Source organism: Pithys albifrons, chromosome 1, assembly GCF_047495875.1.
Source record: "Pithys albifrons albifrons isolate INPA30051 chromosome 1, PitAlb_v1, whole genome shotgun sequence".
Taxonomy (NCBI): domain Eukaryota; kingdom Metazoa; phylum Chordata; class Aves; order Passeriformes; family Thamnophilidae; genus Pithys; species Pithys albifrons.
The window spans coordinates 382904-527082 of NC_092458.1; the positions used below are offsets into that span (position 1 = coordinate 382904).

Below are 144179 nucleotides of genomic sequence, written 5' to 3' on the forward strand. Positions count from 1 at the left end.
GAAACAAAACTAAAGATCAATTCTTTGTAATAAACTGGATCTAAAATAACAAGAAATTACAATTTTCCAATACTGCAAATTGGTTGGTAACATTATTGGTAAAGAGTGGGCACTCGCTCATGGAATCATAGAATGGCTTGGGTTGGAAGGGACCCTAAAGATCATCCAGTTCCATCCCCCTTCAGTAAAGGATTTAATCTAAGCCTGCTCTCCAATTTGGACCCATTCCCCCTTGTTCTGCCACTCCAGGCCCTTGTAAATAGTCCTGTCCCATCTTTCCTGCAGGCTCCCTTCAGGTACTGCAAGGCCACAATGAGGTTAGCAAGAAGCCTTCTTTCCCAGGCTGAACAATCCCAATCCTCTGTCTTTTATCACAGGAGAGGTGTTCCATCCCTCAGATCATCTCAGTGGCCTCCTCTGGACTCGCTCCAACAGGTCGATGTCCTTCCTGTGCTGGGGACCCCACAGCTGGAGGCAGCACTGCAGGTGGGTCTCACCAGAGTGGAGCAGAAGGGCAGAATCCCCTTCCTCAACCTGCTGCCCACTCTGCTTTTGACTCAGCCCAGAACATGGTTGACAGGATGACAAGTACTATATGAGTCTTTGCTTGCGAGACTGGATAGGAAAAAAATCCTCCAAATGTTAATGCTGCATAAAAAAAGTGCTGGGAACCTTCCCTTTCCTCTTCACCTCGGCGCTGCCGGCTCCAGGTACTCGCCGGCCCGAGGAGATCCATCCCGGGGGCTCCATCCCGGGGGCTGCAACCCGGGGAATCCATCCCGGGGTGCTCCACCCAGGGGGGGTCCATCTCGGGGGGGCTCCATCTCGAGGGATCCATCCCAGAGAGTCCACCGCGGGGGGATCCATCCCGGGGTATTCATCCCGGGGGGATCCATCTCGGGAGGTTCATCCCGGGGGATTCATCCCAGGGGGTCCATCCCAGGGTGATCCATCCCAGGGGGTCCATGCCGGGGCTCCATCCCGAGGGCTCCATCCCGGCAGGTCCATCCCGGGAGATCCACCCCAACAGATCCATCCCGGGTACCGGTCCGGCCTCCGCAGCGCCGCCCGCCCCGTCCCGCCCGCGGAGGCGGAGCCGAAGCCGCGCAGGACTCGGAGCCGCCGCTGCTGCCGGAACAGCCGCCGCCCGCCCGGGGCCATGGAGGAGTTTCACCCCCACAACGACGAGGTAGGGCGGCCCCTGGGGCCGTGCCGGGACCCTCCGCCAGCCGGGGCCGGGTGGCACTGCCCGGGGATGCGGCTGCCACCGGCGTGCCCGGCTCCGGGGATGGACGTTCCCTCCGGGAACCGGCCGAGCGCTGCCGCCGGTGCTGTCGGACCGCGGCCATTTTTCCCGGGAAACTCCCCGGCAGGTTCCCTGGGAAAAATAAAAGAAACCAAACCCAAACGTTTCGCAGAGGAAAACTCAACAAGTGCCAGACCAGCGCCGCGGGCTGGTCCCGCCAGCCCGGGCGGAGAAGCCGATCCCTCCCGCGCCTTTCACTGAAAACTCGCCGGTTTTCATTAAAAACCCCCAAACCCACCGTAAACATGAATGCCCTTGAGGTTTCTGCCCCTGCCCGAGTGTTTGAAATTCACGGGTGTAAGAGGCGGGTGGCACCAGGGCGCGTGCCCGTGTTCCCTTTGGGATCCAAGCTCAGTGCCCATGAGTAGGAATGAAATAGGAGGAATTAAAACTTACCAGCTTTTCCTGCGCTTGAGAAAGATATTGGGGTAAGCTGATGACTGTGCAAGCTGGTCTTTTTGATACTAAAATTACAAAACATTTCTGAAGCAACATGTAACCTGTGTGTTAGTAAGTCTGTGACTCCAGTAAAAATACAGATTAAAAGCCAAAATAAAAGATCTGTCGTTTAATTTTTCTTTGAGGATATCCCCATGACAAGCATAGACAGTGGTGGGGTTCAGTCATTGCAGAAACTGTAAACTGAACCAAGCTGCCTGAGGCCTGAGCTTTCTGCATCACCAGCAAAGCAATAACAAGTGCATGGAGCTGGGGTAAAAAGTAAGGTTTGTAGAATTGTGCTAACAGACCACACAATGCAAATAACCAGACACGAGGCCTAATCATTACATGTTCCTTAGAGTGAAACTGTGTAATTCATTTACTCTTCTGTCAGAATAATAATAATTACTCTTTATTGCAGATGATCTTCAATGCTGACGAGGCCCACAGCATCGTTAAGGAGGTGGGTTTTAACTAACAGCTGTATTTCAAAGAAATTCTTTACCTTGTCTTACCCTGCAGTATAGAGAAAGTTATTTCACTGACCATCCCACATAAATTCAATCTTATATTAAAGTATTATTTTTATCAAATAAAAACAGAGTTTCATTTGGAGCTGCTTTCAGCTCCATCTGATTGATGTCTTCAGCTACCTAAGGAGGAGAAGGTAGATGAGAGGAGAGCCAGATTTGCATTACAGTGGGAAGAGGAGGGATGGCAGTCACAAGCTGCAAGGCCAATTCACTCCCATATTTTTCCCCTTTATCTAACTAGAGAGAAGCTAGTAACTACAGAGGTTGCAGGGAGAGCTTGTGGAGTATCCATCCTTAGAGGTTTTTAAAACTTGACAAGGCCTTGAACACTGTGATCAGACTTGGAATTTAACCTTGGCTTGTGAGGGAGGTTGCACTGCATGAGCTCGTTGATGTAGCAATGGGTTTGAAAAGGATTTTTTACACAAAAAGAGCATCCTCATGGTCTAAATTAAATACTTACAAAGTGATTAATGAAGAGCCTGTAGCTTACAGGTTTTGCAGGGAAGCAGTGTTTTGAGAAAGGAATTCCTGGAGCGGCTCTGCAGGTCCTTTTCCACCTGCTCCATAAAGAAGGGATGGACTGTGCTTCTGAAGCTGCTGCAGAACACAACAGCAAGCTCCTGATGTCAGATAAATGACAATTCAACCCTTTATGTAACTGTCCCTGCCTTGCAAAGCCAGATACGGTATGAGACAGTCTCCAGACACTGGGAGTAAAGCCAAATGTTTCTGCCTCTGATCGGAAGCTTAACCAAAGAGAAGGAGATCTAGCACTGGATACATTTCAGGAAGGACCAAAATCCCTGAGGGATCTTGTCACTCTTCTGTATTCTATTTTTTGTGATTGTTTGTTTCCATTGAATCCTTTGGCCAGCTTTATATACTGTGATCAGAACTAATTGGGCTTTTCATAATCCGGGACATAAGGCTCTTACACAGCCTGGTAGTGGGTGGTTAGTGCATGGGATTCATCTTACTGAATCAGAGCAGAAGATAGTTTTATTTTACTTACCTTTTTCAGATGTGGGTTTCTTACCCAAATTTCTCAATTTTGAAAGTATCAATCAGCACATAATTCTGAATTTGCTATGAGCAGAGAATGCAATTTAAGAGTTACAGTTAGGGAGAAGACTTTCTGTTCAGTCATTTTAAGCAAGGGTTTTCCAATCTGTAGCTATGGGAGAACATGTAATTTTCAAGCAGTTCAGATATTTCTTTTGCTGCAAGGTATGATCCCTGAGTATCTTCCATATCTTCCTCACCTTTTAAGCTGGGGGGTGCATTTCACTATTGTCACTCTAGATCCGCAGATTTTGGATTTTCTCACAGACTCTGAAAGGTTGGCCAGCCCAAGCTGATACTATTAATTTTAGTCCCATTTCCATTACAGTAGCTTCTGGAAGCCAATTTGGAGTAGACAGACTTTAGTAACTTTGGGATGTGTTAGTAGCTTCATTGGTAAATAGGTCCATTCACTTGGTACTTAAAGCACATGGCTAAGGACTTTGCTGCAAGAAATTTTCAATTGGGGTCTCTTTTTTTATTCATGAAATACTGTGGTAAATATGTACTAAAAATAAGTTTCCAATAAGGGTAACTTTACTTCCCATTCAGCAACTGATACGTGATGATGTCAAGTAATTTAAAGTAATCTAATTACCAGGAAAAAGATCCCTAGACTTTGTGAAACATTTGAAACCTTTGCATTTGGAAATTTGTTTACTGTAACTATTTTTTTTCTCTATTTTAGTGCATAGAAAGTGTTATAGGCAAGGCAGATTATAATCACAACAAAGTGAACCAGTGGACTGCTGCTATAGTGGAACAGTCACTGACACATCTGGTAAAACTTGGGAAAACATACAAATACATTGGTAAGTACAAGCAGTTGTACTGGCACCACATGCAGTCACAATAAATATAAATGCAGTGCTGTATTCAGTAGAAAGTTTTAAACTGTAAACAAAGCAGAGCAGATACCTGAACTCTTCTGTTATATAAATTTTTTTAGTAATACCTGTGATAAGGCTGTGGCAGTTTTACCTGGGCTGGGCATGCTAGTAACTTTTAACACAGATTACATATTACATGGTCTTTTCTGATTGTTAAGCAACCCCAAAGCAATTATATTGATTTTTTTGTATCAGTGCAGGAAATAATGGCTATCTTAAATAAAATTTTCAGCTGCATTAAGCTTCTTGTAAATACAAACATTTGGAACACTTTAGTCCTGTATTCTAAGTTGTGTGTCCCATTATATTTATATATCTATATAGATATCTGTGAAAGGGAAATTGAAATAAGTAGAAGTTTAACCCACTTTGGTCCTTTTGTGGAGTGTAGCAAGTGTTAGCACACTGTTCTCTTTTCAAAAGTCTTGAATTCAGATTGTCACTGGCTTTGTGACCATTGCAGGTCAGTCTAGAAACGCTGCATGTTACTGGGATGTGGTTTCAGAGAGCATCAGCCAGTATTTTTGGGAAACAGCTCTCATCAAGTGTGACTTCTGCTGTACCTGTGAGGACAGCACCTGCAATCCTGTTCTGAGGTGCCCATGACACCAGCCATATCTAAGAAGTTTAAAAGATAAAATCCATAATCCTATTAGCAAGCATTTTGTTAAAGCTATTGTGTTAATATGAGTAAAAATAATCATGAAACTAATAACAAGTTCTTAAGGAAAATACTGGTGGCAAGGAGGTTGTCAGAAATGGCTTTGACTTAGCTGAATGCCATGTGCCACCCATTTGAAAATTTAATACAGGCTTGAGTTCAGAAGTACTGAAGGAGTGACCTCTTTTGCTTTAGTAATTAATGCCTTGATTTTATGGCTGCACCTTGCAGTTACCTGTGCAGTGATGCAGAGGAGTGGAGCTGGTCTTCACACAGCAAGCTCGTGCTTCTGGGATACCACAACTGATGGTAAGTTTCCCCATCCAAGCAGAAAATTCATGGGAAAAGAAATGTCACTTCTTGCTCAGTTGTAACATCTGTGTTGAACATTTTGGGAGTGGCTGTAGTGGCAGTAGCTTTTAGAATTAGGTGCTTGTTTAGAATCCCAGTAGAAATGTTATCAGTCAGTGCCTGCATTAAGAGCAATTGCTTTGAAAATGATAAGAAACAAGACTGGAAGTGCCTTTCATTCTGAAACAAGAGTCAAAGCATTAAATCCTTGTCAGTAACCACAGATCAGTTCAAGAGACAGTAAAACATTCACAGTAAATACGAGTGGTTAGTCCTAAACATACCTGCCTGCCTGCTGTGAGAAGGAGATCAGAGCCTGGTGAAAAATAAACAGTTTGATTAACAATATGTGTTTTGTCTGCTTAACTGTCAGCCAGGCTTTGGATGCATTATATTGTTTCAAAATTAGTTCTAACTACATTTTTTCCCAGGTTCAGAATATCATGGGAAATAAATACTAAAATCATGTCTTGTCTGCCACAGACTCAGAAAGGTCTTTTTAGAAGACAGTGTCAGGGTTTGACTTTAAAGCAGAGAGGGCATCAAAAGGTAACCAAGGTTAAAAACAATTGTAAAATGAAGTTAAGTAAATGAGAACAGTTTAATCTTCATGTTTCCTTGGCCTGTAAAGCATTGATACAATAGGAGAGGAAAATTACTGAAGTACATACACTGGAATGTCTTTGGTCCAGTCTTTTTTTTTTTCTGAATTCTTGTTTATCTTGCCAATTTCTGTTTGAGATTTTTAAGGATTTTTGCAATTCCAGCTTTTAAGAAGAGACACTGAAAGGGTGTTTTCCTGGAAACTGTTTAAGTATACAAGACTCATGTTAGGTAACAATGTATGAGTTACTGAAAATGTTTTGAGGATTGTAGTCTATTTATAGGCAAGATAACATAGTACCATTTACCTTAAATGACAACTGAAATATTTATATTAATTTGATATAATTTACACTGTGATAAAGTGAATGCAGTAAAGACACTGGAATTCTGGTTTCATGTTGTAATAATCTTTCCTAGGAACCTGCACGGTGAGATGGGAAAACCGAACAATGAACTGCATTGTCAATGTGTTTGCTGTTGCTATTATCCTGTAGCTGCCTGGAAGATAAAGTTAAGCAACACCAAAGCCTTTAAAAAATCATCCGAGCATATGGCTAATATTTCAAACTATTATTTGTTTCTGTATGAGGAGCATACAGAAGTTCTCTGCAGAGAGCATACAGTCTAAGCCAGTTCTCATAGATTAGTTATCTGAAAGCTAGCAAAAAATCTAATATTTATATATGTATCTATCTAAAGAGAAAGTTTGCATAATTTAAATATTTAGAAGTATGTTAAGAAGATGCCACAAAGATCAATACAATTTATGTCAAAGCTAATATCAAAGGTACTTTGTTCAAGAGGAGCAAAACACATCAAATCAAAGGAAATGTCAAAGGGCAAGCAAGACCTTTCAGGATCATGGTGCATTTGGCAAAAAATTACAAATCAGAGTGGATATATTATAAACAATACTGGTTTTTCATGTTTGATAAACAAAGCTAACTTGCACTTTGAATGCTGGTGCTTGTGAAATTGCATGAGCATCATGTTTTGGTCGAGCATGAACGTTTACATTGACATTAAATCCAGTTAAACTTCCTCCCCCCTTGGAGGCAGAGAAGGACTTTGCTGGGTGAAATTTACCTAGTCCTAGCAGAATTCTAATTTGTCTTCAAATGAAGAATATAATATTTGTTAGCAATTCAGGGAAACATGCTGGAGACCTGCCATCAGCCTTCAATTCATTGTTTATAAATCCAAAAACATTCTAAAGGTACTTAAATTTGATTTTATTCCATGACTGTGGAATCTGTGACAAGGACTTTATTGATTCCTCCCGCAGGAACTGGGAGCTGGGGCAGTAAGACTGCACCCACATCAGTCCAAGCAGGATTAAAGTGCTTGGTGAGAAGACACACATATTTCTAGAGGCTCTTGCTAGCATTGAAAGCATTTATCAAAGTAACATATCTGTTGTTTATAAGAATGTTTCCTATGTTCTCTAAGTCTAGAATTGGATCTTAGTCCTATGAAATAATACAGTTAAGTTTTGAGCACTAAGAGTTCCCCTCCTTTAAAGAATTATGCAAGTTCTTAACTTTGCTCATCTGATGAGTCTTAACTTGAAGTATTCCACATGGAAGAAAAACATTTGCACATTTGCAAGTACTTGCAGGATTGGGGCCTACGTTTTTGTTCATTAATGCACAAATTATATGATAAAGAGATGTATTGATACCAAAAATGCCTAAATGAGTGCTGCCACTAAGTGGCAGCTACCTTAAGTTGTTTTCTCAGATGCTGCTTATTGATGGAATTTCTTCTTTATAACTGTATGTCTTTGGAAGAGACTGGTATCTACCTAACAGCTCCTGTAAGGCTGTTTTGGATTTCAAGAAATGAACATTAAAGCACTACTACACAGTTTGGCTTGGTTTGGAATTTTTTTCAGGTAACTGACTATTAGGACATGTCACAAATGTCCTGTATAAAGAGCAAGCTAAAAATACATTATTGCTTAAGTCATGTATACCTGTAACTAGTGTGACACTAGAGAAGGAATGGTGTATGTGTAATTCACAGTGCTCTTGAAAATATTTTGCTTTGCAGACAAATAGAGTTCTGCTTTTACCTAAGTGAAAGTAAAATTAGTACTGTAATACTGCATTTGCCAAACAGGCAAGTGTAGCTGAGGATGGATGTGTATGTCGTACTGACCTTCAAATGCAGAATAATTAAACATTGCTTAGGTTAGGACAGAAATTTCTGAGCTGTGTGCCAGCATCCAAGAGTCAAGTTGTGGAACTGACAAAAATGCAGTATGATGCTGTATGTTCCCATGTATGAGTTCATGAGGAAAGACACCTGGTTTTTTTTCCCTTGCAGATTTTGTTAAAAGAGTGAAAGGGAAAGTAAGAGACTGGATTTGTTACTTTTCATTGCCTGCCAGGTGTCTGTGAGTAAGTTGTTACTGTTTCTGATAACTCTTTTCCCATCACACTCAACTTCCCCAATGAAACAAGTACAAATCCCAGTTTAGACTTGTGCAATCTAAAGCTCTTCACAGAAGCCATTGAAATTTCACCTTGTAGCCATCCAACGAGGAGTTGGACGTGAATGTCAGCACACTGGTATTTTAAATACACCACAAAAGAGACAACATTAACCTTTGGTAGCCTACATGCATCAGTACAGTAGCTGCCATTTAGAAAATGGTGGGGTTTTTTTCTAATGCAGAGAGTAGATCCTAAAATGAACAATTTTCACCTGACTATTGGGACATGCCTTGCTGCCTCCTGTACAGTCTGACCACATAATTTTGTTCCCATTTAATTTGGAGAGAGTTTTTTTAGCAGAGTCACAGTGTGACACAAGTACACAGCCAGACTGCACCCCCATCAGAGTATTCTGAGCCAGGAACTCCTGTCCATGTGCCTGCACGACACTCCTAAGCTCAAAGCCAGCACTGGTTTGTTTCTCAAGGAGTACCTGAGCTCAGATGTGATATTCTGTGAATGCAGCAATAAACCCAATTGCTAAGTGGCTCCAAAGCTGTGCAGTCACATGTACGTTGTGTTGCATGTGAGCCTCTCTAACCTCTTGGGTCTGTGCCAGGTAAGGGGGCTGTGGACACTGGTTTATAGATGGAATGGTTTCTCTCTTGCCCTCCCTCAGTGGAAGGCTGCAGCCAAACACCACATGCCCACTGAGGGAGATTGTTCTACTCTGATGAATCTAAATCACCATTGAGTAACTGGAGGTTTCAGCTCATATGTTCCATTAAGCAGCTGCTTTCAAAACACAGGACACAGGTGACAGCAGCTTTATTTGTTACATAAAAGTTTTCTAAAAAGAAACAGGGTCATGCTACAGTTACAGCTGCACACACCCCTTAACACCCATCCCACTGTCTGACCTAAAACGACTTGAAAAGCAGAATCAGGGTTACAGACACACCTCACTGGTCATTACTGTTGGTGTCAGGCACTTACAGTCACTCTCATGCAAAGCAGCTTCTGGGATCACAGAGCACAAGTGCACAAAGCAGAAGAGACGAAAGAGCAAGTTTTGTAATTGCACTACCCTTTTAAATAGATATTGTAACCAAATTTTAATGACAGAATTTCTAATCTATGCTTATGTAGCTTCATAGTGTAGAGATCACAGGGTTCCAAATCAAAGTCACTAAAATCCCCCATCTACAGGGGAAGGTGGCAAGATGGACAAACTGGCTCAGCTGCAAAACACTCAAACTTCTTTCTAGTCAGCAGGTTCTCCTCAAAGGCCTATATTGAATATAATTAAAATAATTTCTTAAAAGCACCTCCTAAATCAGAAACATCGTATCTGCAAAACCCTCCATCATATCTGTAAACACCTTAGAAAAAATTAAACATTCTCTGCTCCCTGTTTTTACTGCAATTTTTGAGGCAGCCATTATCTAGCACTTGTTCATGACCACCTGGGTAAAATTGGACGTTGGAAGAAGGGGGATGAATGAAATGAAGTCCTTATTTGACCGCACGACAGTGTTCATACAAACAAATACCCTGTCTAGAGATAATACAATTTAGCATTTAGATATTAGCCAGCAGAAGTGAGAGGGCTGTGTAATAGCAAGGCTGTGACTGCCTTTATTGGTACTCACAGCACCCTGCTTGAGGCAGTCATGACTTTATGCAACCTCAGTCAATAATGGGGGTCTTGTTGGCTGTGTGGGCTTCCACAGGGGATGTTGAAAGTGGTCTGACCAAATCACACAAGAATCTACTGCAGGGTTCCAGGTGATTTCATTTGTTGGTTTGAAATGTCTTCAAGTTTGAAATGTGCTCAAGACTATGTGAGGACCTCACAGATCAGTGGTGCAACAGCTATATATTATTCATAGAATCATAGAATCATAGAATCATAGAATCGATTGGGTTGGAAAAGACCTCCAAGATCATCGAGTCCAACCCTTGGTCCAACTCTAGTTCATTTACCAGATCATGGCACCCAGCGCCACGTCCAATCTGCATTTAAAGATCTCTAGGGATGGTGAATCCACCACCTCTCTGGGCAGCCCATTCCAATGCCTGATTACTCTCTCTGCAAAAAATTTTTTTCTGATATCCAACTTAAATTTCCCCTGGCAGAGCTTAAGCCCGTGCCCCCTTGTTCTATTGCTCATACCTGAGTTGAACAGGAAATTAATCCTAAACAAACTGTAGCCACAGCTGTAGCTGGGTGATCTGCTAATGTTGTGAACAAATTATAGTTGCCTATTTCATGCCATTTATTACCCCTGAACGATACCTGAAATGATTTTTTTGTAGGGAGCAACTTTGCAAAAGCTGGCTTTGGAAGAATCAATTGAGTAGCTTAAATTTAAGGTTTATATCTGGATCAGCTGAGGCTTAGAGATCCTCCAAGCTCATCTCTTCGTAGCGTTGCTTTGACATCATTAAGCAACCTGTGCAGTTGCCTCAGGTGTATGATTCTGCAAAGTGTCATCTTTATTTGAGTGACATCTGGAAAATACATGTTTTCCAGTTTGGGCTCCGTGACTTGCTCCACATGAAGCAAACACAGAGCTCTCTGAACACACAGTTCTGCTGCTGGATGCAGTGGGCAGCTAAAGCAGGTGCCTGTGCGAGGGAGAGCAGCCGGACCAGTCACTGGCGTGGAGTCAGCCAAGGAGGAAATGTCCCTGCTGTGGCCTTAAAAGTAGATATAGCAGGTAACAGTGACTTTGTTACAAAACAGCCAGAGCAGTTATGGTTATGCCATTCCTGGTGAAACCCATGTTTTATGTGAAATTGTCAGGAAACAGGAGGCTGCAAACTGCCAATCTTTGCTTGCTGGCAGATAACCCACACATGCTCTTCTTACTTCCCTTCTGGGAATTCCAGGCTCAGGGCAGTGGCTGCAGCTGTGTGGGTGTGACAGTCACCTGCCCATCTTCTGCCTTTGCCTTTTCTGGTATTAACTGCTGGGCCCTGTAAAAATAATCTTTCTGTATCCATGCTTAACTTCGTATATGACATACCTTTAATTTCAGTGTTGCTACTATTAAAAATACTTTCTCTTGAGAAGAGACACAGGACTGGCATTCATGTGTTAGACCACAACAGTCGTGATACCCAGTGTTACTGCACAGATGTTGCCAAATTAAAAATACAGTTGGTGTTATATATTGTCAACCTCCTTCAATCTCATAAAAATTTGCATAATGTTTTCTCTTTTATAAGTCAAACTTGAAACTGAGAAAAGCAATGAAGAGAGTCAGTGTGAAGGGGCATGGAAAACATCAACAGCTGAAACAGAAAATAAAGAAAGAATAGAGCTCCAGATTTATTTTTATATTTTCCACATAGGTAGATTATTTAAATTAATGGCAAACTTCAAGTCATAGAACCAATCCTGAAATGCAGATGAATTTACAGAACCTGGCCTCCATCTCTGTCTTTTTCAGTAACCTGTAATTTTCTCAGCTCCTGTCTCATTTCTTTTGGAAAGAAGATTAAACAAATAAACCTAGCTTGGAAACCTAGCTTAAGAATTGCTCCAACAGTAGCCACTGGAATGTGTAATTCTCCATAACAGTAGTAGCAGCAGCAGTAATTTTGTTATACTAATAGGGTTATTACTGTACCACCAAGAAGCACTAAGTTGGGAACAATGCCCAGCTATGCTGGATGTTATTCATACATAAAATAAAAGCCCAACTACAGTGTGAAAGCTGTTCAGTTTGACTGTAGAGAGAAAACTGAAATGGCTGGACACAGGCAGTTCTAGGAACACAAAGTACTCTCAGCCACCCCTAAAACAGCAGTCCTAGAAAGTAATTTGAGCCCAATTGCTGTCTCAAGATGAGGACAGAGTTGAAGGGAAGGTCACTGCTCAGCACGTTGGTGCTGTTATATTAGCATGAAGTTGTTTCTATTAGTTCTTTAAAAGATGAGCATCTTTTTGTGTTGGGTGGAGAACAAGACAAACAAGGTGAGATGTTCTCTCTGCAGCTTGAGTGGTGATCACAGGACAGGCAAAGTCCTGGGCCACCTTTCCCATTGACACTTTCCTCAGCAGGAGTAAATACCTACCTGGCACGTAAGGCAGCAGTTTGCTTGCTTGCTTGCTTGCCTCACCAGTGTTTTCTCTGCTGTTACCCCTGCCTTATGCAATTACAAAATGCAATCCTCTCCCCATTAACTGGCAATGAACAGCGTTTTCCTCCACTGGTAGGGGGAGGTGGGAAACAAATTAAATGGCTGTGGACATTAGCTAAATAAGGAGGGAACATCTGTTACTTCTGAAGGGGAAGTGTCCATCTTAATGGGTTACAGCTTAGTCTTTGCAAATTACTTCAAAGTAACATAATGACTTTCATCATTCTCTTGGTTTTGGGGCTGGTTTCTGTTGCTTACATAAATGCAACTGTGCCTGTTAAATTTTCCAAGTAGCAAGTTGCCTGTATCTATCACAAGAGTATATCTGAGAAATGCAGATTTTTTTATGCAGCATTAACATTTGGGGGATTTTTTTTCCTATCCAGTCTCACAAGCAAAGACTCATATAGTACCTGTCATCCTGTCAGCCATATCCTGGGCTGCGTCAAAGCAGCGTGGGCAGCAGGTTGAGGGAGGGGATTCTGCTCCCCTGCTCCACTCTGGTGAGACCCACCTGCAGTGCTGCCTCCAGCTGTGGGGTCCCCAGCACAGGAAGGACATCAACCTGCTGGAGCAAGTCCAGAGGAGGCCACCAAGATGATCAGGGTGATGGAGCACCTCTCCTGTGAGGAAAAGCTGAGAGAACTGGGATTGTTCAGCCTAGGAAAGAGAAGGCTTTGTGGTCACATAACTGTGGCCTTCCAGTAACTGAAGGGTGAATACAAGCAAGATGGGGAGGAACTATTTACAAGAGCATGTAGTGATAAGACAAAGTGGAATGGCTTCAAACTGAAAGAGAGTAGGTTGGATTAGTTCTTAGGAAGAGCTTCTTTATTATGATCGTGGTTAGGCACTGGGACAGGTGGCCCAAAGAAGCTGTGTCTGCCACATCCCTGGCAGTGTTCAAGGCCAGGCTGGACTGGACTCCTAGCAACCTGGTCCAGTGAGAGGTGCCCCTGCTCATGGCAGGGCAGTTGGAACTATACGATCTTTAAGGTCTCTTCCAACCCAGGCCATTCTATGATTCTGTGATCATCTCCTTCCCTGATTACTGCTCTTCCCTTTCTGCCAGCTTCAAGATCTCCTCCCCAGATGTTGCCATGGAAATCTGATCTCTAATCTGTCACTGATACCCATGCTCACAGTTAACCTCACCACCACCTTGGAAGGATTTAGAGCATACAAGTATTTACAGAGTGCATCAGTGCACAAAGGGCTTAAATAGGACATTGTCTTCTTGCAGGCTATCAACAAGGAACAGTGGGAAACACTGTAAGTACACTGATGTATTTCAATACAATAATGCAATGCATTCTCAGGCCAGCACTCATATCACTACAGTTAACTTGGAGGAGATCTTGGGGTGTTCAGAGTACTTGCCTGGGGAAAAGTAGATGGAAGGCCCCAGACAGTGATGTGAGGGTACATGGCATATGAAACTGCAGTCCCCAAGTAGTTCATTCATTATGATGGCTTTTTCAGTGGTACCAGCTGAACATCCCTGGAGGTTTTTAAACTGAGATTGGACATGGCACTGAGTGCCATGATCTGGTAAAGGGACTGGAGTTGGACCAAGGGTTGGACTGGATGATCTTGGAGGTCTTTTCCAACCCAATCGATTCTATGACTCTATGATCTGAGAGATTAGTGCAAATATAGGGATTGGGACACTCATTAAATTATCAGCAATGGTGATTAACTGAGGCAAGATCCCTGGCTATGTTTGCAACATGGGCTTTGCTGCTTGCCTTAAAGGGTCTGAAATGGCAGGGAAAGGGCTCACTTCAGATGCAGCAACTTCTGTGACAGAGACTATAATCTTTAGAAGTTTCTCTAAAGTGAATACGAAGTAATATTGGGTAGGTGAGCTTCAGTTAGTCCTCTGTAAGCAGTCTTTCATTGCAACCCGTGTTGCTGTCCCCTACACACTATTTTATCATTATTTATTTTGGCTTGTAGTGTTAGGTCTTTGCTATCAAGTGCTTAGTTTATGTAATTGAGATGGAGAACAGTGATGGACAATGATCTGCATATTCACTTAACCATTTGCAGCCCTATTACAGTGCCAGTACTGCAGGAATTGTTAGCAGATGAGAGGAACTTGCATAATTTTGAAGAAGACAGCCGCTTTCTTTTTCTGTCTCCTCAGGGGGATTTGCTACAGGAAGTGTTTCTCACAGTTGGTTTTTCAGTCTCTGCTGATTTCCTTGCTGCTATCTGAGCAAGGGCAAGATCTCAGAGGACTTGAGTGAATTCATCACCCGAAAACACGCTTGAGCTAGCACTCGTTGTCACAGATGTAAGGGAAGTATAAGCAGAAAGCAGGGAGGGTGATAAAACCACAGCAGTAACTGTCTTCATTAGCTGCTCATGGGACCTAGCCCAGCCTTGGATCATCTTGCAGGGATATTAACTTATTCCCTGGCTTCGTGGTATTACAGAGTAGAAATCTATTTGGTCAGTGTTGGTGCAGAGTCTGTGATGTGAAACTGGACACTTGCTCTGCCAAAATGCCCTACTATTAACACCAGTATTAACAGCTATATTTTGGCCTGTTAACTGCAAAGTGATGACAACAATTACCATCACCAAGTTCTTCTCTATGCCATATTCTTCACCCAAAGAAGCTCCACTTGAATTTTCTCAGTGCTCTCCACGATTCAAAAAGAAACCTTACAGAGCTTCAGAGCCCAAGACTTTAGCACAGTCCAGTCTAACTCACAGGAGTGTATAAAGAGAAAACCAGCATAAGAAACATCTACACTTCACTTCAAAGGGAGTACCAAAGATAACTCTGCATGCCTTTTGCCCTGGAGTCCATAAAATGTATGCTGAATGGTATGTATATGTTTTCTTAATACCAGTTGACCTAAAAGTTCAAAACAAATGATCCAAACAGTTGTTTGCAGGGCCCCTTGATTTGTAAATTGTTTCCAGAATTATAAAACATCAGTTCCAAGGGATAGAGATGGTCTGACTCCTGCTTGGCTGGCCATTATCTCCCTCCCTGTACAATAATGCTCAGCAAGGTGGACGGGTATTTGAAGGCAGTGAGTTTTTTGGCTATTTCCTTCATTTTTGAGCAGTGCAAATGAAATACTGGGTCAAATGGAGGGATTTTCTTACAGGAGAAATGTATATAATTTGCCCAGCATGTGCTGGAAACCTAGAATAGAGCAGCTCATAAATTTCTTTCATTGTAGAATTTAAAATTAAAATCATTAAGTAGAAGAAGAAAATATGGGAGAGAACCAGAACAGTCTGTTTTGGCAATGCAGAAGTGGCTGCAGCCCATGTCTATTTGTAGTCACAGGGGAGGTTGCAGCAGAATCCTGTTACGCAAGGTGTGCACTGCAGTGGTTGGAGCTCGAAGCGAAGCCCTTGTGCTTCTTCCTGAACTTGCATTGGGCACAAGCACTGACAACATTGGCAAAAAATCTTGGGAGCTGGAGATTTTCAGGAAATTTGCAGAGCTTTGGAGCAGGAAGGAGTGGGTAAGTGAAGGGAGGACAGCAGGAACTGGTAGAAAAAACAGCTGGAGAGAAATTGGTGGTAGCTGTCCGAGCAAGAATGCACCAGTTTGCCAGGTAGAAAAGGACCAGTGGAAAGGAGGGGACTGAGGCCAGCAGAGGTACAGAATGGGACTGGAAAGCATTTGTAATCTTTCATCAAGTCTTTCAACACTTTTCCACTCTACTGTGATTAATTTAACTGCTAGTCTGGACTGGTTTGTGTGTGGTGAATGTAAATGAGATCAGAGGGTTTTTAAGGTCTGTATCAAATGCAAAACCAAATGTCTGGTTCATGACAAATAACTGTTTTGGCTTGTCTGGAACTGACACTGTTTTACCCAGTCAGTCATCAGGATCTTGATCCTGCCAACGCTTACATCCGTAGCATCTTCACATTTGCACCTGATACTCTTTGAGCTTATAGAACTATGTGTTTGGGTGTCAGAGCTCACATTTGGCTCTCAATGCTACAAAAAAGTCATTGTAAAATGAAAAAGATAAGCAGTCAACATTAACTTGCTCAGAACACTCCAAAATAGAGCAGTATCCTCAGAAAAAGTGCCATAATAATGAGACATTATTTCTATTTGTTCAAAAATACTTTGTGTTTCACAGGCAGCTTTTTGTTGGGCCTTTTTTTTTTCTGTTTCTAATTTGGTTTAACTCGCCATTTGAGAACTGAAAAGCACAAAATCCCCACTCAGCAGAGAAAGTTTTACAAGACTTCAAAGAGGAAGACCTATTTTGCAACCAGGGTAGTTTCCCCACTGTGATGGTGAACAGGCAGAGTAGCATTTTCAGTGCAGGATAAAACTCAGAAAGCTTGGATTTCATTTTCCCATGTGCACACCTCACAAGTAGGTACCAGAGAAGGAAGGAGGACTACATGAGATGCAGTACATATCAAGGTCTTGCTTGAGTACATTACCTGAGTATGGCCCAGTGCCATGTCCTCTCCAAAGCCCCCTTCCAGTTTCCAAAATCAAGATGAAGCCAATGGAAACCAGAGCTGCCCAGCACCCCAGAGGGTCATGGCCTTTAACTGTAGGGCTAATTGCAGTGGATTAGAGAACAAGGAAATTGATGAATGAATTAAGTGCTTATTTCAGATGGCTACATGTGGGAAGACAGACAATACATAAGAAGAGACAGAAAACATGGTAGACTGAGGCCACGAGTCCAACTTTTCAGTCCTTTTGAACTGAACTTATAATTGCCCCCATTACTTTAAAGAAGTTTTTTTAATAGTCCAACAACTGACTGCTCTTGCCTTCAGCAGAGCATTTTTCATTTGAATAGGGAATTTTTTGGAACTGAAGGACAGATCAGATGTCAACCTACTTTGTAAACTCAGGTACAGGCTAAGTTAAATAGTGTGTGTCCTACAGACAGCACTCCTGCCCACACTGATGGTGTCTTACCTCTTTCAGAGTCGTCCCTGCTGCTGAGGCAGAACTGGGACTGAGGTTACTGTGAAGGGACAGCCTAATGGGGGGAGCTGCTTGTAGTGTTCAGATTCCACTGGAAGTGGGGGTGATACTGGAGGGCTCCCAGAGACCCTGTCAAGTGTGGGCAGTGGCAGAGCTCTGCCAGAGTAAGTGCAATAGCTCATTTACTTTGGCACCCAACAAATTAGGAGCTTCGTAAAGACAGAAGAAAGAGTTTTGTAGTCGCAATTGACCCTCATCAATGAACCATGGAGCTCCCTCAAGTCCTGCCTCCAACCATTCAGTGCCAACCCCCTCAGACTATTTCACCTCAAGGTCCACAGAAACAACCTGGAGACATCCCTGCCTTCCAGAAAACCTTGATGGTGCTACTGCAGCAGAGTCATGGTGCCAGAGGGCCTTGCCAAAACTTCTGAGGACCAAGTGCAGTTTCTCAAACAAAGATGAGAGACCACATGTTGTTTCCAGGGCAGACCCTTTGGAGTCAGCAACCTAACAGCAAAAGAATCAGTTCATTGTGGAATTGATCCCTTTCCCTGCCACCAAGAGAGTTAATCCACAAACACACGGAAAGAGGAAATTTTCAGTGAGAGGCCCAACTGAAAGCAATGGTCAGTTTGCAAGCAGTGGCATTTGACCACAAAGGAGGACTGTCCTTTAAGCTCACCTATAGCCTGTCACCCTGAGGACTCAAGCCAGTTTCTTGTATTTGTATTTCAGTGCCATCTGTTTCACTCATGTATGCTACATTTAAAAAAAAAACCTTCATATTGAGATCATGGCTGATAATATGTGGCTTGTTACTTTAGCATGAATATAACTAACTTTTGAAAAAAACTGAGAAGCTCTCCCTTGCTTGTTCTTTTATTTGTTTTAGGGAGACTGTGATTTATTAATAAAGACAGAATTACTTTTTCTGACTCCACGGTGACAAACAAGCCTTGGCACAAGTGTGCAGCAGGTCAGGGAATGTCATTGCAAATGACTGAGTAAGGAAGGATCCATTTTAAGGACAAACATGGACATGTTTAGAAAATTAATGGCTGAATCAAAATATACCCCTCTAAGACTCTTCATATGATAAATATGCTGTCTTCATTAGACCCCTTGTGATTTCTCTTTGCCCACTTTCTAAGAGTATAAAAGCCTGGTCATAGTTTCATTAAAATCAAATGTTTTGGTGCTCTCTGCTTAGGATGAGACCCTTATTACACTTCAGTAGCAATATTTTTTATTCCACAGAAGAAATTTCATTGGTTCTGTTTATGTTCTATTATTCTTTAATAGGTGTGCTTATGACAGAATTATGTGGATTTGAATATGACCCTTCTGAGGGAAAGAAGTGTAAAATTCCCCACTAAGGCTGATCTTTGTATTTGTCAAAACCTGGTATTAATAAATAGGAACTGGTAGGCAGTCTTTCAGAAATAGCTCTGAGACCTTGGATAACATTTACAAATGCTGTAAATGGAGAATGCATCCTGTCTGGCAAGTTGAAGTGTAAAATATGACACATACTACCAGATGGCTGCTCAAAATTATCTGAAATTGCACAAGGGGACCACCACTTTGTTCTGTGGCTCTAACAACCTGTCAGCAAGGTCTTGTGCTGTGCAGGAGCTATTGCAGGGCTTGGCTGTGGAGTTTAGAAGTCACTAAGCAGGAAACTGGGATGAAGAGAAGACTGATAGGATACTAAAACATGGCTTTTCCAAGACTTTTTGCTCTTGTTTTTTCAATTTTTTTATGGTCCTCGTTTTAATGCCGTTTTTTGTCCTTTGTTGATGGTATTAAAAGTTTTATTTGATTATTTCCTTTTCTTCCTTTCTATTTTTTTTTGTTTTTAAGAACCTGCTACCTGTAGTGTACAGACATATGTACTGTGCTGTGTCTGGGGGTCTTGTGCACATCAGAAACATTATTCACAGGTCATTTCACAGCTGTGAATAAAGTGATTGTTGCTTTCTCAAGCCTGTTTCACCATCAAAGAGGAACAGCTGAGCAATAGGGCCAAAAGCACTGTGTGCTTTTAAGAGTGGTTCAGAAAATAACCATTAAATCATTTAACAAGTTTTCTCAGCCTTGAAAATCAGAAATAAGAGCCTTGAAAACACAAAACCTCTTCTTGTTTGGTTAGCTGAACCTGAAGATGTGAAACTGAGAGTGTTCAAAGCAGCCAAGTGATGGCTCATATGCCAGGTGTGGGTCTTGGGTTGAATCAATCCTTGTCATCCCAGCTGGGGTTGTTCTCAGAAGTCCAGGTGGTTTCTTTCTAGTTCTCCTGTTCCCTAAAGAAAAGCAGCTGCTCTTCAGCCACCTGCATTTTCTCTTGGACAGGATATTTAAGGACAGGACATTATATTGGAAGCCTGGAAGATGCACAAAGGAGTTTTCCTCTTGTAAGGAAATAACTTGCCCAGTCACCATTCCCCAGTTTCCCTGTTTCAAGGACTGGCTGCAGCCAGGATAAGCTGTCTCCTAACAGCCAGCATTGTGCTAGAATGCTTTATTATTTAATAGCATTAAGCTTTATCAGTATGAATTGGCTCCCAAATGCATATGGCAGCCTAGACTTTTTGGCACATGAATAATAGGAGGATAAAGGCAGTTGATTGAGGGGAACTCCTCTCATGCAGACAAAGAAATAGGTTTCTACTAAATAGCCAGCACGTGGAGAGCAGTGCAAACTTCCCTAAGGTAAAATCTGACTTTTACTCTACCACAGCATCAAAATAATTCCCAAGAAGCAAAGGGATTTGTGTTACTGTAGCTGAAATTAGAAGCTGGGCTGTCCCTCCCAGATTCCAAACAGAAAAACAGATCCAGTGTTCAGACTTTGTATTGAACGACTCCCACATGCTTAGGAGTTAGAAATTTTCTTTGTTAAAAATGAAGTGTACTCCTCGTGGGTCAGCTTCTGAGTTGCTGATGCTTTGCTTGTTGAGTGTATCAGCTAGGCCCTCGGGTCCACAGAGAAAAACACCTATTCTGGAACTGTTAAGAAAAATGAAAATATGGTGAGAAATTAGGTATGGAGCAGCTGGATGGTCTTCATGTAAATCATTTTTATGTTTTATAGATGCAAGGTTGGGGTTTTTTTTCTCAATTACAAGAAGTGAGGTAGAATTGGATGTATCTTTCTTAAAATTTAAAACCCCTTAAAACTTACTGCTGCTTCTAAAATAATGGTGGGTTAAATCTCAGCTCTGCAGAAGTCCATGAAAACAGGTTTATCAGCCTCACTGGAGCAAGGAAACAGAGCTTCAAAGGTCTTACAGCACAAATTCCTGAGAGGAGCTGTCTGGGGTTTTCCTACTAATTTTAGCTGCTTATTTAAAGGTCACCCATATTCAGGTTTGGTTTTTAGAGGTAGCAAGTGTTTTTGGAGGTATTTAGATATCACCTATCATTCCTATCTACTTGGCTGCATTGATGGGGTATGGTTTTTTCCTAAATCTTCTGCTAGTAATTATACACTCCAAGAAGTACCTGACAAAAAAGGATGTGTTGGGATTTTTTAATTGTTTGGTCAAGATCACAGATCATGGCTGAAAAGAGAATGAAAATACCTGGAGAAACTTTCAGAAAAAGAAAAGCTCCTCAGATATTATCAGCCAAAGAACAAGATTGTGCTGTATGGCATTTAGACAGAGGAAGTCCACAGACACTATAAACTTGCACAGGTTTACCCAGGATGCTGCTCTGCAATAGTTTTGAACTCATTTTCCCAGTTAGGTCTTCCATACAAGGTTTTCTGTTTAAGGCCTGTAATCACATCTTTTTCTTCTTCATGATGCACCACAAAGTGAGTGGCCTGTGGGAGGTGAAACACAAAGGACAGTGTAAAGACAGAGGTAGATAGTGCAACATCATGTCCTGTTAAAAAATAATAATGTCTATACTGACTGGATTATTTTCCACCAAGAACATGGAATTTATGGTGTTTGGGAAGGAAACCTAACATGGATAAAGTCCTGACTATCAGTCTCTACCTCTTACTTTTCCCCAGACTGGGGGATCTCAAGAGTTAAAGCTACGAAGCACTGATCACAGCAATCAGTTACACTTCTTTGCAATGAACTTGTTTGGTCTCAGAATTCTAAAACAGGGCTGCAAATTAAACAAAACTTTCCTTTTCAGGTACAGTAATACAACTCCCTTGACTGTAATGAAGCACTGCCAGTTTGTTCTCTGGAAGGTTTGATCCATATGAAGAGGCCTTGCCTGTGTAACTTCCACCTAGACCAGCTAAGTGAATAAAAGCCAGGAAGAGAAGATGTGGTTAAGGGCATAAGTTCAGGCCTTTCAGAGTTTTGCAGAGCTTTTATATGAGGAAAAAAAAAAGTGTCAGGTAACTTTCTCCTCAAGCAGAAATTGTGTGACACTTCCTCTTTCCTTTCTGTTTTTAACATTCCACGTATGATGACATCTTACCTTGTTCCTCCCCCTCTCCTTCTGTCTAGCTGAGCTACAGCATTGTAGGCACGTGGTGAATTTTGCAGCAGTAAGATTTAACTAAATTAAAACATTACTCTAAGTAAGAGTGAGCCCCTTTCCTGGCTCATCACACATTCTCAAGTGGCTGCTCCTTTGTACCCTCACAGCAATCTACAAGCATGGGACCAGGCAGAGAACTCATGAGAGTCCTGGAACAAACATGCTGCCATCGTTCCAACTTTGTGCATTAACTTCCCTGGTTCCAAATGCTGTTGATTACATGCTTTAGGCAGCATTAGCTGTTTCAGAGATGGTCAGCTGCTTCCCACAGTGCACAGCCAGAGTAAAGGAGAAAGGATCTCAGAGTGCACATTAGTTGCTGATCCCATGTAACTTCTGATGGATAACACCTGTCTGCACTCAAAACCTCTGAGAGACAGATGGATGCCCAGGATAAAACAGTGTTTAAACATTTATCAAAAAAGACTTGCTGACATCAACCCCAGAGCACGTGGAAGTGATATTTTCCACTGTGTGGTTACCTGAGTCTCATCCCAGCCTGTGAGGTAGATGTTATAGCTGAGAAAATCTGCATTATTCCTCTCCTGCATTTGAGCCTCCAGAGACTGCAAGAGGTCAGCAAACCATTCAAAGGCATGAGTGTCCCTGCAAAGCCAGTAAAAATAAATCTGGAAGAGACAAGAGTGAGCTGTCAGGGGATATAGGCACTTGTGGTTTTTGGGTTTGTGTCTGATGACAGAGTGAGGATTGTAGAGTTCTTGTAGAAATTGTCCTGACCACATCAGTAGATGAGTAGGATGGTGTTGAAGCTCTTCAGGAGTTTTGATGCTGGGAGGGTTGTAAGCCTGAATGACTGACTGCAAGAACAAGGAAATAGCTTTCTATTTCTCTTCCACATTTTTACTTCACAATGTTTCCCCACTTACCTCCTTGTAAAACAGTTTGTTAGGACATAAGTGATTTAAAGGTGAACTCTTTCTGTCTACTGGCAGGCAAGATAAATTAAAGCAGATAACAAATCCAGTTCTGTTCTCTGAATAGGACCATAAGTGCAAGGTGTGATTTCCTGAGCACAGGGAGTTTCCGGGGGCAGGAGGGGACAGGAGGATGGTAGCTTTGCTTTTCCATGGACAAAAAGGTGTTCTCTTTGTGCTTAGGGAAGGAGTGCAATATTTGCCCAGGCTGTAGAGCAGTGCCTCAGAATTTCTGTTCCTCAGGCAGACTGAACACCATCTCCACTGCAAGTGGAAATCCCCAGGGCCACAGTCAGGGTTGTGCGTGTGCTTTCGCTCTTAGGCTTTTTTTCCTTTCATTATGTTTTTGCCTTGGATCCTCCTGCTTCCCTCCTGCTAACCTCATGAGATAACTGGACTCTTCCTTCTTTTAGGACTTATTCATGTCTGGATCTAGATCACCTTTGCTGTGCCTGTTTCCATTTGGGCTCTTGGCCCTTGAACACTTACATGGGTTCTGGGAATGAGAACACTTACCTTCTTGAGTTTTAGGTTGGTCGCATCATGGCAATATTTGTACCACACAGACTTGAGCACAGATGCAAAGGGGGTGACCCCTATTCCAGCTCCAACAAGCATAACAGTTTCATAGCTGAATACATCCTCACTTGCTGTTCCAAAGGGGCCATCCACAGCTATCCTGAAGTGGAAAGCATGCTTAATAAATCAATAATGAACATTTATTAACACCATTTAAAAAAACAGTATAAAGTATTTGTCTACTGCAATGCATATATGGACTGAATACCAGTCAGCAAAAGCAGAGGTGGAGTTGAAAAAAGGAACTGTAAAGAGCCATCTAAGGCCTGTGATGAAAGTAGTTAAGGTTTTTTTGGTGTCACCAAACGGGTCGAGCCAAATTTAAACTGTCATAGGTGTTCATTAACTTTACCACAGAGACTCTTTGTACATACTTGGGCAACTTCCATGCCTCCTGGAATTCTTGTTTATCACATCCACAGGCATTGAACAAGCCCTCTGTCCAGTCCCCTACAATACGGACGTGAATGCTGAAGTAATCCTCTTCTGGAGCAGAGGTTAATGTAAATGGATGCCATTCCAATTTAGACACTGCTGGACATTTGACAAAAATATACTGTCCAACCTCCATCTTAAAGCCTTTTTTCATCATCTGGAGCTCAATTGTCTTGAAAGGATGAATGACCACCTGCAGTGAGAAGGACAAGGGAGAAAAACAGGAAAATGTCAGTCTTCACTGGGTGTGTCTGCATCTTCCATCACTATCATCATCCTCTGCTATGAGAGCAGGGGAAACACAGGTGAAACTTTCTTGCCAGCAGGACTGAGAATGAGGAATAGCATGTGACAGCCAGGTCAAAGCCTTTAGAAGATGCTGAATTTTTGGATGAAGTAGTTTTTCACACCGTGTTTACAGTCACTCCAAAAGGGACATGTCAGACTGGCACATCTTGTAACACATCACCAGATCTATGTGTGCACTTTGTTAATTCCAGGTGTACTGTACACAGTGGCACAGAACACAGTGTTAATGGACCTGACTGTAAATGTAGGGGCAAAAACATAGGGCTGTCATACAGATAGGGAATTGGATACGTAGTACCCCTGGAAACTGAAGTTTTCTTGTTATAGTTGAGTGGGAGCTTGGCTTTTTAGCCAAGAATAAATAAAAGCAACATTCTAGAAGCAAGGTTAGTCATTCTGTCACTATAATTTTTTTAATCCTAAAGCTGTCTCCAAAGCTTATTTTCATTTTTCAAAAGAGATTTGCAAGAGGGAGAATCAAGTCTCTATTTGTTTAATGGAGGTATTAATAATAATGTTTGGGATTGTGAAAGAAATTTTCTGCTGACAGAGCACTAAATGGAATATGGTGTAGAAATGGGTCATAGATATTGTAGCAAAATTATTTTGGTAATAATTCTATTTTGGCACACTAGTATATAGGAGCCTTCCAACATGACAGCATTGTTTCAGAGCTGAGCAGAGACATACACCATGTGATTTCAACAGGGTGTGTCCTCAGGATGCAGCACTGTGTAATGTGAGGAAATTACACTGGGAACGGCCAGGGTAATTTGCATATGTTTGAGCTTAGTGCCATGCTAATTTGGCTGTCAGACCTTCAGATCGAGTGTTGGTTAACACATCATGGAGAACGGAAGTTCAGCATTAGATTTGGGTGCATAAAATGGGCACCCTCTAACTCTCACTTTCTGGAGTAATTTGTTCTGTATCTTAAATTACTTCTAAGTTTGTTGAATTTCTGCATTGTAGAGTTTTTCACCCAATAAAAAAGGTATTATTTTCTCTTTCCTAAGATTCAGCCCTGCGCCCTGGCTAACTCCCTCCTTTTCCTCCCCTTTAGTGCCAGGCTACATTCGGGTGTTACAGGTTTGCATCATGACAGCAGTCAGAACATGCCTTTCACTGATGACTTTGTTGTGAAGGAGCCTCTGGCTTTGCTGCACCATTTGGAAAAAAATGGGAGTGTTTTATCTGGTGTTAAGTGTAACATCAGCACATACCTTTGTGATAACAACCTTCTGCTGTGACCTCCAAAACCGCACCAAGCGCTCACACAGGTACAGAAACATGGGACCTACCACCCACTTCCATGTCTGTAAGCAGAAGAGAGTAAGGCAGATGATGAAAATCATAGAATCATAGAAAGGTTTGGGTTGAAAGGGATCCTAAAGATCACCTAGTTCCAAACCCCCTCTCGTGGACGGGGGCACCTTCCACTAGACTAGATGGCAACTTGGATTAAATCAAATTCTGGAAATGCAATAAGCAGAGATGAAGTTCAAGTAATTTAGGTTCCTTATCAACCAGATAAGATATATGATACCTTCAAAATTCTGGTCAGAGAGGGAATTTCTCTTTATCAAAGAGTTATAGCTGGCTTTTTAGTTTCTATTAGATTTACAGCAAGGTGTTTTCCTATAAGCAATTTTGTCTCTCTCTAGAAAATAAGGTGACCAAGTGAATGTGGAATAAAACTCTAAATGTTTTATTGCTCAGGTCTATATTACTCCAAGAAAATATGTGGGTTTTGTTAACATATCAGTCTGAAATGTGAAAGAAAAGACACCCTGGTCAGCCAATAAAAGCTGAAATTTCAGAGTCACATTTCCAGAGGCATCAAGTTTTTGTTAATGATCATTAGTCCATTAATAATCTGAAACTATTTATTTTGTGATTCTAGAAAACTCCAGAAGCCAATGTTTAATTTTGAATAAACAGTTCTGAGTTACCATTTGCTCTTTTGCTTTGCCTGTTAATTGTGCTCATTTCACAGCACACTGAAAGTGGGCTGTCTGTCTGTCTGTCTGTAGTCCACTTCTGTTTATAATCCATTGTGTTGAAACCTATTGCTTCATGTAAAGAAAGCTGCCACTGAGGAGCACTGAGGGCTACAGAGCTGTTTTTCTGTGCAATTGGATGTATTGTTTAAGAAAAAGAGTAAACTGTAAGTATTTTTAATTGGATTTACTCTCAAGTGAAATTCCCTTACCATAGGAGGATTCCCTGAAAACTTGGGGATTGGGCAAGCCTCATTCTTCCCCCACTGAGTGAAGTTCTTATAGCAAATCTCTGGATTATGTTCAGCCAGACTCTCAGCTGTCTGCCCCCGTACAATACGCCTGGAAAAAGGAAAGATCATTAAGGCAATGAATTTAAGATTAAGGTGTCTGTCCCTTATTGTTATTCTATTTATGTACTACTCTATTTATACAGAGTTGTGGACTTCTGCACTGCTGCAGGTTTGATACAGCTTTTCTGCTGAAATCAACCCACAAAATCGCTATTAAAGAAATAAAAATGGGGAGTAAAATTTATGGGAGAAAATATTGATTTCGTGATTAGGTGAGGAACTGAGAGTTCTGTTCATTGCCATTTCGTGCATGTGGCCACAGTAGGAAAGCTTCATTCTTTTCTGAGTTATCCTACTTTTTTCTTCAAATAAAAATAAACACCAAGTCCCCCAACAAATAAATAAATAAACAACAACAACAAAACCAAACCATAACGTGGAGTGGACAAGTAATCCATTTCCTACTGACCAGTACATAGATTATTTCTATTATCTTAGAAATTCCTTTCCAACATACATTCTTCTTACTTTGATCCTTCCTCTCCCTCTAACCATGTGGGGCAGCTGTTCAGGTGCTGTGAATGAACACAGATGTTTCTGACACAAAGCTATACCAGCTGGCATCAGCCAATTATCTGGTCCCTGTGTTCTTGCTTGGTTGGAGTTTGTTGTTGTTGTTTCTTTTATTATAGAGAATTCTGACTGACCCAGTGCAACTGTATTTCCAGTGGCAGAACTAGTGCTGACAGACAGTTTCAGTTTCAACGGGAGAAAGTGTGTTCTAGTCTTGTTAACTGTTTCCTCCCTCTGTCTGGAGTTCTGCCAACCTCAGGGGTATGTGAGAGTCCCCAAAATGATGGTAATTAGTAGATGACGATTATAGTAGATAAATTCAGATCAGACCTGCTGATTTTCCCTGGAAACAGTCTGATTATGATCAGGCTGTTCAGTTTTATACCTATGCAATTCTGTTGATATCTCATTCCTATAACTTCTTTCTCTTTTTCTAGCTCAGTTTCTGCAACTAGACTATATTTCTTACACTAAAAACAAAAACAAAAATAAAACCCATGGTATTTAAGTCGCATGCAAGCCTTGCTTTGGGTGACAGATTTATCACAAGATTATTAGGAAGCATGTCTACAGTCCTGGAAGTTAAAATATTAAATATTACTAATGAACCTCTTCCTCGTTAATAGTTTGATTAATATCCTGCCTGAAAAAATAAAGGGAAGCAGTGACACTGTCGCAGGAGCATCACGAGTTGCAATTTGCAGGAACATCAGCAGATGCAATTTACTTCCCCACTAATGACTACGGGTTCAGCTAAGCTGCCCTCTGGGATGAGTTACGGGAACAGGAGGAGCCCATTTCCTCCTCTGCTCACACCATTGCTTAAGGCAAAGGGGGTCTGAGGGTTTCACTTTGCCCTGTCCTCTGTTCAAGGTTTGACAGTGCCAGTACCCTGTACAAGTGAAATAAAAACCTGTTTTTCCTTACTAGTAAGTGTAGATCCTCTTCTGGTACTGTAATTAAACCTTCAGTAGTATAGCCTTATAATTACTTCCTTTTTTGGCTGCAAGTCTTTCTTTAGCTTCCAAAGCAGAGTAAACTGCAACTCTGTACTCTCTCCTCTTCACATTTACAGTGATGGGAAATTTGGGATATTTGTCTTTGACACATAGCTTATGCACAAAACAACTCCAGTGCTACAAAAGTGCTCTAACAGCTTGTGTCAGACAAGACTCTACCCCTTTGTTTCTATGAATAATATTTGGCTCAGTTTTATATATATATATATGTACATATGTGAATATATACGTACATATGTGTATATATATATATGTAAATGTGTGTGTGTATATATAGATGCACATGTGACAGTCTTCTGTCTCCTGAGATAAACTGACATCTATGCCTCTTTATGACAGCATTGTGTAGTAACTGTGGCAAGTCTGGACATCGTGCCAGTAACTATACAATATTCCCTGCAGAAAACATGAACTAGTTCTTTTCCTTCAGCAGGTTTTGCTCAAGCCTTCTTGTTTTGAAAGCTGGAATGGATGAATAGTCGGGGGTGACCCTATCTGCCTTCTATTTCTGTTCTTCCTGTTTAGTTCTCATTTCTGTCTTTTTTTATGGCACTACTGGACTGAAAGGAAGTGGTTTCGAATAGTCAATTTTTGCTGGGCATTTTCAAATTCTAGTGCACCTAGAATTTCCTTTAAAATTGACAATGTGGTGTAATTATGAACTACAAAATGTGGTTTGTATACTTGAGTCTTCTTTTTTTTTTCTATTCATCAGTTCTTCAGTTTTATAAAATGGAACTAAAGTTCATTTTTCCAAGGGACAAAGTTGTGTCATTCCAGAACTGTTGCTTTGGGCTTTTCAGCTATTTCAAAAGAAGATATGGAATGAGGCAACAGTGGAAAAGGATGTCTGGCATTTGGATTTCAGAAAAGCTTACAGTTGTTTACATTTGAGCTGCAGCGACTAAAAATCTATTCTTAAATCCTGCTGACATTAGAAGTTCATCCCAACTGAAACATGAGTCTATACCTGTGATTACTATAGTTTTCATTTCAACAAAATCCTGGACTCTATATAATATTTATACTGAGATGCCCTTACATGCAGGCATGTAATGCAATTCCGTTTAGGAGAGAAAGGTAAATTAACAATTACAAACAGGAACCTTGGAAAAGAGCTTTACAATGAAGACATCAGAGGAAGCTGAGTGTCAGTGAGCTTAAGTTTGCCAAACATAAAACCTCATGTGTGTGGTCAGCTTGTACAAATCAGTGAGAGCCTCTGGGCTCTCAGAGCCTACACTGACCCACCACAACCACCAAAACTGCTACTCGGTGACTGCAGTCCTATACTCATGTATGTAGAGAGCTTTAAGTTAAAATACAGTAGTATAATGTATTTTTGATAAGTCCAAATACTCACCCAGCACCATGGATGACAAGGCCAATAAAGAAGATGACAAAGAGATGATGGGTGTACCAAAATACTTCAAAATATGACCTTCGGATGGTTTTGGTGGATGATGTGATGATTAGAATGAGGGCCAGAGTGATGATAACACCCGTGAGACCAGCCAAGTATGTGAAAGCCACGTACAGGCCCCCCACAGGATTCTGTGAAATAAATGCACATGGTCTAAGGAAGGGGTTGCATCAAAGCAGAGCCAGTTGGATCATCAGTCGACACACCTGTACCTTGTTACTAGATTTTAGGTTCATCCTCTGTGAATTTGTATGCCAACAATGCCAAAATCCCCCTCCAGTCAGAAGACTGCTTTGCAGGATATCTGTTTTCATCTATTAGTCAAAACCACTTTGAAATCCTGAGGTGAAAATTTGAAGTACTACCAAAATTCAGCACAAATATTCCTGACAAATATAGGGAAATTAATTGTACAATGTTTTGCTGCAAGACAGCCCAGACCTGGATTTTGCACACCAGAAACAGGCACTCTGGTCTTACATGATCATCTAAACAAATGTAATAAGGACTTCACAGCCTGATGTCACTTACCCCGATAGTTTTTCTAAAGAAGTTGACGTAGCTTTCATCTGGTTTATCACCAAGAGTAGAAAGCACAGCTGCCAGAGTTCCTTTCTCTTCAACACGGGCTTGCACACTCCACTCTACGTTGAATAAGTGTGCAATGGTGTGAATTGCTGGGAGTGACAGGAAAGGAATAATCAGCATTAAGCACAAGTACTGAGTGGTTTTGGGGGGTTGCATTTGAAACTTTGTCACATTTGTGGACTGCAGTTTAAGGCCTTTACCATTCTCACCCTCTTCATCACAATTTCAGATCACTGATGCATTTTACTGTTAAAGCTTTACCAGCTGAAATTTACATTTTTTGGGCGGAGGAATGAAAGGGAAGTTTCCAGCACACCTTTGTTCAACAAAGGCTTGCAACAATTCAAGTAGTAGTACCCTAATACATGGGAAACTGAAGCATGGGGTGGCTTCACTTATTTGCCAGGATCATCCTCATCCAGGATTTCTGTAGAAGAGCCAAGAAGTGAAACTGGATTTCTTTGGAGTCACAATTGTTAGTGCTGCTTTGTTCTTCTGTATTGATAAAAATCATTAATAATCTTGCTGGGCTGAATGTATCCAAAATCCTAAAACAGCTGAGATGTTTCACGCTAATTCTACCACAGGTTACTGCAGCAGTAATGTTGTACAACACTTTCCAAGCCTTGTGCCCTCTTGTAAAAGCAGATTAACCTTCAAAACAGGTACAGATCAAAAGTCCCCAAATAATCCACCTCTGCTGCAGCCTGATAACTGCATCACCCTGCTCCTTTTCTGTGAAGTGGTAGTCAGATTTCAGTCACAGCTCAGAAAGGGAACCTGCTCAGCCCAAGTAATATGCTGATACAAGGACTATTCTAGGATATGTGATTTGTAAGGTACTTCCACTGAGAAGTAAAAAAACCTGATGAATTAAAAAAAAGAAATAGAAAACCCTCCGTTTAGGAAATGAGATATAAAATATAAAACAGTTTCATGGCCAGCCCATGTTTTCAATCATTTCTACCATTTGTTTCAGACATGCCAGCTAAGAAATAAGTCTAAACAAGAATTCAAGCCAGAATATCCAATTCTCAGGATGTTGCTAAACACCCCTTATTACACTATCATAAATGGTGCTGATAGTTCAAAATAACAGTAATCTCTCATTATTATCTTTTGCTCCCTGACAGCTGACAAATATTTGGAAACTGACTGAAGGTTTGGCAAGTACTGAGTCTTTTAGGTTAATAAAATCAGGTCTCTTCCCATATCCTCAAGTACTTGAATCCCACTTGGACTGTGTGGAAAATGCACAATAAAGCAACAAACAACGAAAGGTTTGAGTACCAACCAGTGTGAAGGGCGATCATCCATGCCACCATTTTGTGAAAGGTGAGGTTCCTGTCCAGCTGTCGTCTGATACGGGTAGAGCAGCACTTCAGGTTTGAAGAAAAAAAAAATTTGAAGACTATTTATGTTGTTTATGCACACTTTTTAAATGCAGGGACAAAACCAGTGGCTCTGAGCTCAAGCATTGGTAGCATTGCTAGAAAAATTCTAGAATTCCTAAATATAGGCAAAAATATATCACCCCCCATACTTCAGAAAATGGGAATAACAGGTTATGATTTACATGTCCCACTGAAACAAAGTATTTGATAATGAGATAAAACTTAACATCCATTATGACAATGGTATGTATCTTATCTGTGTTAAGTTCCACCTTAAAAACAGAAGGAGGGACCACGATCTGCCATGGCAGAGTGACTGCTTTGGTAGCTTCTCAAGTTGCCACTCAGCATCAGGATGTTATTGAAGTTCATGCTGTAGAAATTGACTGTAAAGTTTAGGTATAACTGTCTGAGGCAGCCCCCACCCCAAATGTGCTAGTCACTTATGGTGGTAATACAAAGGGATTCCTTCCCCAAAATACAGGTATTCACTTACAACTTCTTGTTGGAGTTACCCAAAAAGAAACAGACAGGAAAAAATCTCTTCTGATACAAACCAAAGAAATTATATTTTCATTGAGAGGGGTGATGGGTTCCTAACAAATCCCATGTGAATTGTGCTGCAGTCATTGAGTCTTGCTATTTACATTCCTGTAAAGCTGGCATGTGCTGTCTCCACACAGCAGAAGTCATGAGTATCATGTGTTGCATCTTTGTATTGTTTGCTGTCTGGCCAAGGGAAGTAAACACTATGTAAACTAACACAAACATTTCCTCAGAAGAGGAAAACACTCTGGGGCAGTTGCAATGACTTCAGCAGACTATAGCAACAGCCAGGAGACATTTGGCCTTCTCTGTATCCCGAGACACAACTAAAAAGATTGTAAAATAAAACATAGCATAGTGAGGAAGTGCCAACTCGCCCTGGCTGCCTTGCAAAAGTCACTTGATCTTTCTGTTTAAGAAGTGAAGGCCAAGCAGTGGCAAAGGGCTGCTGCTGGTTTCACTAGTGGGCTCATTAACAGCAGTGATGAATACAGCAGTGAGGGGCATGCAAAGACAACACAGCTGTTCCTCCAATTAAAAACAAATAACTTTGTAGCATATGATTTCTGAGTGGCAGGATGGAAAGGGCAAGACTTTTCAGCACATTCCTATTGAACAGTGGGTTTCATCAATTCTTCCCTTTTCTTCACACCAATGACATCGCTGTTGGGAAGGTCACTACCTTTCCAGAAAGTTATTTGACATTTAAAAACCCTGATTTTTCTTAGAGATCCTCACGGGTGTTACGTGCAGAGTACAGCTAAGTAGAGACAACAGAACAAGCATAAGCAGCTGTACCCCTGTGCTGAGGCCACCACAGTGCTGCCACTGCACATTGAGCCCTGTGTGTTTTGCTTAAGATCTAAAATTACATCTTCCTGCAGTGTAGCTTTATTGAAGAAAAGCAACTGAAGCTAAACAAACACCATCTAAGAGTCCTGTTTTATGCCCCTCCCTGCCCTCCTTCCTCCTCTTCAGAGTCCTTTTCTTCCTCATTCCTATCAGCAAGAGTGTGCTGCCAGCAGGAGCGGAGCTGTATCTCCCTGACTGGGTCTCACTTGCACACTGGTGTAGCCTGACTGAATCTACCACAGTGCCCAAGGCAGAAGGGCTCACTCTGTACCTTGAGTACCAAGATAAAAGTGACATCTTCATCAAGATCCTGGTTAGAAAAGTTAAGCTATAGATGCTAGGAGATAAGCAAGTCAGGAAAAGTAGCATGAAGTCCCAGCTGAAGTACAATTCTCAAATGCTGGCATCAGATTTTAGCCTTCAAGTAATATCACCGTATGTGTCTTCAGCTCTGTCACTGCTTTGACCTCAGAAGATCTCTGCCCAACCTGCCTTCAGCTCAACCCCTGTGGAATCTCAAGAAGGCCTTGTATGATCAAGAGCTCATAATTATTTTCCAGTTGCATTCATCCAATAGCAACATTAATTCTTACTAAATTTATGTTCACTATTGACTTCTGCAGCCTGAGGAGTCAGCTCTGAATTTTGGCAGATACTACCTGATCTATGTTAGGACAGGGGAAGAACAGTTTTGACCCTACAGTTTCACTTACTATTCTTTTTCCTTTTATATACACGGAGGTATGGCTGTCTGCTTTTGTAGTAGCCCAGAATCTGAAGGAGTATAGGAAAAGACTGAAATCCTGATGTGTGTAGTTCCACCTTTGTATTCCTAAGTGTTATGCCTTAGAAAGTCAAAGACACTGGCCTTATGCATAAACAAAATTTATGACCTTAATGTGGCAGGCACATCTCATTTATTCAGCCACACTCATTGTCAGGATGTATGTGCTAGACAGAGGTACAACCTGGCTTGTCTGATTATTTTCTTACTACTTCATATCCCACTCTCTTCCCTTATGAAGGACTCTTGAAACACTTCCTCTTCTGCTCTTTTCAGCCCCCACAGTCTGTCACATTGGCATGAAAGAATCTATACTAGATTTGGAGATGAAAAACAGCTTTTGTGAACTGCTTTTTTGATCCTGTGTACATTAAAGTGGCCAGAAAGAAAGGAGGAACATCATACCTTTGAAAGGATAGTTCATGACCTTAAGGAAAATATTGCTTTTTCACTGGACCATGGCCTGCATTGTCTCCATTATTTCTTCTGTAATAGCCAGAAATCTTGATTCTGGCAGTGTGGCACAGTCAGTACGATCACAGGAACCCTCCCCAGCTGCCACTTAGAATCACCTGCCCTTAGTCATGGTTCCTCAGTGCTGAGTGTAACATCTGCATTTGGGAGCTAGAAACGGCCAAAAAGGCTGTGAACTATTTCATCCTGAGATGGAAATGCAATTCAGACAAGAAAGAATGTAATTTATGAATCAGCGGAAAAAAATTCCCATTCTGAAAGTTTGTGAAAGACTACAATTACCTGAAGCACTGAGCATGCAAAGACAGCAGACATGGGCTAGTGTGTCCCTCTCTGAGAGTTGCATCAGTGACAGAGTGTGTGTAAGCACCAACAGCTGCTGCCAGCCAAAAGAGGGACTTTGCATCCAGGGCAGCACCATGCCCAGGAGGCAGCACAAAAGGGAGGACTAATTAAAGGCTAAACCTTCAACAGAGGTCTGGATACACCACAGACAGCAGACAGCCTTGCTCACAGCAAAACTCCAGGCTTGCCTGCTTCTTAAAAGAGGACATTCCCAAAGTTCAGTATATTTGGGGAACTTGGACATAGTTTCTTGGTATATTTGCAAGGCTGTTTAGGTTATTATCCTTCCTAAATTTTGAAATACTTTCTTCATCTTACCGCACTTGATCCTCTGAGGAAGGAGAGCAAGTTTCGACACACTGGCAGCAGAATCAACATGCAATTGAAATTCAGGCAAGCTGCAGGGGCCCTTGCAAGGGCCAAGGCACGCTGTAATTGGAGAGATGCTCTTATTAAATGTGCTACCTAAGACATTATCCAGGACGCAGATAGTCACAGATTTCATTATGTATTATATCACAACTTGTGATGACATCCAGAGTTCAGGTTAATGTGAATGTTCACATTTCAGAATAATTGTGTTCTGGTCAAGTCAGAGACACATATACAGGCAGAACACATTCCTCCAGATAGACACCTTCAGTTTTGAAATACTGTGGTTGTCTAAAAAGCTCCCTGTCGTGTCTGGCAGTCAAATACGGATGCAAATCTAAGCCATCAGTAGAGTTTTGTGTCTCAAGGCTGTAAAGAAATTCTCACAGTGTGGTTTTAGTTGTCTGGAGGTTACAGTAGATGCACAGCTTATGAGGGAAGTGGCTTAAGTTCTCTGTTGCCAGTAAAGGGAGTCGAAGGAAATTTGTTGCCTCATCTTTTAGAAATCTATTTCCTTAATGTTCATCTTCACACCCTGAATTATTCCAGGTTTTTGAACAAGGACTATTTGAAATGAGGGAACAATGACCATATTACTCCAAACACAATGAAAGGAAGGAAAAGACAATGTTTGCTGTCCTTGCATGTATTGGGACCCTTTCAAGTTTCAAAGCAAAGCTACTGACTCGGGGTTACACTGAGCTGTGCTTATCCAAGCATGGGTCTCTGTGACTTCAAAGACAACTGTACCATGATTGCAAAGGACAGGATTTGGACCATAGATCTGAAGCCATAAGCAGAATGGGATTTCATGTTTTGTTGAATTAAAAAATGGCTTTGCAAACCTTTGACAAAATGCTGTGCTCTGGGATTTGAAGCTTAGGCTGATTTTTAGGTCTGTGATGAGGGTTTTAAAATGTGTGAAGAAATTAATTTGCCCTGTCAATCGGTCATGCCTCGTGGCAGGTTTGGAAGCAAGTTTTTATTAGGACACATAATGCTGCATTAACCAGCTGGATTATATTTCATAGACCAGGATCCGGAGTCACTTCACTACTTGACTAAAATTCAGATACTTAATAAATATGTAAGTTTTTCAGAGCTAATATATTTGCAAACTATTCATGCTCTGAAAAATACTTGCAAGGGGAAATGATGATACAGTAGTTCAAAGGTAATATTTTATTCATCTTTTGCTTAATAAAGCAGCCACGGTTAATGTTTACTTTAATTAGCAGGAGCAAAATAGTTACCTGAAAACATGTTTAGAATGGGGTCTCTCTATTTTGTGTACCAGTTTTCACTTCAGAAGCCCTGGACATCTGTCTGCATTCAGTTACCTGTTTGCATGTGACTTTTAACTCCTACATGAACCTACTGCGCCAGTCACTGGACACGGTTTCAATCAAGTAAAACTTGGCAAAAATGTTGTGCTCTGTCTATGCCAAGATAAGAATGTCTTGTACTTACGCCAAGGAGTACTCTGGTGTAGAAGAATTTTGGTGGGACATCATACACAAGATAGTACCACCAGAAGAGGAAGACATTTAACCCCAGCCACACAAGCTGAAAGAGAATTAAACGGGATGGTCACAGTTAATTGTGAGAGCTCATCTATCCGCATTTATAGAGTTCAGATAATGGACAATTAGTTCCCTGTGCTCATGTTTGCACAGAGAGTTGTAGTGCAGGGTATAAATGTTTCAGCAGGGGTGAGAGAATTTTTTCTGGTGTAAGTGGGCACAGAGGGTACAGGAGTGGCAATAAATCAAAATACAGCAATGTGTAGCTGAAACTTCTGCACACTCAAGGAGTTTGGACATGATTGTTATAAGTACCATCATATTACAGGGGTTTAACTCTAGTTGAGTCTCCAAACAGGATTAAAGGTCAGGGACTCTTCCAAATGGCAGGTCCTCAGGCACATTAACCTATGTGAGAAGAAGACTTGGGAGCTGTGACAAAGGACAAAGAAGCTAAACACAGATAGCATAAATTATACATAGGGCTGAATTTAAGACAAGGCTTTGAGGGTCTGAAATCAGACATCAGGAAATACTCAACATGGGCCCTTTGGCAGGATGTACACTACCCAAACTGGGCTTCTTCATAGGTGTACTGAAGAATTTTCTCCCAGTTGCACATCCCATAGTGCAGGTTTCTTTAGGAAAAGACAAATTATTGACTCTTAGGTCCATCTAGGCAAAGAGATCATTGTGAATCTGGGCTTTTGCCCTGCTGGAGCTGGTTAGGTGATTTCATATGCCTTATTGAAACAAATCTGTATCAGTGCATGCTCAGTCTAATTAGGTTTACAAAGTGATGCATGAAAACAGAGACAAATTCTGAGAACTGGGAGAAAACCCAGCCTCTGGTTAGAAGTTAACTTCCAGAAACTGTGACATTATAGTCTCTCACCCCTTCTGACCCAAATGTTTTGCTAGTTCTTTTGACTCAACTGACACTATAAAAAAACTTGAGATTAGTTCAGATCTAGAAACTGTAAATAAATACTGGGAAATGAAGGGATTTCCACCAGGGTAATGCAGTATATGGGAAATCCCCAAGTCCTCATTAAAATACCAAGCTCATCTCAGGATTAAATACTCCGGATACAATCTCGCACACTCTGACTTTAAAGAAACATCCCAAGCCAAGATGCTTGACCTGGTTTTTATGGTATTTTAGAGTTCTTCTTGGGGTTAACCCATGTGGAACATGGACCCCTTGAAAACACTGTGACACCCTCTGGCAGCTTGGGATGTGTTGCAAAATTAGCCACCCGTGGTCTTTGGCCAGGGCCAGTGGAGGCAGCACAGAATGGGCTGCCATATTCCTGTTCTGTTTAGGTACGTGAATAGAAATTGTGTTTGTCTTGTTTTGGTCAAACACTGGACAACCCTGAACCTGGTCAGTGTGCAGCAAAGCTGCAGAGTCCAAAGCAGAACCCTTTGGTAAGGCTTCCAGTAATGTGTCCTTTTAGCTGTTTTTGTCAGTGTCTCCACTAGTTTCCTTCCCTATTAGCTACCCTGTTACAGCTTTGAGGTTCTAAACCCAAATTCCTTATTTGAATAAAGCCTTCTTCCTTAATTCTTTTAATATTTCAGTTTTGGTGGAGAAAAAAAAAAAGAAAAAGCCAAAATTTACCTCTTGGCAGTTTGAACTTCCTCGAGTCACTGAAGGTGACAGTAAACACAGTTACTCCCTTTCAAAGCACTAAAGTGCCACAGCTATGGTGCTGTGTTCCTAAACTAGAGCTACACATCTACAAAGCAATATGCAAGTATTGATTGTTCATAGCAGCAGAAATACTCCTTTGAACAAAGATGTTCACATTTTGGTCACCACAAATACATAAGTTCTATGTCTTCTTTTTCATCCTCACAATATGTACATCTGCTAACCAGACTTGGCAACAATACCTTAACTGCTCTTATGTTTTTCTGTTGTATATGTTATTATATATATATATATATATATTTATAGAGATATACCTGTAGCTCTTGTATCACACTGTGAAGTGAAAAAAACCACTAAAATATTAACCCACTTTTCTCCAAGGAGGACTGCCCTGCTTACTCAACACTCTTAAATGCAACAGGAATTTTCAATACTTTTAAATCTTTCTCAGAATTAATTTAACCTACTTTCAGAGCCCCTCAATGCAAGCTATAAACCACAAATTCGATTCAAATGCTAGTTGTCTTGGTGAAGGATTCATGAATCTCTGCTGTAAATTCTCGAATCTGACTCTAATACATATTTTATACCACCAAGACACTCTGCTTTCAGGTACACACACTCTCATTTACAAAACTGCCAGACAGGGTGGGTTTAATAATTGCTTTTTCTGTTGAAGTGCACATAGTTAAGTGAGTTATAATGTCACTTGTTTTCCTTAACTAAAATATTTCTAACAAAGCAAATTAATATATATCCATTTCTCAGTTAACAATGAAGCCTATAGCAACTGAGATACCAGACAGAGCTCCTTGAAAAATTATTCCTGGAAGCATTTTCCTCACACTTGCTCCCCTAGTTTCAGCCTAATCAGGTGCATCATTTACTGGCACAGTGAGAACTGATGAGCACAACTTTCTGTTGAACTTTTCACTAGGCACAAATCACAATAAAAATTGTACTTACAACAACGAAGATGGACAGTCCTTCATTCTCCACCCAGTTACCCATGATTGCCTGAGGTCTGTGTGCACAACAGCCCCACTCTCTCTGGGACAGCCTCTATGTCTTCTCTCATAAGGAAGTGAGAGTAAAAGCTTGCAGCAACCTGTTTCCTTTCCCATTCATTTAGGAAATAAGTTAACCATTGAATCATGCCCACAGTTCTTTTTCAATTATATTTCTACCATACTTACATATAACTTTTCATAACTCAGATGCATATAAACTGTTGAAATAGCCTACTTTGGATACAGAGCATAAAGTAAATAATACAACAGGTCAGGTTTTCTACTAAAAAATATACTGCCACTGAAGCTTCTGTGCACAGCCACAGTCCCACAGGCCTGACCCTGCACCTGCTGGAGTGAACAGCAAGCTGCTCATTGCGTTTGTATGACTAAGGATTTCTCTCCAGAGTAAATGCTGCTCTGATATGCAACTGAGAGTGAGATGGTGAACCACTAATGAGGGCAAGAGCTGGAGAGGTGGGATAAAACCTGTGTGATTTGCAGCTGTCAGGAAAGTGACTTGGCACAGTCTGCCTTACTCCAGACTCAGAAACTGTATTAGGGTCTGATTGTGGCAGTGATGGGATATTTGGTCATGATGTAAAAATGAGTGTGAGGGGACCTGGGCTAGAACACCCATGTTCTGGTGAATGTCTCTCTTCCCTCCTCTACTGCCAACATGCCACTCCCTTCATTAGATTGCTCCTGGAATATGGCCTCCATCAGGTGACATAATCAGGACTTAAACAAAGATCCATTCCAGAAAAAACTTCCACATTTCTGCATTTTCCTAAAAGAGACACGAGCAGTTTCTGCATTATTGTTCCTTCTTGAGATGTATAGAAGAAACACCTCAAATGTTGCCCAGGAACACTTCCTCATGTAGGCAGGACTGGCAATGTTATAATCATCTTCCTCTTGAAGCCTCTCAAGTTTCAGTAACTGAAAGCCAAAATACAATTTCCAAAACCTGTTAAAAGGGGTTGCAGCAACCTTATTTGACAGGCTCTGTGATGGGCCAGGCTCTTATGTGGTATCAGTCACTTTGATGGCCAATCCAAATGGATCACAGAATCACAGAATGAGAGAATGGCTTGGGTTGGAAGGACTAAAAAGATCATCTAGTTCCAACTCCCCTGTCATGGGCAGGGAGGCCACCCACTAGATAGGTTGCTCAGGGCCCAATCCAGCCTGGCCTTGAACGTTCCCACCGTGCCACCAGATATGGTCCTCCACATTTCTGTTTATGGAGGTAGTCTCTGCAAGCTAAACAGTTGGAGTGATGGGGGAAGGAAAGGAGGGGCCCGTTCTGTTTTGTGGATGTCCGTGCTGATTATGAGGACTAGCTTGTTCTCCCTGCCCAGGAATGGCAGTGTTCTCTCTGCCTTTTTCTTCCCCTTAGCTCAGACTAAATTACTTGCACCCTCTCTTGGTTGAGCAAGTGCAGGCATCTAGGATGCTCTGAGCTTTGGCAGCTCTGCCTTGCCTGGAAACACATTAGCCCCTGAAACACATTTATTGGCTCAGGAGGTTTTTGGCAGGCCACAAACCCAGCAGGGGCTGATCTTGGATCAGTCACAACAGTCAAAAAGTCTGACATCCTTCAAACAGCCTGAATAGAGGCCATGAACCAGAGTATATTTCAGCTGCCCTCAGCCTAGCAATTGTTAAATGCAGGTAGTTGACATCACTGCCTGAACACAAAAGAAAGGGCAGAGATGCTGGACCCTTCTATAGCTGGTGAACTCTAGTGCTTGCTGGTGCTGGTGAGTTTTTCTGTTAATTTCGAAAGTAACATGACAACATGCAGCAAACTTTGCTCATTGCAAGGGGGAGTAGAAACAGAACCCAAACCACCCACACATCACCCCTGATTTTCTAGTGCTTCCACCTTCTGAATGAGTAAAGCATCTTTGCTATTACAAAAACTTGCATGCTTTGTGCTTTGTCCTAGCTTGGAAAATGTATCCTGTACAAGAAAAGGCACCATTGGCAGCTCTGTATTAATTACACAGGAGTGTAAAACTGGAATACGGAAAAAATGAAATTCTATCTCATTCTGTTCCTAAAATTTCTTTCAAGTTACTTGATTACACACAGCATTTTTCATCCTTTATTCCGTAAAGTTCAGTGAACAAGGATCCTTTTGCAGCATGACTGTATTGCAAAAGTACTCAGGTCTCAGGGTTCTTCATTTCCTTGCAGTAATTTCACCACATTGCTTTGGAATTAATTTAGTTCCTCTCCCGCTCTGTGCAGCAATGGGCTGTGTATTGCTGCACAAATTTAATGCCAACGCAGTAGGCCTATGGGTTTCACACCTGCCTCCTAAAGGGGACAATGAAAAATTCTGCAAGTATAAGCCAAGGAGAGACCTTGATTAACTTCTTTTGTTTTGGATGCTGAAGTCTTTATTTTGAATGCTGTGCAATCCCTGTTTACTAACCATCCCTTGATTCTACACCAAAGAGAAAGAAGCAAACAAGAGCCTTGTCAAGCTGTCTTCCTTGAAGGGATTCTTCACACATAGCCTGAGGCTGTCACTGTATATGCGCTTGCCTTCACTCAGGGGAATGACATAGTCTGAAACTTCTGCCTTCCTGTTTTGTTTACAAAATAAATGATTCCATGCTGAGAGGAGGGCAGAAAAATGGATAGATAAGAGCCAGGAAAAAACCATGTCAGTGAGAATCCAATAAGGACTGGCAGATCCTTCTAGGTCTTTGCTTTACACTCTAGCCCTCAATATAACCCTGCTCCAGTACTTCCTCACTGCTTTTTTGCAATGATCATGAGAGACCCACATGCTATATTAAAAAAATCCAAGTATTATCCAGATGCTATTTGCCACACCAGTCTTGGCTTGAAGTCAAACAGCTCTGTCACAAAATGGGCCAGAACAGCTGCACACTGCTGTGTTATTGGAAGGAAGAGAGGAAGAGCCACCACCAGCAACATACCCTAAGTACAGAGACAAATTTCATTACCTTTAGCAGGCGTGGGACGGAGGGAGAGGGAGCCGAGGTCTCAGCCTTTCAGCAGGGTCCCAGGCTTCACGATCTGCGAGTCCGGCTCTGGCTCTGCAGCACAACTATCGTCTATTTGCTCTTCCTCTGTAAAGAGATTTTCCGGAGCTTCAGATCCACTTCGTTTACAGCGGTGCCGGTGATAGCCCAGGGTAATACACCTCTGCCTGCAGAGAGGGGCTTCACCAACGATTTCCCACCCAAGAAAACTTCTCGGAAGATGGGACGGAGAGAAGTTTCTCCTAAACCGGTGGCTCGTCATCCCAGCGCCCGGCGGCCCCGCGGCTCGGCGGTGCCACCAGCTGGGCAGCGCCGGACCCCGCACGGCCCGCGGGTTACAGCCCAGCGCAAGGGGCTGGAGTTGTGCCCATTCTGCCCCGGACCTTCCCACCGTATGCACCTGCCCTCGTGTCTCCTTTCCTGTTGCATCCCTGTTCAAAATCGCTTTCTTACTTTTCCCTCTCGCTTGCAGTGCTGGGCCGTCAATTCCCATTTCTAATTAGCAGCCCATGATCGCAGTCTGGGAAAGGATCTCTATAGATCATCAGCCCACTTCCATTCCAAATAGGATCCACTGGAGCTGTATCACTCCAGACACACACGTTTGCATTCCCACTTCCACACCTGAAAATGAGGGAGGTACTAAGGCTGTGCTTTGGTAGCTCATGACTGCGAGTGTGCTCTGAGGAGTCATTTAAAAACACATGAAAGGAAAGGTCTGCTCAGCTGGTGTTAATGGCCTAAGGCACTGGGGAGTGGGATCTGTGTGGGTGCAGTGGTCTCTGGGCTGATTCTGGCAGTGAAACTCCTGTGCTTTTATTTGGGCTTTATCCATTGGCTGACTGGGTGTCTTAGTGCCCATATTACAGCAGTGAAAAAAGTGGCATCAATATAACTACACAGCCATAGAAATATTCCAGCATTCCCCCTCATGCCCAGGAACAGCCACCCAGGTGGGAACACCATAGTGGCTACACCGGGTCACATTACAGGTCTCTGCATTGCTGCACTTTGTCTTATAAAATGCAAAGGAGTGCTGTGATAGCTTTTTTTGCTGTTTTTTCTCTCTCCCAGTCCTCAGTGGGGGAGTAACAGGGTGACCCTGCTCAGTTAGCAGATGCCTGTCCACAACCAGGCACCCAACAGACACAGAATCACAGAATATGCTGAGCTGAAAGGGACCCACAAAGATCATCGAGTCCCACCCTTAGCCCTGCACAGGACCATCCCCAGAGTCACTCCATGTGCCTGAGAGTGTAATCCAAACACTTTTGGAGCTCTGTCAGGCTTGGTGCTGTGATCATTGCCCTGGGGAGCCTGTCCCTGGGCTAACCATGCTCTGGGTGAAGAACCTTTTCCTAATATCCAACCTAACCCTCCCCTGACACAACTTCAGGCCATTCTCTCAGGTCCTGTACAGTGTCTGGCTTGGCCCTGGTTTTATCAAGTACTGTTAGGTTTTAGAATTATCAATAGAGAAAACACTGAGGAATGATGTCACGTTTAATGGACATGCCTAAGCAAGATAACATCATGCAATAAACTCTGACACTGAGAAACAGGCTTTTGCTTAAAAATTATCCTTCAGCTATATTACTAAAACGGGGGTCACCCCTGTGCCAAGATTCAGCAGGAAGCCTTTGTGCTGCTAAATCATATTTAAAATGACTCTTATTATAGACTTTCACTGCTCCAGTCACACAATCACTAGATTTATATGTTTGCATTCACTCGTTTGTCGTGATAAAACTTTATTTTTTTTACTTCTGGATTTGCCCTAATAACTTGAACACTTGCCTGGGAGTACCTCCAAAAACCCTGCCTGGCTAAGTTACACTCCAGAAAAGCTCGGAGGCATCCATCTATCTCTTAGGGAAACTTAATGGAGATGCAAATGTCACACAATCTGGGCTTTGAACTGAGATGACTTTCTTCCAAGACGAATTACCACTGGGTTAATAGCTACTGCAGCTTCCTGTTGCAAGACTGATTACAGAAGTTTATACATACATACATATCCTTCCCACCTATATTTTTCAGCACTTCCAGAGAAACCACTATGAAATGAGTGGATTAGATCAGGGATCACAATTTCCACAATATTATTTATTCATTATCTTTCTTGCTTTTGTGACCTTTTAATGTAAGGTTTGATGGTTTAATCATACTCTGCTATTTTCACTGTTCAGGCTTTCCTGGAAGCAGCAATGGGCTGGAAATACCTCACTTCTCAGCTGGAATTAGAGATCCTTTTCTCACATAGTTTTCTGACAGAGCTCAGGAGCTATGTCTACCTCAATCAAAATCAGAGCTATTCACTGCTATTTACAGTGACCTATAACATTTTCTTTTGCATTCAGGGACACATTCCCACCTCACTGAGACTTTTGCTGCCTGGCAGGGAGAGTCTGCCAGATCACACTCCAATCCTTTGTCAATATTTTGTTCTACATAAATATGCTCCCACATGTGCTAAAATTGCATTTAGTCTTCTATTACATTAGAACTTTTTTGAATGAATTATACACTTAAGACCATAGACAGTTTATGTTTTCAAATTTTAGATCTCCCACTAGTAAACCTTCCTTTCCCCTTGCCATTTTTTGCTCTTTTCGTGCTTTAAGAGACAGCTGCTTCTTTGCTGTTGTTCCCTGGCAGAAGCAGTGATGTATGGTTTATTAAGGTAACAGCTCAACCACGTAAGCCCTTGATAGCTGTAGGACACTCTAGGACAAGAGATTGATAGGTGTTTGCTAATGGATTCCTGCTTGGTGCCCTTGCGGGCTCCCATTACATTTTGTACCAATGGTAGATTTTGGTGAAGACTCAGGTGTCACTGGCATTTGAGTAGTCTGATGAGTTAAAGACACAGCACTCTTTAGCCTTCCCCAGATTTGTCTTCCCATCAATCTTCATGGCAGAACACCAACATCCTTACTGAGGCCCATATTTCATGGCAAGGCAGAAGTAATTTTTCATGTATTACATTCGTTACCTGTTCCCACCTGATAACGTGTCTCCCCTGCAATGTTTTCCCTTTCCTCATACTCTGAAGCAGCTTGGTTCATTTCTGATCCACACAGCCAAACACTATGAATAAGGCTAAGCATGTGCAAGCACGTCCCAGGTTCCTCCAATCACTTATATTTTATCTTTCGGTAAAGAATAGGCAGATTTTTTTCAGGACATCACATCTTGACAGCTGATGAAGAAAACAGCATCCAAGGAGAAATCATCCAGCTACCATGTAGTTAAAAAACCCCAACTTGATATATTCCATTTTGTATTTCTTCACATGCATAAGGTGAATCAAATAAGCAAACTACTGCACATATTACATCAGTGCTAACATTTCTGTTCTGATCATTAGCATGGAAATTGCCTACCTGTGCTGAGATGCAGAAGCAGAACTAATGTGTGTACTGCCACAAAATACATATAATTAAGACTGCTGGCATTGAAACAGTTAAAGAACAAAGAAAGATTTTTTTTCTTTTACATAAGGGTATGCCTAGATCAGAGAGACCTTCTCACTTTCTGAGGCTGGGGTACACTGCCTGGCTCTACCTGGATTCCCTTATAGTGTTTGCACCATGCACCTTCAAGAGCATCAGTGTATAAATTTGGCTTGCCCTCAATGCAACTTGTTTCTGAGTTGCTCCAAACACTTCCAGAGGTTCGTAGTGAAATTTTTTTAATAAAATATTCCTTTTTCTTCTGCTTGTTCTTTTTACTTCTTGTTGCTTAAAAATAAGAAAGGGGGGAGGAAGCTCACAATAAACACAATGAAAAAAGTTTAAGAAAAACCTAAATACTCCACAAGGGCTCCCTTGCTTTACTTGGAGTGCAAAGTTGGTGCTACTCCTTTCCAAAAACTTCCTAATTCTTTTTAGATGACACCTGAATGCTTTTGAGTTACTGTACTGCCCCCTAGTACTGAAATTTTCAACGTGGCAGTGAAGAATTGATGCATTCCACGAGTTCAGCCCTTTTTATGTCTTTCAACTCAATACAACACAGATTTACAAGAGCAAATCTATGCATAAAGACAACAAAATGCAATGCTGGCACTTTGCCTGTAAGGTGCTGTGCTATTGTTTTTGATATTTACCTCTCATTCTAGAAACCAGATATGAATTAATCTTCCCCTTGATGACTTCTAGCATTGTTCTCCATCTGTATCTGTTTCTGATCATTTTCTGGAAGTATCTGTGGCTGATTAAAGCTCTGGACTGACAGGACACATTAATCAGATGAAACAACTAGCTGATAAAAGACATTTCAGAAGTTAAAATATGTGACATCTATTCCCTGTAAATTTGTTTGCTCTGTCAAAATAGGAACTTAAATTATGAACATGAAGGCACAAAATGTGTTTAAGGCAGGCTGTCTCTAGTTCATTCAATCATGTCTCACTTTCAGGGCCAAAAAGTTACAGCTGTGATGTTATTCCAGGAGGATTTCAGTAAGCAACATCTAACAAACCAGCATCCATCCTCTGCTTAGATGTGTTTACACATTAATGCTACTCTGTGATTAGAAGCCTTTACACATGGATGGAATCACATCTGAATTTCACACCTGAAAGGCAAAATTTTCATACCTGAATGTAGACACTCATATTTTCTGTAAAGCTTTATTTCAGTGGCAAGAGATTTTTCCTTATGACTGCAAGAAACCAGAAAGAAAGAAAAAGGATAAAAGTGTCTCTTTTTTTTCCCAGGATATGAAGTTGTTGTTCATTCAAGGGAGAGATTCAGTAAGCCTCCATATTTTCATTTTGAAGCACTTACCTTTCATTTTCACTTTAGTTTGGGGGTGAACCCAAGACCTAACTGTTTTATTATAATTGATTTTCTTGGTCAGTAAGAAATTACATAATCCTTACTACTTCTTACTTTTCAAGTCTTCTGTCTCTGGTGAATCAAACTTACCCTCTGTGCCAAATTGCTGTATATTCACATTTCTGTGATGATTTCTGAGTGACTAGAGGCAACCACTGCAACTCCATTTTAAAATAAAAGATTATAAATATCTGCTGTGATGTCTGACTTGCAAGTATCTGAGTTCAAAATCCCATTTTCTTCATACATAAGCTCTTTAAATAGGTAGAAAGTAATTAGAAAATGTTTTATTGTTTTAGGCTAGATATGATCAGTTGTTATGGGAAAAAAATAAAGGAATTACTGGGCAGTTAAGAAAACCCCATGATTTACATTTTTACTTTTTAAAATTAGATTACAGTTTACTAACACAAATATATTTTAAAAAGTGTTAATTTTAGTTGTCATGCATTTTTCGAGACAAACAAAACCCTCTGTCTTTTATTAGAATGGTTAGAAACTTAGTTTAAATAAGCTGTTCTGTAACCCATGGACCAATGCAGAAAGTATAATGTGCCACAGAGCCCACACTGTGCCCTTGCACCTGAAGTGACTCCCATCACCTCCTCTGACGTAATGATGTTCTCCTTTTCCTCCCCACACCTTCTGGTCCTTTCATGCTGAGGGCAGGAGTTAACAGGTGTGTGGATCACCGTGTGATACACAGGTTTATAACTCCTGAAGTGTGCTCACTGCTTGGCTTGCAAAGTTGACAGCAAGAAGGTCATGCTAAAAATTTTCTATTAATAAGATCATTTTATCAATTCCTGCCTTTTCCTCCTGGAAGTTGAGAGTCATCACAAAGCTTTTACAAACCTCTTTTATTTCCTCAGATATCTGACCTCAGAAAACTGTGGTTTTAATGTGACCAGTGATGTTGATGTTCCCAGTTGATAAGTACTGGGCAGAACAGGAATGACAGAGAAACAGTGTGGTCACATAAAGTTTTTGTTCAGGAACCATGTTTGAAGCAGAAGTTATCAACATTGTGTCTAAATCTGAAATTTTTCATTGAGGTTTTAATCTCTGTTTGATTTAAATATATATATATGCTGGATATGAATTTAGAGAACATCCCTTGAGACTAAAACTAATGTCTGTAAGAAAGGATTAATGACTGTTTATGCTATAGGGAGTGCAGCAGTTGTGTCCATCACCACTAGGACTTCTAAAATCACTGAACCACACAGAATCACAGACTATTCTGATTTGGAAGGGATGCACAAGGATCCTTTCTCACTACCCCTTATTTAAGTGATGAATACACATTACCACTTGTATCTATTTACACCTGTATTTACAAAATAAATATGTATTTTATAGATATAAATCTACAAACATTTCAATGTGTTGCAAAGTTTTTATGCATTCGTGTCCCTCCACAACAGTCCTCAACAGGAATTTTGCTGGCTATTCACAAGGTCAGAGACAAGGACAGGGTAAGTCCAGATGAGAGTGAAACAAATGTGCAGAATAAAAGTTAAAATACTCTTTAGAAAGTAATGATTTGTTCCTGATTCCCAGTGTAAACCAGTAAATATTCTCATCCTGACAATAAATAATATACATACTGATCTTGTTCCAGGTAACACTGGTCTCTTAAAATGCCCCACTCTTACAAAATTTCCTACTAAACAGCAGTGGAAGCATCACAGGTTGGAGATAAGGAACTCCCAAATCAATCACAGATTATTCTTCTGTCCCATCTGCTCGAAAACATTCCTGCTGCTGTGTGGTGACAGATGCCAATGTGTTCTGTAACTTTAACTTTGGATTTCTGAAACCAGCACAATAAGAACTGATACCAACACAACTTGAGGGATAGTTTCAACATTTTAATTTGTGTTGTTTTACAAGTATAAAAGAAAACCCATGTATCAGATCTTGCATATTCTTATACGTGTGAATAGTCCTTACTGAGCAATCCTTTATGTGACTCAGGACCACTCAAGTGAATAGTTTTTAGCAGTAGCCCTAAACCCTTCCATTGAACACACAGGCCCCTGTAATATTCATGGAGGAGAGAAAAACCACAGTAAACATTGCAAAATGTGATCACTCATTCATACACATACAGACTTTGTAGCTCATATTATCCTTTCCATGTGGCCACTGGGTGGACTGGTGAAAACACTCTCCAGACTTGAGAAAAACTGCCTCTCCTGGCATTACAGCCCACTTCAGAGAAATCAGCTTGCTCTTTAAAACACAGTCTTCATCTCTCTGACTCCTTCTCACACCTTTCCACCAGCAATGGCAGCATGGGTGGATAAAAGATCTCAGAGCAGCCACACTGCTGGGGAAGCTGCACTGCAGGCCATGGTGACACGAGGCACTGCACAGGCAGTGGCCCTCATGCTGATGGAGTGCTTAAACTGTGTTTGGTTAGTCTGCACAACTAAGGCAAAACCATAGGACAGTAATGTAACCCATACAAATATTTTCATTTTTCCCCCCTCTCATAACAGTGATTTAAATATTCACTTTCCTTATGCATGCACTTCAGGAGGCTGGTATAAAAACAGGAAGTCATATGGCACATACTCTAAAATATGCATAAACAGTAGTCTTCAGCTTTGTTATGTGAGGTTAAATAGTACTCACTCTGTTTTCATACTGGGCTTCTGGCTGTGTAACTTGCCTATACTTGACTTCACTTTGGCACAAACATTTAACTGGCTGAGGTTTGTGAAGCTTTCACTGTTTCTAAATGGCAGAATCACAACTGCACCATCACTACAGTGTCCAAAGCCTGCTTTAGGTATTTGAGAGCTCTCTTTAGATATTAATTACTTCTACATATGAAGCCACTTTTTTGATTTTACCTCAAAGACTAAGATTTCAGAGCTGGGTACATCTGTAGATAAGTAACAACTGTAATTCCCTGATTACTGATATTGATGACTCTCCAGCTATAAAGACAGATACTCAGTTTTGGGTAAGAACACCAGAAAATTTGGGCCTGTGTGCTGAACTCTGAAGATTTGGAAACAAGGGTTACATTCTCCCTTGTTCCTTTAACTCACTACTGAAAAACAACAAAAAAAGAAATACTCTTTTGCATCTAGAAGAATAGAGAGAAAAACTACATTGTACTTCTACATAAAAAAGTAGAGAAATCATGTAGTCTCTTCAAGGAGTCACTTCCCTATTTCATGCTCCTCAGAGAGAGAAATTAGAACTCTGAGGTGTTTTGTATCTTTCCCAGATAAGAGGTACATTCCCATGGCAAGATCAGGCCAAAATTTCCATTACCACCCACCAATACTTTAATGAGATCTACATACACATAACATACACAGATACACATTAAGTGAAATGAAAACATAACTCCATTATAAAACTGAAATGTGAAGACATTATTTTACAGTGCAGTGAAGGAAAAAAGGAGTTCAGCTCTTTGCAGAACTGCAGGTGACATATTGCATTAAAAATTACTTCAGACCTGAATTTGAGGCACTTCTACTTCAATGATGCTGATGTCATCCCCACTGAAGAGCTTCATCCTCCATGATGACAGAATGGAAGCTAAGCTTAGGGCACTGGGAGATGCTTTGGGTCATCAATTATTTGTTCCCACAGGGACCATACTGTGTATCACTCAAAAGGAATGCAAGGTACTAAGCAAACAAAGTGCAAAAAGCTTTCACTTACATTTTGAAAATACAGATGGTTTTGTGTATTTCCACAAAATTCCTTGGTGTTCACCTGCTAAAGCTCTGTCAGCAACTTGTAAAATACAGAAACCCTTTTATTTGTGGTGATGTATTGCTGAGAAAGACAATGACTTCCAGTTTTTCCTTCAGACTTGAGGCCTGTGATATTTCTGAGGTAAAGAAATTGGAGGGTTTTGAACTAATATTAAACTAATCACAACAAATCACAGCCTCAAAAAGAAGGAATCAGTGTCTTCTCTCCCCACATAAAGTCAGTACGTGGTGCACTATCAAACCCCTGACAACCAAGGTAGTGTTCATCTCTTAATTACAGCCACCTGAAAGGAGGATGGATAGGCAAAACTCATTGTCAAGGCATCTGGTTAACACTGAGTAAATGGGCTCCAGAGAACGATTCATGTCACCCGTCCCTTTTAAGATCAGGTGACTCAATCCCTGGAGATGTGCACCTGAGAGCACCTACATGACTAGTACACACTACCTGCCCATCTTCTAGATATTTAAATAAAGTGAACACCACTCTGACACCAGAACATTGCAAAGTATTAGATAAATGACAATGTCAGAAAAATGAGGTATTCCAGAACCTCATAGTTAATGTCTTAAATTTAATTCCCTCACTAACAAGCAGCAAATATGAAGGGTGAAACAGTGCAAAGTCAACATCCCTTCTGTCCATCCTCAGTAAGTCACATTTCAGTGTTAGTGTTGGCTAATTAGCTGTTTCATGGCAACCCAGACCACAGTGCACTGTCGAAGTCCAATTTTTAGACCACAGAGAGAAGTATTATCTTATTACACTGATTAGAGTGTAAAACAGTCTGCAATTTGATCAAAGCAGACCACAGCTACAGTCCCCATATAGTCCAGGACTAAGCTCTGTTTCTGTGCTACCATGGCATGCCATGGGACATCCTGTCTGAAGTAAAATTCATTGCCTTCCATCCTCAGACTTTCTGAGTAAGATAAGCAGCAGGACAGTTTTTGAAGGATGTCTCCGAAAATGGCTTAAAAATAAGCATGTGACAGTAAACTTAGGTGCAAAAAACTTCTGAATTGAAGTCGACAAACAACAATTGCTCTCCATACACAAACACACAGAGATAAAAATACCCAAACACTGTTTTCCACAAAGACAGGCTTGTCAGCCACCATGCAGTGCTACACCTGCAAGAAACCCCACCACAAGACACAATGTCTAAGACACGCAGCATTCCCAGCAGGTGACCTGCCACCTTTCCAAGGCACCTACTTGCTTCCAGTTGTACTAGGCATTGGAAGAAGCACTTTGATGAAGATCCCCCTTTTGAGAATCTATTGTCTTGCTACTGCTCTGTGCTTCATCAGTATTTTCAGGAGATTTCACCACTGCCTTGTCTCTCAGGATGGCAGATTTGGGAGACTTGCGGAGAAGGAAGAGGAACTTGAAACAGGACAGCAAAGCTTCGGTAATGCTGGATGAGAAAAGCTTTTTGCATGGGTGGCAGAACTGGTAGAACACCAACATGAAGAAGATAGCCATGCAGTAACCTATCAGCAGCCTCAAGAACAACAACGGGGTGCAGACGTACAGGTAGATATCTGTCTTATAAAGGTACCACATCAGCAGGAGGAAAGCGTTCTCAATGAAGCGCAGTGTGTAGAACGTGGTCATTTGGTACCAGTTTTGGGATTTGCTAATTAAGTCAGGATCACTGATCTCCACCTGCACTGCCGACCAGCAGAACATGTTAATGCCAGCATACAGGAAGGTGAGAAGGCACAAGACGATGGTAGTGCCAACTCTGCTGAATTCCTTCTCTATGTTCTCGGGAAATGGGGATTTGCTCTGCCAGAAGAGAATCCATGGGAAAAAGTAATAACCAAAGAAATTCGCCATCACAACGGGGAAAATCCAGATTCGAAGCACTGAACTGAAAAGGACCAGCACTGTCACCCGGGTGGCAATCTCAAAGCTCCTCCACAAGAATATGCAGAGGTAGGCAGCTGGTTTCACGTGGACATCGTAATCATCGTACTTTATCTTAATAGCCAGGATGTTGCAGCGCAAGGCACCATATACAATGGACAGGAGAGAAAGGAGCATGAAAATACCTACAAAGAGAAAACACAAATCAGGTCCTTCAGCTTAGCAGAAGTTAAAGACATCGCATCAGAGTAGAGCAGATGCAGTCATTTTCACCACATTCCTGTGGATTCCCAGCAGGGTGTAATGCCACTAAAACCATTCCTTGTGTATACCTGTGTGAAAAAAAATTAACTCTACCCGAGCCAAACCCAGCACTTTAACTCTGCCTCCTTCTTTGGTCCCTGTTTATGACTTTTCCAAGTAGCTGCAAAGAATAAAAGGCACGTAGCAGTCACAAGTGTCTCTCTCCTGCCCCCCTGCCAGGGGCTGTTTGTACATATACTGTCCTTGGTGATTATACAGCTCAGTCAAAGGAGTATCCAACTTGCTCTCAAACACAGTGCTTCACAAGGCACAGGGGTGCTACTCCCTCTCCATACAGATGAAAAACTGCAAAACAGAAGCTAAAACTTTGGAGTAACTTGGATGTGCAGATAACTGTGCTTGAGAAGTTCTATGTCCAAGAAAATTGTTGAAGATCACAAAACAGCTCTCTGATAGAGCCCAAAATTGAAAGCCAAAACAATTTAAACTCAGAACCATCGGCACTGTCTCTGCCTGTGTAGACAGCTCACCTGTCTGCACTGTGTTTTCCTATATATCCATTTTCTTTACATATCTCTCTATATCAAACACTGAAAAAAACACTGCTTTAAAAATGTCTTTAAATTCAGATCAACTTTCAGTACCTCCCATCCACCCAGAAATCCCCAAAGGGAACATTTCCCAGAACTTAAATTCTGCAGAAAGTGAAGGCAGAGGCCAGGTGTTAGCCAGCTTCCTGAGATGCAATAGGGGAAAAGCCTTTTGGTGCTGCAGGAGGGTCTCTTGTCTTGCCACATTAAGTGGGTATAAATGTACAAACCTACAAGAACACTGGACACACAGAATAAACAGAAGTGCCAACTGCCCACAATTTTTTAGCATTTGCATACTCAATTATGCAAACACATTCACAATTTTTATCAACATGCTGAATGGGGGATTTAGAGGACAAATTTTATGCACCCCCAGCCTATACATTTAGTTTCAATCTTAGCATTTTGTCCATGCAAGGAACACTTCAAATGCAAAAAAGTTAAGCACAGTAAAAATGATTCAGCTGTTTCTTTTAGAGTTTCAGTGAAACTAAGCAAGCTAACTGGTCAGGGCATTATATTGCATCAGATTAAATACTCAGAGTTGGAAATTCTTAATTATGTCAATTACTTTTGCAATGCTTAGCAACCAGTGCTTTGTACAACCTTCAATTAATCTGTGTGTCAATATCCTGCAAATGAACTGGATTCCCTGCTTTTCTATAGCTATATAGGGTTTGGGGTTTTTTTCTAATTAAAGTCATTCATTTCTAAGCATGATTTTGAAAGAACCAAGAGTATTTTAAGGTGTCTAATAACTTTTTAAGAGGATTTTCTCTATCACTTCAGCTAAGTGATAAGATCTCCCATTCAATTGACAAACACCCCTGAATTATTTGGGAAAGAGTTAATGAAGTCTTTATATCTAATCTTCCAAAGCACTCAGTAAGCTGAAAAGCATTTACTATTTGATATGGTAATTTTGTACATACCAGTTTGATAGTGCATATGTTCTCTGAAAATGGTTATGTTGAAATTTTTAGTAGGTGTTTTCAAACATCTTTCTTACAGCACTGTATTGAGCTGAGAATTTTTAAATGTTATGTCTTGGAAAAACTTTGTGGCTGAAAGCAGAAGAGCAAGTGAGTGCAGTCAAGAATATTGCTTGATATGCTGTATCTCTCTGTAAAATCTTTCATGTCATTTTGAGCTGTAAGTGAACACAACTGCCAGCAGCTAATGAAGCTCAGAGTTAAAGAAACAAAACCCTAAAACCTACCCATCAGGGACTGAGTGCTGCTGTTCTGGAACTCTGCTTGCTTTCTGCTATGATAAACTGAAATTTTGATCTTATTCCCCAGTTTCACTTTAGCAAATCTGTATTAATCTCAAATTTATCTTATAGACTCAAGCCTTCAAAAGAGGCATTTCTCCATTGATAAAAACTAGGCCATTCTGGCTCTAGTTTAATACAGTAGTCCAGTACTGCTTCTTTCCCAAAAGCTCATTAACTGTCAACAAACCTTCAGTTCAAACATCACTTTTAACTCTGTGAGAAAGATGGTTTGAAGCAACCACAATGGGAAATGTGGGAAAGTGACATTGTTGCTTTTACTCATCCTGAGCAGGCAAAGAAATGAAAATTTAAAAGGCAAAGTATCTTTCCCTGGAACAGTCCCAAAATCCCTAACAGTCTTTATAAAGGTAGCATTTCTTTTCTTCCTTCCTCCTCCCAAAAGGCTGCACTCTTCTTATAAATAAGAGGTGAACACTCACAGAGTCATTGGGCAGGCACTGTTTTATTTTGTTACTAAGTCCTTTCAAGACCTGGTCCTTCCCACTTCAGAAATTGCTAAGATAGTGAATTCTGCTCTAGATGAGCTCCATCACAAATACCTATTACTGAAATGTATTATATTTACTATACTTGTATATCTATACATGCACTATATCATACATACTATAGTTTTCTAAACTGATAATCAGAACTCTTGAAAAGTAAGGGCACTTGTACTGTTCCTTAGGGCAAGACACTTAGATTTTATTTTCCCCTGCAAGAAACAATTTCAACACTTAGAAACAACTATTAATACTGTAAGTATGGTGTTGGCAAATAAAGAGAAAAGTATTTTGTGGTCAGACTTTCATGAGAACAGGAGAAGCAACTGCAGAAGCATCTTAAGACATCCAGTAACACCACCTAAAAAACCTACTCAGGAACATTAGGAAAGTGACACTGTAAACACCAGTAAGTTGTAAGAAATCTTAAACCAAAAACTTCTGTTCCTGAAGATTGCTGTCACTCCTATAAATTTTCATTTAAAAAATTTAACTTTTTCAGGAGAATAATTTATTTTTTAAATGGCAGAAAATCCTCCTTTTGAGATTATCTTTACAAGCAATGCTTGAAAAGGTAACTTGCCTGCTGTTAACAGCATAAAAACAAAACATACAACACAAAACCACTGCTCTTAATGGAAGTAGATCTTCAATATTGAACACTGAGAACTGGTTCTTAGTCAGAGATAGGAGGCAAGTTACACATCCCTGTCTCCAACTTGCTGGTTTGGTAACTAACATTAACTCAGGTCTTTCTGGGACCTCCTGGCCTTTTACTCCTCTAGGTGGTACTACCCAGGTGAAGTGGCCTAGAGAGCTGCCCAGCAGTGGGTAAGTGAACCTGAGCCTTGTCAGACCCTCTTCAAAGCAAGGTTGTATCTGGCTCTAAGGCAAAGACAAGACTGACAGATGCTGAAGCATTTGAGTACAGAGTGCAGCCTACATGCACAGGAGAGACCTCAGTATCTCTTCTGAGAGTCCCAACTACAAGGTCATTTCATAGGCACTTTATAGAGTAACCATTGGGGAAACTTCTTCCCATTTATGCTGCAACCAAAGGAAGAACTGAATGTTTAGAACTTGGACTCAGATTAGGCTTTTACATGTGGGTTTCCAATGCTGCATAACACCAACATTTCCATACATTTCTTGCAGTCAACAAAGCTTTATGTTGTTCATCCCTAACCTGAAGACATCACAACCTGAAGTTGCTTTTGCAACTCTCTCTAGTTCTCGTGATCTTCCATTCGTGGCAGACAGTGAAATGACAATTTTGGAGAATTCCAGACACTGATAAGAACCCAGTAATCCAGAGGTAACCCAAATACATCCAAATTCCATAATGCAAAACATCCAGAGGAATTAATGAATGCCATGAAATACTCAGGAAAAATGCAGCACAGCTCTGGCTGACAAAGGGTGGGGCAAGGATGCACACTCTTTTCAGAACTGTTCAATCCAGTGCTGGAAGCAATGAGGAGTTTCAAACAGATCTGAAAGGGACAAGCCATGCTAAGAGCATGATGGCAAACAGTTTTAGGTTCACAGGTGATACTGACCTCATTACCACTGAACAAGCAGAATTTACACGGAATAACAGACAGGATAGTGTAGGAATGCAGAAAAAGAGACTGATGAGGAGACAAGACAAAAAATGTGGAAATCAAAATACAAGACAGTGATAATTACTACAGATGAAAATGGAAGAACCAGTGTCAAAGAACAGAAAAGCTGAAGACACCTGAAGTGTGGAATATGAGCTGGACTGGCTGTTAAATGAGTTTGATGCTGCAAAATCCCAAGGTTGAAGTCATGTACTTATATGTGGGAATCCTGTGTACACATAAAAATAACAAGATAAAACTGCTATACATCATTCCCCTTTACTCTGGAGGCTGAATAATACTGGTGGACAAAAGGCACACTGCAGAAATAATCTGGATAAAGCCATTGCAGAAAGTTTCAATATTTCAGTAGGTAAGATACACAAAACAGGAACATGGTTAGGATTCCTGTTTTTTCTGATGAATGGTCTCTAAAAGACATTGCCAGTGTTCCTAACAGTTTTGTTTTTCTTTGCATTTCTGTATTTTAGAATTACACCTGGTACAAAGAAGGCTCCTGGGAGACTGCTGCATTAGCTAGTGGGCTCACCAAACTGGTGAGCCAGCTTATTTCTGTTTGTTAACTTCATTTCACCCACAAAAGGTTGCTTATCAGTCTGTCATTCACAATTTATCTCAGCAGTGACTGAAAAAGTCAGAAGTAATGGAGTGTTACAAATCATTATTAAATATGCAATTCTCTGATCATGTGGAACTCAGCACTTCTCCTTGGCAGTCATGACCAGTAAGGTCAAAACCAGTAATAAAAGAAACACAGTGAAAAGGTGACTTTTCTTAAATAACTGCCATGTCCAGCAAAGTGACTGGAAACTTTGCTAATTGCACTGTTCAGCAATGGATTCAAGTGCTTTGTCCTTATCCCATGTCACAAATGCCATGGTTATTGGAAGAACCTACCTTTGCTGTGAAAAACTCAGAAACTGTCAGGAGCAATGTCTTTCAAGAAACTACTGATATGATGTCCTGGTTTCAGCTGGAGTAGAGTTAATTTTCTTTCATTTTCTTCTTAGTAGCCAGAACAGTGCTGAGTTTTGATTCAGTATGAGAATAATGATAACACACTAATGTTTTACTTGTTGCTGAGCAGTGCTTGCTTTAACTCAAGGACTTTTCAGTTTCCCATGCTCTACCAGTGAGGAAGTGCACACGAAGCCATGAGGAAGCACAGCCAGAACAGCTGATCTAAACTAGCCAAAGGGATACTCCATACCATGGAGTGTCCCAGTATATGAACTGGGAGGAGTTGGTTAGGAGGGTCTGATTGCTGCTGGGGCATGGCTAAGCATTGATCAATGGGTGGTGAGCAATTGTATTGTGCATCACTTATCTTTCTTGGGTTTTACTCCTCTCACTCCCTCCCCCCTCTCTCCTCCACCCCCTTACTACCATTTATACAGTAGTATTTTTCTTTATTTCAATTATTAACCTGCCACTCTAGTCCCAGCCTCCTTAGCTGTGAGGCTGGTAAAGATCCCTGGACACTCAGGGCCTTAGAGATACAACAAGAGCTATTCTGTATTTCAGTGGAAATACAGCACCAAATTCACACAGGTGCCAAAGTCCTTCCTTACACTGAAAAGCTCCATGATCAGCTGGAGCAGGTTCTTCATTAGCAGTGAGCCAGCAAATCAAGAGCTCATCATGGTGCAAGATGCAGAGTCCCACAGTAAGAGAGATGGTCCTGGTAAGTTCACATGGTGCAGCACTGCTTGGTGAAGGTTTAACAGCTTGGCTCCAGAGATGGGATGGCCACAGTTGCCTACCAGCTTATTAAATCCTACCTTTTGATTCCAAAATCAGTCTTGCACAAGTAAGGACAGTTCAAGTCCTCAGTCCACATTTAAAACTGCATTCCTGAAAGTACACCTTCCTCAATACAGCATGGCAAGACATGCTCTGCAGTGTACCTCAAGGAATTTTCCAGAAAGGTTTGCTCAAAACCCAAAATGGAATAGAGGCAATCTTTTTCCCCTCTATACAAAGACAGTTCAGTCCCTCCAGGTGCTTGTCTATAATGCCATAATGGCCACTTTATCAAATTGTTTTTATAGCAACCCAAGTATGCTACAGAAAGTGTCAGGGTCTAAAACATGGTATCAACTTGCAAGCAACACCACCACCAAAAGCTGTGAGGAAGACGTGTTGCCACATGTTTGGTTCTTCTCCAGGGCAGCTTCACCTGACTGCTGACCTTCTCTCCCTCCCACCAACATACCCAAAAGGTGATAACAACAGCTCTACCTACTTCTGGCAGCCGTGATCTCCTGCCGCATGATACAGATGTAGAGCTGGAGCGTGAGCTGGGGCGCGGAGCCGAGGAACGCCTGGATCACGGAGGCCCTGCCGAACGCGGACCTGTGTGTGCACAGCTTGCGCTCAGCCTGTCCCACCTCCTTCTCAATTTCCTCTGAGTACCCGTCCTTGGGCACCTGCCACTTCTTCGTGATGCTGACATAGGGGTCTTCAATTCTGCCAGCATGGAAGTAAATATAAAAGGCTTCCACACACCTACAAGCAAATGAGTAAATAGAGTAACAGGGAAAAAAATGAAAGAAAAACATAGGTCTTCCCACTCCTTGGTATTTAAGCACTCATATACGAAGTCCTAAGTCATTCGTTCATAGAGCCTGTACGTTTTCTCCTCCTGGAAAATTTGGAATATGACAGATTTCACTGTTTAAAACATGAACTACATGCAACCTGAGGGCAAGAACCTGGCAGTGCCCTTTGGGCTGCTCAGACATGGGAGGAGGTTTAGTTGTTTCCTGTGAGTTGCCTTTACTCTCTGCTGTCCCATTGACGTCTTTAAATTACTTGTCCACCACAATGTTCCCAGACAGCCAGTCCAGGACCCAACTTGAAAGTGTTTCTTCAGATTCTGATGTCTTTCTCTTCTTGTTATCCATACATCTGTGACACACTAATGGGACATGGCACTAAACCCACTTTTCATACATTTGCCTTAGACAAGACACCTGAAGAGAGCAGCTCAGGGTGCAAGCAGGTGCACACACCTCAAACTGTTGGCCTCTAATTCTTGCTTTACCCAGCACTGGTTCAAAACACCAGTGACATACCAGAATAGTGAGAACGAGCAGTTTTGACCCTCACAACTCTGGAAATCAGCATTTTTTTAAAAAGACACAAAAATAAAGAGCTTTAGTCCAATATGTTTGCTTACATTTATTGCACCATTAAAGAAACATTAAACATAATCTCACAGAAAGCTTTTAAATAAGAGGATGCAAGGTGTTGCTGTAGTTTTACATACTTTTAAACACAGTGGGAGCCAAACCCTCTTGTTTATATAGGTCTGACTTACTGCAGACCAACTTCCAAGAAACAAACTGGTGCCAGCACATATATTTTTACTCATAAATAGCATATTGTTGTACTATTTGCTGCCTCTACCTATGCACAGAGAATAATCCATATATTTGGGAGGGAATACAAAAGGTTATCTACGGTAAATGCTGGAGACACACGAACAATCTTGCTCTTTGAGACTTAAAGAAGATAACAGCCTCAGACAGATCTATGCAAGGAAAGGACAGTTTTTGAAGCTTCCTTTCAATGACCCTTTTTTAACTGAAAAACTTTAGAAAAACTATTCTATGAGAACTACTTGGGTATGAAGGTGTTAAGGGCAGGCTTGGGCAGCAAGCAGCACCCAAAACACACAGGGGAATAGCTGGACTTGTCTGGAAAGAACAAGCAAGTTAAAACAGAGGTACAGGTGAAATCATAAGCTGAGGGGGAAGGGAGAGGAAATAAAAACTTTCTTCTGCCACATTGCTTAGGGTCCTAAAAACACAGAGCATGCTGTGGAGGAGTCCATGTGCCGAAAAATACCCTCTGCCATGAGCCCAAGCCCAGCTGCAGTGTGAGCAGCAGCACTGGTGAGGGGGAACTTCCAGCCATGGGAAGCTCTGGGGAGAGAAACCCCCAGTGCAAGGGTGACCTGTGGCACCAGCTCTGGTCACACACCCTCCCACAGCCTGGCATGCATGGCATCTTCTTGCATAGGCATCATCCTCTGATGGGGACTGAGGTGTCCTCTTTCATAGAATCATAGGATCGATTGGGTTGGAAAAGACCTCCGAGATCATCAAGTCCAGCCCTTGGTCCAACTCCAGTCCCTTTACCAGATCATGGCACTCAGTGCCACATCCAATCTCAGTTTAAAAACCTCCAGGGATGGTGAATCCATCCCCTCTCTGGGCAGCCCATTCCAATGCCTGATTACTCTCTCTGAAAAGAATTTTTTTTTATATCCAACTTAAATTTCCCCTGGCAGAGCTTGAGCCCATCGTGCCCCCTTGTCCTATTGCTGAGTGCCTGGGAGAAGAGACCAGCCCCCACCTGGCCAGAACTTCCCTTCAGGTAGTTCTATAGTTTCCTTCCTAGTGCCTGCTGGGGTTCACCTCCTCCACCTGGTTGCCTCTGTCACTAATACTTGCTGGAATGCAGCATCTCTGTCCAACAGGTACGATTGCCAGTGAGTTTTTGTAAAGTACAAAGAAGACTTGTCTTCTCTTTGAAAGTATCTCACAACTAAACAGCACAGAGCTATGCTTGTCTGAGTCTTTGCTGAACTCCCATTTCTTTATTAACTTGACTTTTTAAAGCAATTGCCACATTGGAGACTTTTAGGGGAAAACTGTAAAGCAGCACTTTAAAAAATTCAACCATAAGCATACTGATTTTTATTTTAATAAACTGTACTTCCTTTTTTCTCCTAACTGGACCATTAGCAAGTTTCAACTGCTCTAGATGAAGAGCAGTTTTAGGATTGTGTAGTACTATCCTTCATTCACTAAGCTTCAGCTATTATTATCACTAAAGCTCTTGAAGTCCCTGGTGCTCTGGAGGCTCCATTCATAGAGATGACTTTCTGTTTTCCCCTCATTAATCTTTGCACTCCCTGCCAGTCTTGCTCCATGTGAAAGAAACCACACAGCCCAAAATAAAGTGTGAAAAATTAATAAAGCACTGTGGCTTATGAAGCCAACATAGATTCTGAAACCAACAAATTGATTTTATTCCAAAAGAAAGATCCCAGAACATTTTCGTCCCACTTAGTATTCACAGCCATGTATTCACCCTGAGCTGAGGGCAAGTCTGAAGCAATTATGGAAAATGGGATCTCAGCATCAGCCCCTGAACTCTTGCTGTGTGTGATTACAAGCAGTTACAGTTTAGGGACCCATCTAAAAAATATGCAGTAATCCCATAAAAGAAATGATAAGGTTTATAAGACAACTGACTATAGCAAACATTATAATCAACAAAATGCCAGGGTTTGGGGCAAGCATTTGATTTGTATTTATTAGCTGGGTATTACGTAAAAGTATTTTGCTTGCAATGGGAATTTTTTTGTCTGTAGAGAAAAGCAAACACAGTGTGAAATGATCTGATGAACAAACCTTAGAGCCAAAGGGGAATTTTACCAGTACAAGGGATTAATAAAAATGGCACGTGCAGGCACTCAGATTACATGAATAATTATGCCTGTTTTCTCCCAGGCCCCACCCATCCCATGCAAGAGTGTTTCTGGAGGTCAGGCCTTCTGGGACAAATAACAAACACAATCAGGACTCTTAAGTGGTGCCACTGTCCAAACAACTGCTTCAAACAGGAGCAGACTGGCAGCTGACATAGTAGAAATAAAGAGCACCAATCTAAAAGTTTAAGGAATAGAGAATTAAGGACACAGGCACTTGAAGGAATATTCAGATGAGAAGCATCCAGAACTGTGATGAAAAATCAAATCAGATCATGTACCTGTGCCAGATTATGGCTTGGCCTATGAAGTACATGATGAAGTGTTGGGCAGCTTGTCTTTAAATGAATTGGCTTGTTCTTTTTTAGTGTGAAACACAACTAAGAGACAGTGCCAGAAGGCAGCTGCTTCCTGACAACTCTCCTCCACAGTTACAAACTGCTGCAGCCTGATGAATTCCACAGAAGCCCTAGTTGCTCATTGCTGCTGTGCTCCAGAGGAACAGGAGTGAGAGATTCCAACTTCTGCACAATCCATCTCCTGCAATGCAGTGACATGTAGGGCCCCTTCAACAGCCCCTCACATGACACCAAGAGCAGGAGAGCAGCTGGTTGTTCTCACTGCATGTAAAGCAATGACAACTGCAATGTGGGCTCTGAAGGAACCAAAATTGCTCTGAAGAAAAGAAGTCAGATCTACTTTCTACAGTGAAAGTTAAGAGGTAAGAAAAGGATGGTGCTGCTTTCTCCCCTGCTGCCACATCTTGGCAGCAAAAAGTGCCAGTTTTTAAGGGTCCTGATGGTGCCCACAAAGAGAGATTCAGCAGCAAACATTTGCCTTCTACACAGTAAGTAGGAGGAATAATCCCATCCTGATAAACTTGCCCAGAGTGAGCACCTCCTTCCCTCTTTTAATCATGGGAGTGTGGGATTTAAATACAGACAAAATAATGGTGGTGTGAAAAGGGAGGAGGCAAAAACAGGGAACATTCCACAGCCAAGTGCTCCAAGAATAAACAAGTATTTGAGACTTATCCACACAAGCTCACTGCACACAAGCAGATTTCTCTAATGACGCAATTTTTAGTAATTATTTCTCTTTAGAAACATGTGCAAAAGACTTATCAGTCCTGCAGACTCACTTACCTGCATCAGGCAAAGATCTATTCCTCACTCACCGTTCTAGATTCCACCTGCACTGATTTTCTGTTCATCACATCATGGACACCTAACACCTCTCCTCAGGAATAAAGGGAAAAAATAACCTGAAAACAATCTAGGCATATTCTTCCCATATGGAAAAGGGGGAGATGCATCAACAGTTGTAAAGTTTAGAGCTAGCAGGATCTCCTATGGTAAGATCTGCCAATGGTAGTCCTACAAGGAAGGAAAGTTTTTAGACCTGTTCTATTTTGAACTATAAAGCAGGTCAGTAAGAAAGAGAGGCTGCTCAGCCCACAGTGCTTCTGCACAATGAGACTAAAGCAATATCTGCCCCAGTAGAGCTTACTAGATTTCAGATTGTAGAAATAGGTACTCTAAACATGAATGATTCTAAAAATTTTAACCCATAGGTGTTTTGTTTTGGGCTTTTTTTTCCATGAGTTTTTTTTTTTTTGGTTTTTTTTTTAACTTCCTGCCCCTTACAGAACCAAACTTTGGCTGTAACAGCAGCTCCTGTGGCAGTTCGATGCAACTTCCTCCTCCATCTGCTGCGCTGCTGTTTACAGAGTACACAGAGACATGTAATTGTTTCTCCTTATGTCTTGAGAAACAAAGCTTGATCCCATGAAAAAAAATCCTATTGTTTACATCCTTGTCCCATTATAATCTGAGGAAAACAGTCATTAGTGTTCTCCATAGTGATCTGTTATATTTGTGATTTTTTTTGCAAGAAAAGTTCATCCTTCTGAAGGCACAGCCCACCCCTGATTACATCTCCTCATAAGGAACAGCCCGTGGGCACACATTCCACTTAACAGAGCACCAGGGGCAGCAGTTTCAGACACCTGCAACCTCTTAAGCTTTCCTCTCCATAAGTTGGTTCCAGAAGGAAGCACTGCCAAGTTCACACCAGTCACTTCCGAATATGCCACTTTGGTAAATCAGATGGTAGGGAGTCACTGATTTATGGTACACCAAACCTCTGGAGTGTGATTTTCCAAGTCAGTTTGTTGGAAATCTGCACTTCAGCTCCTCATCTATTTGTTGTTTGCAGAATAGAAAAGGGTAAGCAGGTTAACAGGGGGTTCTCTGGTGCCCTTCCTGAAGGGTAAGGAGAAAAGGAGGCTTGGCGGGACCTTCCTCTCTATGGCCACCCAAAAGAATTTGTAGCCAGGTGGGGGTTGGTCTCTTCTTCCAGGTAACAAGCAAAGGGATGAGAGGAAATGGCTTCAAGTTGTGCCAGGGGAGGGTCAGGTTGGATAATAGTAAAAATTTTTTCACTGAAAAGGTGGTCAAGCATTGGAATAAGCTGCCCAAGGAAGTGGGGGAATGACAACTGGAAATGCTCAAAAGGCATGTGGATGTGGCACTCAGGGACATGGTTTATTTGTCAACACAGTGGGTTATCACTTGCATTTGATGATCTTAGAAATCTTTTCCAATCTAAACAATTTTGTGGTTCTATGAAGAGTTATTTGCACTTTGAACAAATCCTTTAGTCTGGTGCAGTACACTAGTAAAAATATACCCAAATATTATTTATTGGAACTGTAGCAGCACCTAAAATCTCAAGATGACCTTGGTGCTACAGGTGCCATCCAAATAAACAGGGAACAAAGAGACAGGCCTTGGTTCAGGAGCAGCCAACAATGAACCAAAAAGCTCATCATGACCTTCCCTAAACGAAAGAAAAATATATTAAACCTCTCATTAACACTGGCTATTCTTTTAAGTAATTATTTTCTGTTATAATTTACTTTATTTTTTTTTTAAAGTATCCAAATATATCTCCTAAGCATCCAGACAAATTAGTGCACTCAAAAAGGAGTGGCACTGACCTGAATTGCTGCAGGAATCCCCATGATGCCCAAAAACCTGCAGTCATTTTGTTCCAGCCAAGTCTCTGCAGAGTCTCTGGCATACCTGCATCCTGAGGATCACAGCCAGGCCACTGAGGGAGGCAGGAATTTTGCTCTACAAATTGCCTCAAATTTATGGAAAAACTCCTAGGAAGTGGAAGAAGACATTTAAAAAAGGGTGCATTAACAGTGCAGCAGAAGTCCTCTCCAGAAAGAGGGATGCTACCTAATTTTAGTCGTTCCAGTGGCGGCAGCAGGACAGCGAGTGCCTCCCGAACAGGTGGAGTGTGGGTGTTTGGGGAAGGTGGTGGTATGAAAGAAGCTTCCATGAGAGAATGTACTTTCTCCCCATCACACAGATGATTCAAAATAGGCTGGATCATTGCACTTGCAAAGTTTAATACCCTCCTTCCCTGCCAAGATATTTCCAAACCATTCCCAAAAATTTAAAGTTGGTGTTTTTTAAGGAAAAAGTAACAGGAGAAAAATATCTAGATTTCAAGATGATGAAGAAAACCTTACACAACACACATGGGCTGTTGGTAAGCAGTGCACTGATATTCCAGTATTTGAGTCTGAAAGGAGAAATCCTGACTTATTTTGTGTCATACCAAGCCAAACAGAGATGGTTAAAAGTTGGTGTTAGCTTTTTTAAAGCCAGCCAAAGCAGCCAGCCCTCTGTTGAAGGCACACAGCCTAAAGCTGCTTTAACATTTCACTCTGATGCCATAAGCAGACAAAGCCTGGGGAGGCTCTTCTGTCTGTGTCCTACTGGACTTCTTCTGACCCAGCCCTCCCTACACATCCCTGGGCTGTGTCAGTAAGATACAAGAGACTGAACAGCAAGGATGGAGTGAGCCTTCACCCCAGGCAAGGGGAGGTGACTAAGAGCAGCAAGATTCTCTGGTGCACAGGAGCAGAGAAGGATGTCTACAAGGAATAAACAAAACGCCTTCAAGGGCAGTGGTCCTTTTCAGCTTACGAAAGTTAAAGCCACAGTGCAGTGAAGACACAGCCAAAAAATATTTTGCCTTCTAGGTACCACATGTGTGCATGCCAGTCCAGACAGGATAGAAAGCCTCCTGTGCAAAGCAGGGAATGGTAAGGTATTTCATGTGCTGAAAACCCTGCAAGATATACAGTGCAGAGCTACATCTGATGGGAAGCAATCAGTTTCCATCTCTGAAAGATACAGCAATGGTTAGTGTCAAGAAGGGGAAAAAAAACCCCAACAAACCAAACCCAAAAGCCCTTTACTGTCTGTCTCAGATCGATCATTTTGTCTTCCTATGTTTCTGTGCTGTATCCTACAAATAGACACATTTCCCTAAAACTGAAGCAAGGTTGTTCTCTATGAAGTTTTTGTTTTGTAGAGTCCTCTCAGCCTTTAGTGGCAAATAAGTTTCTTTGTCAGCCTGAATGTACAACCCCCTTTTTATTAGTAATTATGATTCCAGTTTTCCTGGGTTTAGAGAGAAGTCAACACACATCACTTTTGTAATGCCTAAAGGATGCCATGGGGACTGGGACATAGGGTTGCTGCAAGATCTCCAGAACATCTTCCAACCTTCTGGAAGCTCTAGGTTTGTAAATCTTTGAGAAAGACAGAAGTGCAGAGTTGGCAACACACCTGAAGAGAGGAGAGGGCTTCCATATGCTCACTAGTTCTACAGCTGTGACTGTAGCTGGGAGCTCGCCAACAGAGCAGAAAGTGTGCTCTGGACAACAGGAGACTTGTGCTGTAAACAGATAAACTTGATATTGGGAAGGAATGAGAAAGCCAAGTCATGCCTGGTGGTTAAGGTCAAAGCAGAAGTCTGTTTCTTTCAGATAATAAAAAAGAAAATCCTCCAATTCCTTGTTGTTTACATCCTTTGTTTGTCTATTCACATCTTCCAGCTTCATGTGACCACAGTCTTTCCTTGTCTGACCTCAAGAAAGAACGACAAAAGTCACAAACACAATCTTTGATAGTTTCTTTCTGTTTGGTTCCCCTCTTATTTTCCAGAGAATGTGCAAGTATTTTGTTCTCAGCTTTTAGAAAATCAGAGCTCTTCAAAAACTGCTTAGCCATAATTTAAATGTCTTTAAAATATTAACAAAACAAACAAAAATCCAGTCGTGGCTGTAGAAAAAGCCAATGTTTTTGAAGTGTAAGATATTTTGTAACATCCAAACTGTTCACTCTTTTTAGTGCAAACAAATTTTCCTTTCCCACACTGTCCAGGAATTGCAAAAAGTTGCTGATGCTTCTCCCAGCCTCTACTACAGGCACACTGCATTTAATTCCCTTTCTTTTTAAACGACAGATTTGAATGTAAATTTTAAAATGAACCCCCAGCAAACATTTTGTCTTGCAGTTGCACCACTGTTGTAACTTTCCATCTATGTGGGATTTTTTTTCGTGTGCCTCATCAGTAAGAAGTTAACTGAAGCTGAATAAAATCTCCAACGCAATCTGAGCCAAGAAGCTCATGGTTGGAAAGAGACTCATGGGGCATCACTGGTACTTCCACTGAGCACGGATGGGGTGGGCACTATCGTTATCCTAAACTCCCAGCCGAGGGAATCCTCCCTGTGCCTCCTGGAAGTCACCCGGGAGCAAAGCGCTGTGGCTGAGCCGGCAGCGAGCAGGCAGAACCATCTGTAAGGAGCGCCGGGGATGGGAAAGGAGCGCCGGGGATGGGAAAGGAGCGCCGGGGATGGGAAAGGAGCGCCGGGGATGGGAAAGGAGCGCCGGGGATGGGAAAGGAGCGCCGGGGATGGGAAAGGAGCGCCGGGGATGGGAAAGGAGCGCCGGGGATGGGAAAGGAGCGCCGGGGATGGGAAAGGAGCGCCGGGGATGGGAAAGGAGCGCCGGGGATGGGAAAGGAGCGCCGGGGATGGGAAAGGAGCGCCGGGGATGGGAAAGGAGCGCCGGGGATGGGAAAGGAGCGCCGGGGATGGGAAAGGAGCGCCGGGGATGGGAAACCAGCGCCGGGGATGGGAAACCAGCGCCGGGGATGGGAAACCAGCGCCGGGGATGGGAAACCAGCGCCGGGGATGGGAAACCAGCGCCGGGGATGGGAAACCAGCGCCGGGGATGGGAAACCAGCGCCGGGGATGGGAAACCAGCGCCGGGGATGGGAAACCAGCGCCGGGGATGGGAAACCAGCGCCGGGGATGGGAAAGGAGCGCCGGGGCGGCGCACGCAGGGGGCTCTCCCGGCTCCCCGCGGGCCCGGCAGGGCTGAGCCCCTTCTCCCCGAGGGTCGGCCCGCAGGGCTGTGCCTCAGGGCATCTCCAAAGGACGCCGTTCAGAGGCAGCACCGGCAGGACGGGGCCGGGGCCGCGCCCGCTCGGCACAAGGGCCGGGGGGTTCCTCGGGCTCGGCCCTGACCCCGCCGAGGGGCGGGACGGACTCACCGACCTGACGAGCGGCCCGAGCTGCAGCAGGTGCAGCAGAAGCACCAGCGGGCGGTCGCGGGTCACGTCGCGGTGGATGAAGACCAGGCTGAGCTGCACCAGCATGCAGGGCAGGAGGGCGAAGAACAGCGTCAGCCGGTGCCACATGGGGTCTCCCGCAGCGTGGTACGCCGCGCTCAGGCACAGCGCGGCTGTTGTCTCGGACAAGAAGAGGGAGAGGGAGATGAGGACGGAGCCCGGGAATTTCATCGCCGCCGCCGCCGCCCCAGCCCGGCTCGCCCCGCCGCCGCTGAGGTGCGGTGAGAGCCGCGCGGTGCCGTGCGGGGCCCGCCAGGGGGAGCCCCCGCGCCCGCGGCCTCCGAACACGGCCCTGGGGCTCGGCCCGGGCTCCGGCTCCGGCTCCGGCTCCGGGCAGGAGGGGCTGCAAAAGGAGGGAGGGTCCCTGAGGCTCCGGCCCGGAGGGGCTGCAGGAGGAGGGAGGGTCCCTGAGGCTCCGGCCCGGAGGGGCTGCAGGCGGAGCGGGGTTCCCCGGGGCTCTTGTCCGGAGGGACTGCAGGCGGAGGGAGGTCCCCGCCTGTGCGTGGAGAGCAGCCCCTCTCCGCGGCTCCTTCGGCCCCAAGATGCAGAACTGACCCGAGGGGAGTGGGCCGGGCCCGGCGGGGAGGGGGCAGCGGGTGCTTCTCAGGGCGCTGTCTCGTCAGCCGGGACGGGAGAACGCACAGATTCACAGGGTCAGTCAGGTTGGAAAGGACCGCTGGGGTCCACCCCGTGATCGAACAGCACCGAGTCAGCCAGACCACGGCACTGAGGGACAAACAGTCTGTCCTCAGACACCTCCAGTGTCGTGACACCTCCCCGGGCAGCCCCATGCCGGGGTCTGGACATCATTGCTGTGAAGAAAGTCTTCCTGATATCCAGCCTAAGCCTCTCCTGGCCCAGCTTAAGGCCACGTCCTCTGTCTCTGGTTGCCTGGGAGAAAAGGCCGACCCTCACCTGGCTACACCCCCATTTCAGGTGTTTGTGATAAAGTGTGTTGCCTGAAAGGAGAAGGCAAAGGCGAGGCCCTGTACCTGGAAGAAAATGAGCCTGTGCAACAATAAAGGCTGAGAGACAGCTGATAAAAAAATGACACATAAAATAAAAAATGAAATAAATAAACACAAAACCCCCAACCCAAAAAAACAAACAAAAAGCCCAAAGAAACAAAAGGCAGAAAAGGAGCTGTGAGTGCTGTGGGGCCTGCCCTGGCACACCCAGCTCAGAGACCCTCACCAGGGCAGTGACGCAGTGGCAGAGCTGCCCTTTTTTCAGCACTTTGCCAGATGATCTCCCCTTGCCTGCCTGCCCTGTTTCTGCAAAGATTCCCAAGGTCACAGAAGCCTAAGCCCTGCTGTGACATCAGCTGTTGGCCCATAGCACTTGCCCACTGTCCCTGGGCCTTTCCCCTTCACCAGCAGGATCCTTCCTCCCTTGCCCACCAGAGCTCTGGAATCCTCCTGGAGATGTGTAAGGTCACCTTGGCAGTATCACTGATGCCTGCATGGAAGAGCAGCATCAAGGCAACAGCCTGAGGAAAAGACAAGCCTTTGGTCTCTCCATCTCTCAGATCCTCAATCTGAGCACCTGGCAAGAAGCAAAACTCCTGAGGTACCAAGTTCTGTTGGCAGATGGTGCCTTTAGCCTGCACAGGAGGGATCTCCAATCACTGCTACTTCTTCCTTTCCCTTGGTGCAGGTACTTGGTTCACACTCAGCTGACTGAGACGCCTGCCCTGATAGATCTGGTTTCTCCTTGCCTGTTCCTAGGTAATTGCAGACTTGCACATGGAGGTTAACAAGAGATCTTGGACCTACAAGGAGCATGACAGGAAGACAAGATCCTGAGTTAAAGATGCTCTTTGCCCATTATTGGGATAATGCTGATGGCTCCTTCTGCATGTCTGCTGCTGTTCTTTAATTTCCTGAACTGCTGCACTGGGAAATCTGGGGTCCGAATGCCCAGCTCTAGCTGAGCTCAAGCTCATGAGGACAAAGATGGAAACCTTGTTATGGGCAGGTCCAGGTGAATTTAATGCTCTAGTGTCCTTCACTGGGAATGGAGGGGTCTGTCTGGAAAGAGAAGAGGCCATGAAAACTGAGATTTAAACAGGCTGAAAATAAACACCTAAGTGGGAAACTTTAACCTACAGGCTAAAAGCAACCTCTTTTGTCTCATGGGAAACAATCATGAGGTAGTTTTACCTAAGCACTATGTGCAGCTTGGATGATTTATCTAATTCTAAGATGGTTTATTTTACACAGTACCACTAAAGAGCTTTTGGAGTCCTGAGTCATGACTGTTCTGGAAGGAAAAGTTGGCAGCACTATGAAAGATAAGTACAGAAATAATCAATCCAACACAAAATCATACTGTTCAAGGTTGGACTTTTATTTAAGGCAAAATATAATCACAGCTTCAATATTCATAATATGGACATACACAGTTTGTTCTGCCACTATGAAGCTTAATATTATCACTGCTTTTAAAAAGCTATAAAATCTAGTTTCTATCATAATCTACAATACAAAACTAATACAATAAACACATTCTGAAAGATCACAGTGTTTAAAATTTTAGAAAAGCAGGGCAGGGGGCCTGCTTTTAAACAATAAGGTGCATTTCTAAAGAATCAAATCAATCTTGATTCTATGGGCCTGTACCACATCATGGCTGTGAATGGCTGTAACACTGAGAAACCAATCTATGGTGTGGCATGTACTCAAGGAACAAATATCACACATTGGAATATATTGAATAATTAAGAGTCACCAACACAAACTAGACATGAAATAATGCCATTTTAGTTCCCTGTACTTTTCATTGGTATTGGCATTCATGTATATTGCAGATACTGAGAGAAAACAGGTATAAAACAGCTATCAAATAGGGCCCTGCATATGCAAACATCCGTGGTTTCCTCATACTAAACAAAGAAGCCTTACTAACTCCATGGGACTCATGTGTAAAGAAAAGTCTGTAGGCTTGCAGTCTGGAATGATAGTTTTGCCCCTGTTTCACGTGCTTTGCATGCCTGGAATCAAGTGGAGATTCACTGCTGACATCAGCAGGTGGCATATCAGGCCCTTAAAATGAGTGCAGGAGGCTCAATCAGTGGTCAAATTAGACCATTGTTAGAGGAAATCTTTCTCTCATGTGTGGTCATGGTCATGAAGACCAAAGCAGAGTTAAATTTCTGGTCAGACAGCCTTTCTCTTCTATATGAAGTAGAAATACAGGTTTGATTAGGACCCATTTTCTATTCCCTAAGGGAGTTAATTGACTTCAGGACTTCTACATAACTTTTTCTGTGGAGTATGTATGTATAGTCACGCAGTGCTGTTGTTATCAACACACTATAAAGTGTCTTTTATTCAAATATGCAAAATGAGGTTTTTAATTAAATTGCTGCCATTCTAGTTGTACTTGACTGAAATGCCTCCACCTTTTCTTTGTGTCATGCAATGAACAAAGTCAAAGGACTCCCTTCTAACTATTAAAAATACTAATGGTGACACAACAAATCAGGAGGTTTAGTAATTCAAAGGCAGGTTGAAAAGTTGGTGTTTGTTGGCTTCTTGAATGTATTTTTTAAAACCTGCCTCAGCATTAACAGTGTACCTCACTTTTGTTCCAGGAGGCAGAAGTTCAGCCACAGACAACTCCTTCACAGGCAAACGTTTTTCAGCGTATGATGACTTTGCTGTAATGGCAATGAAGTGCTGTTCAAGGCAGCTGAAACCTGTGCAGTGGACACTGTACCACTATCTGTGCACTGCAGCACGCTGTGCTAGTCTCTTGGAAAATGCCTGTTCACATCCCTAAACTGCTGGATTGTTTTGTGGGCCCTGAGTGTTTCTGGCTTATGGCTTTGAAGTGTGTTGTTCCCCCAGTAGTGTGATTTTTGGTCATTTTCTCATTTCTTTTCAATTTAGCTTTCTGCTGCTTACTGTATTGTCCAGGACACAATTATATAAACTGAATGTCCAGGCTGTGCTGCTTGCCAGCAATTGCTCATCAGTGTAGTTCTCCACAGCAAGATTACTCTTTAAATAATCTTTAGGGCAATTCTTATTCCTGATACACTAATCTTCCTACAGATTTGAATATGCACTCATGCCAGTGATTATTCGAGGTATGCAGGAGAAGATTACTGCACCTGAGATTTACTGGGCAGACCTCAGAGATCCAAAGAACAAGGGGATATTCTCAAAATGCATGCATATGCTAAAATAGGTCACTGTTGGCATAAAACATGCAATAGGTTGGCAGATGCTGTAACTGTATGTGCAGACAACTATGTAAGTACAAATAACTGATTGCTTATCAAAGTTTCCATTTGCACATGCTGCCCCTGTACACTTCTGAATACATCAGACACCTGGATTTCGATTTTTTCCACAGTATTTTTTTAAAAAAATCAGTATTCTGATATTGTTTACATGTTCATATATAACTAGTATTACAACATCCAAATGGCATTACTCTGGCAGAGTAGCAGTAAGGGTGACCCCTTTACTTGCATTTATTTATGGATATTTCCCAGAACTAATTAAGGTGTATTTTGGAATGTTTAGCCATTTCACTTGGTTTTGATTGTCTTAACAGAATTGAGATACTAGTGAAGTGACTATGCTCCCAAGAAAATCTGTTTTATTTAATGATGTAAACCATCAGTGACAGTTGTTACCCAGTATAATCATTTTTCCTTAGCAGGTGGGAATGGCAGAGCCAGTGTGAGGAGCCCACTTGGAAGCATAAAATAATGTAATGCAAGTTAGTGGAACACCCTGCTTAAGCAAAATTAATCAATCATATTTTCAAGAACAAAAGACCTGGGGTGCTTCTTCAGCTTTCTCAAGTTATTTGTAAGTTGGGAAAGAAAGGAAGGGAAATTTAAGGCAACAATGATGCAAAGAAAGCAGATATTGAAAGCAGTGGCACAAAATGAACACATTGTTGTGATGAGAAGTTGTGAGTAGCAGGTAAAAATTAAGATATATTTTTTAGAACTATACTGTTGATAAAACTTACTGCATCTGGTTCTGTGAATCCTGAAATCAATAAATATGGATGTTACAGATCTAGTTTCCCTCAAAATTATTCCCTGAAAGTAATCTATAGATGACAGACCAAAAGTCATGAACAGTATATAGCTCCTTAAACTGATGGGCAATCTACAGCTTCACTCACAAACTGCACCACACAAACACAGGTACATCACAAACAAGCACCAATACCCACACAATGCATCCTCTTTGCTTTAACAGCATAATCAGAAATACTATTACATCACTTAAATTCTTATTGCCTATACTTTAGAAACTAAAGACAGTCAAGAAACTAATGTGCAAACATGACGTAGTTACTTGTGTTTTACACTTTGAAAGAGGACTCTAGAGTTTCTGGTAACACAGTCTTTTGTCACAGCACCATGGCAGAATCTGTTCAGGAATACACTTTTACAGTCTATTTGGGCCCAGTTTGGGGGCAGGAGAAGACAACATCCCACAGAAAATGTCTAGCAAAGGTTGCATGTTAATTTCTTGAAGCAGGAAGAAAGGAATAGAGAGAACCTTATTTTTTATTATGCTGGAAAGTGCTGACTGCTCTGCTCAGGTTACTTTCCTGTCATTGTCTTAAAAGCAACAAATAATGGTTGCAACAGCATATATGTAACAGCATATATAGTTAAAAAAAAAGAGGAGGGAAATAGATGAAAATAAAAAACCCTGCTCATTTAATGACTGGCATTCTCTGAAGAGCCCTGGCATGTATTCTGTGTTTGGAAGCTGTGACTGCAGCACATCCAGTAGCCACCTCAACCCAGCCAAGTCAGGTAAGAAAAGCCACAAAGTTCTAAGAACGAGCTCAAACTGCCATGTCTGATGAAAGAGATGAATAATTATGTTCCAAAAGTTTTACAATATATAGATCATGAGACTGAATGTTTGTATGCTGCCCTTGCTGAGGTCAGTGACCAACTCTCATAACCTCCAGAGATATGTTTGGGACTTAGGTTTCAAAAATTGTGTGGTTGCATGGTGGGGGGTTTTTGGGGTTTTTCTTTGTTGAATGGACTAAAGTATTTTCTTTCTCACCAGATTAGTATCAAATGAAGCCAAACACATGGCCTCCTATATGGAGAACAGCTGTGCAGACAGATCTGTTTTGTGGGTGCTGTTGAACACAACACAGAGCAGATCAGAGTCTCCTCTGAAAGTAAATTGGAAGGAATTAATTCTACAAAGAGACAGAGGAAAAACCACTAGAAAACTGACACTGAGTTCTTAATGTTTATTTCCTGTCACTTACGAAGAATCCCATTTAAAGAGAAATGCAAACTTGACCATTGGAAGTTAAGTATAATAAAATAGAGTGATTTTATCTACTGCTATTATGGCAATTTTTAATACATATGTGGTATATGTTACAGTATCAGCACTCTTAACTTGGTCAGAACCTGATTTATCATCCTCTAGATTTACTGAGGTTTTGGCAATGGTTTTCATTCTCAAGCATCTGCTGAGAACTAACTGGAAACAATTAAATGTCATGGCCCACTGATAATTAAAAATTAGGCACTGGGGACAAAATCAAAAGAGCATGATTACTATTCTGATATGTGTAGATTCTGTTAAGGCTTAAGTTTAGAGTTGTTTAGGGTTTTTTAGGGTGTATTTATTAAAACACTAGATGTTTTTGGGTTATATTTCTAAATAAAAGGATTAGCCATAAATGAAGGATTGCAGAAGTCTGAGTCTATATCACAGCAGAACCTATTGGAGCTCTCTCAGAGTAAGACAGAACACAGTTACAGCAGCTATTTAAATGCTGTGGCACAAATGTTACTCACTATGTGAGCTGAGTGGCATTACCTTGCAATAAAAATTGAGATTGAAAAGTTATTGACCACATTGAAAAAGTGGATAGACCAAGTTTTACCTTCCTTAAACATACATTTGATTAAAAAGGTTCCAGTTATGCAATATATGAGCCACGTGCATTAGAGGAAGCAACTAGATAAAAACCCTAATGGAGGTGGGATCTTTAAAAGTGACTTTGCTGTGCTCTAACAGAATTTCAACCTGTCATGGCAGAGCTCACACACATCTTCACTGACTCTGTGATTCAGCCTCACGTGGACACCTCTCTATGGAATTCATCCTTCTGTATGCACACATCTCACTGCTCAGAATAACCAAGTAAGTGACAATTATGTCTTTCTTAAAACGCCTTTTAACCCACAAATAATAAACAAATAGCAAATGTATATTGAATTTTAACATTTCCATTCACTAAAAGATACCTAAATTCTTGACAAACTGATACAGAAGTGCATTGCTTTATTCACTAATGAAATATGGTTATTTCTGTGAATTAATTAGAGCTGCACAGTGCAAGACAAAATAACAGAAATCCTTATCTGCAGCTCATCGCAATGCAAGCCAGGAATGGAATTATTATATTCAAATGTGGAAGGATTGCAAGACCTGGCTCCAACTTACAGCCTGATCAAAGCCTACTGAAATGAAATGGGAACTTTAATCCATTAGGCATTAAAAATAAAGAAATTGTAATCTCCTCAAGCTGAGAATGCAGGAAGAGACTGCATTGTTTGGCAGTGCATGTACATCAGCTATTTCTCTCTGAGTTCAGTTTCTAACATACTGGTTTTCCCAATTTGTCTTTCTAGGTAATTGCATTACACTATTTCCATATAAATAAAAATAAATAAATAGTAAATATATTTTAACTACAGATTTTTTCTATTTTTTAGTACAAATCTATGTAAGTGGTTTCTTTAGCTTTCAAATACCATGTCATATCTATAATACATATAAAACAGCATATAATTGCAACCTTAAGTGCTAGTGCAACTAGTATTGAGTAACCCATTTATTTCTATAGCTAAAAATCATTTGGGGCTATACATTATTTTTTGTTTACTAGGAAAAGATGCAATTTTGATTTTGTTACCAGGTTTTTCTTAAGATCAGTATGTCATCCAAGGTTTGCATTCAGTTTGCAGGGTTTACAGGGAAGAATTCAAGATTTTCCATTGTTTGAAATATGTGTGTTATTGTTCAGAAATGCTGCTCTAAGTATTTTTAAAGGAAGCTTTTGTATCCCTGAACAATACTTATCTAGCAGTGCTGTATCATGAAGAAAACATCTGCCTGCTGTATCTGTGCTACAGAACTTCTCGAACCAAGTCTTCTCCACAGCTCCACCCACCTTCCCAGTGACAGGGAAAATAGTGACAAGAAGTGACACAGTTACAGCAAGTCAGTAAAGAGACCAGCTCCTTGCCACTGACTGAGCTCTGAAAGGAAGGGTCAAATTCAGTGCTTGTTTACACACCTGAGATCTCACTTGCTGAAATGAGCTGTGAAACTGCAGCGTGAACACACAGCTACCTACAGAATGTGTTATATGCATATGAAGGTGAAAGAGCTCCAAGATACAGGTATTCCTAATACATGTTACTAAAACTAGCAGATGTGGTTTAGGTAACAAAATCCCAGATTTTGCCTTTGTGTAGTAACATCTACAACACTGTCCCCGGTCAGTGTGGTGCTTCATGAAGTGTTTTAGCAGGACTCTTTCTAAAACTAATGGATGCATCACTGCTTCTTCTTTGCATGTCCCTGCAATTCTGGTTTGCCTTTTTTCTCCTGTGTAACCGCCAAATTAAAAGTATGATAATGCCCCTTTTTCTGTCACTTGAATAACTAGATCATGCTTCTTATTACAGCTAAACATCTACCACATCAGATTCAATCACTTCCCCCACTTTTCTTTTTTTGCACTGACCCATTTTTTGTGACCATACACTTCCCTCCCAAAGCCCCAGAGTATTTTCTTTTTCACCTGACTCCCAGCTACATTAAGGCGAGCGTTAGTGGTGCCACTGGCTCCTCCCTAAATAGCCTGTCTGGACAGAAAAGTGAAACCGCAGGTGCCCTCTCCCATTGCCACCGGGATGTGGCCCTGGAGGATGTCAGTCTTTAGACAAAGACACTGAAGAGAGGAAACTCAGCTTGGTTGGGTTGCAGCAAGTCAGTCAGGAAACACACAGTTCCTGAAAAGCCTTCATACAGACTATAAACACTTTCTAATGCCCGGGAACCAGCCTTAAATTCTTCTGTAAATAAGAACTCTGCAAACCTAGGAGGGGAAAAAGAAAAAGTTTGTTATTATTTGATGTCCCTCTCTGTCTACTTACTTGTTGTTTGATAGCATCATTTTAATAACATTCAGCAATTAAAAAAATAGAATTATCATTATTTAACCTCATCTGCAAATTTTACACTATCCAATTTCCACAAGGAACTGAGGATCATTACATCTAGAAGAGACAAACCTTTGCAATCTGTACCTGCATTATGCTTGTTTAAGAGCTGTGAACTTTTTCTGATTTCTGTAAGACATGTTATTAAACAAAAACTTTTAAAATAACTTTTAGGATGCAAAAAATGTTTCATATTCATGCAACAAATTCAGTAATGCTAAAATAACTACACAAATAAAAGGTTCTCACTTCAAAGCAAATGGCTGAAAATAAATAATTACAATACCACTTTCCCTTGTTATTCTGTGCTGTAAGGAAGACAATAACAAACATTGAATACTATGTTTTTAAACATGTACAGTAAATTACAGATATATAATTAAAGATAATTGCAGCACTGTGACAGAATTTTCACTAGTCCATACTGCTTGCATCAGGACAAAAAGGAATTAATGCCACTAGCTAAACTGAACAGCTCAATGCCAAACTGGCCAAAGGTGGGAAGGACAAACTAAAAAACTGTAATAACAGCAAATCATGTCCTATATTTACCTTCCCACTTCTAGTAGAAACAAATAGCATTAAAATAAATGCTCTGAAAAAAAACATAAAAAATCATGTTTTACTCGGCTCTTGGACTCAGGTACATAACTTGGCTGATTTCTGAACTCACATCAGGATGAGAAGTGGTTGCACATGATCCCTCCACGTCCACCCCAGTTCCCTCTGAAAAAGCACGGGGTCTTGGGCAGGGAGGGAGGGAGGCAGCCTGGGAGAACCCAATGCTTCTCCTACCACAGGCAGCTTGGAAACAGGACTGCAGAGCTCCTGCAGAATGCACCTGCCCCACAACTCATTGCAACTCACTGATCACAAACTGAGCTGCTCTATAAATGTTCCCCAAACTTTCCAGTATTACCCCAAATCCAGAAGATAGGAATGCTAACCTTTGTGCCCTGTATATGTATTTTGAGTTTCCAGTGAGCCTATACAGCAGCAGGAACACATAAGCACTACCAGCCACTCCATGGCATATTCCAGGGCCCTTCTTCAACAGGCCTTTCTGCCAGGTTAGTTCTCCACAGCGGATACAAGTGTCCAGATACTGAGGCTTCTTGGATACCAGGTAAGCTTTGGCAAACAGATATGCAATACCTAGGAAAAGGGCAATGAGATTACCTTTTGAAATTAGTATGCCAAGGGTTTCATAGAACACGTAAAAAAATGAAGATTAATACACTAAAAATTGCAGTCTCATGCTCTACACTTATCAGTATTACCTCTATATGCTAAGGGTGGAGGGGGGCTTTTTAGCTGGTATGCTAAAAAGCTAATGGGAAGATGTACTTATCCATTCCCTGTCACAGGATTTTCAATATATTACTGAATTTCAGGGTTTACTCTAACATTCCCAGACTTTTATCAATTTAAAACAGCAGTCACACTTTTGCCATTAAAACAGTAAGCTCTTAGCCCTGTCCTCTACTGGCTTCAAATCCCCATTTACCTCACCTAGTTACACTCCCAGAAACACAAGGATGGCAAGATAATTGCTTGCACTGGCAACAGATAGTTTTTTACTAAATGAGAAAAAAGAACCTCACTTTTTTTTTCAGTGGAGCCCATACTGCTTTATTCTAGTTATATAGAGCTATGCATACTAACTTCTGCTTCTAAAAATAACACTATTTGGATTATTTTTAGAGGGGATTTAAATAAATTAATCATAATCTTCAACAGAGCACTGCACAGCTCAGTTCATGGTAAACTTGTAAGAATGCATATGACACATAACCACCTCCGGGGCCTACGGAAATGTTCAGCTCACTTCTGCTCTGAATCCAACATACACTGAGGTAGCTGAGAAGTGTCCTTGTAAGCTGCATGTGCGTTACTATCCAAGAACAGAGATGAGATGCAGGTTTTCCTTGGGAAGAACAAGAGTCATTAATGAATTTGTACATCTCTAAGTGTAACTTCTTCTCACTTTGGTTGAGTGTCAGTGCGTGTCTCTCCATTAACAGTTAAACCCAAGCCAAAGGCCATCCTAAAGAGACTGAAGCAAAGAGGGAATCTTCCCTGCAGGTTTCATCTCAAAGCCAGCCATGCTGTAGAAGTAATCTTTTCCTCTTAAAAATAATAAATCTTGGTAAGCAAAAGCTTAGCAAGTGTTCTTACTCCACTTCATTAGCGTGCCAATGCTACCAAGCCAATCTAGTTAGCAATAAAATTCTGTCTGGAGATTAAGCAGCAGTTTCAACATACAGCATTACTTGCCAAAACTGCTGACAGACATCAGCCTTACCTCATGAACCCAAACTAAGGATTGATCCTTTTTTCCTGAAAAGCAGTTTTATATGCATTACTTTCAGAAAAAAAAATGCCTCTTGCTAGTAAAAACTGCACTTCACATGAAAATACTCCGGTCCAGTTTATGCATTTGTCATGTAACAAGTGCAGCTTAAACTTTGATTCTCATGGTGTGAAAAAAGGTATTCTCAAGTCCTTCCCCAACCTCACAGATGTGTCTGTAGTTGTGTTCTTTCACATACTCTTTTTCTGACCAGCCATATGCTGTCTTTTGACTCAGCTGTATCAATCTTTGAGGTCTTGTCATGAATGGGAGCAAAAGCAGAAAACACACAGTTCATGATGACCAGAACTCTTTCAGCTGTGGTCACCTATGCTTTTAAGGCAGAAAACACATCTATTGTTCCAGCTGCTTCTGCAATAAATAAAACACTCTTAACTGGAAGAAAAAGTCTAAAGAGTTTGCCTGCATCTCACAGAAGGCCAAACCTGGTCAGATTTAACCTGAGATTATCATCCACACGGAATCACCTAATGTGGAAAAGCAATGTGATCAGCATCTGGCTATTCATAGCACCAATGTGAAGAGAACCTGGAGCTCCATGGCACCAGTGTACAAGCTCATTCTCCCGCTCGATCGTCTCTCCCAGCTCAGGAGGCCAATTGCTGTTCTGTTCTTGGTCCATAAGAAAATCCACACTCTGCCACACAAGCTCCTGATCTGCTGGCTGCAGGTACTCATAGTAGGAGAGCAACATCTGAAGGATTGATGAAAGCCCATGTGCTGCACCTGTATAGAACAGAAACAGTCAAATTAGAGGGAAGATTTAGGTCCTATCTCCACCTCATGGCAACCTTCCCTTGGAATTGATTTCCTTGAAAGGGCATGGTCCCTTCATCTTCTCTATGCAAATTACAATAGTGCTTAGAATAAAAGACTTCTAGGTTTGTAACATTATATTTTACTACTTCTGTCACTTCCAGTTCCTCCAGCTTTGCAAAAAAATATGAATTTTTTCTGTCACTATGATATGACTAAAACTCAGTGCATGAAGTTAAACGGAACCTGAACTGAATAGATTTCAAAATGTTATTCTTCCTGACTTGCTGGTGAATCTGGACCATTATTTTGGAGTCTTTGTTGAATGCAAATCAAAACTGAGCCATAAATGGGTGTTCTGAGTTACTGACAGTATCAACTAAAACCTGAATTTCAGTGCAAGAACTGTCTGTACCCACCAGGGTCTGTGGCACACACCACTCAGTGACTTCTCCCTGTGCTCCCCTGCCAGAGAACTCGTCAATACATGCAAATCAGTCTCACACTTTCTGCAGTGTGATACTGTACCTTGAGGACCCTGCCAGTGGCTTTTCACCACTGCTTCAGAGGAGCTGCAGCTAAAGCTGCTCTTGATGGATAGGACCTGACCATGTGCCTGAGTTGCACTGCTATGGCCAAAATCGCTCTGCAAGTTCCTGAATGGCAACAGCAGCTTACAAATAACATCCCTGACAGTTCCCTTGGGTAACCTGCTCCACACAAGCATGGGCACCACACCTCTCTCTGCCTCCACCTGGCAAGGCAGATTTACCAGGGCAGAAGGGAGAAGAGGGAAGGATGCTGCTGCCTGCTGCTCCCCTGGTGCACCTCTTGTATTCCCCAGTGCTCAGCAGTATCTGTCCTTCCCTCCAGCTCTTTGTCCTCCTTAGCAGTTTTAGGAGGTTGGATGGTCCCAGCTGATCAGGAGAAATCCCACAATATAGGTTTCGTGTATTATATTTCTGAAGTGCCTGGTAGCTCAGCATCTACACACAGCATCACTCTCAAAGTTGTCAGTGTGATTTACTCACCAAGATACTCTGTTCCATAGTAGGAGTACATGAGTGGGAATGGTTTCCTCTTCTTCACTGCATACTGTTTTCCTGATTCTAGTATGGCCAGGCAAATAGATTTTATTTGTGCTGGGGTCAGCACCTAAGCAGAAACATCAAACAAACATCAAGTATATTATAATAATTTCATTTTTTAGGACATTTTTCAGGACTCTACTTTTTGCTGGTGTACAAGACAAAATACTGCCTTTAATCTTATGAACATGCTGCGATGTACATAATTATTAAAAGTTCCTTACATAACACAGTCAATTTACATAATTTTTGGTAAAAACAGGAAGGGAATGTCAAATCTTTAGCTGCACAGATGAGGTGAAAAAAGGCCCACTAAGAGCCTTTCTTTCCCAGAGATCTTGCATTCTGCTGGAACCTGACAACAAGCAGCAGGCAAGCTGCAGAACAGCAGCCTCCAAACTGGAGGCAGAGACATCAGGATAAGACAAAGGAAAAGGCCAGAGAAGTAAATGTTACAGGCTCTGTTGGCACACACCGAGCTAGACAGTTTTCTACAGACATGATTAAAAAAAGAGGAAGCAAAGAAGAGTGTACTAGATTTTACTGAAATGTGAGTTCAGAGTGTACCTATGTGGGTTCAGAAACATCTTGGTAAAAGAATCAGGCTTTCTTACTTTAAGAAAATGCTATGAAAACTGAAGTGCAGGACAGGTTCCTATGAGGACAGGACAGCTATGCTTATGTGACTTTATCATCATGAACAGGTCAACGCTGCCTTTATTGCAGTCCTAGGAAATGACTAATGCCTTACTCTTGGTAGTGTCAAAAGCAAGATGGACAAATCATGTATTTCACCAAACATGAACTTTTCCAAGTTACTGACCTAAAGCATTCAGTGAGGAACCAGTTTTACAGGTTTGAACTACAACTGTAATTATATACAATTCACTGCAATCATCAGCAATTTCCTCTGTGTCAGCCACATCTGTACATTACTGACCAATTCCTAGGCCAATTAAATAATTCAACTGGAGCAGTGTTTTGGCTTTAGGGAAAGCCTGTATGGCAGCAGTACTTTGAAGAAATAGATTCCAACTTATGAAGAGAATTGAGAATGGGAAAATGCAAAATGAGACAGGAAGAAAAAGGATGTACAAATAATCTTGACAAGATAAATGGTAATCCTAAAACTAAATGGAATTATCAAGATAATGTCTTTGAAATGTTTCTGAACTCATTTGGGTTTGCTAGAGTTTGTATTATCATATGATTTGCAATTATTTAAAAATACTGATAGCATTAAGCATGAAGGCAACATCTGTTATTAACTATAGTCTCTCATTTGGCACGTAAAAGATGCTACAGATAATTAATGTCACTTAAAACTTGACTGAAAACTAATGCCTGAAAAATCTTATTTGTCTGTCTCATCTTGCTCCCTGATAACAAGGGATTTTATTACACGTGTTCCAAATGACTATGATACCCATACCCTGGAAGACAAGCTACTTCTGATCTTGATTAGTGTTCTTTAGTGTTGCTGCAGTAAAAGTAAATAAGTCATTAACATCTGGAGACTCCACTCATTTCCAGTCATTTTTAATGAATCATTTTAGCTTCCCAGAATTTAAAGAAATGCTTTAAATCCTAAGCAAATGAAGACAACAGAGATACAGTGAGACATGGTGAATTCTCCCTAGAGGTTTCATTTCAATATCTGGCAGTTTGGGACCTACTCCTCCCATACCTGGTAAAGGCATTAGTAAGGTTACCCCTTAGCAATAAATGTGAAGGATAATGTCTACTAATTGTAATTCTGGAAGGCAAAGCTACACTGGTTAGAAAAAGCTTAATCAGTTCATTTTCTGTATGTTGTGATTCCTCTACTTAGTATTATTAAGTAGCTTTCAATACAAACCATGTTTTGCTAGGCTTGTTTTAATGTTCAGCACATTTAACTTTTAAATTGAATTAATGACTATTTTCAAATGCTGGTTGTGTATTTGAAATGGATATAAACTTCTACCCAAATCCAGCCTTCCACAATGCTGCATAAATAAGTAACAGCTAGATAGAAAAGCATGGCTCACCATTTCTTAATATAAAGCAAGTGGGAAAAGTCAAGGGCTGAAGCACTCTGAATACTGAAGTGTATACACAGGACACCCTTTTTGCTGGCATAATTAGATATGCTAATGAATATCACCTCTTTTTTTCAGAATGCAAAAGCAGCCCACATGCAAACTCAGATGAAAAATGGTATTTAAAATCGTGATTAGAATGGATGATAGAAATCAGCCCACCTGATCCACTTCTACATTACCAAAGAAAATAAAATAACCTGTGTATCTTGAAAACAACTTTATTTTTGTGCTGACTACAAAATTATCTCTTACCAAGTGCCTCAATCCATAATGCCTGTAAGGCTGCTGCCTGTTTCCCAAAAGACTTACATATGAAGGATTTATATTTGCTCCTTCTAGGGAATGGCTGCTGGAACAGAAACCCTCACTTAACCATAATTATTAGTGGTCTGGCAAAGTTTGAATATAAGATCTCACTTGACTTGCTATATTTTATTTCAACAAATTCTGTGTTGAAACCTCCTCAGATTTCTTTCACCTTGCCAAGAAATAAAATTTGTGACTTGTCTCTGTATGCTCTCTTGCAGTATCTTTAATAGAACTGCTAAATCTTATGCCCAAAACAACAATCATAGAATATGTTAATCATAACCACTGATGACTGTGGTTTTACAAAGTTCATTTTCATTACAGTGTAGTCAAAATGCATCCTTGCCCCTGGGAATTACTGAAGCAATACATTTAATTAGGAATGGGAAAGAAATAGGCTGATCATCCTCAAGGCTTTGAAGGGATAAATTGCATACTGATATCACATCCTCAGGAGCTGTCAGATGCTTTGATGAAGAACAAAGCCAATATGAGAATATGCTACCTAGAAAAAAGTCATGCTTGAGATAGACACATTCTTTGAGAAACTTCTTGAAAGTCATTTAATATAAGCATAGGTAAAATTATCATATCAGTACTTAACCAACAGACTACTGACACCAAGAGATATACTGCTGGTGCTTTAAAAATTCAGCTAATTCTCTTTGTACTTTTAAAGACATCACAACCTGTCCTATCAAAGAATTACAGAAAAGTTTGGGGTGGAAGGCACCTCAAAGACCATCTAGTTTGAACTCCCTGCCATGGACAGGGACAACTTCCACGAAACCAGATTGGTCAAAGCCTCATCCAGCCTGACCTTGAACACTTGCAGGGACAGGACATTCACAGCTTCTCCACCATGACCTTTTCCAGTGCCTCACCACCCTCACAATAAAGAATTTCTCCCTAATATCCAGTCTAAAGCGGCCTCCTTTTAGTTGAAGGTCATTCCCCTTTCTCCTGTCACTACATGCCCTCTTAAGCTTTCAGGTATTTAAAAACACATATAAATCCTACATATTCCTTTTTTAGGGCAAGTGTAGGTAGTCTGTCCACTTAAGTCCAAATTGGTGATTTTGTCTCAATTCATGCTAGAAATGTTCATTTTCATCTCCTTGGTAGTTTGCCGTTTGGAATACATGCATTCCACATTTCCCCTGCAATTTCTGTACCAATAGGTTGGTGGAGTTCTTTATTTTCTGTTTTATATCATTGTCCAGTGGTTCTGTGTGCTGTTAAATAACTGCTTTGCTCTCACTGGTCACAGCTACACTCCCATTTACCTTTCACTCAAAGCACTTAGGAAGCACTGAATTTGGAAACTTAGTATTTGCACGACTGTCTGTGCTTAGGAGCCCAACCTACAGTAGAAAAGCCACTGTAATTGTTTTTAAAGTCTCTCCATTTTTCTCCTGTGCCACTGCAGGCAATATGCCTTTTGCCATTAAGGCACTCCACAATTTTGAGAATTATTTAAGGCAAATACTTCATTCAATAAAACCCTGTTAAAAGCCAGCAAGGAAGTGCTATGTCTACAGCAATCACAGAACATCATCCTTTTCTGATGTGAGAAGTCTTTCTCAGCCTGAGATTGTTTAGTTGGAAGTGAGTAATTCCACAACTCCTTTTAATCTACTAAAGAGAGATTTTGGAATGTATCAGTTGTGACAATGGTAGGCCCTAAATATGCGTTTTGAAAACTGTAGGCAGAAATCTTGACCTTGAGGATTAGGAAATAAAAAGCAGGAATAGCTCTTCTTTGCTTCTGATTACAGTAACATTTCCAGTACTTCATCACTCCTTGTACAAGCCCCTTGGCTCATGCTTTGCCTTTTGAAAACCACTGCTACATAAAATTGCACACTGTATGGACTATATTTGATGACTGTAAGCTTTTAATTCTTCCAAAAGAGCTGTATTTATTTTCTTAGAGCTCTTTCCTGTATCTACTGAAGGCATTACTGAAGCCAAGTATCATTCTGATAGATGCACAAGTACTTTTAGAAGGTAACAGCTACATTTACATTATTGTGGAAAAACCCACCTTTTATGCATGTAAAAACATTTAAAAATGCATCTACCACATCAAAACTCTCCCTGTGACACTTCTAAAAAGCCATTTACATGAATCTGATCATGCACTTTTTCTGATGCTGTACAAACTGTCAAAATAAGCTGAAGAAAATGGGTCTGTCTGCAAATAACGTAACAGCTTTAGTCTCCTATGCCCAGCAGAGGGAGCTTGTGAATTAGTTATAATAATCACAAATGCTGGGGAAAAAAGATAAACATGTTTGTGTTCAGCAGGACAACCGACTCAAACAGAAGGATGCTGGAGCCAACGCGGTAATTTAATGAAACCTTACTGCACTGCATGGTGTCTGAGTTCTCTCCTTAAGCTGGATCTTTTTCAAACAAAGACAAGGGCTGGGATTGTTCAGGGATCCTTCCATGCAATGTCACAGCCAGTTTTTTCCTTTCTTTCCAATGATGCTGACACCTGAGGCCATGGAAGACCAGTAGGTACAGCAACAGAAGGGTCTGCCTCCCCCCAGCATTATTCCAGTTTGATTGATGCATCTCTCCTGTAGCACAGTGGGAAACCAGCTCCAAGTGCACAGCTGTCTGCTTCCCTTAGGAGCATTGTCAATGACACCCTTCTTCTCAAAATAAAAACCCAGATAAATAGTTTAAAATCTCCTGAAAAACTTTGCACAAGGAGTCAAATTAGTTCCAGGAGTACTGCTGCTAATGCAGTGTGTTTGATGCTGTAAGAGGACTGTGATTAGTACTTTTACAAGACTGTACTTTCCCAAATTTCTCCTGTTAACAAGACTACATGATAGTGTGTGTAGACTCAGGTCAACTACTAGTGTGATTCTTTCAGTTTACTGAAGAATGGTACTTGACTGCAATCCTGAGTAAGTCAGACTGCCCTAGAGATCCCATTGGTGTTGCTTGTATTCAACATGTAAATTTGGCAAGGCTTTGTCTTTGCCTCAGCAGCATGGAAACAGCAATGTCAGTCCTGTCCTGTTCTGTGAGTCCAATCAGAAACTGAAGGCTGCATTTATTCCTGATTAATCAGACTACTGGTAAAGAAGACAATACAGAATTTTTGCTACTGATTTTCTTTCTTTTTTTTTTTTTTTTGCTACAAGATTTTCACGGGTCTCACTTGCCAGGACTGTGTAGCATTAAACCCGTAAAATTCTGCTGTTGACCTGTCCTTCAGCAGGGGAACATAAAGTGTTGTGGGAAAGGATGGAGCACAACTGTTACTGTGGAAAGGAGGCTGTCTGAGACCAGCTGGTGCTGCTACACAGTTGGTCCAACGCCCTGAGATCCCCGTGTGTCAACTTCAACACTGGAGAGTTTCTAAGCAAAAACAGCAACTGCCTTTTGTGACAACAATAGTCAGATCTTCCATGCATCCTCCCCACACACACACATACTCTCTCCCTTGTGATTGTCTCTGAGGGGCATTTTGATTTGACCCATGATAAGAACCGCAGGAATACCCAGCTGATCCAATCTCCAGCAGCATTTCACATCCTTTTGCAGGACCAAAGTCCCAGTCATCACAGCTCCCCCATCTCTGGAATTCATTCATTATTTGAGCATCCAGACAGCTCCTCCTGATTGCCACCGACTATCCTTATCTTAGGACAATTCTCACTTGGTGTTCTTATCTTAGGACAAAGCACAATGCCCAGCAGAGACAAGGGCAAGGGAGAGAGCAGCTGTGTGGAGAGGGACCATGCACAAGGTATGACCTTTCTTTAAGCTCCCCCTATGCTGGGCCAATGAAGAGAGAGGAAAAACACGAGTTTCTCCTAGTTATGTTCAGGCCCCAACACCTTTCACTCCACTGCACCAGCGCCTGGCTGGATACAGCTATCTAGTTCTAATAAAGTGGCTCTCCTAGGCTTTGGGAAGGAAACAAGAGGTCCTCATGACTATCATGACTTGAGGAAAGTAGGGAAGCACAACCCCCCTGCTCTTGGCTGCTGGAGAACTGAAGCAGGAAAGATTTCAAGGAATGGATCTAAGATCAGAGCAGTTCAGATAACCACCATGACTGAGGAGGTATCAGTCTGCATATTGAGAGCTGAAGTCCTGTCAGTCAAAGCTGGCTGGTGAACAGCAAAGACAGCAGGGAATCTCTGAGAAGGACAAGTCCTATCACAGAAGAAGTGAGGTACTCCGGGATGCACTCCTGTATTAAGGCTTTGGAATGACAGCTGTCTGCACCCCAGCTGCATGTTCTCTGCTGCCCAGTAGAGGGTTAGAGTTGTCACACAGAGCCAACAATTTAATTTCAAGCATGTCTCCCTAGAATTGCACCCAAATTCAAGAGCATGAATTGAAAAGCATGTTTAAAAACAGTAAAAAGATTTGCAAATTTACTGAGAAACAAACCCAGCACTGCTTGGAGAACTTTTTTTCATACATTACAGAATTGTTCCCTAAAGTAAACAATTTTTGGCGGAGAGAAAGGACTTCACCAAGAAGCTTATGAAGTTTATAGTGAAGACCTTTTATTACACAAAGCACACAGTTTATATGGGGTTAGGACTACAGCTCATTGGCTAAAAGAGTTACACACCACCATGCCAGATACTTCAGTTGGTTAAAGCCTGTCTCTCACAAGTCCCATGTTTATATTATTTCATCCTGGCTGTTTTCAGGCTGTTACAGGAGTCCTGTGAATTCCTACTATCTGAATTCTTGGGGAGTAACCTCCTCCCTACCAGCCAGCAGCAGCTGAGCTCCTTGCTGCTTCTGGCTGATAGAGCTGAGTCTCACAGGGCTTTCTATACATCTGAATTGCTCACTTTTGATTTTACTGTAACAACAGTTCCCCAACATATTTCAACAGGCACATAAAATTCATCATCATTATTATTACTACTACTACTGTTACTATTATTATTAACCAGCCCAGAAAGCATGGCTGAGCAATTATGCAAAGACCCAGGGAACTGGCTAAAATGGATGTATCAGTGATCACCCTTTTGTGATCCAAACCTTTGTTTGAACCTCCTGTGTGTCCACCACTCCTCCACCAGGCATTGGAGCAGTTTACGAGAGCTGCAAGTAAGTGGGAAATTAGTGCTGCACAGGTACTGCCTTTCTTCCACCAATTCTCTCCTCACAGGTGGGAGGAAGATTATTCATGCAGAAACCATCAGTGGGAAGACCTTTGACTCTGTTTAGTCTCAGTCAGAGTGTACATCAGGATGCAAGTCCTGTAATTAGCTGATGCCAAAGCTGCAGCAAGGAGCTGTCAGTTCTTGATGGGAGATCTATTCTATGACAATTCTGCGTTATGATGATAAACATCTTCCAAGCTGGACAGTTTGCACTCTTGTTTGGGTAATGGGCAGCCCAGTGTGCTGTAGCTGTGCTGCCCCGGGATCCCATCCCACTTTTTATACTGCTAGGCAAGGAACATCTGCTTTGCCTGTGTGTGTTGGATCAGCTTATTGCCCTGCAACAGCGGGTTTGCTGGTTCATTGGAAGTGAATCCAAGCCTTCCACTGTTACGCAGACATTTCCTGCAGAAAGGCTGTCCCAGTGCTTGAACTGCTTGATATTTGCAATCTAAGCAGAGGCCTAAGAAGCATTATCTATTCTCTCAGCTCCAGAGACGTAGGATTTATTGTACAGCCTCTGCAAAAGACAGAAACTTTGTAACCATGAATGAGAGACTTTCCCCAATCACTGCAGCAACTGTGACAGTGTTTCCAGTCTACATTAAAAAATGATACCCAAGTCAAGTTTAATTGGGCACCACCCTTTGTTACTAGCAACATATGCAGACTGCTTCTTGGGAAAATGAGTTTATTAGTGTTTGTACACATCTGCAGGTCAGTATGAGATGGACAGAACTTGATCTCGAGTCAGTCAGTAAAGGCTGACATTGTTCAAAGGGAAGCTAACCTGAGCTTAGAGATCTACAAATGAAAATGACAACTCTTATCTAGAAACCAAGATGAGTTGGTAAGCCATATTGTAAGATGTCCTGAAGGTCTCCAAAAGAGCTGGACACTTCCATTCATTCTTTTGCTTCATCTGTAAAGGAGAGCACTCAGCATTGGATAGGGCACTGATCAAATAGAATGTAATGCATTTACCTCTTAGGAGGACAAATGTGCACAGAGAAATGTTCATGCCAAGCCTTCTTAAGATTATGAATCATACAGCTTCCAAGTTCATGAAGACATAGTTAACTTTGAGGGTGCCACTAAATACAGAAGTGAAATCAGGTACTCGAAAGCACTGTTGGAAGGGGTAAGAGGAAACAAGGACATCTCTGATACATCTTGAAAATTTCAGCTCTGAGAGACTTTGTCTCATTTTCTATGGGAGACTTATAATACCTGTGAAGTTCCCTTAAACTGATGTTTGGTTAACAAAGACAAAGGGACAAGGGCACTGTGTATCACTTCACAATTAACAAAAATTTACTGCTGTAGAGTTCTTTCCTGGCAATAGTTATGTCCTTGGTGGCTGGCTGGTATTCCATGTCTGGGCAGGGAAGGGCAAAAGGTGTCACAAAACAAAGACAGAGTGGCCTAACTTGCCTTGGGAGAGAGGGAAAGCAGGTAAAAAGAGAGGGAGAGAGAGGGGTGAAAGAGGTCTTGGGCCCCATAGGCTATGCTAGCAGGCTGTGTCTGCAGAGAATGGTCTGCATCCAAATTCAGTGTGGTACTGGGCTGGAGAAAACAGGCAGTGGTTTGCATAAAGCATATTTGAATGATTAAAAGTTTTTCTTCTGCAGCCTTGACTGAGGGATCTCCCTGACCAAAATACTGCACCATAACCTGTATGATCACATCACCTCTCCTCTATTTTCAGTTTATTCTGATGCTGCAATCGTATGTAACATTAAAGCTTCACTTGTTTCAACAATAGTGATTATGTTGTTCAAAAAAGAAAAATAAAACTAAGAGATTACACTGAAAGCAACTGTGTAATACAATAAATAAGAAGCACAGGATGGGGACAGAGTAAGATTGATTGCTGGTTCCTTGAGAATATCTCTAAGGAAGCTCATGGTTCAATTCATCTTAAGTAACACCATCGCCTTAATCACTCAGAGTGATGGAAAAGAGCCTTTTTATTCCCATGCAGCTTTTTTTCCCCCCCAATTTGTCAAAGTCATTTCACCTATTAGATCATTCCTATGGCTTTCAATATCAAAGTCCTCATTGACCTTAATGGGTCCTGACTGGCAGGGGAGAGGGTTGTTACTCCTGGCAAGTCTTATATAAGAAATGTCGGAAGTTTCATCACTTGGTTAGGGTTTCTATGCCATGTAATTATTCTTGTAAATGCTTGTCATTGCCAGTAGCACCGTGGGGCTGGCTTATAGTCTGTTGAGACTGATAATAACTCAGGCTACTGGTATTGCCTTTAAAGGCTGAGACTACAGGAACGTGGCTTACTTGACACAAGTTGAGTCGAGAAACCGAACAGATACAGCTGAGCAAGTATCTGACTCCTCAAGGACTGCCCCTACTCCCATTTCAGTCAGTTTGGAGCAACCTCATTAACACATGCATTGTCATTCATTGCTCTACACCAATGTGGAGAGCATGACTTACACACAATAGAAGTATTTGGGGGGTTTAATCACTTTTTTCCAAGGATGTGCACACTCTATGCCTCTATTGAATAAAGCTGCATATATAAGCAGTAGTTCTCCCTGGCACTCTGCAAGAATTGTGCTGCATGTCAACAAATATTCTCAAGAAGACTGTCTCCTGTGGCGACCTGGGCAATACATTGTCTTGTATAGTTACAGAGACTAAAAATTTCAGTTGAGGTATAAGGCATCACTCCCCTGAAAACAGAATTGCAAACATTGGCCTATAGTTTGTGTTGAGGCAGAGCTTTACACTCTTGCTGTAAATCTTCTTTGCTGCTGCAAATACATTGTTTGAAGAATTAAAATAAAATGAAGACATTTGAAGAACTAAGAAGTAAAAATGAAAGACTGCAGTTTATACACCACCAGCAAATTGTACTGGATCAAATTGTATCTGATTTTGCTCGATATTGAGTTTAACAGGAATTCATTTGCCTTTCAAGCTGTTATGCCAGGTCACGGTTCACAGATGCAGCTGTGCACTGTTTTCCAGGGGGAATTTTTCTGTCAGGACTACAGGATTTGGCCTGGAGTACACCTGTCAAAAACATTTTACCACTTTTCAACTAATCAAGTATTACAATGGACGCAATTGTACATCCATTTAATTTTGTATACCAAGTGGGTTGCTGGTTATCATAACTTTATTTTTTCGTCCATTTTTTGGCATCCTGAGTGTTTTATTTAGGCATTGCTGACAGGCAGCAACTCACAAAATTGAAATCCAGAGGACAGAGACTTCATTCTACACATTATTGAGCAGCCTCATATTTTTTCCTCTTTATGTTAAAGATACTCCATTCCTTATCTGTCCTCATCATACAGTCCTTTTATCTTCCTCATGCAACAATTTCAACTTCCAATGCCTTTAGGCTTGCTTTTGGATTTCAACTTCCAATGCCTTCAGGCTTGCTTTTTGATTTCAGCTTCCAATGCCTTCAGGCTTGCTTTTGGATTTCAGCTTCCAATGCCTTCAGGCTTGCTTTGGGAGTTCAGCTTCCAATGCCTTCAGGCTTGCTTTGGGAGTTCAGCTTCCAATGCCTTCAGGCTTTGGGAGTTCAGACCTCCTCTCCCTGTACAAGTGAATGTGCGTCATTCCCAGGCTTACCAAAATAAATAAGAAAACAGATATGACTCCTCAAACCTCACTGCAAAAGTGTCAGAACCAAAAAAACTGATGGGGGAAAGGCTACAAAAAGTAGCATCTGGAAAACTACCCATAAAAGACTTTATAGCTTGTTACTGTCAAAATTTGCAGAAGGGAACTACAGAAAAGTAAAATAGTACTCTTTTTTCATTTATTTCTAATTAAGGTTCCAAAGAGAACATGGTTGCTGCCAGCGTTAGAGGCTCCCAATCACAAGGCTTTTAGTTGTGGGTTCATTTCCCATTTAAAACCAATAAAAACTTGGGCTTTCATCTTAACATGCTACCTAGGGATGCATGGGATGCCCTAATTGTAGCTGTATAACACATGTCCAGTTTTAACAGCTCAGTATCTTAGAGGAGTCCTTGACCTTCTCAAAATCTTACACTCATGGAAGAGAAGAACCTAAACTATGTGTGACAATTTGCAAAGTGCTATGAACAGCTCAGTGAAAGTCTCTGCTCAGTGTGTTGCAGTGCTGCAGAAAGCAAACAGAAAGTGTTAGGATGCATGAGAGTAATGCTGAAATCATTATTTAAAAGCTACTTTAGCAGTCTGTTTTGTTCCTTCTTCTGAAAATTCTCTGGTATGTTTTCCCATTATTAAAATAAAACAAAACAAAACAACGAACAAAAAAAAAATCAAGCAGAAATAGGTAAAGAAAATGATGAGATTCTCCTAAGTGAAGCTAAAAAGATGGCAGCAATTATTTTCTGGATGGGAGATAATTAATGTATTAAAACATACAAAGTTATTTTATCTTGCAATGTCAAGAACAAAATGATAGCTTATGAAAAGCTGCAAGTTTAAGGACAAAATATCTTTTTGTTCACCCAACACCGAAGTACAGAAATTATTTATGCAAAATTTAGCTGAGTCCATTCTATGGAATTTTAACACACCAGCTGAACCTTAAGATCAGAAATTTTCGAAAAGATTTTGGCTTAACTGTCAGAATGCTCCACCAACCAACCGAGTTAGAGTTCTTTGGAGCCTGTGCTGTTTAAATAAGTAATTTATCACCCTTCAACTCATCAAATATTTCAATGTAAGAACATTTATTCCTGACAGATGTTGCAAGGTTAAGTCTTACACTCAACTCCCAGCACTCAGCGCACCAATTCCAGATGCAAAATAAACCCTTGTACTTCAGAGCAGAAAGCCAGTCCTTGAAAAATGCAGGTTAGGCATGTTACATCCAACACATCTCAAAGTCAACTTCCACAGACATTTGTGCATCTATTCTGAGTCATTTAGTACTGGTACAAGAGATTAAAACAGATGGAGCATTGGAAACAAATGATTTGTTTGTATCTGTGCTCCTCACTGCAAACAAGGGGAAACATCCAGCTGTTTGGACAATGTCCATGTTGTGCTGTATGTAACAGTTTGAACACTTACATACACCTGCATGTTAGTGTGTCTCTGCCATGCAGGAACAGCATCTTTCCATGCTGACACTGAGGGTGACAAATAAGATTGACTTGGGAGCCCAGAGTTTGGGGCACTTCCCTTCAGGTCCTGCTCTGAAGAATATTTCAGTATTTTCTATCAGTGATTTCAATCAGAGGGAGTATTTTATATAGGTAATTTCAATCACAGGTGCAATAAGAGAGACTTGCTCTAGCCATCAGTACACTCAGTTTAGAGGCATCAACCTAAATCCTTGCACTGTGTCAGAAAAAGAAGGGATGTGAATTTGAATTGCCAGGTGATGAAATCTCAAGGTTATTGCACATAAAAAGGAAAAGACTATGACCCCCACTTGTACTATAATTTGCTCAGAGCCCATTTGATCTTAAAAACTGTAAGGGTGACGAGAGCTGAACACATTCTGACCTTGCTACTGGGAAGAGACACGATGATTATTTCACTTTTACTCCACAGCAGGTCCCCTGCTTGGGGCTCTGTGAGAAAAGCATCTCCAGCAAACTGGGGGAGATGATCTAGGTGGGATGTGCACCCCAGCTGCAGCTTTACAGCCTCCTTTGGCAAAGGTGGAGGTGAGATGGAGAGCAAACTGCCACTACTGTGGAAAAACTGGAAGGAGTTGCACAAACAACATGAAGACAAGAAAGCACCATAAATCTGTGCCAGAGCTCCATGGACAGTAAGTGGTGTAGCTGTTGGCTTATGAATTTTGGCATGGCTTACATGGCTCCCCATACAGCGCTCTCTGGATTTACACACCTATCAAAAGATGCCCTGAAGGTTTCCAGGGCATAAACCAGGTGCCACTTTTAGGCATATGCAGGTTTCATCACCAGCATGGGGAAGTTTTGACTACAAAACTTTGATAACTTGGCACCCAGAGTGAGTTTCAGGCAACGGAAAGACCTGAAGAATCACAGAGTGATTCCACAGTACCTCTGTTGGATGGGACAGCTGTGTAGGCAGTCCAAAATTTCACTGACCTTCTGGATGCCATGTTGTGTTAACCTCTATGAGTACTGGTTATGCCTTTTCATTTCTATTAGCTGTTCATTGCCATGGGGAATAAATGCAAAGGAATGCAGTGATAATTTACATTAAAGCAAGCACAGAACTCTGCTGTGCTGTGTTTCACCAGGATGTACAAGTACACGTGCAGACTAATCTAACACTCATGTGAGCTGGGTACATGAGAAACTCAGACCCTGTCATGTCCAGCTTACCTGAATCACAGTTTCTTCCTAGGATAAGTATTACAGATATTTCTCCCCAGACACCTGTGCTTGCACTGCTAAAAATAAACCTTGTTTTAGCTAATTTTTTAATCTCTTGAGCTGTTTTCATACTTTCCCTCTGCCTGTGTGTGGTACCTGGCACTTGTCTCAGTTTAAAGGCCAAAGAAATTCTTATCCAGAGAGCTGCCTCTTCTGGATCATTAATGAAGATAATAAATAAGGCTGGTTGCTTCATCAGTCTCTTATTAGTACTTATGATTAGCTTTGCTTTTGATCTTTCAGCCAATTCCAAATCCACAATGTCCCCACCCAATCCAGAATGAATTAAGTTTCCAAAGAAGATTATCTCTGACACTGCATCAAAAGCCCTATTCAAATGCAAACAAGGTTATTGGCTACTGCTCTTTTATCAGCCACTAATTTTATAACTCTGTTATTTACAAGTGATCTTGCATGTCTCAAAAGACTTCTTTATTCTAAGTGGTGCTGCTTTATATGTCTAGTTCTACTATGCAGATATTTATGAGGCATGTGACATGCAGAGGTGTGTCTAAATATTTCTTGCTGGGGAATAATGTGGCTACCTGTGAAATTAGTTAAATTAGGTAAATGATGCAACAGCATCATTCACAGCCCAACAAGGGCATAAAGTAGTCACTTTAAAGTAGCACCAGCAGTGCCTTCAAGCAAAGGGAATTCTAGAGAACTCCATGGTGGCATCATGCCACTTGTACTTTGTGTGATGATCTGCAATTTGTGCCATGCCAATAAGCCACTGAATAGAAATATCAACTTAAGCTACAGGAAGAATGCTGACAACATAATGCAGGAAAACCAGATGAAGGTGATCAAGTCCTCTGAGTCATCTGAATTTTACCCAAACCTTAGACTGTGGTAACAGCCTGATGTAGTAAAAATCCTGATGTTCTGCATGGGGCTCCCAGAGACTCTGAGGCACATCTGATGCAAAAGACAATAACAAAGGAGTTTCCAGTGGCACACAGTGCCATTAGCATTGCTTGAAAACATGCCCACAACTCCAAATACAATTCAAGTCATATTTCAAATACAGTCTCTTATAATTCAATACTGCCACATTTCAAGGGCAGAGTGAGAGTTGTGGGATTAATTTGAGGAAGTGTGGAATACTGAGCTCTTTAAAACTTAGCTTACTTTGTAAGTAATGGGATCACTGTCTGTACTTTTCTTCTAATAAAAAGATTGACATTTGGTACTATAATAAAATTAGGAAAATTGTATCAATCTTCCCTTTGTGCTACTTATTCTCAGTTGTGACTGTGTATAAACCAAGCACACTTTGGGAAAAAGAGACTGCTGTGTCAGAAGGCACAGTTCAGATTAAGAGTTCAGACCTCACACAGCGAGGCAGAAGAGTAGTGAGAGTCATGAGATACATCATACCACTGCCACCAATATTCACAAGATTCACAGCATTTGGCTATTACCTCGCATATAATTAACTACCAGGAATTACTATTACCTCACATTAAAGATGACACTGTTTTTGGTGCCCTGGGAGCACTCAATGCCATGCCTCTCTTTTGCTGGATTTGTCATTTTACACCACTGTTCTCTGCAGCCCAGTGGGAGGAACTGGGCAAACTGAGACAGAAGAGCCCCAGCCAGCTATTTCTGGACCTATAGATCACAAAATGTGTTTCCCAAGTCAAGCTTAAGTCAAACTACTTGTATTTAAGTCTTTGCCAGATGCCTTTCCTACCTATTCTGTGTGCTTAATATTCCAATGCCCTTGGAGTAAAGAGCTTCAAGGGCCCAGAAGGACAAGGAAATCCCCTGATGAGTACTGCAAAATCTGAAAGAAATCCCATAAAAAGAGCAATTAAAAAGACTCTCCCTCACAGCCCTGGGACTTGAGGGGTGTCCTGGCTATCAGACACCAGGAAGAATGTTTTATCACCCCTGATCTGTAACTCAGCTTTCAGAAAAAGGTTTTGCCACCCCTGAGGCATCCTTGGCTCCTCACACAGCATGTGGGACAGGGAACTCTCCTTCTCTACTGGCAAACAGCAACGTGAGGTGTTGGATTAATATGGACAGTTAGGACATAATGTTCCCACAGAGCAGGGGGACAGGCACTTTTAGGGTATTTCTTGACCTCCTTTAATGGTGGGACATGGTCCACCTCTCACAGACATTTTCACTAACAGATGTTCAGTGCTGCAGGTCTGCAAGGCATTGAGAAGCACTTGAGCTGCAGCAGGCATTAAAACAGCTTTGGTTTTGTTGAAAAAAGATTAAAAACATCTTCAAATTAAAGCTCTTCAGACCCCAAACCTTCCCAACTACCTGCCAGAGACAGGAACAATTTGGTCAACCTTAGTATTTAGCTACTAAGAGAAGATTCTGCCCTTCCCTTCATACAGCAAATACTGACAAGAAGGATGCAACAGGAGTTTGAGGCTCTGTGGCAGAGCATGGTGCTGAACGAGTCCTTTTGACTTTAGGCTCTTCCCTGCTTCCAACTGCAAGGGAAGAAAACTGCAATCCTTTGTCCATCCAAGGTACTAGGGGGAGTCAGAGGAGGTGGGGTGGCATTATGAGCCTGCTTTTGGGGAAAAGAGGCAAGTGGAGCAGGAATGACTCTGTGTTTTCCATGTATTAACTCAGGGATTGCTCAGCCTGGAGAACAGAAAGCTCCTGGGAGATTTCATCAATGTGTATAAAACACCTGGAAGAAGTGAGCAGAGAAGACTGAGCCAGACTCTTCTTAGCAGCACCCAGTGACACAAAATTCTACTTAAATATAAAAAGGAAGCTTCTTTCTACTGTGAAGGTGGCCAAACACAGGAACAGGTTGCCTAAGGAAGGTGAAGAGTGGAGATATTCAAAATCAAATGGATACAAACCTGGGTAACCTGCTATTCTGGACCCTGCTATGAGGAGAGGCTGGACCAGACCAGCTCAAGAGGTGCCTTCCAGTCTTGGCACCTCTTTGATTCTACAACAGAGCCAAATCCAAATCTAAGTGAGTGTGCTGATACACTGTTCACACAGATTGTGTAGGTTCAACTCCGAGCTGGATTCAGCTTACCTGTGTGGGTTTTTTTGAATTTCCCTCACGATATTTGTTTTACAAAAAAACTAGCAGTCCCACAGTGCTTAGAGAATAAAATCAAAACAGGACAAGTGTATTCATACTACAGCTCTGTCTGCATTTTGTCTTCTGGATGTGTAGTTATCTAAGCATTATTTCCAGGTATTTTTGCTGGCATAATAAAAGCATATATGGATGAAAATGGCAGCCCAGCATAAGAAAGCTCATGATTGATTCAGCTCTGCAAGACAAGAACAAACAAATCAATATTTATTTTAAGTGCTTGAATAAGTTTATTTTGCTGTTCTACTGCTAAGAATTTTCCCTGAGTTCATATTTGACCAACTTAGGTCTGACCAAAATTAAACAGCTACAAGTGGAATGTGTCTCTTGTGGTCCATTGCTATTGGAACTGTAACTTTGACACTTAATCACTGGCTTAGCCTTAGACAACTTACACAAGTACAGCACCAGCCACTGAACAGTTGTCAAGAAGAGACAACACTGAGCTTTATGATAGCAACAACAGTAAATTGCAAGAATAGAGTAAGTTTAACCTCCAGACACTTCTTCAGATTTCAGTTACTCCTTGATTTATAATGTGGACAACATAATTGACTTAATACAGCCCTCTCAAGTGTATTGTTCCAACTATACTCCATGAAAGAACTCTCTTTTTTTCACAGATGTCCCTTGGATATATAACACATCTTGTGTTACAATGTAGAATAACATATTCCCAGTTTTATTCAAGGAACAAAGAAAGGAAAGGAGATTCTCTAGCTGGCAATAATGACACAAAGCTCCTTCAGCTTTGAAGAAGCCTCTCATCTTGCCTATCACAGCACAGCTTCTATGGGTCTGTGATTCCATCTCCACATGACCCCTGCCTACCTCACTTGTTCAGAGACTTATCCCAATGAATACCTGTCCATGCAGCAGCAGACCATTAAAAGACTGCTGGATAATAGCAGGTCTTCAGCTGGATGTGAGTCAGTGTCACGCTGGTGTGAGATGCAAACACCTTACTGAGCTATATATATGGAAACAAGACCTGGAAGAAACAGTTAGCTCTTTGCTAAATTACAAAGGCCTTTGCCAGGCCCTTGAGTGTCCAACTTCTGGCACTCTTCAGGAAAAGCTGGAGGGAGAATGGCAGAGTGCAATGGGAATGACCAGAGATGCAGAAAACATGACACACATGGGAAGATTAGGAAGGATTAGGATTGAGAAGGAAAAGATTAAGCATAAAAATTACAACAGTCTTGAAATGTATAAACAGTTTCTGTAAAGAGGATCCTTGGTATTGCTCAATGGCTTAGATTACAGCAAGATTCAGATTAGTCATAGGCAAGACTTTTTAACAGGGAAGCTAAAAAAACCTCTATCAGACAGCCAAGGCAGACAGCAGATCCCTCATCACTGACTGGGGGTATGAAAAGCAGGTTAGAGAGGGGCCAGCACAGGTACACCCTCCTGTGGGCTAGCTGGCAGCCTGAACTACCTCTCCAGGGCCCTTTCAGCAATTTGATGCTGGTAGGGATATTATTTAGTTGTCAGGTCTGGGCAGACAAACTGTAGAACACCACCAGTATGGAATATGCAATACCACCATCTTCCAATTCTGCACTGACCCACCAGCACAGACCACATACTTTTAAGAACAGCTTCCATTTCCTTGTCACTAAAATCTAAATATGACCAGCACATCCCCAGTTTATAATCCTCGATTATGTTACTATTATAACAATGAGGGAATGGAAGTATCCTGTAAAGGAAAAGATTAGCTACACAAAATAACTGAATGGACAGATAGAAGGTGTATTTATCTGCCACATTTTTTTTCCTCTCAGATCATTCAGTGCTATCAGACATCCATTCCACCTCACTCATGATTCACTATTCTTCAACAAGAGCTACTAAGCCATTAAAATGAAGAATTCAGGAATGCTGATCTACTGCAAAAATAGATTTACGGTTCTGCTCTCAGACATCAAAATATACTGAGTTGAGAAACACCAAATGACTCAGCCACAGCTCGGACTGCTATTGAGATGCTTTTTGATCATGTTTGCCTAAAATGAAATGGTATTTCAATTATTTTGCCTTGGTGTTCCAGCTCACTAAGGATCACTTGAAAATAAACCTACAACATAGATAAGAAATACTTGTTTTTGACAGGGTATTGTCATTCAGCTCTCTTGTAATGGAGTGGACAGAAGGTTATGCAGCATCACTTGGTGCTTGATCTCATGCTTGTCAATGGTCAAAGAACTCACTGTATGACAGACAGACACAGAGGCATTTTGACAGATTGCCTAATCAAAAATGGTGACCCCATTGCATATATTGAATTCTGATTTTTTTTTAAAAGGGGTGGAATAGAGAAGTTGGATGACAGCAGGACCATGGGACTTATCCATTTTGCTTTCCTCCCACATGCTCTCCACAGAGCTTCACTACTGCTCTGAGGTGAGGCTGAAGACAGTGGTTTACTGGCTGAGTAACCTGCTCTGCAGTCTTTACACAGCCTGTCAGTGGGGTGGCAGGTTGATCTGAGGACAGTCCAGCTGAATTCACAGAGAAGTGGGGTCTATTGATTTAACAGAGGTTAGATAAGAGGATTCTATGCCTGGGCCCTGCGAATTTTGGTGTGTTGCTGTGCTACATTATTTATGTACAAATCTAATGCTCTAACAATGTGTATTAAATAACTACAGAGGAACTTAAGGCTTGCTTCCATCTCTCCACTTCAGTGCTGTACAGTGCTGAGGATGTTACGCTTTTACTGGTAATTGTTGCTGGCCTTGTGCTCTTGTCTAACTTCCAGGAGCAGCTCAGTCTTTCACATTCCTGCTTCTTTAGCCTGGTACCAAAGAAAGGTTTACTAACAGCATAACTGTTTAGGTTACAGACTGATTTATAGTATTATATGCATGTAATAGGAAAACATCAGCATCAGAAGTAAGAAAATGTTCATGAAAATGCCCATGTTTGCTTCCAGATGTCAGTAGTTACCTCTCTTATTCAGTAGAGAAAGAAAAGAAGGAATATAAGACATAAAGTTGTGCTCTGAATTTTTAAACGCTGCATGTGATGACAGCTATTTTTGTAAGTGTAGGAACCCATGCAAAGAGAACATGGTGACAGAAGAAAACAAAAAACAAGCAGACAAAAATAGTAATTTTCTCCAACTCAATTTATTTTACTCCTCTGCCTGTTCTCTTCTCCCTGCCTTCATTCTTCTTTTTGAACCTTATTTTAAATTGAGTACATTAGCCATCAGACCTACATCTGTCTGTCAAAGAGCCTGATTTTGGTTTTAAATCTCCTCTGCTCCAGGATCTCTGTTATTTCTTGCCCTTCTTCTCTCACCTTTGAATTCTGCTACCCTTCTGCAAATTTCCAATTTTTTATGTTTTCCCCAGCAACTAATTTGTTTGCTTTGTGTAGAATATTTTAATTGTTTTTTTTCTTTTCCCTGTCTGTTCTGACTCTGTCAAATGTCTTTTTTCCCCATGCCTGTCTGTCTCTCTATCTCCACACACTCCACCACATACACAGGTTATACACACACACTCTTTTCTTTCTGCTGTCACCCAGTGCTAACTGGGAGCTAACAATTAACTGTGGATTTTGGTCCTTTGTAAAAACCATGCCACAAAATCATGAGGGAGAACATCACTGTCAAATATTGTATAGAAACACAGTATTGTAATAAAGTACTTTGGCTTATGCATAAAATACAACATAAAAAAAATCTGAAACCCCAAGGCAACAGATTTAAGGAACCTCCTGCACTGTGGCACCAAAGTGACCCCAAGGAAGTAATGCTGTGAAGAACAGTAGCTTCCACCCCAGTGCAGCACCTCACTGCTGGAGAGACCTCCTGCTTCTCTGCTTCAAACACTCTGATGGCTTCAGATGCTTCCAGAGACTCAGTCACCAGATACACTCCACGGGTCCAAGTAACTGCTCATCAACTTTTCCACAAACACACCCTCCTTCGGATTCCTGTGTTTTGTGTTGTGTTCTGCAGGTCTCACCTTCAAGCCACTCTGCTCTGCAAAGGACAGACACTGCCTTCAACAACGCTGCTTCTAGCAGGGTAAGGAGTGGCACTGACAAACTCCAAAGGATGACCTCAAAGTTCTCCATGGGGACAATGATAAAGAAGACTGAACTGACACAGTTTAAGAGTTAAATTATGGCATGTGAAATTTAAAGGAGATAGAAGAAGCATGAGAAAGTAGAGATTTATTCTGGATACAAAAGATGCCTCTGCACAAATATATTTATCTTTTTTGTTAAGAGCTCTTATTATAAGATCAGGGTTACTGTTTTTTCTGCAAAAAGCTGCTGCTGCACAGACAAGTGTTCTTCCACCAGCACAAAGCTGTAGAGATACGACACTGCTTTTGTATAAAACTGTCTTTTTAATACCTCAGCTATAAGCCGTTGAAATCCATATTTCTGCAACAGAATATATAATGGATGTAGCTAAAATTGTGTCAATCAAACCTCCAGTTCTAGAAGGATCCAGCCTGTGTTACAGTGGGTTTTGCTGGCTGGTAAACATTGCATATTTTCAACCTCAAATTTTCTACTTTGACTCTACAATTGGATATTCAGTGCCTGCTGTGTTGAACTGAATCCAGGCAGCCCTTATCAATATATTGCCACCTCTGAATTTGAAGGCTGTTACAATGAAAACATTTCCCACTGCCTTGCTGAAGAGATACATAGAAATTCTGAAATGTCGATCCAAATTATTTCAGAATGCTTTCTAAAAAAAAAACAAAACAAACCCAAATGTAAATAATTCACTGTTTCACTGTTTACTTTAGAAAGCTCCAATTTTAAGCTGCTGGTTTAAATTCATCAATTTAAGCAAATTAATGCAAAATCTAGCCCCTGTGTGTGATTTTGGAAACCATGGCTATGAGACTGTACTTTTAAGATGCAAGCTAGGATCCAAAGCTTTTTATCTTTTCTGTTAACTCATTTTAATCCTCTGGCAAAAAAAGACATCCTGGCTGTGTAGTGGCCTGTGCAAAATGAAATAATGAAATCAGCACAGCTCCAGCTAGCACCACGTTGTTTGACATTTCAAACACCACAACCTTTCAGATAAGCTGGCAAATTCTTCTACAGAGAGAAAGGACTGTAATGGCCACAGAGGAGAAATGAAATCTCACCTCAAAGGAAAACCCCTTTTAGGCACCAGAGGAGATTAAAAGCCTGACATGGGGATTCTGCACCGCAACACTTGGAGAGGCATCAGTTTTTTTAGTATTTCGCAGATCGCCCTTGCTAAAATCAATCCACTGAGTGTGTTTCATACACACTATGTCCAGCATTAATACATTCACATTGCACGTTAAAGACCTGCAAATGAACCTGCTCTAGGCAGGATTCAGGGAGCTCCTTCCTCTCATAGTTTTTTTTTTCCTAAGGGATTGAAAACCAAAATAAAAGTGGAGCAAAGTAACCTACAGTAGTCTTTAAAAACTAGCTGACTGTCTGGAGGGAAGACTAAGGAACAAGTAACATCATTTAGAATTGTCTGTGGAGCTGAAGGAAACAAATGTTTGTTCATCTGTACCTTCTCTCCCAGAACATCACAAAATATATACACTGCCATACTCTGGCTAGACCTGTCAGGTCCCACACACTGCACATGTCTCTGTTCCACTGCCTTTGGAAGCCAGTCCTGCCTGACACTTCCCCTGCTCTGGCACCCAGACCCCAGACACCACACAGCAGTGCTATTCCTGTTTTCCATACACCAGGTGAAGCTGGCTCAGCTTGGTTTGCAATCTTGTGAGGTCCAAGAGGAAAGAGGCTCTGGCTATAGTCATCAGCAAGGGTAAGTATGGTTTTTGGCAGGGCCCTGCACTCAATGAGGTTCTGTCAGAAAGGCCATTGCCCTCTCTGGGCATGCCCTGACAGAATAACATCGACATTGTGTCCACCTTGTCTCTTACAGAGTCCCAATGTCTTCCAGAACCACGGTCTCTAACAAAACCACAGCACCAGGCAGTCATGCAGAATTGCTCCCTGCCTCCTTCGGGTCTGTCCATTGATGTCTTTGCTGCTGCAGCCCTGAGCTAGTGGAAGTCAGTGCAGCCCATCCATACAGTCAGTTATTAAAGGGTAACCCAAGCTGTGGCAAAAGGCAGTAACATCTTAGCAGATGGTAAGGCAAGAAGCCATTTGAACTTCTGTACCTTCCCCTCCGTCATCTGACAGTTACATTGCCAGAAGGAAATGCAACTACCGAGGCACACCATGCTCCATCAGCCACAAAATGGGACAGAAACATCACTGAGAAACTGAGGAGAGGATAAATCATCCAAACAGAGAGATGGGACCATAATTTTGGTGGTGCCTTACTACTGTTTACACAATCAAATAGAGGCTGAGTGAAGAGAATTAAGAGCAGGACTGAAAGATTTCCTCAAGAACACACAATGAACCAACACTACAAGTATCAGAAAAATACATACCTATGGAACAGAGAACAGAAACAAAATTTTCCCTGAATAGTGAAAACACAGCAGGCAAGGACAGTTAAAGTACATGCATGTTATACAAATGACACATTGTTTCTGCCCAAACAATATTTTACCCATCTCTGCCTGGGAAGCACTGCCTGCAATATAATGGAAATCAAAGAAGGGATGAAAACAAACATCTTTCCTAATGCACAGCGCATCATGAAAGTCAAATCCTGTTAAGCCTTGACTGTTGAAGTAATCCTTACTCATGCAAAAAAATCCCAATTAATTCATCAGGGAAAAATTCTATATTAGGCAAAAAATCTAAAAACCAGCTGAATGTAAATGCCTTTTTCACATTAAGTCAATGTTATCCAGCCGACTGGATCCTTCAGGATAGTCCAGTAACACTGTGAAGAACATGTGAAGCTTAAAGACACCAAGACACTTTAGCAAGAAACTGAAGCATCAAGGCACAGCAGCTGAGCTAAATTGGTGTTTACTGAAACAAAGCTGTCTCCTTCCTTTCCTGCTTGGAATAAACAAAAAACAAAACCACAACATAAACTGTAAAATTTGCTCAAAAGGCTTTCTTCAAGGGCAAGTGATTTCTTATATATAGGTCACCATTTGACTTCTTCAGAGGGGAAAAACCAACCATAAGGGCAGCAGCAGCTATATATTTCAGTGTAAGGAATGGATTTCACTTTGTGCCTGCAATGTTTGCACAGTGTCCTCAAAAAAAAAGAACGTGGGAAACAAGCAAACATGCTGCAATGAGCCATGTGAGACTGTGCACAATCAAATTACAGGAGGCAGCACTTTCCAGCGGTTCGAATCACAAGACATTGCTTCTATTTTGGGATGTACCTGGCTTACCGTGTGACCTTGGGTAATAAACGACAGGCACTCTCTCTGGGCAACCCTTGCTTCATTTGTAAAAGCATGCAGGGTCTTGTCTGGGAATGTACTAATTAAAATAATTCTGTATTAGGATGGGAATATTTATTCAAAGGAGACACATTTTGTTCAAGTGTGAGTACATATAAACTAGAAATCACTGTAGTTTTCCTTGTTAAGGAGCAAAATATTCCAATTGAAAGTTTTAATTTTGTTAAAATTAAAAAATTAAGTTGGTTTTATTAATACTTAGGAGTTTATTTTATTTCTTGTACTATACATTTCAATTTACAATGTACTGACAGAACAAATGATACTCCAGAAGGACATTAGCTTAGGATCCAAGGAGACACAGAATATGTTTTATTGGCAAATGAACCCTCCCATGCTTGCAGGTAGCCCACCTGCTAAATACATTCCATAACAAGTGCATACCCTTTGATTATCTGTGGGGATGTTTAACTCTTTACAGCTACATTTCCCCTTTCTCACACTGCCTGTAAGAGGTGATTGCACCTACTCTCGAACTGTTCAGCAGTTGTTCTCAAGGACGTTAAGAGGCACGGATAAAGGAATTAAGTGAAGCAGTAGAGCGCAGGGTGCCGTCTCGTTTGGCTGGTATGTCACAACACCATCATAAGCACTGACATCGGTATTACACACACTCCCCCAGGGCAAATGGAACTAAGGATGGCTTATTTCTCCACGAGAAACCATCCCCTCAGGCTGGTGCTGCTGCACCTTGCACACAGGACTGTGATGTATCTACAAAACTTCCCTCCCATAGAAAATGCTGTCAGAATTAAAAGCCAGGTTATGTTTACAAATAGCATAACCACGTTTATGGTGATGTTTGTCAGACAACACCATACAAAGAAACAGCATGCCTGGTATGGTACTTTAAATTCCTAGTGGTGTCAGAATTCTTGTTCAAGGCAATCCTGGTATTAAACTGACTTAACATTCTTCTCTGGATACCCTCGAGCCTCTTGAGGCCTCCAGTAAGTGAATTTTCTCAAGACTCCAATTGCAGTGACTGGTATTGGATGGGGCAGGGGCACTTGTTTTTACATCATTTATTTACTTGTAAATAAATGCAGCTTCCTCTCCTGGGAGGAAAGAAAGCCAGAAGCATGTGAACTTGCAAATCAGTGATTAACAGAGGAAACACAGATTGGACCTGACAAGAGGACAGGAACAAAAATCTACCAACTGCCTGCTCAGATACCACACTGACCACTTGGTAACAAACACCACAGCAAACAGAATCAGTTGCAATAGATATTGTACCGCTGTCAAGTGGAAGCCCTGAACTGTCAGCACTGACAAAGACAATATCCTGGGGTAAAGTCCCGAATACTGAAACCAATAGCATGTTGAACCACAACCACATCTCGCGCTTCCAGCAAAAAACCCCAGCTCTCATTCACAAAAAGCACCCGAAAGTCTCCATGCTGGGGCTGGCAAGACCAACTGCCTCTGAAACTCTGATTCCTTGCACACAAATTACAGCGCAGCATCGCTTAGGTCTGAATACCCAACACTACTCCTTTTCTTACTCACTTCACCTTATGCAAATACTCTTGAAAAACCCAGGGTGGCTTCTGCCAAGTAATTCACCACTCGGCAACCAACAGCCGATGCTCTCGGCGTGCCCTGGGATGCAGCGCTCCGCTCCAGAGCCCAGCAGCGGGATCCCATCCCACTCGCCCCGTGCCCCCGCTCCCTCCGGACAAAAACACATCTTTTAATTTCGAGGAGGAGCAGCTACTGGAGAAAACCCTCTCGCCCCGGGGGAGCGGCCTCGCATAAGTGAAGCTGCAAAAGGCGCTTCCCTTCTCCCTTTTTATTTTGTGGAAAGCCGCGGCCCCGCTGCATCCCCCTCTGCCGCCAGCCAGACCCGAGGGCACTGTCCTGCCCCGGCAGCTCCGCGGGAAGTCGGCTCGAGGGATCTCCGCCAGCTCCTCGACGGTCCCTCCGGGATGCCCCGCCGCCCCCCGGCCTGCCCTCACCTCCATGCCCAGCCGCTGCTTCAGCACCAGGGCGGCGCACAGGTACCCGGCGCGGCCCACGAAGAGCTCGTCGGAGCCGCACTCGAGGAAGGAGAGCGGGGCGCAGACCTCGCTGAGCTCCCTGAACTTGCCGAGCGGCCGGGCGAAGTCGGGCAGCCCCAGGGCTCGGTAGACCAGCGCGGCCACCGCGTACACCCCGGCACCGCCCAGCAGGAACGCGGCACGGGTGTCGGCGTCAGCCTCGCCGCATCCCTCCTGGTACCGCACACAGGCGTCCACGACACGGCGGGCGGCCCGCAGGTACGAGTCCCGCGACGGCGCGAACAGCGGGCACTGCGCGACGTGGTACAGCATGTAGGCCACGCCGGCCACGCCGCCGTACAGCCCGCCCGGGCACCCGCGGGGGCCGCCCAGGGGCGGCAGCTCCCGCAGGATGCGCTCGATGGTGGCCGTCACCAGCGGCACCGCCGCATCCCTGTCCGGCGCGGCCGCAGCGCTGCCCGGGTAGTCATCGAAGCGGTTGGCGAAGCAGCGTTGGCTCTCCATCGCCCGCCGGCGCCGCGCTCTGCGCAGCGGGGAGCGCCGGGCGGGGGCCGCCGGTGGAGGGGGCGGAGGGAGCGCGGGGGAGGCGGGAAAGGGGCGAGGATGCCGGGCGGGATGCGCGGCGCCGGGAGAGGCGGCACTGCCGAGGCGAGGCGGGAGTGATGTCGGCCGGGAGCCCCGGCGGTGCCGGGGACGGGTCTGGCACAGGACAGGTCTGGCACAGGACGGGTCTGGCACAAGGAGGGGCTGGCACAAGGAGGGGCTGGCACAGGGAGGGGCTGGCACAGGGAGGGGCTGGCACAGGGCGGCCGCCGCCTCCCCCAGCCCGATGTCCCCGCCGCGCACCTCGTCCGCTGCCGCCCCACCTGCGCTCGGCGAGCGCTGGCCCCGAATGTCGCCCGGGTTGGCTGTGACTGACCCGGATCTCCGGACCGCCGAGCTGAGCCGGCTCTGGTGTCCCACTCGACTTGCCGTGCGGCTCTTCCTTCACAAAAAGAAGCCCCTGATACGCCTTTGACCGACCCGTCTTTGCATCTCCGAGAAAAAGGGGTTATTTGGGTTTTTTATTCTCCCCCGCTCTCTGCTGCCAGGGATGCTGCCATCTGGCTCAGGGATGAGTTCTGGGTCTGCAGAAGAGATCCAGGGGCAGAAAGAGTGGCCGGAGAGCTGCTGAGTTATTCCTGGCTGTGGAACGGCCGCTCGGGGCTGCTGCAGCCCAGGCTAAACGGGGGCATCCCGAGGCCAACCTGCATGGGAAGCTGAGCCAGTCCCCAGCAGACCATCAGTGGCACAATGCCATCTTTGGCCCCTTTCCTTCATGCAAGAGCCAAGCAGAGCTTATGAGGAATAGAAAATATAGGTCACTGAATTGATTCCAGTTAAAAGAAAGGGGAAAAAATAAATAAGGAAAATCTTGAAGCAGATACTAAGAACAACTCTTTCATGATAGAAATACTCAGTTGTCACATCCTCCCCTGATAATGTGAAATTGTGCAGCATAAGTGAATTTGTCATCAAAGATCCATGACTTAGGGGCACTGGAGATGCAGCCACAGTAACTGAGGGCCTTCTCCGAGGAAGGTGGAAGAGGCGCCTTCCTGGAGCCTCCAGCCAGAAGCCAGCAGCTGGCACAGCAGTAGCAAGAGCTGAAGCACTGTCCTTTGGCTGTTGAAAGACCTTTCTAGAGTGTGTCTGGCTTCTGTCAGCCTCATGCTGGCTGTTTTAGCCCTCTTCCTGCCTCCCCCACAAAGTACCTTCAACTCTGTGCAACGCCTCACTTGCACTTTCACACCCACTTTTTGATTCAACTCACCTGTCCTTTCTCTTTCCTTCCTCTTTATGGGGTTTATGACCTGCTCAGAGGCATTTACTTTCACCCTGTGATTTTAGTTTCTACACCTCCCTTCAGTGTCTTTTTGCCATGTTTGCATTCCAGATATCCACCCACCAGTCCATGTTTGTATAGTGTTCCTTATAGCCCCATTTTCAGTCATTCACAGCTGTACCTTGTGTTCTTTCTACCACACAGATCTTGGTAATCTAGAGCACTGAAATGTCAAAATGCCCCACCAATAGACAGGACATCTCATTCATACATTATTTACTGTCATAAACAGACTCCTGTTGACCCCCTGACAGGGTTCAGGGTGTAGCTACGGAGTTGCCAGCATAATTTCTGTTGGTGTAGAGAAATGGGTTCCCTAAATGCCGTTTTAAGTGAAAATTTGTAGATTTTATTTTTCATTCTGACACCATTTATTCCACATTTTGTGGATGCTTGTTCATCTTTTTAGTATTCTTTTAAAATTAAAAGGGCTGGTATATTTCTTCAGTATTCTGGAGTGGGAGATGTCTCAGACATAGTCTTCCTGTTGATGTGAAGGAATCCTCTCACTGGAGGTGCTTGCATTGTGTCTCCCTGCATTGAATGTAACTGAGAGAGTTACCTTGGCCCAGGTACCTCTTCTTGAGAACCTCAGAAAGCAGAAATGGACCTCTGCCAGTTTCAGCAACAAGGGATTTAAGAAAAATACAGAGTTTATAAGAAAATCAGTTGGGTTAGCAACATTTTTCTATGTGAGTGTCAAATAAGAGCACTACAATATTTTTCAAAAGGGATTCAGTAATGACATGCCAAAAAGGAACACCTTCTGTGCTCTCAAGAGTCTTTTGTTGAGATAAAGAGACGACTCCTTGGCTCTGTAAATCTGACACCACAAGCCCAGGAGTGGGAAAAAATTATGGATTGCATAAGGAAGGGGTATGATACTGGTGTATGATGGAGGAGGGAGCTGAAGCATCAAAGCTGCTTGTTCTGTTTTAGTAAATCCACTGTTATATAACACGTATTCTGGAGATTTTCTTGTTTCATATTGATAAAATGTCTAATCACAAAATAATTCAGGTTGGGAGGAACTTTAAGATCTAGTCCCCTCTGTGCTTAAAGTAGAGCTTATTGGTGCACTTGTTCATGTATGCATGTCCACTTCTACTTATTTATTTATGGATTACTGCAGGGAATCCATGCCATCTGATATTTCTAGCAGAGCACAATAGCCTGTCTTCTGTTGTCATGTGGGCACTGGAGGCATCTCCTAAAAATGTCTTATGGGTCAGTCTGTCATCTGTCTTGTATACCTCTCACTGATGTTACAATTTTGTATGCCTTTGGGATTTTTGGACGCCCACGTGGGTGCCAGTTTCCTTCTTACCCAGTGCTCCACATCTCTCCAGAGCTGAAGGTGAAAACACTGAGCTCCAGACACAGGCTGAGCTTCTGGAACAGAAATGTATTAAGTGGTATGAACACATTAGCAGGGTTGTGCTAGAGGGTCTTCAGGCTGGTTTGAGCACACCCACTATTAAATTCAAAATCAGGTCCCGCCCTAGCTGTTAAAATTAGCCATCAGTACCCTTTACTGCCCAGTGCTGCTTTTCTCTCCCCAGAGAGTTTTGTCACTGCAGGTCAGCTTTGCAGTTTGCTGCTCTCACTGCCTGGTTGGGCTTTGTCCTGGGAACCTGCACTCCTATCTGAGGGGCTCTGGGGTTTGCAGGGTCCCTTCTATGCCAGCCCTGTAGTCAATTCACCTTTGATGACCAGCTGGCCCTTAGGCATTTGGCAGAAAGGAATGGATTAGGCAGAGCTGTTTTGTGTCCACATTAGAACAGAAGTACTTGTATTTGCAGTGTTCTCTGCTGAGGGGTCTTGAAGGGGAAATGATCCCTGTGCTGCAGACACCCTGGGAGTAGCCAAAATACAGAGGAGTCTGAGTGGGAGTCATGCAGCCCCAAGGGTTTCAGAGCATTGTCATTCAGTTGCCACAGTGCCCCAGCAGTTTCCAGTTGCTCAGGATGCTCTGGTTTCTTACTATAGGCATTTTTTAAATTTCTTTGGTTGAGATACCCTGTTCTGTGTGGACTCCACTTACAAAGCTACACAAAAGGGTTTGTGTTTTTTGTTCCATGACAATCAATTGACAGTGACCTGAAGACCTGTTCTGAAAATGAAGTGCTTCTTGGCATTGCACAGTGGAATCTCTTCCTATGTCAACCTTATTTTCTGCTACTTATGTACAATTGATAGTACAAACACAGTTTCTGCATGAAGTGAGTTTTAGTGCATGTATTGCCATTTAATAACAATAAAAATTAAACCTCAGAAGTTGTGGCTGCCCTGAATTACTTTTTCCTCCAAGAGCACACTGAATTTCTGATTACTGCTCAGTTTCATACAACTTAGGAATTGAATGATTCAATTTCTATGAGACTCTATTACCAAATCCAGTAGAAACTGGCCAACAGATGAGAAATTTTGGGATAGTGGGAAATGCTGAACAGGTACTTGGACAGTCCTGCATGATCATGTAAGCCTTGCTTCCTTATGAGACAAGACTGCAATGATTTGGGGTGGGGTTTTTTGTTGTTTCATTTTTTCTTTTTACTAGAATGTACAGAGAACAACTTATAGGTTCTTGTAACAAGATATTGAAAGCATGGGCAGAGGTACTCACTGCTTACAGAATTGATTTTCATTACAGAATATCACATTTTCCATTTGAAGATGTAGGCTAATTTTGGAAAAGGCTTCAGCTTAGATAAAAACAACTCTTACAGAGTCTCTGAAGAGAGTATTACAGTTTTTAGTACTTCTACGTAGACCAACTTGTGATGAGTGAATCACTCTTCAGCTGTTGAGAAATGCCAGGGCTTTCTGCAGAGAAGGAGATTTGAAATTTGGAGTTTTGGCTAAACTGGGAAAAATCTAAGTTCAAAATAGCATTACCTTGACCTCATCCTGAGCTTTTTCCATAGGCATTGTTATTCCTGGCATTCCTTCTGTTGGCTCAAACCTGCTCAGACTAACAGGATGGTGGAACTCCTTCCTGTTTTACACAATCCATGGTTTCTTTATCCAGCAGATTATGTCCATATTTTAACGTTCAAGGTGATTTCTAATGAACCACGAGTACTCCTGTATGCTTGGAGAGTGGCACTTCATCTGCAGTTCTCTGTGTGGTTCTGACATTGTCTAATGGAATAAGGAAGCAAAAAGTCCCACTGGGCACTCTACTATTGATATTAAAACAAAATAGTTGTATTTCATCTCATTAATTAGTCTGTCAAGACAGCACATACTGTAAACTCTAAATTTCCTTAAGTGCATTTTTCTACAATAGATGTCAGTGTGATATCCAAGATTTTAATTGTACCATTTTGTGTCACAGCCAGAATTTGGAAGCATTTCAAAGTACAGGAACAAAAATCAATATCAAAACAAGTAGTCCATTTTGCCATTGCCTTTGTGCTAGCTCATCTCAGTAATTGCTGTGATGGAAATAATAGACTTCTATTAACAAAAGATGCTTCTACTTGCCAGGACAGGGACCTCATCACTGGGCCCACAGCAGGCCAGGAAGAGAGCTGGGAACAGTGACTGGGTCCATGACAGCCCTGAGACCTGGGCACAGCCACAGGCTCTGAGTAGTAATGCACATTCTTGGGATTTCAGGCTGTAACACTAAGTCTGATAAGAAAATGTCCTGGGGTCTTAAATACAACTAATGATGATAATGATAATAATGGTTTTATGTCCTTGGGGAAAGATAGCACCTCCAGAAAAAAGTCACACTTTAGTGATATGCTAAGGAAGTTAGATACATGATAATGGAGATGGAAGATTTCCAAGTTCTGAATCATCAAAACTAGTGCAGTGTTTGATCTTTTTTAAAATTTCCATGTTGGCCGTGCTTACTGCTCAGGTCTAGATCTCTTAGCCTGACATATGTGAGGCATTCATAGTGCCAGGTGATATGCTGTGTGTTACAAGACGTGCACACACACAGTTACACACTTAGAAATACATTATCTGGAAACAAAACCTCTCCCAGCTGTTTTGGTGTTCGGTTGATTGTTTTGTGTTTGTGGTTTTTTGGGGGGTTTTATCAAACTAAGAAAAGCATAGGACAAATCTGGGTTTACAAAAATGAAAATTTCAATATCAGATTTCCTTGAGAACCTTCTGTCCCAGCTGTTTTCAGCATCCCCAAGAAGTAAAAAGCCTAGGTTAGGGAGCACTGAGTCCTGCAAATTCACATGGGTCCAGTTCTGTGCATGTGAGAACAGCCTGATCGAGATGCCTTTATGAACCTGCAGAATACTGTCTTCTCTCCATGGAATGCTGATGCATTATCCCTTACACCTGCAGACACAGGAAAACATAAAATAACTTGACTTTGGAGGTATAGTTATTGTACACTGAAAGAATGGAACAGTTGGCCTAATTTAAGACATGGAAAATTAATGAGGTTGATAGTCAAGAAAACTGCAGTCTCCTCAGGGGTCTTTAGGTTTGGTTTTTGTTTTGTTTCTTTTTTTTTTTTTTGATTGACACATTTGAAATCACAATTCTCTGCACAGGATGACAGAATAGCTGAGCTGGGAAGAGATTCCTGGAGGTCATCTGGTCCAACTTCCTCTGCTCAAAAAGGGTCACCTAGAGCCAGTTCCACCATGTCCAGATGGCATTTGAATATCTGAGCATGGAGACTCCACAACATCTCTGGGCAACCTGTGCCAGTGCTTGGACAGTTAAAAAGTGTTTCCTGATTTTCAGACAGAGCATTGTGTGTTCCAGTTTGTGTGCTCTGCCTCTTGTCCTGTTACTGGGCACCACTGAGAAGATCCTGGTTCCACGCTCTTTCCACCTTCCCTTCAGATGTTTCTGCACACTGATGAGCTCCCTCCCTGAGTCTTCTGTTCTCCAGGCCAAGCAGTCACAGTTCTCTCAGCCTTTCCTCATGGGAGAGATGTTTCAGTCTCTTTATAATCTTAGTGACCCTTTGCTGAACTCTCTCCATATGTGTCTTGTACTGGGGAGCCCAGGATCAGACACAGTGCTCAAGTATGATTCTTGGTCTACTAATTTTAAGAATCTATAAAATTCTGTTTGATTTTTTTTTCAATGTAGATGTTGCAACTAAACTGAAAGTAGGTCTCAGAAGAGAAAATAATTAAGGAGGCCAGAGTAATCCTGAGACAATGTATGGGGCACTTGCTTTTAACTACAGTGATAATACTGTCTTGGGAGACTGCCAAGAGCATTTCAAAATCAATTTCTGCTCACATTCATTTACAGCTCTTGCACTTATTACACTGTCTGCCTTCATTTCGGGGCTATATACTGATGGGATGCACAGAAGTTGTGCTAAGCTCTGCTAAACTGTGCTAGATGAAGAACCATCTGTAGCAGTTTCAGCTATTTTGCTTTTAAGCATCCACGGGGGAGTTAACGGAAATATTAAATGTATTATACTCTGTCTTGTGTTTCTTTTAGTAGGAGCTTTATGGGTGGCTTGATGTTATAAATTAAAATAATATAAAGTATTATTATTGGACTTTAATCGAAGATACTTTGCTTTATTTTTACACCGTCAAGTGCGTAAACCATGATCAAGGAAATATCTACATCTGGGATTTATATTCCATATGTGGATAGTCCTCCACTGCTCTCAGTAAATATTGTTCACAAGATCATGATCTAAGATTGTTTCAGAACACTGCTGAGCATTTTTGTGTCTCTAGTCTTTGGGTTTTGAATGGTCTTTTTTTAAGCTGGAAGGAGAGGATATATAAAAACAATTCACACCTTCATGAATTATGCAGGGAAACATTCTAGTTCGTAAGGCAAAGTGTTCAGGTACTAAGGTATGAATTTGGATGGAATATTACAAAATTAGGCTGTGATTCAATAAAACATATGGGTCAGAAGTATTGCTCACATACTTGATATAAAAAGCTCATGCTTGAGTGGATCAGGCCAATACTGCTCTGGAACAGGATTTTCCCCTTCCAGCTTTCTATAATTGAGATTTCCCTGAAGTAAGCAGAATTTAGACTGTTAAAGGACGTTTTAAGCCATTTAAGTCTTTGAAAAGTGACACTAGTGAATAACAGAAGAAAACCTCTGCTTTTCCATACAAACATGGTTATTAGAAGTTCTCTGTGTAAGCCAGGTGATCCAAATCCATTAGTGAAAAAGGCAATGCAGATAAAGGAAATTAGACATATGTACAAACTTACATTACATATATGTATGTATAAGCTCATGTTTCAAATTTTCAAATAAAACTTGCTGTGGTGAGTCTGCAAATACTTTTATAATGGAATCCTTCCTTTCTCTCATTATTACCTGTATTATTTGCACCTCATCACATCCAAAAAAATCCAGTTATACCTATGCATTTACTGCTTGATTTATTTGCTGGATTCCAGTCTGCTGTTTGTAAAGCCAGCCTTGTTAGTGTCACATCATTGTTTTCAGCATTTGTGCAAAGAAGCAGCTCAACATCACTTTTTAGAATCACCAGCACTTGAGAAGAATTTGCCTGCATTTGCCGCCTTCTTTTGCTGCCTCTCCTTCCTTCTCTTTCCCTCTGTCAGAGTCAAATTATGAAACAAAGCCACCAGCTCTCCAGAGGCAGGTGTTAATATAAAGTTTGATGAGAAGCCTCTCCTCTCCTCTGAGGAGGATGCTGGGCTCCATCAATGAAATGCAATGAAAACTTTGTTCTTGGAAGTGCAGCTGCTGATGCTGGCGGGGCTGGACTGGCTGACTTTATGGATGCCCCACATTTGGATACTTGTTATTCAATGCACAGTGACTTTCACAGATGTCAGTGCTTGTTACCTACTGTGGAGGAATTAACCCTCTGCATGTTAGCCAAAGTACAAACTGTTCCCTCCTTTTAAAGTCACTTTGCCTTCCAGCCTGCACTGGCTTTGAGGCTCTAAGGCCCACACTGGGGTACTTGGTCACATGTTCCCATATTCACCTTTAGATTTAGGTACTTTCGTGTTCAGGAGATGGAATTAAGTTTCAAATAGTTCTTATCAGAGCAGCCCTGTCTCAGTAGGAGATCAGCCTGACGTTTTCAGTGGGCTTGATTACCATTTGCATTAAGGTCCTGCACTCCTGTTTACATCAAGGTTGTATTCTTTCATAATACTTCCTGGAGCTGTGTCTGGATCAGCACTGGCTGTCACTCCAGTTGCTTTTCACTGCTTGGGTAGTTAAAAAAGATGGAAAAATAATATATCTGACCTGATTATGCATAGGAATTTTCCAGTGGCATTCTTTCCACCATTGTCACAGAGGAAGTTTCTGGGTGAGAGGGAACGTGTTCCAAGCATTTTATAGCCCAGTGATGACCTCTTCCTAAAATAGTACCTAAAGGCCAGTAATGTCTGGAACAAGATAATGAACCTCCTACTCTTCCACCGACTTATCCCTGGCACACACATCCTGGGCAGCATGGACACTCTCAGCGTGAGCACGCTGCAAGTGGGCTGGCAAAGGAGCTCTGGTACTCAAGCAACATTTTGCTTCAGGCCCAGAAAGCTCATTTTTAATTCTCACAGAGAGTTCCAAGCAGAGGATGCGCAGGCACTCTGATCACTGTGCAGAAAGGGTAGTACAGGAGCCAGGAAACTGTGCTGTGAAGTGCCACTGCCTCAGTTTGTTTTCTCCTCCCTTGTCCTTTAGACTGGAAGAATAAGGAATGGCAGCTGGAGCAGCTGTTTCTGGAGGTAGGTTGTGTCTAGTAAGAAGGAAAACACGGTAAAAGGTGGTAAACAGGGGAGATGGAGCCATAGGCAGAGGCCGTGTGACAGGAGCCAAGTGCATTCGTGTCACACTCAGTGTGTGAGCCTTGACAGGTCTTTTATGTCAGAGCCACAAGGATCATGTGTGGTTTTGGAGCCTGTCCCTTATGGCAGCATCAGCAGGATTAAAGATTTGAAATTAAGCCCATTTAATGTAAAGAAATTCAAAAGATGCTGCCTTCTTCTAGCACTTTCTCCTCTGCATATGTTGGGTTTTTATGATATTGGGAATTAATAAAAGTATTACTATGTCTTTCAGCTTGTGATGTAACTGAGATACGAATGCATAAATGCATTTGGAACAAACAACTCACTGTTACTGAAAATAAGATCAGTTATGTGATTAAAATGAACGCAATCAAATTTGAAGCTTCAGGCACTGCGGCTAAACAAACATATCTCTAATCAGCAAATGATGTCCTTTCAAGGAACATTTCAATTTAAAATGGGGAAAATACTTTAAAACAGTCTTCTCTGGTGACAAAATGATTATGCAGCAATACTTACATAGTCATACATAGCGACTTTTAAAGGGAATTGACGGAGATTTTCCAGTTCCCCTCCGCAGAGGTCTGTGCTCAGGATCTGGTGCAAGGGGGACCCCTGGCGGCACATCCTGGCAGTGCGCTGGGATTCCTCAAGGGCGCAGGGAAAATCGCTCCTATCCTGGCAAAATCCTGACTTTCCGTTACAAATTGGCGGTTGGAGTGTTTATGACATTGGCCTCGGGGACTTAGAGAACTGGGGAAGGGAATTGGAAGAGAGAAAGGAAAAGAAGGCAACAAATGGGGGGGGGGGGAAGGTTATTTGCCTGTTATATTTTATGCTTCTTTTTGACATTTGCAAACACAAGCAATTTCATATGTTTACAAGTTCACAGAATAACAGAATCATTATGGTTGGAAGGGACCTCTGGACATCTGATCCAATCCGCCTGCCAAGGCAGGTTCACCTGGAGCAGGTGACATAGGAATGTATCCAGGTGGGTTTTGAATATCCTCAGAGGTGGAGACTCCATGACCACTCTCAGTGTAAAAAAGTTTTTCCTTATGCTGAGGAGGAACTTCTTGTATTTTAGTTTATGGCCTTTACTCATTGTCCTGTCTCTGGGCAACACTGAAAAAGGGTCTGGCACCTCCCCTTGGCACCCACATTTGAGATAATTAAATATATTGGTGAGATCCTCTCTCACAGTCTTCTCCAGAGTAAAGAGGCTCAGGTCCCTCAGTCTCTCCTCATAAGAAAAATGCTCCAGACCCCTTCATCATCTTTGTGGCCTCTGTTGGACCCTCCAGTAGCTCCTTGTCTTTCTTGTACTGAGGAGCCCAGAACTGGACACAGCACTCCAGATGTGGCCTCATTAGGGCTGAGTAGAGGGGGAGGATCACCTTCCTTGACCTGCTGGCTATACTTTTCCTGATGCACCCCAGAATTCCACCAGCCTTCCTGGCCCTCATGGCACACTGCTAGCTCATAGTCAAATTGTCATCCACCATGACCCCCAGGTCGTTCTCAGCAGAGCTGCTCTCTAGTAGGTCAGCCCCCAGTAGGTCAGTACCTGTACTGGTACTTGAGATTATTCCTCCCCGGGTGCAGGCCCCTATACTTGCCCTTGTAGAACGTCATTGGGTGTCTCCCTGCCCAGCTCTGCAGCCTATCAAGGTCCCACTGAATGCCAGCATGGCCTTCACATGTTTCAGCCATTGCCCTCAGCTTCATATCTCTGGCAAACTTTTTTAGGGAACAATCTATTCCTTCATCCAGGCTTCTCTGTTATTCTTTCTTTTGAGGTATTTTAATTAAAATCATGAAGATGTTCTCGGGTAGTGACACTCTCCCAGAATTAAATCTTGTGTATTGTTTACAGGCTGATATGTCAAGTGCTCTCGATTGTACATACAAACTCTGGTTGTCTTGAAATTTGCTGTGTATATTGGGGACAGGAATGACAATGTTTTCATTCATTCTACACTCAGGATTTTTTTTCTTTTATGGTAAATGCCGATGGAATAAGGTGAGACAACCACATGACTGGGCCAGGCTAATCCTCTGACTGAGAAGAGCCAGGAACATGGGCTGCTTCTCATGCCTGTCCTTTGTGCATGCTGCTCTTGGAAAGGGTGGTCATGCTGGTGAAATAACTGAATCAGACTCCAAAGAGTCTCGGTCCCGCTCCAAGCCCTTCTTTTCATTGGCAGAATGAACAGAGAGGTGAATTGATGCTCTGTGGGAGTGCAGCTTACAGGTTTGATGGTGCATAGGCAACTGGTATGCCTGTTTTCAGGACTGACATCCATAAAGACCGTGAGACTGTACTCAGGTGTCTTGACATGCAAGACTATAAAAGTGCAAAACTTTATTAAATATATGTAAAGCAAAATTTAAAAAAAGCTAATTAAAAATAATAAATTGCCATGGCAGTTTAGTCCTAAAAGCATTTATTTGGAAGTGACATTTTTGCTACTGTTTATTCCTTCTCCCATTCCTCCTCCTCTTCCCTCTCCTCCTTGCTGTTCCTCACACTTCTCTCCTCACTTCTCACTCTGCAGAGCAGCATTTTGCCTCCCCTGCAGCTCCAGGGCTGCCAAGCCTGGACACCTGGGACAAAGACATGGATTTGTCTGTTCCAGGAGTGACCTTCTCAGCTGCCTGGGAGACACAGGAGTGCCCAAAGAAAAGCAGGAGGTGTGTCTTCACGAGGCCATCAATCTGTGTCCAGAGGTGGATGAGCCTCCAGGTGTGTGTCAGGATCTGATGCTAAAAGGAACAGCCCAAGGAGAAGCAGCAAGATCCCATAGTGGAACTGCTGATTTCAGCAGCATCTTTTGAAGCCAGTTCAGAGATGTACGGGGACATGGAGAAGGGCACAGGGAGGGGGACATGTCAAGAACACCAGGAGGACAGAAGGCAAAGAGGTCCTGAGTACCTAAGTACAAGTGAACTACAACAAATGTCAATTGGAGAACAAACTTCTTGTCTCTGTTAAAGAGGGAAGATGGAGCCAAGTGAAACCCCCCTGAACATACTGTTGCCCAGACACCTACAGATGCAGGAATTCTTAAAACAAACAGTTTTATTAACATATTTTCAAGGAGTGACTCCCTCCCATGCCTCTTGGTAAGGGGATCATCAGGACAGGGAGCAGGTGCAGAGGCTGAGCAGGGATGTGGCTCTTGGCCTCACCAGGCAGCAGAGGAGGAAGCACAGCACATTCTCCAGTGGGTGCTCCATATGGCTGCAGGAGTGTCTCACTGGCAGACCCACCAGGGTTCCCAGCTCTGATGGAAAAATGCAGAGTGGTTGGTCTCAGGGGCACGAGCAGCAAGGGGTCAATGATGTTGTCCCTGAGGACATTCAAGACATTTTAGGCGCTGTCTGTTCTCATGGCTGGATGCAGCCATCTGAAAGCTGTTCTTGGGAAGGACTTGGCAAAAGCACTGGAGGTCCCTACCTTGTCCAGGGGCTTGTCTTGAATGTCATAAGAGTCTGGTTTATCTTCCCAATCCTCCTTCTCCCTCTGCTCCTGGGCACTGCTGGAGGTTCCACACTGGCTTTCACTGTCAGAGCCAGAGCTCCTGTGCCTGGGCAGCCAGTAGAACCCAGAGAGCATGAGGAGGATTTCAGCAAAGGCCCAGAACCACCACTGCTGGCAGGCAGAGAGGAGCACATTTCCCTGGCTGAGTCTGGTCTGCTCCTGGATCCTTGTCTCCATCTCCAGCAACCGAGTCATCTCCTGCTTCTGCTGTTCCTCATGCTGCCTCAGGAGCTCTTCCGTGACCTTCACTGACTGGTCATCCGTCCTCAGCATAAATTGCAGGATGCCCAGCACAATCAGGATTTTGGTGACACTCAGAGCCATGGCCTGGAGGAGGAGGGATGAGAGAAGGTGCTCAGCAGGTCTGAGTGTCAGGGAGATGGGAGCTGCACTGCCACACAGGGCTTGTGGCGACTTGTCCCCTCTGATGTCACAGGTGCCAGCGCCCCATGGCCACACCCTGTGCTGTCAGCCTGGGCTTTGGATGGAACTCGGATGGAACCAGAGAGTTTATGGCCTTTGTAATGAGGGGTAGCCACTCAGGAGGACTACACAGTTGTCATGGGGTTATGCAGGGAGAAAATCAGAAGAGCCAAAGACTGACTGGAAATTAATTTGTCCACTATTGTAAAAGACTAAAAAATGTTTCCATAAGTAGGTTAGCAACAAAAGAAAGGGTCAGGAGAATCTCCAGCCTTTACTGGATTGGGGAGACACAGTGACAAAGAAGGAGGAGGAGGAAGATACTGAGGTACTTAGCATAAGCCTTGCCTGAATAACCTGATCTCCTCCCATTACAAGATGACATTCTTAGTAGATGAGGGAGAGGCTGAGGGTCTTGTTTCCCTGGAATTTGGTAAAGTCTTTGACAGTGTTTCCCAGAGCATTCTCCTGGAGAATCTGGCTGCTTATGGCTTCGACAGGTACACTCTTTGCTGGGTAAAAAATTGGTTGGACAGTTGGGTCCAAAAAGGAGGTTTTGATTGAATTTTAGGAAAAGTTTCTTCAGTGAAAGCATTGTCAAGCATTGGAACAAGATACTCAGGGGAGTGTCTGAGTCACCGTCCCTGGAGGTATGTAAAATACATGGTGTTCATTTAGGAACGGGGCTTAGTGCTGGACCTGGCAGTGCTGGGTTAACAGTTGGATTTTAGGGGTCTTTTCCAACCTAAGTGATTCTTTGATTCAGTGATTTTGTTGCACTAGTCTAATGTAATAGCTGGGCTCAGTGCAAATCCCCACTGGAGGTTCATTTGGCAAGTCAAGTCATTTTCCATATATCTTGCTATGTAAATATGTCAAGTTAAAGGTAAAGAGGAGCCCTTAAATGACCATTGTGGTGTCTATAAGGCTGTGGTTGCCAGAGTCTCACCCAGTGACACAGGGCTGTCAGGCTCTGCCTGGGGCCAACCCCAGTTCTCTTGCCCTTTTGCCCACAGGATTTCAGTTCTCCCAGGTACCTGAAATGCTGCCCAAGCTTCACTTTCCTTTCCTTGCATCTGCACTGCTGGCACTGCAGCTTCACTTGGTTCTTCGTCTCTTCAGAGCCATGAGCATTCATAACATGCAGGGACATGCACTACCAAAGGTCTCTGCAATGATTATCATGCCATACATTAATAACTTAGTTTCCACAATGAAAGTGGCTGGTCCTGACAGATAAGGCTGGCCATGATGTTAATGCTGTTATCTGTCACAGGTGCTGCAAAAACTCAGAAAAAAAACCAGACATGCATGAACTCCTTTCATTCTGAGTCTGCTCTGCTGAACAGAGCCCACAGAGGGCTGCTGGGTTATATTTCTTGAGGGTCATAAGTGATTTTTGAGATCATTTTTTTCAACGTGACATCAGTGAAAAGCTTTAGCTTCAAAGTAAAAGTGAATGATGCTGACCCTTCCAGTCATTACTGCTTTTGTTGAGAAAATTGCAGTATCAGCACTTGTGGTTCTGATACATGTTGGGTAACTACTGTGGGGCTGCTGGTTACTTCAGAAATCATTATTTCATCAACAGTTGTCCAAACAGGCTTTTAAGACTGTCAAATTCATCCTAAGGCTGTAGTATTGTCAGGATATGTGGCAAACCAAGGAAAAATGCTCTCAGAAAATAATATGCCATTGTGCACTGCTTTTTCATGTCCCATTTTCCTCGGATACACTGTATTTTTGATTTCTGTTCTCATAGTGACTAAATGATGGATTTCAGCCCCCTGCTTTGAGCTCCCTAGATTGTACTGCAATGCAAATAATAAATACTGCACTAGAGTTACCTTATCAGGTGGCTAGGGTACAGATTCAAAAATCCAGAAACACTCACCTTAGTTCTTGCCTTAGCTCATGGTCTACTGTGTGCCTTCAGGGTCTGTGGGAGTTTCTCAGTTATGGAGCAGGGAAAGTAGGACATGGTTTTAACCCTAAAAAGAGCTTCTGTAAGAGACTGAAAATCTGAAAGAGTTAATGTCTCAAACCAGTGTTCGAAGAAGTGGCAGAAGAGAAAAGGAATGTTACCATGCCAAGGAGATAAGGTGAGGTTAGGAAACAGGGTCTTTGAGGCAGGTCAGTGCTTTTTTGGGACCACCTTCCTTATCTCGGGTGGCTGTGTCTGAAACCAAACTTGAGACAGCATTGCACTTGTCTCTGATTGAGGAGGGGAATTGAAACCACAATTGTAATTGATCATTTGGTGTTTTTTTGCCTTAGTTTAGCCCAAGGGCTATCCCAGAGTACACAGTCCAGGACTGCCCTTTGGGAGACAACAGGTGAAAAATACTCTGAAATCTTATTGGGATTTTATTATATTTTAATTTCCCATGATAAAGAGCACTAATATATCTAAATTAAAAGTTAAATAATATTGAGACATCTAAAAGTGACATTTTATTTTTTACAAGTCAAACTAGGGCTTATTTGAATGCCTCAAAATTGGTATTGAGCTTTTTCAAGTAAGATATAAAGGTACCACTTTCAGTCACATACTTGACCTTTGTAGCCTCATTGGGTGATGACTGAAGCAACCAAAGAATGATATGTCATACATCTTTTATGCATTTATTGAAAGGATTGCAAAGACTGATAACAATAACTATAATTAAAATTTTATTTATCATATTTGTCAAACAAATAATACCCATATGGAAACTGGCTTTTTATGATTTTCAGTGTTCTGAATATCTACAAGCAAAAACCAGTTTGAAAAATCAGAGAACCAAGAGAACCAAGACAAAAATGATAATTTTCACATCTTTTATAATTAATCACTTCAGAATAATACATTTAGACATTGTTCTCTTCACATCCTGAGAGAGAGCAAGAGAGTTTTTCTGCTTACAGACATAAGTTGGCTTTTTTATTCTAAGAGAGGTGAGTTACTATTTCTTCCATGTGGAAAGTTCTGTGTCATAAGCAGAAAATTGTCAAAATGATCAAATTGAACAGCAGTATAAAATATATAATATAACCCACCTGAAAAGTAGAAAATTTTTGCTATATTCCTATTCTCTATTAATCAAAAGCTAGTTGAGAGTTTTAACCACTCATGTTTTTCAAACTATTTATTTCTCACTGAAGCAGCCAAAAAATGGAAATACTGCAAATCAACTAAACCCCTCTGCATTTCAGACCACTGCAAAATTGAAAGGTGATTTTCTTTCAGAAACTTTTCATGACTTGATCAATGGACCTGATTCAGATTTGGATCAGTGGTTGCTCTCTCACAGGATTGTTTACACCCCACCCTTGTACACAGTTATGAAGCAAGGCCAAACACCATCATTGCTGCTTATTCCTGGTGAAGAAAATCCATTCAGTTTTGGCCAGAACCAGGGTCTAAGCACACCTATAGCATGGTCATTGCAGCTCTGACCTGCTGACAGAGCAAATGAGTTTAAGTCACTGTACCAATTACTTTGTAGGTGTTTTATATAAAATTGGCCACTTCAGTGAGAATTTTCAAGTACTGTAGCACATAAGGAAACACACACACCTACTGCCTTCAGTTCCTTCCTCACTCACTCACTGTGAGCCTTACAGCTCAAATTGAGGCCAGCTCCAAATCAGCTCCCTGTGAATTGTGCCAAGTGAACCAAACCACCTTTTCGGTTCATAAAATATTCATTCAGTCCCAGCTGGGACTGTAAAATATGAATGTTTGGTTGTGATGTTGGTAACATCCCCTTTTCACTCTCTTACAGGAAATAGTTTTACACCCACCCACAAGTACAGCTATATGATGAATTGGAGCTCTAAAATATATAAAATCTAATTCCTCCATTTCACTCTTCTGCAAGCCCATTTGATGCTCCAGTTGTCTTGTCTAATCCAAATGGTGGCCATTACAAAAATGTTCCAGATTTTACCCTGCCATAAATTCCTATCCTTTCCCTCCATATTCATCTGTCCCATGGGAAATTTAGGTTCCTCCTTCTCCTGGCATTTGATATTCCATGTTGGACACATATTTGTGGTAGGACCAATGCAATGCAAATCAGTGCTAAAATCCTAATGGAACAAACTGCTTTGGAGCTGATAAAACTTGACTATTTGGCTTTTATTGGCATCTGATTTATAGAGTTTGGCAACCTGCATTGGTCTTTAAGTCAGAGTAAGGTCTCCCTCTGGATGAACCCAGAACTCACCACAGCCACGTACAGGCTACTTTAAAAATCTTGTCATATATTCCATGAGTGCTACATTTGGATCTCCTCAAATGCAAGCTGACTGCTACTGTAATTTTCATACCATCTCTCTGTGCTGGATTTAAAGAGCTGAGGAAAAGGTGTAACCTGTTTGAATAAAATACAAAGAATATTAAAACTCCATGTTTAACACACTAGTTTGTGTTGTGTGGTCTCTGTTGCTGAAAAATGATATTTTAGTCACAACCAGAGAATTAAAATTTTTAATTTGGAGGAATGAGAACTGGTTTGATAAAGAACTTTGGCTATATCTGAAATGCAATGTCATGCCACAGAAAGCTTATACAAGAAGTCATTTAGACAAATATGTATAGAAAGAGTGAAAAGAACTCTGTACTTGATGATTAGAGGAAAAAAGTTTGCTATGTACAACTTTACTTATTGTATCCTCTCTCTCCAGACATCTCATGTAAGGATTAGTGGTGATTGATGTTTTCTTTCTAGTCCTGAGGTTATGGTTTGTAGAAATCTTGCAGTGTTGGTCCTCTCTTGTTTCTCTGTAAGCCAGTACTGAAATTTTCAGAAATCATATATTTCCCAGGAGCACAGAAATACAGTGTTATGTGGAGTATCTGCCAGAAAGGGAAATTTCCATAATCTGAACGCTACTGTGTCTTTCTGAGGAGCCAACAAACAAGCAGGAAAGATCAGTTGTGAAATGAAAGCAAATAAGGAGAAAACAAGCACCACGGAGGGATGAGTGTTGGCTCTGGCTGCTCTGGGGCTTTACCTGTGGCTGCGTCAAATCCACCTGCAGCAGCTGCAGCAGCTCCTCTACCATCCTGTGGCCTGCCTTGAGTTTCTCCATGGTGCCTTCTGGAGGCAGCTTGAGGTCAGTCTGTGAGGAGAAAGGGGCAGCATGGGATGAAGGTGGATGCCTTGGCAAAGCTCCAGACCTGGTCCTGGCCCATCACTGGAGCCACCTCTTGACCTATCCCTCACCCTTGGCCTTCTCCTTGACAGGATCAGCCCTTGCCCCTGGCTAGGTTGGCAATTGGGCTTTCCCTCCTCCTTGTCCATCTTCATCTTCCTCTTCTCCTTGTGTACTCCCTACACTTAACACCCCATACTTCAAGTCTGAAACATCAGCCTTTCTGCACAGTATTTATTTACAAACAAACATTGCATTTCAGTGCCCACCAGTTTTGATCCTGCAAACTCAGAGTTTGAGTTTTTACAAAAAATGCATTTCAACAAGTCAAGAAAAGCCATTTCCATTAGCCCACCCTCTCCAAAGTGTAAAAGTACATTGTAAAGTTGGCAGTTTTGAGATAGCCATGGCCTGCATCTTGCCACTTGTCTAACAGAAATTCAACTAGAGTCTGATGAAACAGAAGAAATAATGACAAAGAAATGGAAAACTGCACACCAGAAATGGAAACAAGAAACTTGCAAAAAGTCATCCCCAGTTCTGTTACAGCCCCCCAGTCAAAAATCAACCCCCCAATTTCTCCTTTCCAAAGTACAACAGTCCTGCACTGCCCTTCTTGGCATATTCAAACAGAGATGTTAAACCCTGTCCATGGTAAGGAACCCGTTGAACTGCAAGCACAGGGAAGACGAAGTGAGGAACTCAGGACAGGAGCAGTGCAACAGCCCAAAGTGTTGGCTTTATTCCAAAAGAGACACCTCCTAGGAATTCCCATCTCTACCACTTGCTTTTTGTCTTTTTATTTAGTTTTTGTATTTAGAAACAAGAGCCTTTTTTCTTGATGGCTGTTTGGGGACAAATCCCAGCACAGAGTCCAAGGTGGATTTCCTGGTTTAGTCACCCTGTTGGTCATTCCCACTGCTTGGGAAAGAAAACCCTGCCCTTGGCTGGGAATGCTGTCCCCACTAGAACAGCCATTGTTCTTGAGGCTGTTCCTTCCGGGAGATTTTCCCAGGCCTATGGACAGATGGGACCATTTTGAACACAGAACTCTAAAAGGGGACATGTGACAAAGAGGGACTCCCTTATCCCTGGGGGTCTTTGCCAGCTCAGGATATTCCATGAATTCATGATTATTTATTCTGCCAGCACCTACCTTGTTTCCTACAAAGGACCAGGCATGGGCAGGGTTGGAAAAATCACCTCTTTTAATAAAAAGGTTATGAGGACCCAGCCAAAGGGGATGGGAGCACCTGAGATCCATAAATGCTCGTGGTCAGAAGGAACGACAGAGAGTCCACAAACACTCAGACGTTTTGATTAAATATTTCCCAATGTTATGAATATACTAATACAATAGAAAGCTCAACTGGTTTGGTAATACCTCTTTACTCAAGAGCTGTTCTGTGGCTGAGAGCCTTCAGTTTGGAAGAATGAATGACAATAGGACATTGAGGGAGTGTGGGCCAGGCTGTGCCCTCCTGTTCCCCCCTTATGGGGGGCAACAAGACCCTGGGCTCTTGGGCTGCAGGGGCAGAGAGACAGTGAAGCCGTGGGACTGTGGCCATGTCTGTGCCACACTCCCCAACTGTGTGCCCCGGCTCCCAGTGTCCCTCAGGCACTCTGGGCAGGGCACCTGCGCTAGTGGTGACACCCATGGCAGTGGTGACATCTGGGGCAGCAGTGGCACCTGGGGCAGAGGTGGGACGTGTGGCAGTGGTGGCAGCTGTGGCAGTGATGGCACTCGTGGTAGTGGTGGCAGCCAAGTTGGCTGTGACAGCTGCCTCGCTGCTGGCCAATGACTCGGGACTAGCAGTTGTAGCAGTGTTGGCTTCTGTGGCAGTGGTGTCACCCGTGGCAGTAGCGTCCCCTGGGTCAGTGGTGGCACCCTGGGCAGTGCTGTCATTCATGGCAGTGGTGGCACCCTGGGCAGTGGTGGCACCTGTTGCAGTGGTGTAACCCGTGGTGGCAGTGGCATCAGGGTTCTTCCAAGTGGAAAAAAACCCACAAAATCATCAAAATGAACCTAAACCGAAAAAATCCAATGCTCACCTCTCCCCAGAATATTGTGGGTTTTTTTTATTTCATAGACACTACTGTGCTTGGCCAGTGTAAATGTACTGCATTGTACTTCAACTGCCAGTGGTGGTTTGATGCCTTGGACACTATCAGCTAAACTGACTCAGCCTTAGCAGGCACAGTGTGTATATTTTAATTGCAGTACACTTGAAACAAAAGCTGAAATTGCATCAATCATTTTATCTAGTGATGGTCTTTACCTTAATAATGATCCAAATTTCTATTATAAAGCTAGTAACTAAACCCTCACTTTTATTTTGCATATTTCTGAGCTAAGCTCTAAGGGACTGCAAATCTCAGGAACCAATATCAGAGCATGTGAGTTATGACCTTCTGCCTTAACTGAAGGTGTAGGTTGGTATTGTATAGAAAAAAAAAGTTAAAAACAATAAAATCATAGAATCACAGAATGCTTTGAGTTGGAAGGACCTTAAAGATCATCCAGTTCCAACCCCCTGCTATGGGCAGGAACAACTTCCACTAGCCAGGGTTGTTCCCAGCCTTTTCCAGCGTGGCCTTGGACACTTCCAGGGATGGGGCAGCCACAGCTTCTCTGGGCAACCAGGGCCAGGGCCTCCCCACCCTCACAGGGAAGAATGGCTTTCTAATATCCCATCTAACCCTGCCCTCGGTCAATTTTAGCCCATTCCCCTCTTGTTCTGTCACTGTCTGCCTGTATAGAACATTCCTCTCTCTCCTTTTTGTGAGCCCCCTTAAGGGGGGCTTCAAAGGATTAATATTAGAGCAAACAAATATGAGAGAGCATTGAAGTTCTAGAGACACTGAAGACTGGACCAAATGACAAAAGCCACTGGGGATCGAAAAGCAAACTCACAAAATAATAAGCTACCTCAAGGTTTTAACGACTGCTCAGTTCTCCTTGTTGTGCTGAGCTTCATCTTCATCCTGACAAACCAATGGCTCCAATTCTTTGCTCTCATTCAGCTTCCACAGTAAAATAACAGCATCTGTAGAAAAATAAATCAGGTGAAGTTTCTTTCTTTCCCACTCCCTGTTTTATTAATGCATTGCATTTAGTCCAACAGCACAATTATCTGGCATAAGACACGTGAGCAGCAGCTCTCACCATCTCCTCCAGATGCCAGGATCTCACTGCTCAGAGAGAAGCGCACAACGTTCATTGCTTTGGTGTGGTGGGCCAGGTTGGTCAGCAATTCCACAATTGCTTTGCCATCCAGACCCTTCTCCACTTTCCAGATGTAGTTACAAAAGCAATACAGAAGTTTTGAAGGAGAAGATGCAATATCACAGCACCAGCAAAGTTGGAAGAGACCTTCAGGATCATCCAGTCCCACCATCACCCAGAAGCACCACAATCGCCCCTCAGCCAAGTCCCCAAGGACCACAACCAGACAACTACTGAACACTTCCAGAGACAGTGACTTCACCTTCATGAGCAACTTAGCCCAAGGCCTGACCGCTTTTGCAGGGAAATCTTTTGTTCTCTAATCTCTAGTCTGAACCTCTCCTGATGCAATTTAAGGCCATCGCTTCTCTCATCCTTTCACTTGGGCCATGGCAGAGGAGCCTGACTCCCCTCGTTGCATCCTGCTGTCAGGGAGTTGTGGAGAGCCTTGTAAATAAATTTCATCAAGTTCCTGTTAAGAGCTTTAAAAAAATGATTGTGAAGATTTCACTGCATCCTATTGCTGTAACCTAGTTCTGTCCTTTCTTGTAGACAGCATGATGCTTTAATTCATAAAATCCTAACTTGTGAATACAATGATCACAAAGTTATCTCAAAGGAGACTCTTTGAAAAGCTTTATTTTTTCCTTGACTAATGTCAAAATTATATCCTAGGCTAAGAAATTTTTGATCATGGACTTTCTCTTTAATGTTTCTTGTTTAGACTGACCCAGCCCAGCCTGCACAGCCCAGGCTCTGCCATGTGGAGATTGGAGTGTCATATGGGACTGTGGCCAAATCCCCCCAGGGCCAGTTCCAGTCCTCTCTGCTACCCATGGAATGGAAGATGTTGCCCTTTGTGACAACACAGGTGCCTTTCAGGGCCCTTTGTGACGTGGGACATAGTGGTGCCCCAAGCCCCTTGTGACATCGCAGAGCCCTGTCCCAAGGGTATTTAAGGATCAGCACAGAGCTCTGGGGTTCCCACTCCCAGGAGAACTACTCCCTCAGGAGAAGCAGCTCCCTGAAGGTCTCTCTAAAAGAGGATAATGGAAAGGGCCGAGAAGAGGAAGATAGAGGTTGGCAAGCGTGACAGAGACAAGGCCCCAGTCTCGCAGCCTCTCTCCTCTGCTGCGCCTGCAGCCGAAGAGCTGATGGTGTTGTCACCCCCTATCAGGGGGGCACAGCCGAGCACAGCCCAGCCCACAGTGGCCGCCAGCCCCAGCTGGAAGCTGCCGCCCCTGCCACCAGCAGCTCCCTGGAAACAAGACCAGGCCATCAAGGTGGCCCTGGAGATGCTGGACAAGCTGCACAAGAGGGACCTGCTGTGACTCCTGCTGTGAGAAAGCAATAAAATAAAAAAAATACAGATGTGGCAATGGATCTAAAGTATCTGGAATGGAAAAAGTCTTGTCAGAAATGGGCTTGTGAAGAAGATGAAGAAGCCAGCCCAAATGCCTTAAAAACAGAAGCTTTTATTGTTGTATAAATGCATGTTACAAAATGGATTCCTTTCTTCTTTTTCCCATGGTCACTGTCCCCTTCCCCAAATCCCCTGAGATAACTGTTATCTCACCACTCAGGAATGCATGTAGTGTCCTTGAAGAAGCCTCAGTAAGTTTTCTTATTGGCCATTAAGTACTGTTTCCTATTGGTAATAGTTTGAACCTCCCTGGCTCCTTATTGGTAGTGTTTGAATCCCTTAAAACCTTTATATACGCCTACCCATGACCAGTAAACTCTCTCTCTCGTTCCTCTCCTGTGGTCTCTGTGTGGCTCTTCTTGGCCACCCCAGGACCACATGGCAAGGAACAAAGGGAGAGCACATCCCCTCCAGGTAACGAGTTACCTCCCAGGGCCTGGAGTCCATCAACCATCACATACAGCTGTCTTTTTTTATCACCCCATGACCTCCACCAAGTAGCAGGTTCCCATCACACAGTCTGCAAAGGCTGCCAGGATCCAAATTCCTCCTCCCCAGCTGGAGGCCTGGAATAGGATAATTCTGCACAATGCAGTACATCTACACTGACCATGCACAGCAGGGCCTGTGAAGTAAAAAGCCCCCAATATTCTGGGGACAGGAGAGCATTGGACTTTTTTGTTTTAGCTTTATTTTGATGACTTTGTGGGGTTTTTACCTCAGAAGCCCCTGAGGGCACCTGAGGGAGCCGGGTGGGACAGGGTGGGCTCATGTATGTCGGGGGGGGGGGGAAGAGTGGGGGGCAGCAAAGATAGGAAAGGTGGGAGCACTTGGATGTGCTGGAGTGGGGCGGGGTGGGGACCCACACCACAGTTTGGGTTTCACAGCATTGTCATTCAGTTGCCATGTTGCCCCAGCAGTTTCTGGTTGCTCAGTGGGTTCTGGTTTCTTACCACAGCATTTGTTTCACTTCATAGGTTGCAGTACCCTGTCCTGTGTGGACTCCACTTACAAAGCTGCACAAAAGGGTTTGTGTTTTTTGTTCTGTGGTGATCATTTGACAGTGACCTGAGGACCTGTTCTGAAAATGAGGTGCTTCTTGGCATTGCACAGTGGAGTCTTTTCCTATGTCAACCTTATTTTCTGCTACTTATAAAAGAAAAGAAGCCTCATTTGGCTGGTAGTTAGGCAGTGATGAGTGTTGTCATAATTAGGCGACTAAGCAGGAAGTGCATCAGTATGGATGTTGTTCTGGCTGAAAGACTTGTCTTGCATGTTCAGCTGTATTCACACCACAGTTTGCATGCCCATATGGACAATCATTTGAAGGGAAAACACAATCTGCCATAATACCTATCTGCTAGACAAAATGTCCATGATTAGTTCCATATGGCTTTTCTTTCTGAAACAGCAGAGTTCCAAAGTGAGGAAAGACTTCAAACAGAAGTGAGGATGTATTTCAAAATCCCAGTTCAATAACGCACCTATGGGGGAAAATTGGCCTTCAGTGGAATTTAAATGCACATTAGTGTGCTTTGCTGTATAGGGATGTCCTTAGACATCTGCTTAAAGACATGTACATAATAAGACGTGATCTTCTTTGTGTGGGCTTCCAATCAACTACCAAATGATTTGCTGAATGAAGTTTCAAAAGAAGATGTCTTCAGTCTACATAAAAACAGTATCTATTTTCTAGTGTAACTTTCCCTTACTGCTGAGTTGCATTGTCAGGTAGAAAAGTGCTAATGCTGTTCCTCTTCACAGTCTCATTTAGGAGATAGACACACTGCTTAAGGGAAGGAGGTGCCTAGTCTTATATTTGCCTATTCCTAACATTGCAGAGGTGAGAGTCCTTTAGAGAACAAATCAGAAAACCCAGATGTTGTGCTGAATTTTAATGTAACCCACCACTGATGACTTCAGAACAGCCCCTGACTTTTACTTCCAGGTTTGAAAAGTTTCTGAGTTTCTTTCTTTCACACCACACAAATAAAATGAGGCTTTGCCATCCAGACCCTTCTCCACTTTCCAGATGTAGTTAGAAAAGCCTGTGGTCCTTTTTGCACCCTGGGATTGGGATGGGAGGATTTCTTTAATAAACTATGTCTGAATCTCTCACTCTGCCCACGCCAGTGAGGTGAGAGTGACTCTCCATCAAAGGCAAGAAAATCAGGCAAACAGATTTTCCAAAAAGCCAAATTGTTGAGCACAGTAGAGTTTTAAACTAGTCAGTCAGAAGCACTGAGAGAACCAAAAACTTGTCGCTGATATTTCCCTGGAGAAACAGGGATTTGGTGTCTGCAGTGTCTTTCCTGCTCTCTTCCATAGCAAGGCATTACAAAATGTGCCCAGGAGGCTAATTCCCAAACCAGCATCACCCTTCTTGGTATTTGAACAAATTGCTCTGCATTACTGGGAAAGCTGCCAGTTCATGGGGCATGTTGCACAGAGGCAATTGTCAACTCTGAGCTCAGACTGCTCTGTAGTCAAAAGTGCTGATTTGTGAGAGCAGAAGGCAAAGGTCTCTGGGGGGCACTGAACGGTAGCCTTGGCTGTGGTCACTTAGCTTGGGGAGGGGAGGGGCATGCTGTGGTTCCTCAGGCTAGTAAAGAAATTGAAACACAGTGCTCACAAAACAGAGCAAAATAAAGCAGGAGCCAGAGTCCAGCCCTCAGAAGGCACAGAGCCCACTGAGCTGCAGGTCGTGGCTGCTCTCTGCTGGTGCTGCAGGCCTTCCTTTCTCAGTGGCCTGATAGTAATGGGCACCTTTCCCACCCCAAATATGCAACACTGGATGTTCAGGGCATTTTTCTAAGCTCATTTTCCAAGGGAGATAAAGGCTCAAATATTCATGGGATTAGAAGAGCTTAGGATGCAGGTTTGGTGTTTCCTTATCATTGAGAAGTAGGACATCATATTTTGATAGCATAGTTCAGAGTTGTGAAATGAATTTTGAGCAGCAAGTCAGGCCCCAACTTCTTCTCAAACTCAGCATAAGCCTGGGCTGTGTGCAGCATGGCTGTTGACACTGCAGCAGGCTCTCAGGGAAGATTTTCCCTGGGGATGTAAGTGTCCCATGTGCATAAAACAAGAGAGGCAGCCTTTCCCTCAGCTAGTCACAGCATGGGAAGAAAAGATCTTACCTTGATTCCTCCCCCTCTGGGAGCTTTGTAAGCTGCTCCTCCTCCGCCCTGAGGTGGTTATGAGCAGCACAGGCTGCATGGGAAGTCTTACTTGAATGCAGTTTTATTTCAGAACTTTTATTTCATATCCAGAAATAAATGGCTCGTAACAAAGAGTTGAATTGTTGTCACCTTTCGTCTCCCTCAGGCAGAGAAGGGAATTCCCTGACAGCTTCCTTGCATGCCATCAGATGCCTCCAAGCCTTGAGAGGGTTTTTCACAATGTACATTTTGGATATAGACTCTTAAATTCTGCCTAAGCACCACTTTTCATGCATAAATCTCTTTTTGGAACTGAGAATTAATCTGTGGGCCTCACTTTGTCACCTGCAAAATGCAGAATTTTCTTACCTGACAAGAAAAGTGAGAGGATAAATATTTCAGAGAGTGTGAAGTACTCAGACAACGCTTTCAGTGCGGGTGACAAAAGTACCTTGGCTAGGAGGAAAACGCTGCTTTAAATTTCCCAGAAAAGCAGGACAGAATAGAGATGAGATGGAGCAACGTGGGAGGCAATTGCAGCCCTCTGTGTGATGGATGAACTCACTCACAGCTCAGGAAAATGGATCTGTGCGTATTCTTTCATCCCTTCGTTCCTTGCAGGAGCTTAGTCTGCACACTGTGCCACCAGTGCTGTTCATCCTCCTGCTCTTTAATTACTGTTTGCTGCATCAAGTCCTGCAGAAAGAGAATTGCTCATTGTTTAGATGTTACAGGACAACCTTTGCAATTCCCCCGGGGAGGTCCCTACCGTCGGAGCTGTGTTCTACATGAATTCAGAAACAAAAGGTTTGGGGGAAATCGACTTATCTGAGTAAATAATTACCAGGTGTCGATCTCTGAACGCTTTAACCTGAGGCAGGCACCCCTTGTCTGTCAGTTCAGGCGTGAGTGACACCGAGTGGCAGCTCCGGCACGTTCAGCTGCTGTTTGCAGAACGTCCCACGAGAGGGCAATACAGCCACATCCATCGCACTTCCCTCACCAACAGGATCACTCTGGAACCAGGAATTGCATTCTACAATACATGCGTCGTATTTATAGAAAGAGCATTTTACTCTTTTAAAGTGTTGCTGTTTTGCTTACAGCAGTAAAATATAATCAGTGTGCATTAAATTTCTTTCATCTCACAGAAGCTAATATGGCCCTCTGCTGCTGTCCAATCTAGGACACCTAAACATTGGAAGAAAACATTTTTTTTTCCCATCTCACACATTCTGTAAGACAATTAAACTGGAGGCTCAATGCTACAGCTCATCCTCAGGGGATAGCCCGTTTGTCACACATTTTAATAGGACTAACAGTATGAATGCAATTCTATAGGTTCATTGTTACTTTCATTGACCCTTAGGCAATTAAATGTCTTATTTTGTGTCTCACCCTCGGGACTGTAACCTCCTGTGCTTAGCTGACAAATGTCTGTATCACCTCCTAACCTGGCTGATCCGAATGAGCTTTTTGAAAGTGCCACTGACAGCAAATTGCTGCAGGCTATGAAAGGTTTATCTTCCACTTGACTGGAAACTGCTAACCATGTGCTAAACATTTTTGATAATGCCACCCAGAAATGGGTTTTTCCCCACATACTTCATATTCTGTGGTCTGTTCCAAAAGGCTGTGCATATTTTGCATCTGTCTTATCAGATGCAGCTGAGATATCTTGTTCTGAGTGATACTGTCGTAGACATGTGATTTATCTTTGCTTTGTGTTACACAGAAGTTACTCGCCAGCTGCAGGCACTGGTAGTGATTTGCAGTGTCACCAGCTATTAAAAAGGAGGATACAGAGTTGTTAACCAGATCTTGACAGGTAAATGAGAGAGGAACCACATCAGAAATGCTGTGACTCATGCTGTGGGAAGGAGGAAACATTCTTACAAGCAACTGCTTAAAATGAGTAAGTAAAAGGACTGTGCCAGTGTCAGGACTTAAAGAATGCAGTTAATTGTCTCAAAACCCTGTCAAAGAAAGAAATTCCCACAGGGTAAGCCATGAGAACAGGAACTTGTTACAAGAGCACAAAGATTCCCACCATGGAAAACTGTGAGAAAAAGGGAACCATTCATTCCAAATCTAAATGAAGGTGAAGGTTTGAAATGAGCACACCAGCTATATTCCTGTGCAAGCTGTGGGTAAGAAAACAACTGCTTACACTCATGCCATCCCAAGTTGTGGGAACACCTGTGATGCCTCATGAATATCCAGGACTTGGACTGTATAAAGCACAACTTTGGAATCCCCACCACCAAGAAGATCAGAAAAACGGGGGAAACCATCAGAATCCATGTGGTGGGAATCTACTTGATCTCTCTCTCTCACTCTCTTTCTCTCCCCACCTCCTTCCCCCTTCTTATTTCTCTCCCTCTCTCTCCCTCCCTCACATTTACTGTCAAATAAAATCCATACTATTGACGTCGGCATATGGTCTCCTTTGCACCTTAACTCAGGCAGAGGCATCTTTCAATAATCAGATCCTCACAGCTGGCTGTGGCTGCACTGTTTGCAGCAGGATGAGCAGCAGAGGGTGACAGGAAGGCAGGGAGGGCGTTGCAGGGGTGCAGGGAGGCCTGGCAGCACTGACTCCTCCAGAGAAAACCGGCCCATCAGCCTGCAGCTGACGGTGCCAGAGTGGGCAGAAGGCAGCAATCAGGGTGGAGGTTGTGCCAGACTCACAGACACAAAAGGGTCTGCATGTTTTGCATGGCATAGGCATTACTATGTGTGCTTCTCCCACATATTTTGCTATTTAATTGCTGTAAACTGTTGGGCAGCTCTGTGGAATGGAAGAATTATGTAGTTTGATTAGTCACTGCTGGAGAAACTGTGGTTCATGCACGTGTGCCCTGCACACCCCATGTTAGCCACACGCACAAAGCTGTCATTATTTGTGAGGATGAGCTGCTGCCATCCAAGGTCAGGAGTGAGGATGGTGGAGAGCAGAGTCTTTCATGCCACAGGGACTGCAGCAGTGCTGGGGAGGCACGTCTGACCAGACTGGAAAGAAACTTCTGTATCTATTAGGACAGATCAGTCTCTAATGATTCTGTGCCCTGCTGTGAGAAGTGGCTGTGCTGCCATCAAGAAAAATGAAAAATTAATTTAGTTTCTGTTTTATTTTGGCTTTTCTTTGGATGCCATGGGTGAGCAGGGAGCACTGTTACCTCTGCACTGTTACCCCACAGCTGTTCTGCTGCTGGAGAGACATCCTGTGCTCACATGGAAAACTGATGTGGTGCCTTTCCCCACAAGGCATATTTGAAAGGGTTCTTTAACAAGTCTGTAGTTTCCAAATTTACTCTGAGAAAGATACTGGGCAGCTCTGCTCAGGAAAAAGTGAGGTGGGAGCTGCACACACTGAGCATGCTGCCAGGAGAGAGAAAATATTTCTGATAAGAATGCTAAGCAGATTAAAGTGTGAGTAAAAATAGTCATGCATCAGGACTGTGCCCAGGCATGCCAAAGGAGCAAAGGGCACACCAGGGCCAGGCTGGGAGGATGCTCTCCTCCTGTCTGCCCTGTCACACCCCTGTTGTGTGGGCAGAAGGCAACAGGCAGCACCTAAAGGGGGATCCAGCTTGTTATGGGGACCAAACCAGGCCAGGGCCAGGATGCTTGAGGCTCTGCAGCCCCTGCCCAAGGCCAGCTCCTTGCGGTGAGGAGGAGCACTGGGGGCCTCTGCCCTCATCTGGGGGCAGACCCTGCTGTCCCAGCATCACCTGCTGGGCCCCTGGCTGGGCCATGGAGCTGCTCCATTGCCCCAGCCATGCCTGGCCATCCTCAGGTCTGTGGTGATCCCTGGTCACTGTCCCCATCCTGGCTCTGCCCTGGTGTCAGGACAGCCTCAAGACCAGTATGACCCTTTATACATTCTTTTTTTTTTCATGAAAATAGCCTTCTCCAGACTAATTTGTATCAACTTTTCAATGTACTTCAGTAATACCAAACCACTGGATAGAAACTTTCCTTTATATCAACAAAATTTGCTTAATGGAAATGGATGTTACCATTGGAGAAAGCAGTTTTTCCAACCCACAGAACCAACTGCTGGCCAGCAACCAAAAAAGAAAAAAGGGGGAAAATGATGGAAACTATAAAAAGTTCTGTGACTTTTTAAATGTGAAGCTTTACTTTTGTTATATATTTGATGGTAAATTGCAATAGACTTTTAAGGAAAACAAAATTTGAGAGGATTTAAAAGAAATGTTACCTATGAGACACATATGTAAATAGGCCTCCAAAATTTTTATTAAAGCATCATAAAGAAGAAAATACAGATTCAATGTGACATGCAGTTCATCCAATTCATAAATCTCCATTTAAGTTTGAACACCGTGATGGATGTGCACATGCAGAGGTTGGACTCTGGGTATTCACCACTGTTTAACTGGGGAGAAAGAGAAGAATGGCAGAAGAGTTTTGTCAGCTTTTTGAAGCTGCACTTCCAAAGTGACATCCCACCGATGCACAGTCCCATTCTCACAGGACAAGCTGCTGTGCAAAGCACTGAAACATGCTGGTCACAAAGCATAACCAAACAGGATCAGCTTCTGATTCAAAAAATAGAGAAGATTAAAACAAAGCCAACCTGAAACTTTAGCCCAAATGAAGAATTTTGTAGAACAAGGCTGGTTCTGCCTTGGGGCAGGGGACAGAATCAGGCTTCTCCAGCCTCTTGCAGGCCTCCTGTGCCCACAGGAGTAACCTGTGTGGATGGTTAAGTTTGCAGCTTTCCAGGTTTTAGCCTGTAATTAAAATACACTTCCCTAAATCAGCTGACTTTCAAGATGCCTCTTCCTGCTATCCAGTTAAATAAATAGATGTTCTTAAGAGCTAAACATAAGCAAAGAGGTTCATATTTTTATCTCTTATCTGATTACCACCTTTGCTACAGGATTTGCAATAAGTATTCTAGAGCATCCAGGTGAATGACACGTTACAGAACTGTGGATCAGCCACTACTGACTAATCACAGTTTCATTCTTTATATTTTACATAATTTAACAGGCCGAATCAGTTTATCATTAAGGGAATTTGGAAACCATTTAGAACTTTAGCAGTCAAGTTCATGACAGTTTTCTTTCCTCACAACCATAGCTACTTCCCCAAATACCTGCACAAATATTCTTGCTTGGGATGTTTACCTATTACACAGGGAAGTCAGAAATTTCAGCTGAGACAGATTGGCAGAGTTAAGCTCAGTGGGAGCCTGACCCCAGGTTCTGTAACCAATAGATTATATAATAGTATTACTTTTCAGAAGGAATGACAAAACTAAACATGAATAGACAGATTGACTTTCCTGTGGGGTCACTGTTCATTAAATTTCCCACTGCTTTTACAATCTGAGCTGCTACAGTCATTTAGCTTTTAGCTCAAGTCATTAAAGTGAGGAGATTGTTTCTTTATTACCTTGTGACCATTCCTCATTTTAATGGCATTTTTCGAGCTCTCATCCTAAAACTGGCAAACACTATTAAAAAAAATGAAAGCTGTGCCTTCTGCAGCTTAAATACAAACAAACCCAGTTGCTTCCATCCTTCTCATTTAACAGCATCTGACAGGCACCAATTTGTGCCAGGCAGGTAACCAGGTGCCTAACGGAGAGAGCTGGGTGAGGATGCAAAGCTCCTTCACAGAAGTAGGTGGTGGACTCAGGGCAATTAGCTGGGCAGGTCTCACTCTGCAGAGCAGAGTCTGCAGGGGAGGCTGTAGCAAAGTGCCACTTTTTGGCAGGCTGAGAAACCAGGACTAGGAACTGAGGAGAGGGTAGTTGAGCTGAGGATATGCCAAAGAGAGGTTTTGCCACTGGAAATGTGCACAGATGTCCTGAGGCAATCACAGTGCTGTAAACCAGTGTCTTTAACAACTCTGGCATTGTCTCCTTTCCTCCTCCAAAAGTCAATATGCAGGCTTTGAAACAAATGCCATTACAGAAGGTCACCCATGTACATTACAGAGGACTGTTGTGGAAAAGAGGGCACAGAAACAGTAAGAGACTCCCTGAAACAGATCCCCCACACCAGAGAATCATAGAATAGAGTCATGGAGTGGCTTGAGTTGGAAGGGACCTTGAAGATCACCTTGTGCCACCCCCCCTGCCATTGGCAGGGACACCTCCCGCTAGACCAGATTGCTCAGACCCCCATTCAACCTGACATTGAACACTTCCAGGGATGGGGAATTCACAGCTTCTCTGGGCAACATGTGCCAGTGCCTCCCCACCCTCACAGTAAACAATTTCTTTCCAATATCTCATCTAAACCTACTCTCTTTCAGCTTAAAGCTGAAGAAAGACTCTTATTCCTTATTAGGTAGATAGGCTATAATATATAAATATTGCAACAAAAATAGTTAATAACAGGGTTTATTACACATCTTAACCACATTCTCTATCTGCAGTTTTCAATAGCTACAAGGACAGTATTTTATGGGCCCTTCTTTCAGGTCACAGGTTACTTAAAAATACAAGGGCCACCATATCAAATGTTTGATGCCTGGTCAGAGTAAGAGAACCCTCCTCACATCTTATGTCACTGAGTCCCCAAGGAAAACACCCTTTATGTTACTATGTAACTTACAGTAATCCAATCTCCTCCTTTTCTGGTAACACAGGGCTCATGTCTCAGATTTTACATTGTTTGGATGAAAGATGAAACAAAACTGTTTCGTGCTTGCCTCCTGCTCATCAGTCATGACCCTTTAACTCTGCTTGCCATCACTGACTGATCGTGAAGCAACACAGCCTGACCACCTTCCTGCTGCCCTCTCTAAAAATGGAAAGCTGATAAAAGAGAGAGATGAGATAGGGAGAGGCAAACATATGTTGAATCAGTGTTCTATGACTTCAAGATGGTTTTCTGAGCCCTTAAACCAGCAGACTGGAACAACTAAGAATGCCTAAAACAAGAAACACTTGGGAGAACTTTGCAGCTGAGCAACAGTGGGGGAAGGAGCACATGCAACTTCTTAGGCTGTTCCTAATATTACAAGCTCCAATTGTTATTCTTTTCTAGATCCAGATTTATTCTTTGAGGCCATCACCAAAATGTTGTTTTCCCACTATAAAAGAGATGGCATTAAGTGTGCCCTGAAATTTTATTGCTGTGTTAAAATTTCCAGTGTCATGCTCAAACCAGTGGGGTCATTTAGTCCACAATCAAACTTCCATTCTGCTGTGCTGCCTATGGAAGCACTGAATAAAATGGCAGATGAGAAAGTTTCAAGTTGCTAAATCAATATTTCATTATTTGTCTCATATCACTTTATTAGTGATAGAAACAAAGGTCAGCAACAGATAAAAGCTTGGAATAGTTAGTGGAAAAACATAACAAGACTTGTGCACAACCACAGCATTTTTAATATTTTAATTTCTTTGTACATCTTGTCCAACATGGTGAGATTAAACAAAATTGCTCCACTCTGTTCCTGGTAAGGTCAGTCAAACTACTGGCTGAAAGAATCTTTCTCAAGGTTATACACCAGTGAAAGAAAACTTCTATTATAAATTTACCTTGGCACAGGTGAGAATAAAAAAAGGCCAAATGTGTGAAGAGGTTCTGGAGAGTGCTGAGTTCAAGAGGAACATGACTAAAGGGAAAACAGCTGAAGTACAGCAACATTTAACTCTCTGCAGTCCTTTGTCAGTGCTTTTCAGCCACAGCAAGAGTCAACCATTCAACACATTTAATGGGGTAAGGCCAGAGGCAGCTACAGGAACTGGCTGCTCTAACCTTGCAGGTATTCTCAGAGCCAGGGTGGAGCAGAGTTGATACATGATTACAGAAGCATTTGTAGAAATCCACTCCCTTGATTTCACAAGGTGAATACAGCAGGCCAGACTCTTGTTACTGACAGAGGCTGAGAACAGAAATGACAAGGAGACACGTTGATGACAGAAAGTGTTTTCTTTCACAAGAAAAATACTGCAAATCTCTTGGCTTTAGGGGACACTTTACTTGCCCTGTAGAGATAACCTTATACTCACCATCAAGGGAGCAGAGAGGTTACTTCACAATTCCTAAGGAATCAAAACACCTGTCAGATGAGAGTCACTGCAAGGCTGCTGGGATAATCCCAGCATTCCTGCAGCCTCCCTCCCCACTGCCTCCAGTCACACCATCAGCCTCTGATTAAGCCTCTGGCAGTTGACTCTTTCACACAGACACCACCAGTGCCTGCACTGGCTGATCCACTTTAGTGGACCAGTATCTCCAGTTGCCCTTGAGGGAGGTTGGTGCTGTGTGCTGGTCCAGTAGCCCCATTTTGATCTCCCCACTGTGGATTTCCTGGGTATCTTGATATCAACCACTGCACAAAGGCAGGCCAAGTCAAAACAGAGAAGCACCTGCTTCTCAGAGGCATTACTTCATGGTGACATGCAGTGAGCAGCCAGGCAGAGTGGCTGCCACCATGGGCCACAGCAGCCTGTGCTCCATGACCACATCTCCATCAGTGCTGGACACCCTTCTTCAGGAGCAGGGAAGGACAGCATCCCTGACATCTCTTTCACACAGCAATGCCTCCATCACATCTGTGCTGAGTGCCAACCAGCCTCAAATCAGCACAGAATGCACATGTGGTGGTGACACGGTGTCCTCACACACTGAGGAGGCTCCCTGAGAAAGCAGAGGGAAATGCCATGAGGAGGTGGGGACAGCAGGGCAGCCTCTTGCAGCAGCTCACCTGTGAAATCTCATGGAAGAGGAGCATTTGTTCCCAACTAACTACAGCAATCTCTTTAAAAGAAAGAATTACCAAAACAATGTTGACCATCAGCAAGCCAATCATTTGTCATTGTCACCAGCACAGAGGAGATGGCAGATGAAAGGTCCACAGGCTGTACCTGGCTCTGAAAACCCCTGTCAGACAGCAAAATGAATCCACAAGTCTCTGTCCTTTGCAAGCCCTGGCACAGAAGAGCTGCTGCGATAGGGCAGGCCAGAGGGAA

At 42.5% G+C, this 144179-nt stretch overlaps 4 protein-coding genes across 5 annotated transcripts; 1 reads left to right on the forward strand and 3 right to left on the reverse strand.

Moving 5' to 3' along the window:
- The first annotated feature begins 1095 nt into the window (after positions 1 to 1095).
- On the forward strand, positions 1096 to 7719 carry DYNLT3 (dynein light chain Tctex-type 3). Its single transcript, XM_071554663.1, has 5 exons — positions 1096 to 1189; positions 2169 to 2210; positions 4034 to 4157; positions 5128 to 5205; positions 6271 to 7719. The coding sequence occupies exons 1-5, from the start codon at positions 1160 to 1162 to the stop codon at positions 6345 to 6347; spliced, it is 351 nt and encodes a 116-aa protein (XP_071410764.1). The 5' UTR covers positions 1096 to 1159; the 3' UTR covers positions 6348 to 7719.
- A 12507-nt stretch (positions 7720 to 20226) lies between these two features.
- Positions 20227 to 42313, reverse strand: CYBB (cytochrome b-245 beta chain). Of its 2 annotated transcripts, none has more exons than XM_071556805.1 (13): positions 41999 to 42313; positions 36292 to 36387; positions 34768 to 34878; positions 31349 to 31433; positions 29998 to 30143; positions 29407 to 29597; positions 26371 to 26500; positions 25382 to 25474; positions 23789 to 24042; positions 23352 to 23514; positions 22383 to 22529; positions 21093 to 21217; positions 20227 to 20397 (listed from the first exon to the last, which is right to left on the reverse strand). In XM_071556805.1, the coding sequence occupies exons 3-13, from the start codon at positions 34825 to 34827 to the stop codon at positions 20271 to 20273; spliced, it is 1521 nt and encodes a 506-aa protein (XP_071412906.1). In that variant the 5' UTR covers positions 34828 to 34878; positions 36292 to 36387; positions 41999 to 42313; the 3' UTR covers positions 20227 to 20270. The 2 variants fall into 2 exon arrangements, with proteins under 2 accessions (XP_071412906.1, XP_071412002.1); XM_071555901.1 differs by lacking the exon at positions 41999 to 42313 and adding an exon at positions 38968 to 39066.
- A 6421-nt stretch (positions 42314 to 48734) lies between these two features.
- Positions 48735 to 68978, reverse strand: XK (X-linked Kx blood group antigen, Kell and VPS13A binding protein). Its single transcript, XM_071569344.1, has 3 exons — positions 68701 to 68978; positions 59013 to 59275; positions 48735 to 52691 (listed from the first exon to the last, which is right to left on the reverse strand). The coding sequence occupies exons 1-3, from the start codon at positions 68943 to 68945 to the stop codon at positions 51865 to 51867; spliced, it is 1335 nt and encodes a 444-aa protein (XP_071425445.1). The 5' UTR covers positions 68946 to 68978; the 3' UTR covers positions 48735 to 51864.
- Positions 68979 to 71112: 2134 nt separating this feature from the next.
- On the reverse strand, positions 71113 to 109199 carry LANCL3 (LanC like family member 3). The gene is made up of 5 exons (XM_071558099.1): positions 108600 to 109199; positions 82189 to 82312; positions 80930 to 81127; positions 78975 to 79182; positions 71113 to 77903 (listed from the first exon to the last, which is right to left on the reverse strand). The coding sequence occupies exons 1-5, from the start codon at positions 109143 to 109145 to the stop codon at positions 77744 to 77746; spliced, it is 1236 nt and encodes a 411-aa protein (XP_071414200.1). The 5' UTR covers positions 109146 to 109199; the 3' UTR covers positions 71113 to 77743.
- Positions 109200 to 144179: the final 34980 nt, after the last annotated feature.

Excerpts from the sequence above, each read along its gene's own strand:
- CYBB (XM_071555901.1), bottom strand. The coding sequence starts at position 39,012 with ATGGGTAACTGGGTGGAGAATGAAGGACTGTCCATCTTCGTTGTT. Across the intron at positions 30,144-31,348 it reads GATGATCGCCCTTCACACTG|CAATTCACACCATTGCACAC; the intron begins GTTGGTACTCAA and ends TGTCACTCCCAG. Across the intron at positions 23,515-23,788 it reads GAGGCATGGAAGTTGCCCAA|GATAGCTGTGGATGGCCCCT; the intron begins GTATGTACAAAG and ends TTTCCACTTCAG.
- LANCL3 (XM_071558099.1), bottom strand. The coding sequence starts at position 109,145 with ATGGAGAGCCAACGCTGCTTCGCCAACCGCTTCGATGACTACCCGGGC. Across the intron at positions 81,128-82,188 it reads CTATGGAACAGAGTATCTTG|GTGCAGCACATGGGCTTTCA; the intron begins GTGAGTAAATCA and ends TGTTCTATACAG. Across the intron at positions 79,183-80,929 it reads CTGGTGCCATGGAGCTCCAG|GTATTGCATATCTGTTTGCC; the intron begins GTTCTCTTCACA and ends CCCTTTTCCTAG.
- XK (XM_071569344.1), bottom strand. The coding sequence starts at position 68,945 with ATGAAATTCCCGGGCTCCGTCCTCATCTCCCTCTCCCTCTTCTTGTCC. Across the intron at positions 59,276-68,700 it reads CAGCTCGGGCCGCTCGTCAG|GTGTGTGGAAGCCTTTTATA; the intron begins GTCGGTGAGTCC and ends ATTTGCTTGTAG. Across the intron at positions 52,692-59,012 it reads GGAGATCACGGCTGCCAGAA|GTATTTTCATGCTCCTTTCT; the intron begins GTAGGTAGAGCT and ends TTCTCTTTGTAG.
- DYNLT3 (XM_071554663.1), top strand. The coding sequence starts at position 1,160 with ATGGAGGAGTTTCACCCCCACAACGACGAG. Across the intron at positions 2,211-4,033 it reads CCCACAGCATCGTTAAGGAG|TGCATAGAAAGTGTTATAGG; the intron begins GTGGGTTTTAAC and ends TCTCTATTTTAG. Across the intron at positions 4,158-5,127 it reads GAAAACATACAAATACATTG|TTACCTGTGCAGTGATGCAG; the intron begins GTAAGTACAAGC and ends TGCACCTTGCAG.